Source organism: Mercurialis annua, linkage group LG1-X, assembly GCF_937616625.2.
Source record: "Mercurialis annua linkage group LG1-X, ddMerAnnu1.2, whole genome shotgun sequence".
Taxonomy (NCBI): Eukaryota; Viridiplantae; Streptophyta; class Magnoliopsida; order Malpighiales; family Euphorbiaceae; genus Mercurialis; species Mercurialis annua.
In genome coordinates, this window is record NC_065570.1 from 59,480,207 (window position 1) to 59,623,597 (window position 143,391).

A 143,391-nucleotide genomic window follows, 5' to 3' on the forward strand; every position below is an offset into this window, starting at 1 on the left:
TTTTTTTAATTCGTGGTAAATATTTTGTAAACTTATTTTAAATGATAATAAATTTCATAATGGTTCATTCCGTCAAAATAAACTCATGGTAAATTAATGGTAGTTTATAATTTTAAAGTTAACCTCTAGTAAATCTGTAGTAAACTAAATTTGAAATATTAAAATTAATAAACTGAAATTGCATACATTTAGTAAATTGTTGGTAAATTTATATTTAGTAAACCGATATAAATTATAAATTTAATAATTTATAATTTTTAAAAAATAAACAATAGTAAATTTTAAGTAAATTGATGGTCAACCGTTGATAAATTTATATTTAGTAAACTGATATAAATCATGAATTTAATATAAACAAACAGCAAACCAAAAACAATTTAATGGGTGGAATTTACTAATAGGTTTCCTAATATTCACCGAAAATAAAACAATTTAATGGGTGGAATTTAGTGAAGAAAGATGGAAAACTAACATCCATAATTTGATTTTAAAACATTAATATTTATAATTTTATTTTTTCATTTTTCATATTTTTCATTCCTTTCGTTTGATCTGGAGTTATGTGCTAATATTGCAAAATAATTGGACTTGTGCAGTTTCAAAGATTTTCTTTACACAAGCAAATAGTAATTAAAGAAACACAACAAGTTATGATTAACAAAATGGGGCAAGAAGCAGCACATAAATTCTTTCAAGAAGGTAGATATGTGGTCGCATTAGGAAGTAATGACTTCATTAACCATTACTTAATGCCGCTTTACATTGATTTATGGAACTACAATAATAAAAAAATTCACTGAGTACTTATTACAAACACTTGAAGGGCAACTTAGAATAAAACTTTTTTTTTCAACCCGGGGACTAACAGCAAACCAAAATCCATACACATAGCCACATAGGCATTTTTCATGAACCAAAAAAATGAAAAAATTGGCCATCTACAAAGAATTAACAGTGTAGTCATTGAATCAACGGATTTTTTTGCAATTTCTCTGGTAAGAGCGAGCGAATCACTGTCGCCTAGAATGACGGAAGTATTATGGCTGGGCTGCTGTTGAAACTTAAAACCCATCTTCCAAAAGCTGGTGCGGGAGTACTACGGCTGGGTTGGCTTAAGAATAGAGCTTGAGCTTGCAGTAGCCACCATTAACTTTGTGATTTGGGGAACGATGAAAAAGATGGTAGAAGAAGAGTAATTTTTCAAATTGAAAGTTTATTTTTGCAAAGTAATATTAGTCCGGCCGTAAAAATTATATTAATTTTAGTCAGTGGTGCTCTTGAGAATATTTAGCTGTTTTGGAGGTATTTGTCTAAAAATCTCTTATTCATTTGTGAGAAATAAAAACTATTAGGCTTCTATCAAAAAAAAATATTATTGTTAAAAATAAAAAGGAATAGAAAAACACATATTAATTTAATTAAACACTGGGATTAACCTTAAAAAAAAAAACAGGGATTAGGCTTCTATCAAAAGAAAAAAAAGGATTATTAAGCTGTTAAGCTTCACTTTTGACTACCTTTTTAAGAAAATAGTATTGTCATAAAAATTAATTTAAATACTGTCTTTAATCAGTATCAATGTCTAAACTAATTGCCATTCTCCATCTCCATTTCAACTGAAGTCCACGTTTATTTTTGTTTTTACATTGGTTGAAGATCAACTACCCAGCACTTCTCTCAGTGGTAAGTGTTTGTTTTCATTCTTGGGTTTGGCCTTTTGCGAGTTTAGGGTTTTAAATCTTTTGCTGGATCTTCATTACTACAGTCCACCCTTTTGCTTTCCTATTGGTTTCCTCGATGACAATGAGATTTTTTTTTTATTCATAGATTTTTAATGTAGCATTTCATAAGATTTTTTTGATGATGCTTATGAAACTTTAACAATGGATGCTGATAATAGTACAAAGTGCTTTTATGTTATTGTTGAGAGAGCGATTTTGTATTAACAAACTTTTTTTTATATAATTTGGGAGGGGTAGCCATTGCGGGAGAAATTGAACTCACGACCTAGCAGGCTGTTGTTCAGCGCTTAGCTCATTGGTTGTATTAACAAATTTAATTTGCTTTTATATAGATAATTTGAACTGGGAGGAAAAGTTATGGAAGACAAAAAATGTGCAAATAGCCAAAGTCATGTTAGCCATAATTTTGTGGAAGAGATTGCCGCTGAGAACTTAAAACAGGTTACCGCGATTGGGGATGTAATTTGGATCAAGCTCCGTAAGAGCTTGTGGTGGCCTGCAGTGGTAGGCTAGCTTGCATATACTGTTTATTTGGTAATTTCATCTACCCTTTGTGTTCAAGAACTTCTATTGTTTAATGTTTATTTGTTTGGCAGATTGTTGGTAGCGATTCCGTTGAAGGTGATAAAACTGGCGATAGAGTAACAGGGGAAGTTCGTGTTAGGATATACGGAAGTTATAAATAGTTTGTGCTTTTTCCTTTGTTTGAATCATTTGCAGCGCTTACGGTTACTCCTACAAAGACTTACTTGTCATGAATTTCTGTTTGTAGCATGTATGTGGATCCTTTTAAATGGCATTCCGAGTTTCAGATTGTAAGTACTGATATAGAAAAAAATTCTCTTTGTCGATGCAACTTATTATGCTATGCATACTCAATTATGCATTATCATGCTTTCAATAGATTTTGACTCTCAACCTGCTTTTCTCATTATTTATCGATTTAGACTCTTAAGCAGAACAACGGTTCTTATCGAGAAATATTTAAGGAATCTCTGGAGCAGGTAACCATATTTGGCTTTTAATTGAATTCTAGTCCTAACTAAGAAGGTTTTTAAGTATACATTCATTGAAGTAACATATGGTTGGTTTCACCTTTTGGATGTGATTCTAGGATCAGTCTGGATCAAGATCTGGTCAGGTAAAGAGGAAAGTATCAAAAACCAAAGGTTAGTAATATTCGTCACATTTTCGTTTTCAAGTCGTCTTGTATGTCTTTTTTTTTTCCTTTTGCTGCCTAGTGGTATTTGATCAATACATAGAAAAATGTAGGCATAAGAAAATGACTCATGACTTGTTTATGCATATTTTCTGCATAACAAGGGAAAATGTTTCTATGGGTCAATTCAGAAGGGTGCATTGAATTAGCAGGATTATAAGTATCTAATCTGCGTGGAGTTGATTTGAATCTTGACAAACCCATTTTATCATATGTTTTGCTTTATCTTGATTTTTTTTTTGAATTTCTTGCCTTAAACTTGTGTTAAATTGGTTATTTTGAGGAAAACATAAATCTGACAGCTAAAAACTTAAAACAAATATTAATAATTACAATGTTTTAACCATCATCAAAACTGCACTTATGGAACCTTGGTCATGAAACTTTAGGGTCAACAAAACCATTTTTATCAACCATTCGTCTTTTACATGAATGGACTTATTTCTCATATGACTCTTTTCTATGTTTCCACTTCTTCATCTAAATGATCTCATTTAAGCTACAAATTTCTTTAGGGCATATCAATTATGCATAGCACAAACTTTACAAGTCTGCTTTACAAAATGCTGAAACCCATTATAATATATGATTGAAACTTATCAAAGGTTGATTAGTTAATTTACAATTTTTGTTATGAAGATGTTGAGAAACCAAAAAATCATGGGGTGAAAAAGAATCTCAAATTAGGCAGCCCAAGCACACCGAGGAATCCAATAAGCAAATCATCAAAGAAAAACAAGCTTAACTCACCAACCTCTGTGAGTTACCTTCTTGTTTCTCCTATTTTGAATGACAGCTTTCGATAATAGAATTAAAACACTTCCCTTTTTTTGTTTTTTAAAGTTTAATATGTTTATCTATGGCTCTTAGGATGGAGCCTTATCTGGAAGCTCCAAAAAACCGAGTGCACGGAGGACGAAAGTCATGCAAAGTCTTGGTCTAATTGCTCCTTCTGGGTCTCCATTCCGCTAAGTCGATATCATCTATGTTTTGCAAATTTGTTACAAGATCTGCCATCGAACAAGAAATAATTCATTTTTCCGAGGTATTGTTGTCTCAATCCATTTTTTTCATCAGCTTTGATTCTTTTGTAGCTGCAGAAACTCCATGCAGATCAAAGCTCAAAGTAGTAGTAAGATAACTTGTATTTCATCTAGGCCAATCTTTTGGTAATGACACAAGTGACTGTGCTGCAAGGACTGGTTCATTTTCTAAATTATTTAAATTAGTTTGGTTTGGTTCTGTTCGGTTCTTTAGTTAGAAATCTGAACATATCGAGCCAAACCGGTTTATATATGTTTGCATTTAGTTTATTATTAACCTAGATTCCCTCGGTCTACACAATTAACAAGTTTCTAAAAAGAATTTCATGTTTAATTACTAAGCTTATAGGCAAAAATCTAATTTTTTATAACCATGAACTTTTTATAAGTTTTAAATTCCACAGTTTTTGTTATTTCCCTAGGGCCAGAATTTTGACAAGTGAATTATGAAAAGTTCTTGCGATGATTTTTTTTCTCATAGTTAAAATTCAACGATGAAGATTAAAATATAAATAGTTGAAGTCATATAATTAGAATCAAATATATGATCTTTCAAATTTTGACTTAATAAATATTAAATGACAACCTGAGATACAAATAAAAAATTAATCGAAAGCAATAAATAAATAAATTAAACATGGATCCCCATGTTGACTTAACAATGAACAAAGTTCCGTTGGGGTGGAGTATTTTAATTTAGCCCTCTTTAGATTAGACCGATGATCTTTGAGGAGATTTTAAGTTAGATTGATAAAACCTTCAAAATTCTTAGATTTACAGTCAAAAATCCTAACAGACATTGAATGATCTAAGAAATTAAACTACAAACTGAAAATAGAACCATAAAAGTTTATTTATAAACATGATAAGATCCATATTGGATAGACAAGCTCCCTAACAGAGAGATATATTAAATCAAAGATTAAAAACCATAAAATAAGTAGTATAATGAATCGAAAAATCGCATTCACCTACCCTTCAAAAGGTGAAGATGAGAAAAAAGTTTTCTAGAGAAAAGAAAAACAAAAGTTTAGAAAAAAAAGCCTTTTATCTTATTCTATATTTTTTTCTTCCAAAATATAGAACTTCATTAGATGTAATAAATCGACTATAACAAATCTTAAAAGAATTTTTTTAGCTAATAAGAGCTATCCAACAAATTAAAAAAATACCTAAATTTAATAATAGATATCTAGTCGTAGGGGTGAGCATTCGGTCGGTTCGGTCAAAACCGATCCAAAAATGGCCAAACCGATTAAGCCGAATGTTGTAATATTTTTGACCGAACCGACCGAACAAAGAACATTAACCGAATCTGTTTCGACCGAATTTTTTTTGGTCGGTTCGGTTAAATTGGGTATTTATGGGGTTTTATGGGCTTTTTCAATTACATATGCTTTAAAGATCAATTTTTTTTTTTTACAAATTCAAATAATTAAATTCTATGAAAATTAGAAAAAAATGAAGCATTTTCTCACAAATCCAAACAATATACTATAGCAAGAATTAAATTTAAAAAATATATCAACCTACTTTTCATAATAAGCATTCAAAATTTTAAGTATTTGGTCGGTTCGGTTAAAGTGTAAATTTTAAATTTTTAACCGAACCGTTAACCGATAACCGGAAATTTATATTTTTTTAACCGAACCGACCGAATGAAAATTTATCACCGAACCAAACCGACCGAAATTCACTGGTTCGGTCGGTTTGGTCGGTTTTTTCAAAACTTTGCTCACCCCTATCTAGTCGGATGAGTATAAAAATTATATATTTAGAATAATTACAACAAAAAAATCATAAATCGAATAAATTTAAAGACTAAAATAAGTTGTAATCATATAAATTTATAAAATTTCTTCCAACTCCGCGGAAATGTACCAGAGATGTCATTCTCTTAGAATTTTTTTTTCATTTTTTTTCATTTTTTACTTCGCCTCTGGGCGTTTTTATTTTTTTATTTAGCCCCTGTATTTTTAAAAACAGTTTTATGAAGTCTTTCTATTTCTTTACTTGATCCTTTTACTTTCAAAAATAATTTTACTTGGGCCCTGACACTTTTTCACTTTTGTTAACCAAAGTACCTCATAAAACTGTTTTTGAATGTATAAGGGACAAGTAAAAAAAAAAACTCTTAGAGACGAAATAAAAAAAAGTACGAGGATTTTAGGATAGGCTTGTCCAAAAATTAACAGATTGTAAAAATAATTTAAAAACTTATCAACTTGGTGAGATAAACTTTTTCATAAAAATTCCTTTTATGCATTCTATGTTTTTATTTTGTCACGTTATATACTTTCTATTATGAGTAATGCTATATAACTCTCTTTTTTAATCCACTTGAAAGAATATTTTCAAAATTGGAGAGATATTTTGGGATAATTTTGTGATATTTTCAAAATTAAGAGTAAAATATGAAGCACAAAATAGTAAGTTGAATGTTTCCAATAAGTTTGCCTATGGATGACATTAGGGTGTTGCAGGTGCAACTTGTGGAAAGAAAAAGAAAAGGTGGACCATGTCATCAGTAATATTTTTGTTACTGTTTTGAGTAGTGAAATACTCTATTTGGTAGCTTCACCTTCATCTAATACCCTTTTGTCTCTTGTTTTGTTTTCTTAGTACTCACATTGTTTAGTTTGGATTTGGACCCATTTGCTTTGGAAGGTTAAACGATATAGTCATGGTTGGGGTTGGTGAATTTGTTTATCCTTTTGACCAAACCATTTCACTTTAAATTGATTATATTTTTTAAGATTACATTACTAATATGAGTTTAATTCTTCAACGTTGATCAGTATTGTAACATTCATGTGTATGTCTGTGTTTTTTAAAAAACACCAAGGAAATATAATTTAAATGGTAGCCTTGGTTAAAGCAGGTAGTAGTGTTGAATAACAGTACTGTATTATGTTATATGAGTATTGAAACATGGTAATGGGTAGTGAGGTAAATGGCAGTGTCATCTTCTGAGTGCAAAGCAAAGCAATAAGAATTCTGTGCCCTGCAGTCCTACTGCACTACTGTACGTCCTCAGCTCAGATGTTGATCTCACCTTTATACTCTATCAATGTAGGGTCCGCCCAGCATGCATTATTTACCCTTTGTCCCGCTTTCTCTGCTCCGGAGATGAAACATTTCTCTACTTTCTTGACCATAACTCTCTATCAACTCAACTATGTATCACAAACAATTCTTTTATTTCTTACCCTACGCTCATACTTTTATTCATTTAAATTCCAGTTTTCTAGTCAAATTTTAAAATCCTTTTCCATTCCACATATTTTGATGTTTAATTACAATTTTTTTTATGTGTCATAGTCGTCACCATTTTCAAAATTTGATTCTTTAAACCATCTCCGCTGCTTCAATTTTAGAAGGCTTTTCGTCGGAAATTCACCATTTCTTCGCCTGTTAAAAATTTGGATTAAAAATAAATTCTGATTCCGCTGCTGTTTATATCCACTATTATTAGTTTTTTTTTATAAAGAGAAGACAAAACTTATACTAACAATATTTTGTTTGTGATTTATTAGGGTGACCCTAGTAATTTAGAGCAATTATTTGATATACTTTTAAACTTTATAATATTAAAATTCAAACAATGAAATAATATTTTATTATTTTTGTTTTGAAAGAAATCAGTGATATAGTAATTTTTATTTACATAATTTACAGAGTAAGGTAAAAAAATGAAAGTGAAAGAAGCGAAATAATAGTAGGCAAAAAAGAGAGGCTGTCGGGGCATGATGGCTTTTGATTCCCTTTTTTCTACAGGAAAAGCTGTCGGCGCCGCCGTATTGGTGGTGAATAAATAGTATGAGCTTGTTTCCCTACGAATATATTGTGAAAATGACTGGCTGCCACGTGAATCGGCTTCTCTAATTTACTGTTTAAATTATTAATTTGAATGGAATGAGGACTCGGTCCATTAGTTTCTGTTTTGTGTTTAGTGATTCTAAGGAGTCTAATTTTGGGCAAATCATGTTCGCCTTTGGTGCTTTCTTCCTCATTTTATGTTTATCCTTGTCTAATCTTAATCATTATCTTCTGTTTATTCAGAAATTAGTACTACTATATTTTGTTTGTTATTTTACCAAGGGAGAAAACAAAAACACGTTTATTCCAATATAAGAACCCACCAGTATCTATATCAAACTCCACTACTAGAAAACTGCATTTTAGCAATAAATTTTTTCGTCGCTAAAGGCTGAAATCAGTCGGTAAATTAAGTTCTCCGTTGGTAAAAGGCTAAAATCCGTCGTTAAATTAAAAAATTTATGTCGGTAATTCTTTGTTTTCTAGTAGTGCTTATTATTTTTTAATAATCATTTGAGAATATATAATTAACTCCATACTAATTCTATTCATTAACATTCGTATTAAATTATCACAATGAGCATTAGTAATTTTACTTCTACTTTCTTAATAGGCTCAAATTCAAGACCTGTTCATCTTAAATGAGAGATTTTTACTATCTGAACTAGTTTATTTCGCACGTTATATGCATAAGCTCTAATTCTTTAAGATATATTTAGACTATCTCCTACACAGTTAATACTGTCAGAAAGATAAACACTCTCCAAAATTCATATCATTGAAAAACGATTAAAATAAAATGAAAGAAATTACTAGTGTTTAGTAAAAAATGATCAATTATCTCAAAATAAGCTATATGATATTCTGTAAAGTTCATGTAAGAAAAAACTTTGATTATATATCATCCACGTTCAACGTGTTTTTGAAAAATGTGTCTCATAATCTCATGTTTAGGAGTAAGCGTGGTAAAAATAATAATTTCCTTAGACGAACGTTTATATGTTGTATTAGAGAACTAAGTATGATTCGCTCAGTTCGTTTCGGGGTACAAAATAGATATGCTCGTAATAATAATTGATCCAAAATTAGTAAAATGTATATTAAGAAAATTGACTCTGAATTTTTTAAAACTTAAAATGAAGTGATCAAATACCTTAAAATATTACTATTACAAAATAGAAGAAATAAAATTTGGTCGTTAATAGTCAGCCATTAAAACATTATAAGCATTTTGGCCTTCATCTTTAGTTGCAACTTCAGTCTCCAACTAAAGCACTTCCCATTTTCTACTTTCATTTTTTTCAGTTCTCATTCACTTTCTCTCGAATAATTATTCTCCTTCACTTTTTTTCTTTATCAAGACAACACAGTAATAAGCCAAACAAAATGCTTCCTTTTCAAACCTATCATATAACTAACCACCACAACGGCCAGTTTCTTACAGAACCGTGCTTGGTCAACGTAATGGACGGTGGAGCATCAACCATCACCACCTCATCCGAGAAGAAATCAACGGAGCTGGATCAGCCATGCAGCAGCAGCAGTACCAAGACTACACATAAAGAAGCCGAACGAAGACGCCGACAACGTATTAACAACCACCTCTCCACTCTCCGTACTCTCCTCCCTAACTCCGCTGCCAAGGTTGCTATATATATTATTTACTGCTAAAACTTAATTGATTCTTTATTTTTATTTTTAAATTCTGGTTCATTTTTCATGTATTTATTGATTTTAAACAGACGGACAAAGCGTCGTTGTTAGCGGAGGTCGTGCGTCACGTAAAAGAGCTACGAAACAAAGCCACCGCCGCTCTTGTCGCCGGAGGAACCGAGAAATACTCTATGTTTCCGGGAGAATTGGACGAGGCGAGTTTGAGTTACTGTGAAGGCGATGATGAATTAGCTATGAAAACAATGAGGGTGAGTGTTTGTTGTGATGATAGACCCGGTTTGAACCGGGATTTATCTCAGGCTATTAAGTCGGTTCGGGCTAGAGCTGTTCAGGCTGAAATGATGACGATTGGTGGACGGACTAAGAGCGTGGTGGTGGTGAAATGGGGTAACGGCGGTGGCGGTGGAGAGGAGGACTTTGGAGTTTTGAGAAGGGCTTTGAGGAGTGTTGTGGATAATAGAGTTGCAGGGCCTGGGCTGGGCCAGGTGGCCCTTAGTAATAAACGGGTTCGGGGTTATGGTTGGGCTGGTGGCGACGGTTATGATGAGTTCTGAATTTAGAAACGATCGTTTGGTTTAATGACACGTGTTGGCCTCATGTGTATATTCTATTGCTGTTTAATGGAAGTGATTTTTTTTGGCCAAACGCATATTTGGGTCCCTGCACTTGTCGTCTTTTCTAATATGGGTCCCTGCACTTCAAAACATCCATAATAAATCCCCGCACTATTAAAAATATCTATTTCAAGTCCTTATCGTTAAGCAAGTTAACGGAACGTGAATGACGTTAAAAACCAACGGATGCAAAATGTGTAATTGAGTCCCCACACTATAATTGTTTTTTAAATTGAATCCCTACACTAAAAAACATCCAAATTGAGTCCCCAAACTATAATTGTTTTTAAAATTGAGTCCCTGCACTAAAAAAAATATTCAATCAAGTCCTTTTGTCATATATTTTTGGTTCATTTCTACCCTCTTCTGCCACCACCATTGACCTCCACTGCATCATAAATCCCATCACAGCTCCATCACCGTAGATTTTGAACCACTGCTGCCTAAATCTATTACCATTCATTTGAATCCACCATTTTAGCTACAATTGCAGCCTCAATTACAACCTCTGCTAAGGAAAAATACAAAAATGAAGAATAATTTGGGCAAGTGTTAAAGAATCAAACCGCCGACGAAGATGAAGAGAAAACTCGCTGCCGACGAAGCTTTCCTACGGCTATTCAAGAACAGACCGCCGGCAAAGAGAAAAACCCGATGGTGATAAACATCTACTACAATTGTTAAAGGGGAGCTTCGCCGCCGAAGAAGGAGACCTACTTGCTGTCGACGAAGAAGAAGATTCACTTGTTGCTGGCAGGTGACAAGATGGGCGGTCGGCTTTGGAAGATACCAACGATGGAAGTGGATGGATGGAGGCGGTGGCTGGAATAGGGGAGGGTAGCGGAGGAACTTTGATGGGATGGAAGGGTGGTGGCAGCAACAAATTATGTAGTGTTTAGGGGTTTTTATTTTTGAGTCTTTCATTAATTGGTGAAGAAGAGGAAAAGAAGAAGAAGTATGCGGCAGGGAGCGGCGGTCCGACAGCAGGTTGATTTTTTTTGATAGAACAGCAGATTGTTGTGATGAGGGTGGAAATGAAATGTATAGGGACTCAATTAGCAAATAATTATAGTACAAAGATCTAATTGGTAAAATTTTATAGTACAAATATCACCAGTCTCAGAGAAGAGCGTGTGTGTCTCACTCTCTAACGGAATAAGACGGAGGGACTTACTATGGTCATTTTTGATAGTGCAGGGATTTATTATGGATGTTTTTGAGTGCAGGGACCCAAATTAGAAAAAACGACAAGTGCAAGGACCCAAATATGCGTTTGGCCATTTTTTTTAGAGATTTTTAGACAATTACCTATAGAACGCTGAAATATTCTCAAGTATACGCATTGACCAAAAAGTGTTAATTTTTACTGTTTGACCAAAATTTATTGCCAAAATAGACTTTTCTATTTGAAAAAATACGATTTCTCTGTGGACGTTATATTTCAGAGGCTTGCAAATTAGCATTTCTCAAACTCAACGGAGACGATAGTTTTAAAATTAAATCTAGGGAATGTGATGATCAATCAATAGAAAATGAAGAAGCAATTAACTTTGAGATCGATGACAAGGAGGAAGATGGTGAAGATTGGGAAGGAATAAAAAAAGTGAGTTAGAGAGGGTTTTTGGAGGTGCGATGGGTTCAATTTGGAAGAAGAGAGAAGCGTTCCTTTTGATTCTGGCATTTTTCCGTTCTCATAACTCGCCGGAACTCATCTTCTTAATTACATTAATTGCACAAAGTAATTAATTCAATTTCCTTTTCTTTTCTTGAATATCTCTGTAATTTTTTATTTTTACATGAAAAAGTATTCTCAAATGGGTATTGAATTTTCTTTACAATTTTAAAAGTAGAAGTATGTGATTATCAACAGAAAAGGATGTAATGGCTCCTGGTGCTCAAAGGTAAAAGATATCGGTTTGATTCCAGAATGTTCTTGTTTTGGGTTTTAAGATTTTGGCTTTGTTTCTTCATGGTGAATATTTATTGCATTTTGATTGACTTTAAATAAGATCAGTGGGTACAAACTCATGTCAAAAAGTTGGGTTATTTGTATGATACTCTTTGTTGGATTTATATGCTTTTTGTGGTTTTATGGGTCAGTGTCGCGGTGTGTTCGATGAAATGTCTATGAGAAATGTTGTATCAGGGACTATTTTGAATGTTGAAAATAGAAATGGGGAACATTATGCTTAAGTTTACTACTACAAACTTACAAAATTTGTTTATCTTTCGATTTACTAAAAGAGAAGTCTACTATCGGTTTACTAACATTTTATAATTACAATCAACTTTTGTATAAAAAATAAGATTCTATTAATTAAAAGTTAAGAGCATGACTTTAGTTTATTAAATAATCAAACTTACTATTAGTTTGCTTTCGAAATTTTAAATTTGAAGTTTACTAATGATTTGCTAACGAGTTATATATAGTTTACTAAAAAAATATGTTAGATAGCGATTTATTATTAATTTACTAAAAATTTCATTAATTTCATTTCACTATCAGTTTACCTTCAATATTTTAAAAGGAAAGCCTACTACCGGTTTACTATTAGTTACCTGAAAAACAAATTTTTTACTTTCGAAATCATAAATTGTGTTAAACTATTTTGCTAAATTTATTATCAATTTACCATCAATGTTATTAAATATACAAAATTAAATTTTAATTTTTCAAATTTGGTTTACCATGGATTTAACTTGAAAAAATAAATAAAGGAAATTAATTTCATACATATATATAACAATGGTAGTAAAGTGACAGTAAACTAAGTAAAATAATATACTTTTTAGCCGGTAGTGAACTAATAGTATAATATTGAAAACGTTTACATTATATAATTACTACCGAGTACTTAGTTTTACTTTTTCCATAATAATATTTCTTTCTTTCTGTTTCTTCTTCCTATCTCTTGTTCCTCAATTAATTTGTAGCTGTCTTGTGCAAGTACCCAGATGGTGATATCGATTGGTATAACGTTTTAGGATTCGATTATGTCAGTTATGTCAGTTCCATTTAAATTAAGTTTGCTATTGGTTTACTATCATTAGACTATAGGTTTACTAAAACACAAATTTATTATTAGTTTGCTATCGGTTTACTAAAAAATAAATTTATTATTAATTTATTGTCGGTTTACTAAAAGATAAATTTATTATTACTATACTATCGGTTCACTAAAAAAGATAAGCTAACTATTAGTTAGTATCGGTTTACTACCAGCATTATAAACATGTACAAAATTAGTTTCTTTCTTTAGTTTTAGACTACTAAAAAAACAAATTTAATATCGGTTTATTTAAAAAATAAATTTACAAACAATTTACTAAAATATAAGTCTGTTTACTAACAGTTTATTAGTTTTATTAGTAAATTAAAATTTATGATGCATGAATTATAGGTGGCACTATGTACATAGTTGTGGAAATATTAATCAATGCTATCGAACCAGATGTTCACTAACAATTTACTAATGGTCTACCATCGGTTACTTAAAAATCAAATTACTATTTTTCATTTTAAAATTATAAAATGTTAAAATGAATTATTACTTAATTTACTGAAATTATTGGTATACCATCAGTAAATAATTGGTTAACCGACAATAAAACAATTACAGATATATAAGTAAAAATAAAAAAAAATTACATAAAAAATTAAGAGCATCATCAAAAAGTAATTATAAATTTACCAACGGTTATCTTAAGATAGACTAACAGTATTATTAATCAAATTTATTTTTAAATTATAAAATATTAAAATAAATTATTACTTAGTTTACTATAAGTTCACTAAGAGTTTACTAACAGTAAACTAGCAGAGTTTAGTTTATAAAAAAATAAAGTTATTTTAAAATATATGTTTAAAAAACTAAAATATGTTTTTTTCTCTATAAATAAATACAATACATTAACTTTTACTTAAAAATGGCCACTACAACTAGTTGATGCCTCCACAATCCTCCTCCTCTAGGCTTCCCTTCCTCCGCTACAAAAAACACTACTCAACAACTTACTTTATAAATCTTAATTAATTTCATAATCTAATTAGTTCACTAACGGTTTACTAAATATTCGTTCACGTTCATTAACAATTTACTAAGAGTTTATTATCAGTTTACTTAAAAATCAAATTACTATTTTTTATTTTACTAAAATTAAAATGGATTTTTACTTAATTTATTAAAATTATTAGTGTTACATTATTAAACAATTGGATAACCAACAGAAAAACCATTACAAATACACAAGTAAAAAAAAAGTACATAGAAAATTAAGAGCATCATCAAAAAATAATTATAAATTTACCAACGGTTAACTCAAGATAGACTAACAGTATTATTAAAATCAAATTTATTTGTATACTATTATTAACTATTAGTAAACCATTGGTAAACCAATAACAAAATCATTACAGTCATAAATTACAAAATAAAATCACAAAACATAACGGGTTTGATTTTTCTCTTTCAGGTAGAGACTCCATTTTTCTTCTGATTCGAATCTCTCTGTTGTAGCATCATTGGAACGAAGAACTTCATTGAGCTGTGACTCCATACTCTTAATTTTTGCCTACATCAAAGAGTGAATTTAAAAACATCATGATACATTTTACTAATGGTCTATTGTCGATTTACTTAAAAATCAAATTACTATTTTTTATTTTTAAATTATAAAATGTTAAAATGAATTATTACTTAATTTATTAATATTATTAGTGAACCATTAGTAAATTATTGGTTAACCACCAACAACCATTACAGATACACAAATGAAAAAAAAATTACATAAAAATCAAGAGCATCATCAAAAAAAATTATAAATATATCAATGATTAACTCAAGGTTTACTAACAGTATTACTAAAATTAAATTAGTTAGCTAACGGTTTACTATCGGTTATCTTCAACATAAAGGTAGAAATTATACTAGTTGTAAATTAAAAAAATAAGTCAAAAAAAAAAACCCATAAGCTTAGGGCAAACGGGATTAGTAGCTCAATATCAAGTGGCTAATAGCATTTGGATATGTCCTCCATATAACATATAGGGAGAAATGTCCTACATATAACAACACCGCAATCAAAAAGTATAATTCCTACTACATTTTATAGGAATGGCTAGATATTGGCCATATTGGTATTTGATTTTAGCACCCAAAATCAAATACCAATATCTTACTGTCATTTTATCAAACAGTTTGATTGCATTCATTGTCTTTCCATCCAAGCACATGCCTTTAACCAAAGTTCTAATAGTAACAAATCAGGCTCAAAACCCTTCTTCATAATTTCACCAAACGCACAAAAACAACACCGCAACCATTACATTGACTAATGATTTCAACTCTTTTGCTTAATTGCCAGTGCCTCATAACTAATCTTTCCTTTTGTATAAGAAAATGCACTTTGCATTAGAAATGAAAGAAATAAAAAATCACTGGCTTGAGAATATAAAACTAATTTAAAAAAGTATTATGCCTAGAGTTGAGACAAATTTAAGAAATGAAACAAATTTAAAAAAATCACTGGCTTGAGAATCACTACAGCTCTTCCGACTAACACACTGTAGAAGATAAAATTCCCAAGTCCCAATTTGATAGCTCCGGTTGACCCCAACCCAATAGCCTATAGCAGCAAAGGCTTTCATGTTCTGGACAACAGCGCCGCCTCCGCCTCCGTTGCATAACAACGCCGCCTCCGCCTCCGCCTCCATTGCAAACCAGCCGCCGCCTCATGATTAAACTTTAGGGTTTGAAATTTTTAATTGGAGGTTTTAGGTTAATGGAATCTAGAATCGAAAAAATGTGGAGAGTGTTTTATAACTGAGATTATAAATTTCCATCAGATCGTATATTTATAAACCAAAAGAACAAAAATCAAAAAGAAAAAGTTCAGATCGTATATTTCAAATGGAAAATATACTGACGTACGTATGAGAATATATTTTACTGTTTGGCGGTGCCTCGCGTAATTTCCTCTCTTTTTTATTGGTATCAAGTTGAAGGCTTAAAAGTTAAGCCTAATTACTTAAAAATCAACCATCTTATAATTTTTTTTATTTATATCATAATTTAGAAAAAAATTCAATTATATCCTATTTTCGATTTTTATAATTTATTTATACCTTAATTTTTTTTTTGATAATTTAATTAATGTAAAGATGAAAATATTAAAAATAATTAAATAGAAGGATTATATCATATTTTTTTATATTTGAAAAAATACAAATGAAGGACTAATTTAAGATCTTTTTTAAAGGAAAATAGGTCAATTCAATTTATTATGATAGAGATGAAACATAAAAATTGAAAATAAGGTACAACTGAAAATTATTCTAAATTATGGTATAAATGAAAAAAAATTACCAAAATGAATGGTTTTTAAGTAATTAGGCTTAAAAGTTAAAACTGGACTATGTCAAAAAAGAAAATTAACAGTGTCAATTACTTTTTTTTTTAGAACTACACTAGATTAAATGTTAATTGTTAATGTTAAATTTTTTTTAAAATACATTTTTTCAGCCCACTGACTGACAGAGAGGTGGATCAAACCCACGCCCTTTGAATACGTATAGTGAACTGTGGCCAACCGGGCCGACAGTCACTTGCGCCCATTACATTAAATAACGAATAAAATTTAGGGAAGTTTAAGAGAATACTTAAAAAACTAAAATATTTTGTATAAATTTACCTCAAAAACTGAAAGTTTATAAGTGTACCTAAAAAAATAAATACTTGTTTTTTTACTCAAAACCATACTTTAATTTCCAAATTAATGGGATGGTTCCAATAAAGATGGAGGATAATGTTGCAATTGGATAAACTCGCCTTGTCTGCACTTACTCCACCTCTCTATCCTCCAACAAGCAAGCAATTATGTCACGCAATCAATTGAGACACTACAACAATTATTCCTATACATAATGGAATCTGAAATCAGCCTCTCCAATTTATTAATCCATCATGATCCTGCTAAACCGTAAGCACTCGGTTAATCCTTTTCTTCTCTTGTTTAATTTGAAATGTTTAGTTTAATGATGCTTATTATATTACAGGATCAAGAACTACTCCTCGTTTTCTTACAACAACACTAGCTTATGTTTCACTGAAGAACCAGTGCTGTCATGGAATATTACCCTTTTCTACTATTTCTAATTTCCCCTTAAATTTCCCTAGTTCTAGTTCAGTGAGTTATTTTCTTCCAATTTCTTAATTACCTGATTATTTGCATAAGGGTATTTTTTAATCATTAATTTAAGTACTAATCTTCTTTTTATGACAGGAGAAGCTGGTGAAAGTTAATGATAGAGAGTCAGGGTTGATCTCTTTCCCTAAGTAAGCTCTGCTTCTCGTACTCTAAACTATACTTAATAATAATAATAAGAAGAATTCATTAATTGTGTATTCGATTTTAGAAATCGTGCAGCTGTGAGATTAGATGCTTCAATTAGTTCACTCGGACATGTTCAACAATTAACAAGTGAAGAACTAGTACAGAATCAGACCAAGAGTGAGGGTGGAGTGGACTTGTTTGATGAGATGAAAAAGAGGTTTTTAAACTTCAAGAAGCACACATATTTGTAAGTTTATTTTAGGGTTACAAAATGTAGGTCTCTGAACTTCAGTTAGTTCACCAAACTATATTATAAAACGATTATCATCGTTTCATTTGTTATATTTTATTAGCTTCATTTTTACATCAATGGTTACTAATGCAATACCGGTAAAAAGTTGCTGATGTGACAATTGAAATTTGTGTGGTATCTAGGTGTTCGTTGCCACATTAACAATTTTTTGTCAGAATTGCTATAATAACTTCTCGTTGGAGATTAAAAAAAAACCTTCCGTTGATGTAAAAGTGAAAGTTCGGTTACTAAAATATAAGAAAGAACTGTTGGTAACCGTTCCGTAAAATGCCAGATTTCAATAATTGCATAAAAGTTTAACCTGTACATTACTTTCGGGATTACCATTTCTCTGTTTCATTCTTATCTATACATGATTTTGTACAGAAAAGAACCGGAGCATTTCAGAAATCTTGCCGAGGTTCAATCTCCAAAGGTGACGAGGCAAATTTGTTATATTTCTATCTTCGCAATTATAGTTTAGTGGTAGAGACGTACGTATTGATCAAGTTCAGAGTCTCGAGTTTGAAACTTTCTTTGCCATTGTAATCATAAAGGGAAAAAAAGGTGTATTTCAAACTGACAACTTGAACAGTTTATGGTGATTGCTTGTGTAGACTCTAGAGTTTGCCCATCAAATGTTCTTGGATTTGAACCTGGAGAAGCTTTTATGATTCGAAACGTCGCTAACATTGTTCCTCCAATTGAGGTATATATACACAATTTTGCTCAACTTCAATAATAATTACACGAGTCCATTAATTTCATCGGTTTTTTCACAGAATGGACCAACTGAAACAAATGCTGCTCTTGAATTTGCTGTTAATACTCTTGAAGTAAGTTTTTATGAATTTTACTTCCAGATAATTGCACTTGTATATTGTAATTATCCATCTGCTTTCCATCACTTATATACATGATTTGATCATGAAAATGTTGTGAATCCTTGTAGGTTGAAAATATATTTGTTATTGGGCATAGTAATTGTGCAGGAATTCAAGCTCTCATGAGCATGCCAGATGATAATAACTCCAGGTTTAGTTTTACTGCAAGTTTCTTCTTTCTCCGTTTATCTATGTTGCACGCAGACTAGAAACTCCGAAATTAAAAATGGCAAAATGATAATTTTTATTATAAAGTTTTGGAGTTTAAAAGGCATTTTCAAAAATTAAAACAAAACTCGATGAGTTTTCGTGCAATATAACCACTTTGCCATATGTCTTGCAGCTTTGTGGAGAAGTGGGTTGCTACAGCTAAAGTTGTGAAGCTAATAGCAAAAACTGATGCAAGAGGCCTTAGCTTTGACCAGCAATGCCAACACTGTGAGAAGGTGCGCTCTCAAACTACCTCTATGTTGCACGGAATCGAAAACAGGGCGAAACCATATTATTATAAAAATAAAATTATAAATATAAAGTTTTGGATATTTCTAGAAAGGTCTAATCACTCAAAAACCCCCCACCTTTAAACTTTTTTTCAATTCCACCCCGACGTTGAAAATTTGTCAATTTTACCCACTTTTTAATTTTCCGTTTTCAATTGTACCCCAATATTTTAATTTTTGTTAATTTTTTCACTTAAATGATGAAATCATTCAATTAATTAAGTCTAAACATGAAATTAAATTATTTTTTATTCAAAAAAGTACAAATAAGTCCTTTATTTTTAAAAACTAACTAAAAATCATAATCAAATTAACACTAATTTAAATTCTTAATTAATTTAACTAAATTTAAATAAATTTTAAAAATATACAATTAATATATGCGAGACATGGAGAATGTTTTAAACAAATTTCCAAACGCAAAAGACGTTAATTTAATTTTTCAGGGTACAATTGAAATACAAAAATGCAAAATAGGGTAAAATTGACAAATTTTCAACGTCAGGGTATGATTGAAAAGGGGCTAAAAGGTCGGGGTTTTTTAAGACATTAGACCTTCTAGAAATGGAAACGAAACACGAAACTGTAGTGTGATTGAATCTTTGGAGCTGCTGATGGTGTGAATAAATTATTTCAGGAATCTATAAACCATTCATTGCTGAACTTGCTAACATATCCATGGATTGAAGAAAGGGTGAGGAAAAACATGGTATCGATTCATGGTGGCTACTATGATTTCTCGAATTGTTCATTTGAAAAATGGACTCTTGATTTCAACAGTCTTCGACAAGGCCACAAATTATCAGTGAAAGACGTAGAATTGTGGGGTTAACTGAAATTTATTTTTATCTTTCTAATACTTAACAAACTTTACAATCTGTAATGTTAAAAAAAAACTGTATAATCTGTATAGTGCCTTAACAAGTTGTATAAATAATTGATTTCAGATAAAGAGAATGTTTATATGCATCCTAAACTAACCACTGCAAGAACTATATGTCAGTCAATTACCATATCAAAGAGTATGATAGTCAATTACCATATCAAAGAGTATGATTGAATGAATGATTTACTTTTAGGGGACGTTTGGTTCGCTATAAAAAAGGGGGAATGGGAATGGGTATGGGAATGATTTCCATTGTTTATGTTTGTTTTGTCAAATTGTACTAAGAAATGGGAATGTGATTACCCCCTCAATAGGAATCATCCATTCCCCCCTTACCCCATGGGAATGGACTTTTGGAAATGGGAATCAAAATTTTACAAAATATTTTAAATAATAAATAATAAATATATAATTATTAAAAAAACTATTTTTAAATATTTATTTTAATTTTTTTGAAAATAATTTTTTATTTTTTTAAAATAATTTTTTTAAAATAATTTTTTAAAAATAATTTTATTTTTTTATATAAAAAAATATTAAAAAATAATAAATAATTTTTTTATTAAACTTTATCCATTCCCATTCCTACACTAATTTTGAACCAAACAAAAAATGAAAACAATCATTCCCATTCCTTCTCATTCCGATTCCCATTCCGATTCTCATTCCCAGCCTTGAATTAAACGGCCCCTTAGTTTTATTAAATAATTTATGTAAGAGAGTAACCAAAATACATGTACACGGTATTAAGGACTTAAGTAGCAATTTGTCCCCTCAAATAAGCAATGGACATATGACACATAATTTAATTTTGTGGGCGAGTCAGTCATGAACTTGTTGATTACGGCCAATTAGCCCATTTTGACAATTTGCCCCCTCAACTTGTAAGCTTATTGTCCCTTCAATTGGCAATTTACCTCCTCAACTTATAGCTAATTTGTCAAAATAGGGCTAATTGCCCATAATCAACAAGTCCGTGATTAATTTGCCCACAAAATTAATTTATATGTTAAGTGCCTATTGCTTACAAATTTAGGGGGCAAATTGCTATTTAAGTCCGGTATTAAGTTCTGATTTTTTTAAACCTATATAAATTTTGATGGTCTAATTATCTAAAACTATTATACTTTTTCGATTCTTTTTGTTTATAACCTCACTTTCAAAATCTTCAATTTTAGCCCAATTTTCACTTTCAATTGTAACTATTTGTTTAAATTGGAGGGAGAAAAAATTCAAATAAACATCTCATATTGCTTTATATTTAAAACTTATTATGATAAAAATGCAAATTGAAACAATACGAAGTAATATGAACGACATATGTGAATTTTTTTCAATCTAATTTGGACAAAATTAGCTACAGTTGAAAGTGAAAATTAAAAAGCAGGTTAAAATCTAAGATTTTGAAAGGAGACAATAAACAAAAAATCGAAAAGATTGGATATTTTTGGATGATTAAGCCAAATTTAATCCAATTAAAAACTCAAAGAGTAGACCTAACACCGTTTTTTTATGTTATTGGTTAAACTTCAAAATGAAGTATGAAGTAGTAACAATTCAAAAATGAATGATTGTTATAAACGAATGAGTCATTTAAAGATCAAATGATGATGCTGCAAAGTTGTCACCCACTAGGGTCTTTTAGCTATTAAATGGACCACTCATTTACACGTACAATATACAAACAGAAACTCAATTTATAAAAATAAAAAATTAGATTAAAAATAATTGCCACTTTAACTTCTCATCATTATCAATATGGATAAGTTTTTGCATTAATAGGAATATGATAATGCTCTTTAAAAATGAAATGTTTTTACGCGTTTAAACTTTTGGTGTCTCTACCATAATTGAAATATCAAATTCTGACCAATAAAATTACTCTACCGTCAAATGTAGATCACATTGTTCCTTATGAAAAAAAAAAAACTTTATCCACTTATCATTATTGGATGAATTATAATAATTTCATCATAGTAAAATAAACTCTAACAAAATTTAACTAAAAAGAGAAAAACTAAAACATAATCCAGGAAAAGAACTCAATTTATAAAATATGCTTTAAGTTTGAAATTCTACCTTTACTTAAAAAAATAAAAATCTCATGGCTTTTGCACCTATATTTTTACGTACAAAATATATACCGAAGATATATATTAGATACCTCAAGGATATATCACTGATACAAAGTGTAAACTTTTACATATGAAATAAAAATAGAAAACTTACAAAAATTTTGATCGGATATTTTTGTAATTTTTTCTAAAAATAAATATTTGAACTCGGTTCAAGCAGGAAAGAGGATTACACCCTGTGCATTGGTCGGTTTCGGTAACCGAACTGAAAAAACCGAAAAACCAAAAATAGATGAAACCCAAAACCGAACCGACACGGAAGTTGGTTAAAACCGAATCTGAAAAAAACAAATTTTTTTGGATTGGTTCGGTTCAATTACAAACCGATTTTTTTTATTTTTTTTTATAAAAAATTAAAAAAATTATTGACTAACAATAATTATATATATATTATTAATATATATTATCTATTATAAGAAATTTATTAACTTAATATTAAGTATAATTAAACAATAAAGACTAGAAAAGTATAAATAAATATATTAATTTTATTTTTTTGGAAAAAAAAAATTATTCGGTTTTTCGGTCGGTTCGGTTTGCAAAAATCTAAAACCAAATTGAAAACCGAATATCAAATTTCTATGTTGACAAAAATCAAATCAAACCTGTTTAACCAAAAAATTGAACCAATATTAAAATTTTGGTTTAATTTGATTCAATTTTTTTGGATCAATTTGGTTTTTGCAATGCCCTACATGATCCAATGATCGGTATAGGTAGGGCTGAGCAAGAACCGAACCAGACCGAAAAACCGAACCGAACCGAACCGAACTTTGTTGTTTGGTTCGGTTTTTCGGTGAAAACGGTTTGGTTCGGTTCCTACTTTAGGTAAAGTTCGGAGTTCGGTGTTCGGTTCGGTTTCTGTGTTTTGAAAACCGAAAAACCGAAAAAACCGAATGAACCGAAGTTTAATATAAATTATATAACTTTTTTAAAAATAATATACATATATACTTATATTTATATGTTTTTTGTATTTATATCTTTATTATTATTGATATATGAATTAATAATTGTTATTTAAACATATATGAAAGTATATTAGACTCTAATTATTTAATATTTGAATTAATTTTAATAAAAAAATTAAAAAAATTAAAAAAATAATTAAATTCGGTTTTAACCGAACCAAACCGAACCGAACCGAAATATTTCGGTTTAATTCGGTTCGGTTTTTTTACTTCCAAACTAAAAGTTCGGTTCGGTTCGGTTTGAGAAATTTCCAAACCGAAAACCGAAAAAACCGAAAATTTTCCCACCGAACCGAACCGAACCGACCGATGCTCACCCCTAGGTATAGGTTATAGGAGAATTACAAATACAATCACTTTTAAATGGTAAAACAGTTCCATTTTCCTGTGCAGGGTAATGCTAAAATTTTATGAAAACTACAAGGGATTGTTAGGGTCTTTTGTCAAAAACAAAAGGGAAACTAACGGGAGAAATAAATAAAATAAAAATAAAGGACCAATACGGTTTTTGAATTTGTAATTCAGAATTAAATAACTTATTTTTAATTATTTTAATCAATTAAAGATAATATTTTTAATTGTTTGATCAATTAAAAATAATACTCTTTATTTTTAGGTCAATTAAGAATAAAATTGGGCACTTTGATTTATGAACTCGTTCATGTAGTCCCCAGTTGACCTAATTGCAGAAAATATGGTACGTAATTGATTAAAATATCTAAAAGTGAGTTATTGGATACTGAATCACAAGTCAAAGGACCAGATTGACCCTTTACTCAATAAGAAAATGTTAGACTATTGGGTTCATAACCAGAACCAGAAGCTATAATTCACATAGATATAGATTCAACCATTCAATTACAGAGAAGAAGAAAAACTCAAAAATCATGATATCTCAATTCTTCGTTCTCTCTCAACGGGGCGATAATATCGTATTCCGCGACTGTAAGTTTGTTCCCTCTCTGTATGCATATCATTTAATCTAGATTTCGCCGATCTATCAGATATGTTGCCGATTATACTTCTCTTCGTACTTTTGAGTATTGATATTAGCCGCAGCTGTTGGTAATTTGAATACCGTAGATCCAGTTGCTTGATTTATCATTCTTACCAAAATTTTAATTTATGATCTTAAATTTTCACTTACACTATCGCTATCAGTTAGGGTTTAACTGATTTTCAATTGAATTTAATTTTGATGTCACTCGTGCTTCATTAATTGCATTGCAGATCGCGGTGAAGTACCGAAAGGAAGTGCTGAGATTTTCTTTAGAAAAGTTAAGTTTTGGAAGGAAGATGGACAAGAGGAGGCGCCACCTGTCTTTGTAGGTATTATTATTCTTGTGATTATGTTTTATTTTTTGTTTCGAAGGAAAATTGTATTTAGCTTTTTAATTTCTGTGTTAGTATTTTTTTTTTTTTTGCCAAAGAATTTCTGTGTTAGTAAGTATGCTAATGTGTTTTCCTTTTCTGTATTTTGTTATATGAATTAGAATGTCGATGGTGTGAACTACTTTCACGTAAAGGTTGTTGGATTGCTATTTGTTGCAACTACTAGAGTTAATATGTCACCTTCTCTGGTGTTGGAACTCTTACAAAGGATTGCTCGCGTGATCAAAGATTACCTTGGGATCCTCAATGAAGATTCGCTGCGGAAAAACTTTGTGCTTGTTTATGAATTGCTTGATGAAGTGATTGTAAGTTTTGATGTCACGCTTTCTGAAGTGAAGCTTTCCTGCTCTCTCTGTTTGGTTTGATGTTTCTGTAATTTGTCATGTTTGATATTCTGTTTGATGAAATTTGAATCTAACTCAGATTTACTCTTCATTGTTTCTATTAAATTCTGAAGTCAATCATCCAATTTTCATTTGACAATATTTGGTCTATTCTTGTAGTTGCAACTTGCATAGCACCTTCTTTTTTTCTTAAACTGTTAGGCGGCGTTAATTTCCTCTTATTAAATTCAGCTTGTTCCGAAAATTCAGACAATTTTATGAGAGGATTTTCATTTTTTTCTAGCATCATGACGTACCTCGTGTCTACTTTTTTAACTGTCTTATATGAATTCGTCACTCAATTGCTTATTGCTAGTCTCAGAAGTAGAGATGTTCTCCCACTGAATTTTGAGATAATACTTAGCTGAAGCATTACTATTGTGGAGGTCTTACATTGACTTACAATTCTACTGCTACCTGTTCCAGGATTTTGGCTATGCACAAACAACATCCACTGAAATGTTGAAATCCTATGTGTTTAACGAGCCAATTGTAGTTGATGGTGGGCGTTTGCAACCTCTGAATGCTGCTGCCATTTTTATGGTATGTTATTACGTACTTAGATTGTGAGATACTCAGACGTACCTTATATTGATTGTTGTCGGAACGGAACCTATCTTCCATTTGATGGTTAAAATTTTGACAAATGCAGCAAGGAACCAAAAGGATGCCAGGTACAGCTGTAACAAAATCTGTTGTGGCAAATGAGCCTGGAGGTAGAAAGAGGGAGGAAATATTTGTGGATATAATCGAGAAAATCAGTGTCACATTCAGCTCCAGTGTATGTACTTGCTTATTTATTTGAGAATTATTAGGCTGACGTCTTCTCGTAAAAATTATTCTATTGCGTTTGTCCGTCAATTTAGCCTTTTCTAGCAAAAATCTGAAGTCTAAACTAAATTATTAGCTCACTTGCTAGTACATGCGGTCTGATTTCGGGTTTAATGTCATTTCATTATAGAATTTCTTATCATTTGTTGTTATCAATGGAACTCACTGGCAATCTTTGCTAGATAAACTTTCATTGTCGCATTTTACTGCGTGTAGCTTTTCTTTGATCAATGGGATGTCTTACAAACAGGGTTATATACTGACATCTGAAATTGACGGCACCATCCAAATGAAGAGCTATCTTACTGGAAATCCAGAAATTAGGTTAGCCCTGAATGAGGACTTGGGCATAGGAAGAGGTAGTGGGAGATCAGTGCATGGTACGCTTCTGGGTCACTGGCTTTAGACTACTTGTGATGCTTGAAGTATTAAAATTTTATAGTTGTGATGCTTGTGCTAGATCATATTTGGGCAAACATGAAAAGTAAAATTGACGATTTCAGGCTTTCAAAACCACAATAGTCTTATGTTTCACAACTTCTGTTTTGATAAATGGAAACATCATCTTAGTACAATTTTCAATTTATATAAAACATTATTATGGTGGAATTTTGGTCAGTTTTTTTATTCTTGTCCTCTCTAATTTTATGTGCCAAGTTATCTTTATGGTTGGAACCACACTTATTAGTGCAAACGTTTGAAGTGTTACATTTCTTTTTTAAATGTCCCCCTTTTCAGTCTTTTCTGCTTACTGTAACAGATTATAGGAGTTCATCTGGATCAGGAGCAGTAATTCTTGATGATTGTAATTTCCATGAATCTGTACGTCTTGATAGTTTTGATCTGGATAGGACTTTGACTCTGGTGAGTGAAATTATTAAGCCTGAAATATGTGTTTTAGATTCACTGCAAGTCTCTTGTTTCTTAGCTAGGCACTTGTTATGCTTGTCAGGTACCTCCAGATGGTGAATTTCCTGTCATGAACTACCGTATGACCCAGGAATTTAAACCTCCTTTCCGCATTAATACGTTGATAGAGGAAGCAGGAACCCTTAAGGTGAGCATTGTGTTCCTTTCTGGAGTTATGCTGGATAATCAATATAACTGAGCAGATATAGCACTGATTATTAGAATCTTTGTCCTGGAAAGAGATATGATGCTTGCATTGTATTTTGTGTGTGATAGTTCTGCTGTACTTAGTATATGATTATGAACAATAAGAAAATTATTTTAGACATTGGATATAACATTTGGTCTAAGAAACAGATAGAAGTTTTTCATTTATTTCTTTTGTTGTTTATGTCTCTCTTATAACCATGCTTTATCCCATGTTTTCCGGTGCTTATAGGCGGAGGTGATTCTTAAAATATTTGCTGAATTTCCCTCAAACATTACTGCAAACACAATTATTGTTCAAATGCCATTGCCAAAATATACTATCAGGTATGTGCTGCATACTCTTCGTTGGTGGGGTAATTATATTATGAGCATATCTTGGACCAACTAAATTCAAGTTTCACAAAATTAAATTATATCCATTTCTTTATTCTGCACATTGTGTTCAATCTTCAATCAAATAAGAAATGTAAAAAGAGAACTGTCTGCCTGAAGTATGATGCCATTTCACTACTCTAAAAAAGTGATTATGTGTTTATTAGGAACTCTCTTGCATGCGAATGGTTGGGGTTGGTAATTAACTTGATATAATTTGTGAAGGGACATCAGATACTTGTTTGTTATTTATGTAACTTTAGAACACGACTAGGTTTCAATGTTGAAAGATTGCTTGACTATACAACATCCTTTGTAGCAAGTCTTTAGACTTTGTAAAGATGGATAAGAGGTGGATTATCTGCATTTAGAATGTTATTAAAGATGGATCAATGTTAGCATTTATAGAGGTTTCTCTTCTTTTCTAATTACTAGATTTACTTTGGGCTAGTGTTGTGACATGCTAATGTTTCATTTAATCATAATAGTAATTGTGGGAAGATGAAAACAAATAAATTATATAATAATATGTATATTTTTAATTTCTTTTCCTAATAGATAAATGATCATAGAACCTTAATTTAATTAAGTAGATAGTTGAAAATTAAAAAACACAATTAAATAAATGTGTATGTCTCCTCCCCCCTCCCCATATTTAATAATAAGTAAATGTCGTAAGTTGTCTAGTTTTTTTATTAATAAGTAAATTACTATAAAATTTTAATTATATAAAATAGATAGTTAGAAATTAGAAAGGACAAAAATAAGTGATGTTTATGGCTCTCTATTAAATAGTAAATGACTATGAAATTTTAATTTAATTAAGTAGATAGTTGAAAATTAAAAATGACAATTAAATAAATGTGTTTGTCCTCCCATCCTTACTTTTATATAAAGTATAGATATAGATATTAGGATTACCAACTGATAGATGATGCTGATTTGTTCAGAATATTGTACCTAATTCTCATAGCATTTTATTATTTTCTAGTTTAACACCCGATATTCTTTCCTCAGAGCTACTTTCGAGTTGGAACCTGGAGTTATTGGGCAAACAGCAGATTTCAAAGAAGCAAATAAGAGGCTTGAATGGGGATTAAAGAAGGTAAGAATTTCTAAATATGCATTACTTATATTTTCATAAAGTTCTCTCAAGTACAGCGACTATGCACTTGTTAAACAAAATTTAACTAGTACCTACGACGCGCAACAGATTGTTGGTGGATCTGAACATACATTACGTGCAAAGCTGACTTTTTCTCAAGAGATGCATGGTATGCGATTACCAACCAACTGTAGTGTGGCTATTCTTCAATTTGTGATGTTTTTTAAATATCATTGCATTTGACTAAATTTATGTCGCTTGGTGCAGGGAATATCACAAAAGAAGCTGGACCAGTTAGCATGACATTCACAATACCGATGCACAATGTTTCTCGGCTTCAGGTAAGCCATCAACTTTGGCTGAATTGCTGCTATAGTTTAGATGTGTAGGGTCGTCAAATTATACAGAGAAAATTATGCAAGTCTCAAATTTTATGTGTTTAGAGATATAATGCCGTACTATGCCACTCGATTACAATTTTCATAGAACTACTAGTGCTTCGCCCCCCCTTCCACTTGTCTTGTTTCTTTACATCTACATTTGCCCTTTAATCATTCAGACTAGAGCCGGTATCTCTATTCGCCCCCATTCTCCCACCTTTCCGCATTAATATTTGCATTTAGAAATCATAATGATGGAGTCTTCTAATGTAGTTGCAGTTTGTTGCAAAATCATTGTGGTTCATTTACCCCAAAAAATTGAGAACTCCCTCCGTCCTAAATTAATAGGCAATATATAAACTTTTTGGTTTGAAATACGCGGTCATTTGTTACTTAAGTGATTACATATCATATATGCCCTTATTAATTATTAGTTTAATTTCTCATTATTTAATATTGCACAAGGCAAGATTACTTCTTAATTAAATAAGAGTACTGGTATTTTTTTTATAAATTAACTACTTTTATCTAGATAAATTCAATTTCTTAATATGTATAATTGTCCTAAACTGCCTATTAATTTGACGGAGGGAGTAGTAGATAAGAATAGATGTATAAAAGAAAGGAGTGGCTGTTTCCTTTTGTAGTGTCAAGGTTGGGTTGTTATTTGGTAGGATGCTGTATTGCTTGCCATGGGAACATATAGCTTGGTTTTGTGTTTGTCTTAGAGCTCCTTTGTGTGCCTTATAAGACACCCAATGCTTTTATATGGATGCAGGTGAAATACCTGCAAATTGCAAAGAAGTCCAATACCTATAATCCGTATCGATGGGTGAGATATGTGACTCAGGCCAATTCTTATGTTGCTCGATTATAGGTGAAAGCCCGTGACCATGTTGTTCAACCAGTTTCTGTAATATCTTCATTTATGTTTTATTTAATGTGTTATACTTTATTCTCCTTGAGGTACATCTTTCGATATACAGCTGTGTTTTTGGGAATTTAATGGCATTTGTTGAATTTTAATCCCCTGAAGAACCTTTTTAGTATATCTACACTACTAAGCTTTGGTTATTGAAATGTGAATTTCATGCAGCAACTTTTAGCCTTTACATAGACAATCCTTGATTAATAATATATCGATAATGTGCCATTTAAAAGAAATGTCCCTGATGAAATTTGAAATCAGTATTACCTGATATATAAATAGAATTCAATAATAGGTTGGAACTTGATAAATTTCATATTGATGTGTTCAAATGCGATAGAATTGGAGTCTCAAATAGTGGGAATTCGGGCTGGTAAGACCTGAACTTGTTGAGAAAGTTGTTTAGCTCATGGCATTAGTTGTTTAATGCATAGTTGTAATTCAATTCCATGATAGTCATGTTGAGACCAAGTTTGTACACTCGGTTGCTTCTACTTTCTTCTAGATAGACATTCTTCTTTTTGCATATTAACAATATGCAATGAATTGTCACTTTGTGTGATTCATATCTATGTGTCATTGACATGGACACACATCAATTTCTTTTCTGAAACTGTCCTACTTGAATCAATATATAGCAATTATGAATCCAGTTCCTTCTTTTTTTTTTAGTATAATCTTTCCGAGTCACTGCCTTTGGATTAAGTTATCGATCTCTGCACGCATGCAAATGCAATCGATTTCTTTTTGTTGTTTTCTTATAAGATTGCTGTTGAAAAGACCGAGCATTAGCAAAGCAACCAAGTATATAGACACACACATTCACTCGGTTCAGCAATCTTTGAACCGTGAACCAATAGTCACATAGAATTAGTGTTTATAATACTAGTTTAAAAAAGTCGATAAGAAAATGAAAAATGAAAAAAAAATCATTTTCTTATATACATAAAAATCTATTACTTTTTCTAGTAAACTTAATCAGCAAAGCTTCATTTTATTCTTTGAACTTAGCACAAAAGATCAATAAAGATAAAATTCTCATGGTTTTGATAGAAAAAGCATCATTAGCTTGATATATTAATTTGTTATATTCATTTAATTTCAAATTATCCAAAAACATTTCTCCATTTCAGCTCCAATGTGTATAAAATATTTTGGCTTAAGGTCTGAAAAACTACCGACCTTTCAAATTTTTTTCATTTGCACCCTCACCTTATAATTTCTTCAATAGCACTCTATTTCGTATTTTTGGCTTTCTATAGCACCCCGACCTTGTAAAACAGTCACTTTTAACCTATTTTGTATTTTTGACTTTCAATAGCACCATAAATCATCAAATTAAACTCATTTATCGAGGACTTATTTGAATTGTTTTTAAGTTAATGGACTTGTTTAAAAGTGTCCAAGTAGAAAAAAAGTATGATTTCACCTTGAAATTTAGTTTTTTTTGAAAATTTTCATCCTTATAGTAATCAAATCATCTAATTTTTTTTAATTTAGAATGTTATTGAAAGCCAAAAATACAAAATAGGGTGCTATTGAAAAAATTATTAGGTGAGGGTGCTATTGAAATTTTTTTGAAAGGTTGGTAGTTTTTCAGACCTTAAGCCAAATCTTTTTCCTACACTTTATTTAAGAGGGTAAAACAAGTTAAAATGTTGTATTCATGTTGTTTATTTTCAAAGCCATAAACTTGGCCTTAATTTTTTTTTTTGCCAAATTTATGGGGCATAATGAATTTTTTGTTGAACTTATTTGAGTGACACTAGACACAATGGACAAGACAAGCATCTCAAAGATTGATTTGTCTGTCTAGTAATTTCAGGTAATGTGACGGATTCACATATTTTCAACAATATCTACATCAAATCTTCGGTACACATCTAAGTCAATAGCAATGGCTTCCTTTTGATACTCCTGCATGCTACTCACTTGCCATACATACTTTAACTTCTCCATTATTTTCATGCTCATTAAGTTTCAACTTTTATTATATGCCTTTACAGCATTGCTCACTAAATTTGAATTTAAAGATGTAATCAGGGGCGGAACTAGCTTTTGTGAAATGGGGGGACGAAACCATACAAATTTTATTTTTAGGGGGTGAAATGTATAAAAATTACTATATTTTTTTTTTAAAAAAAAGTTGAAGGGTGTTTTTGTTTAAAAAAATAAAATTGCAGGGGGCGGTCGCTACCTCAGCGGTTCCGCCCCTGGATGTAACAATTCTAAGTTTTTTAAACTTTTATATTACTTCATTTAAAGAAAAAAAAGTCACATAGAGTCGGGAACGGAGCTAAATGCGGCAGGTGAGTAACCGCCTCTCTAACCATTATCGCTTTATTTCATTCGGCATTATTTTTTTCTTTAATCATCTCATTTCGTCTCTATTTTTTAGTCATTAGTCTGTTTTTTCTTCTCTGGCTTCCTTTTTTTTCTTCCTGATTCTGCCGCGACATATAATGATATAATAAAACGTAAACACGACATATTAATAAGAGCAAATTACTATGACACCCCTCACATTTGACATAATTCACAGTTTAGTCCCTCTTGTTTGAAAATTGAACTATATAGCCCCTCACTTTTGTTTTTGTCAACAATTTAGTCCTTCTGTCCATTTTGGATGTTAGTCAACGAAGTCAACGAAAATATATGGTCCCTCACTTTTGTTTTTCTCAACGATTTCACCCCTCACTTTTGTTTTTGTCAACGATTTCGTTCCTCAGATTTGATAATTAATTTATCCATTAGTCCTTTGATTTCGTTGACTAACACTAAAAATGGATGGAGGGACTAAAATGTTGACGGAAGCAAAAGTGAGGGGCCATATAGTTTAGTTTTCAAATAAAAGGAACTAAAATGTGAATTATGTTAAATGTGAGGGGCTGTATAGTAATTTGCTCTATTAATAACACACATTGATCCTGTGGATTGGATAAATGGTACTCATAATCAAGCCAAATAGCATAAATAATTATGATTAACTAAAATTGAAAAGGGTTTCACTTTCACAAAGAGAGAGGAAACGTGATCCGAACAAAATAAATTTACTTTTACTTTTCTTGTTGAAATGACAAAAAGGAGTATCCTCCTATTCCTAATCCTAACTTCAACAGCATGACAAAATTTGTCATTTTCTTATGCTCAACTTACTAAATTTTCACCGAAGCTTGTTGTTAAAGTTACTTTTGTTAGCGCCAAAGCATCTAGAGAATAAAACCATCTTGCTTTAATTATCTCCAACAATTTGCTTCTGTTTTTTTTAATGATTAAATGCTGTCTTTTAAGAACCAAACCAGACCGATTGGTTCAACCAGTTTGATTGCAATCAGAGGTCAGCCTCTTTCTCAAAATTAAATCGAATTTTCTAGTTCAACCACTTGAGCAAAGAACCATACAAATAACTAAACTATTGAACCGGTCGAACCACAAAACCGGCCGATTTTCATTTTTTAAACTACAAGAGTTTCTATAGGTCTAGTTATAATTTTTTATTGTTTTAAGAGATTTTATATATAATACATATACAATGTTTTAATATAAATTTGCATAAAATGATAAATATATAATTTTATTCAACCGTTCAATTAGTATTTTTTTTTTAATATTCAGGAGGGGGAGTGTTTGTGGAAGGAATTAAATGCACGATTTTAACAGAATGTTGTCCGACGTTCAATTAATAGTTAAATTGGTTAAATACGTTGATTAAGGTTTCCTCCCTTACAGTTCGCCTCTTTTTGATAGAAAACAGTCTAGCTACATCACTGTCCGTGACCATACTGATTCGACCATGCATTTGGTTTCTAAATCACCGATTGAAAGTCGGCATTTGCATGTAAAATTATGCAAACCTATTGCTTTTAAAATGTAAATTATTTTAAAGTTTTAGAAGATGAATTAAACGCATGCACTAATGAGTGTAGATTCATATAGGCAGATGTAAACATGCGGGAGAATGGTTATATAACCTTTACTTAACGTGGCAACTAAGTTTGAATATGTCGTCTGTATATACAACCTGTTAACAATGTGGTGAAGAAGAGAGCGACACGAGAGAGTTTCCTTTTTCATGCAGAGCTCACTTTTCTGTTTAATGTTTGCTTAAAGTCACATTCTGTTATGCCATTTTAGGTTAGATTATTTTATGCTTTACACTAACTTTTACATATATATATATTCTTGTTTTTTTTTTATTTGAAAATCAAACGACATAATCTTTGTACAATCAAATTATCCGGAACGACTCAAAAATTAGTAGAATCACTTACATTTTTTTGTCTGCTTCAAAATGATGAGGAGTCGTAAAAAAACTTCTTCCAAAAGCTACCATTAGACGTGAAAATTATAGAAGCTGCGTGGATTTGAAAAATGTTTGATCAAAATGGAATTCTAGCTAGCCACATGGTAAGATGGTTAACAGTTCAAGCAATCAAAGAAAGAAAAATCTCTAGGAACAAGACATGAAGGATCAATTCCAGAATAACCCAACTCTTTCACAAATTTTCTTAATGATTAGTAGTATGTATTGTATTGTATTTTAGTTTAAACATTGTGTGTCTCTTTAACTTAAACTTTTAATTCTGTAAACATTTTATTATTCGATGCAATTAATTCTCTTTTACATTCTAGTAATTCAATTAGCATTACTTTCAGTATTGATACAATTATCAAAATTAGCAACTAACCGTACTCAATAATGAACCCACTAGGAGTTAGTTACAATTCAATTGAATTGAGAGCAAATTATTATGAGATCTCCATATTGGTTATATTTCATACTTTATTCTCTTATATTTGAAAATCAAATGATATAATTTTTTTACTTTTGTTTCCGTCAATAGTTGAGAGTCCTCACTCCATTTTTAGTGTTAGATAACGAAGTCAAAAAATTTAGGGGTAAATTCATTTTAAAACATGAGGGATAAAATTATTGACGGGTACAAAAGTGGAGGACGAAATCGTTGACAGGTACAAAAGTGAAGGATGAAATCGTTGACAAAAATAAAAATTATAGGACCATATAATTTTGTTGACTTCGCTGACTGACATCAAAAATGGACATACGGATTAAATTATTAACAGAAACTATTACAATACACGTGAAAATTGAAAAAAAAAAGAATAGAAGTGCTTTTATTCCACATTACTTGGAAATAAAACAATCAATATGGTTATAAAGGAGATATTTTTCATTTGGGTTTGAATCTCAAAGGGTATTCAGTTTTATTAACGGATGAGGAGTTAAATTCTTCTCGATTAACTACACACGCGCCGTCTGACCGGCCTGATTTGGTTGGTTGGTTCGAATACTGCCATTTTATTATTTCTCACGGAACTCAATCTTTTTATGTTTAGAAACGTTTCACTTTTATAACTCATATACCTCGTGTATTTATGAAATCGTCGAGAATGAATACTACATTTATCACTACTGTTTCATTTCTTTTTTTCTATAAAATAAAGTGTTTTTCTTCCCCCTTATACACCATAAAATACAAAGGTCATTTTAAATAGAGAAAAAAAAACAGTGTGCTTAAAGAATATTTTGAAAATAGAAAAAGTGTAATTGAAAGACCACGTATTGTCGAGTGCTTGGCCTAATTTTGGTTGCATGGAGGCGATGTAGTAATCAGACTCCTCGCCAGTTTTGTGAACGAATGAGGAGTTAAATTCTTTCCGATTAACTACACGCGCCATTCGGCCGGCCGGCCTGGTTTGATTGTTTTTTTTTTTGATGAAATGGTTTGATTGGTTTGTTCGAGCATTATTATTGTTGTTTTTTTATATAAATTATTTTATTGTTTTTTTTTATTTCTCATGTAACTCATTCTTTTTATATTCAGAAACCTTTCGCTTTTGTAGCTCGTGTATTTATGAAATCGTGAAAAATGAATACTACATTTATCATGGAAAGTACACAGCCATTTTTAATTAGAGAAAACAAAAAACAGTGTGCTTGAGCAATACTAATTTTGAAAACAGAAAGATTGTAATTGAAAGACTAAGTACTATCAAGTGCTTAGCCTACTTTTGGCTGCTGTATAATGGATGCGACGTGATAGTCAGACTGTTTGGATAAAAAAAACAAAGCCATAAAATGTCTTAAAGTAAGTGATTTAGTCTGCGACTCAGCTAGTAACATCGGTTTGGTAATTCAATATTTTGTTCCTAATTTGTTTTAACCGAAATAAAATTGACAGACTATATCATTTAATTTTAAAAAAGAAAGGGCTAAAGTGTGGATATGAAGAGTTTGATAGTAATTTTCTCTTGAATCAACTTTTTGACATGTCGACATTCAATATATTTTATTAGAATTTCATGAATTTTAAGAAACAATTCTGTACTAATTATATTTTATATTAGGACTAATTGAAAAAAGGCAGCCTCATATCTATATCTATACTATATATAAAAGCGCGGATGGGGGGGAGAGGCAAATTTACCGAATAGCCATTCCTAATATATTACTAAATAGCAGTTTTATGGTCATTAACTAATTGTTTATTTAATTTATACTAAAGACATATTATAATTAGAATCCTAATTATAATTAGAGTGTTAATTAGAATAGAGTTATAATTAAAATCACGCTTTTCACTTTCTTTTTTGGAGTACAACAAAATAATAAGAAAATTAATTTTACACTTTCCTTATGATCATATACCAAATTTGTTTTCGACAAGTAAAATACAGCAAATTTGTAGCTAAGTGCCGTAATTACATATTGAGTCAAACTACTAATAAGTTAGAGTTATTTGATAGTAAGGAAATTAATTTTTCCAACTTATTTTATTTACACATAAGAAAATTATTTGCCACTTTCTTTAAAACATACAGTATAGTTTTATTTGTTAGAATTAAATTACTAAAAAGAATCTTTACAATTCATTATTTAAAGGGCTAATGCTTATAAAAACTCCGATCTTTTAACCCCTTTTCAATGCTACCCTGACGTTGAAAATTGGTCAATTTTATCCTATTTTGTATTTTTGTGTTTCAATTGCACCCTGAAATATTAAATTGATGTTTTTTTCGTTTGGAAAAAATTAAAAAATGTTCTCCATGTCTAATATATATTAATTGTATATGTTGAAAATTTATTTAGATTTAGTTAAATTAAGTAAGAATTTAAATTAGTTTTAATTTGATTATGGTTTTAATTAGTTTTTAAAAATATAAGACTTTTTTGAATAGAAATAATTTTATATTATCTTTAAACTTAGTTAATTAAATGATTTTATTATTTAAATAAAAAATTTATGGTACAATTGAAACGAAAAAATACGAAATAGGGTAAAATTGATCAGTTTTCAACGTCAGGGTAGAATTGAAAAGGAGTTAAAAGATCGGGTGTTTTAAGGTATTATGACTTATTTAAATAATTATAAATATGATTATTTATTTAATTATACTATATATAAAGTAAAATCAACTGTTATTTGAATAGGAATAGCTAAGGATAAAATTTAAATATACTTATTTATTTATTAAATACAGAGTTCTATTTACATAAGCAATTGAATTCCATATGAAAATAATTGATATTATACTTTAAAAGTTTTATAATTATTAATAATGAAGAATAAAATTAAAATATACTTATTTCATTATTTAAGATATAGTTCTATTTAAACAAGAAATTAAGTTCTATATGGAAAAAAAAGTAGAATTTTTCAGAAAATTATAAATATCGTCATAATCATAAATATATTATATAATTCAAAAAAAAAATCTAACTAATTTGATATCAGGTATTTGTAAAATATATTGATATTATAAAATTATAAATAAATATTATTAAAGTCAGTTAATTTTAAAATAAATAAATTAATAAATATTACTTATTTTTAACAAAATTCTAACTAACTTTATATTAGTTATAAATAAAAGAAATTGATATAATTATAACAAATATAATTAATATATAATTGGCGAGTCACATTACGAGCCACGTGCGTAGCACGTTATGCGAAATTAATTTTATAAAAAGAGTAAATTACTACGAGACTCTCACATATATCTTTTTTTTAAAATTTGATATCACATGTTTAAAAATTCTACTTTATGGTCCCTCACTTTCAATTCCATTAAATATTAGACCCTTCTATTAATTTGGGGTATCAAATCATTTAAAGGAATTGAAAGTCAAGTATCAAATCGTTTTAAAGTGAGGTATCAAATCGTTAATAAAATTAAAAGTGAGGGACCAAATCGTTTTAAAGTAAGTGTTAAAATTAACGGAAAGACCTAATAGTTAACGGAATTGAAAATAAGAGACTATTAAGTAGGATTTTGAAATAAGGGCATCAAATTGTTAATTATGATATAACTAAAAGATCTTAGAGTGATTTGCTCTTATAAAAATAACATTTTAAATATCACCTTTGCAATTTAATAAATAATGATATAGTTTTTTAAGTTTTAAGTTTGGCTAACGTAGTTGCAAATCATTTCATGATATTTGAATGCATATGTGATATATTGACATCGTTTAATGAGTTTACTCTTTTATTAAGATACTATTATTAAAATTAAAAAAAAAAACAAGTTTCAACAATCTTTAAAGATTTGAAATTATTTTGTTTAAGTCTTTTTTTTTATAAATAAACTTTATATTATAAAGAAGAGTCATTGGCATATAATCTTTTTTTTGTTTGTAGGAATTTAATCTCAACATTTAAAAATGTTGCATCGTGTGTTTTATTCTTTCAATTTATAGTATTATGTACCATATTTTTATTTTTTGATATCGTTTTAAACATAATGGTGCAATTTTGGTACACATTTTGTACTTTTAATAATTTTTTAAAAGACCGGAAGATTGACAATGTTAACAATTGAAATCAAATAAAATATACAATGCACCATTTTCAAATATTCTGATTAACTAATTTGCTACAAAAAAAATATATTGAAATTTAATATAAAAGTAATTTTATGAAAAATCATAAATTACACTAATGGCTCCTAACTCAATTAGTTAAAGAGGAAGGCCACTCTTTAATTAGTTAGGAAGAATCATAATATGTAAATAATCTTGAGTTCTACACTTCATTTGAACATGAGATTTACAAGAGAGGGCTATAAACGTCAGAAACTGTTCCTGCCGTCCCGTTGTAATGACGAGATCTATAGACGATGTATTAAACATAAACAGCCATAAAATTTGTAAATATATGTGAATACTTGCATTTTATATAGGGTAAACAAATAACAACGTTTCACCTTTTTAGCGATTTAAACCGAACATTTAAAACTTTACGAATAATTTCTAACCTTTTTAATTTTTATAAATTGTAGCTCAAGTTCTAATTCCAACCATTTTGTCATCTTTTTTAAGCTACAAGTTGTAAAAATAAAAAATGTTAAAATTTTATTAGAAATTTTTTTAAAACGTTAGAATTTAATATACCAGTAATATGGCTGCCACATAAGTAAATAATGGCCGAAAAACGACTTAAACTACAATTTGTGAAAATCGGAAAAGTTATAATTTATTTCTTAAAATTTTAAACAATAAGCTTAAATTGCAAAAAAAAAAAAAAAACGTTACGATTTGTTTTGCGGATATCCGTTTTATAATAGATGCAAGAAAAACTATTCTTATGTTGAAAGAAAAGTTTGAAAACCCATAATGATAAAGAAGAAGAAAAATGAGAAAACAAAGGGGAAGCCCCCATAGCCCAAAAGACATTACATCAACCTGTCTTTGTCAATCCCACTGGGGACCCCACTTTCACCAGCGGTGCCTTTAGTCTTTACTTGCTTTCTAAGCTCAGCTCCCCCATTTTTTCACTATAAACAAACCTCTCCTCCTTATTCTTTGTTTTTTTATTTCCCAAACACCAATCATATTCATATTCATATTCTACTCTTTTTCAATATTAAATATAACCCCCAACCCATTTTAATATTAACTAATTACCCAAATATCATGAAAGGTGAATATCTAGACCAACACCTTCATCACCCTAAACATGATTCCTCCCATATCTTCTCCAAACTCCACCCCCACCACCACCACCCTCCGCCTCCTCTCCCCTTCTCCGCCCACTTCCAACTCTCCCGCGACTCCGAAGATGACGATACTAGAAGCACCGGCGCTGCCAACCCCGTCACTCCTATAACCGCCGCCAAGCTTAACGAACCCCCCAACAGCACGGATAGTGGTACTATTGAGGTAGTCCGGCGGCCCAGAGGTAGGCCGCCGGGATCCAAGAATAGACCTAAACCGCCGGTTATTATCACACGTGATACTGAACCGGCTATGAGTCCTTACATTCTTGAAGTACCTGGCGGTTGTGATGTAGTGGAAGCAATATCACGGTTCTGTCGCCGGAAGAATATTGGAATATGTGTTCTGACAGGATCTGGAACCGTAGCTAATGTAACCCTACGGCAGCCGTCGACTACTCCTGGTTCTACTATTACTTTTCACGGTAGATTTGATATTTTATCTATTTCTGCGACTTTTATGCCTCAAACGGTGTCGTATCCTGTCCCGAATACTTTCACTCTTTCTTTAGCGGGTCCTCAAGGTCAGATCGTTGGTGGGTTAGTTGCTGGGAGTCTGGTGGCGGCTGGTACGGTTTATATCATTGCGGCTACGTTTAATAACCCGAGTTATCATCGGCTACCTATTGATGATGAAGGGAGAAATTCTGAGTCCGCTGCAGCTGGTGGAGGTGGTGGTGGTGGTAGTGGTGAAGCTCAATCGCCAGCTATTTCTGGGGCTAATGGAGGAGATAGTGGCGGAGGGATGGTTATGTATAGTAGTCATTTGCCTTCTGATGTAATTTGGGCACCTACTGCTAGGCCACCACCACCGCCTTATTGAGATTAGTCAGAGTTTTACTGTGAATTACTTTAAGACTTTTTATTTTATTTTATTTTTCTTTTTTCTTGTAGGTGTTTCTAGAAATCATCATCATTTTCTCGTTAATCTAAGTTCTGTTGCTAATCTTAATATAATTAACTTCATTGCAGCAGCCAGCCATTTTAGCCTCTAGATAAAATATCTGTATTTATATTATGTAATTAGGTTAGTTAGCTAATAGCTATATCATGTTAAATCGACCAAATCTTTGAAAGTGCAGTTGCAAAATCTAACTCTCTGGTCGGGCGGGCAGTTAAATTGCTTTGAGTATAAAGGAGACAAATTTGAAACAATATTTGAAGAGATAAGTTTAAAAATAAGGAAAACCGTGAAATTAATGGGCATGACTGTATAGGAGTCAGTAATGTCAAATATCGCATCATCTTTATCAGTTTTCAATGGAGGCAGTGATGGGTTAGGGGTTATGGGTGAGCTTTGAAGTTTGAAACTGACCACATTATCTCTGAGACTGAGCTTTTCTTTTGCAGGTGCTTCTGCAAGAAGATAACGAGTGGCTAGGGTTAGATATGCGGTTGTGTGTGGAAATGGGTTAGGTTATAGGTTTCTTGATTTGGAAAAAGTGTAAAGAAGGTGGCTAGGGTTTTTATCAGAATTCACAGATGCTTTGCTTTATCCAATAAGTTGTTCAAATCTTTCATTTTTTTTCCTTCAATCTTTCTATCTCATCTTTTTTGTACTTTCTTTTGTCTCTTTCTCTTCTTCACATCCTTTTCTTCCTTTTCATGGGGGCGGCTTTTGTGTCTCAAACACACAATTATGATGTTGATGAACCGAGTCGAGCCTAGTTTGATTGCGAATTTAAATTTAATTGAGCTTAAATTTTTTAGTTCTATTTCAAACTAGAATGATATTCGTATTGCTCGAGTTGAACTTTAAATTTGACTCAAATTTAATAGAAAGTATAATATTTGAAATATATACCTTTTTATTCAATATAAAATATAAAATTTTATAAATTAAAGTGATGTATCTTAAATTTAGAGTATACAAATTATTATTTCTATGTATAATATTTGAATTTTATTTGAAATTTGAATAGTTCAACGTTCCAATTTTTGAATTAATTAAAAATATTTGAATTAATGTTAAGTAAATCACAAATAGTCCAATTTTTTTTACACACCGAGACACAACTATACAGTTACTTATATATAGCTTATTTTATTTTTATACTATGTAATAAATTTAATAAAGTTTGAAATTGTCATAGTTATGACTTATTTTTATTTAAATTTATTATTTTCATTATTAATTTTGGTATTTTTGACGTGTTATCGTTTTGATGGTGCATTAGTGCATAAATGTCGTAGCTTCATGCCATGATGATAAGCAAGTTGTTTTGGTAAAGTACAAATTATCGTGACACTATAATATATATATATATATGGTATGTGACAAGTTGCTTGCATTTGCACAACCGCAAGTTGCCTCATTTTTTCACACCCAAACTTCTATTTTTTCTTTTGTTTGTTTTTCCTTATGGATAAGTGTTTCGGAATTGGATTTATGATGTGTCTTTTTCATCATAATTCTCTACTCTAATTAATATATACACCTTATTCAATAATGAATATCATGTGTCACTATTTAAAATGAGTAATTGACTACGTATATGTTTTATTTAGATTCGTCCATGCATCATTAATGATATTTAATACTATAAATTATCATTTATATATTTTGGATATAGTATTACTTCGAGCTATACGTAAAATAAATTAACACATTTATTATCTTATTGAGGTGGAAACGTATTTTTCATTTTCAAAATAGAAATAGAATGCATTACTAATTAGATTAAGTTATCTAATGGGCGCAAGTGAATTTGCTTTTCTAATTTAAGTGAAATCGCAAATTCAAATCATATTGTATTTGCAACCGTTTAAAATTAGAGGGTAGAGTTTTATCTTCTACAAAACATCTATCCAACTCAAATTAAAATTAATCAAAATATAAAATGTTTAAAGTTGCAGTTTTATAGTTAGAATCCGATTTAAATGTTCCATATATTTTATATAAAACTATAAAATTAAGTTGACAAATCAATGGCCAGCAGATGAAACATTGATATTTTAAATGATATCTTTTTTTTTTATCTTGGATAAATACTCTTAAAGTTTTGTTTTTTCAATTCCGGAGGGCATAAAAGGGTTTTATATTGGCTTTTTCATAAATAATTAATATTGTCAAACTGTTTACAAATATACATACAGTTTCTACTTTTCCATCTTTAAAATGCAGTTAGCAGATGAAATAATATATTTATATATCTCTCCTCTCACACAAATTCTCATAATTACAATTTATTTTTCTATTATCATTAATTTTTTGCATCTCTTTCAGATAATATTTCTCTCTCCTATTTCTCTCAGATCTCACAATACCTTATTCACCATAATCAGCCGTGTTCACTTTCGGTCCAATAGATCAGAGTCTTCATCTTCAATTTATAGGCGCACAACATTTAAATCTTCATTTGAAATAAAACAATTAAGTTCATTCAAATTTAGATTTGATTTCTTTTGTTGATATACATCTTCTAATTACTTTGGGTTTGATTTATGGCTCTCCCACCTCCACCGCTGACCTTCGCGCTTTTTGTACCATCATATCAGTTTCGACGCAAAGCATCTCTACCTCCGTTGTTTCGCATTCGTCTCGCTATTGACATGATTTTTTTGTTTATTGTTAGCGTCGAAGCTATTATATATCTTCGTTCTGTCGTCGTTTTCTATATATAATTCTTATTTTTGTTCTTTTTTTATTTTACTTTCTGTATAGAAAGTAAATTTTTTATTTTAATAGAATAGGATAACAAAGAGAAGAAAGTTTTATGGAATGTAAAGATTTAAAATAGTAAATAAATAAATGTTGTAAAAAACAGTATTTTATATAAAAAAAGTCATTTTATTTTCATTGTTATACCCGGTCTTAAACATTGGCCACATAAACTTATGAGGTAATAGACACTAAGAGTATTTATATTGTTGATATATTTCATTTTGATTACTGAACTTTGATTTTATTTTTTAGTTACTAATCTTTAATTTCTTTTCAATTTAATTATCAAACTCTTCAATTTTGTTACCAAATTTTAATTTTTTTCAATTTAATTACAAAAATCAGTTGTCACATCATCTTTTTTGGCCTAAAAATTTAGTTGAAATAATTTTAAAGTTTAGTTACCAAAACAAAAAAAAATCATTAAACAAAATTAAATACAACGATAATTTAAATACCTCCAGATTCATAAAGATTAATAGAATTTCTTTAACAATTAGTGTTGTAGTTTCATTTTAAAATCAATTTATGGGTATGTGATAAACTGATCAATTACTATCATTTACTTTTGTAAGTCTATGAAACTTGAACAACGGATTATCTAACATTTCAACTTGACAAAAAAATTAAAAACGTTATGCTCGAACAAATAAAATTATTTTCACATAAATGTTGGTATTTTCGTATTTTGTTCAACCTTCTCACAAAAAAAAATTGAGATAATTAATTTAATCTAATTAATTATTTCAATTAATATTCTGCTTTATCTTAATTGATCCTAATTAAAACCCTAATTGACCATACTTATAACCCTAGTTTAGATTCTCATTAAAATTTTAATAAACACGAATTAACCTAAACATAAAACTAAGTAAACCAAAACCTAAAACTAATTAAACCTAAACTTAATCCGTCAATAGTTGTTGTTGCGATTGCCACACCTCTATCCCCTGTCGGGCAGCTGCCGCCACATCTCCATCCTCTCATTTTTTACATTCATATCTATCAATTTACAGTCAAAAAACAAAACAAATCGGTAGGCGTTGCAACGACAAGTTCGTTTGAAGACGAACCATTAGCGATTCGAACCCATCAAGCATTGTTGCCCATCTCCATTTATAGCAACATCAACGAACAAAAAAAGTGATTCGATAAACGACAATAACGTCGAATCGCTGTTTACCTGAGAATGAAGAAGATTAAAATGTTAAAAGTGGAAAAAGTCTCTAAATTTTCACGCAAAAGGATTGATTTGATTTTTTAAAATTATTTGCCAATAAGAAAAAATAAAATAATCAGTAAGGATCATATTAATTTTTTTATCATTTTTTAGTATAAAATGTGTTTCACGCTGAAAGGTGCGACTAAGTAGGAATCTTTTAATCTGATTCTGCCAATTTTTAAATTGTTTTAATCCTATTCGCTCGAAAATAATTTTTTAATTCTTTATATCAAGATGAGGGGGGTTGAACTGATCCCTTATTAATTGAAACTTCACCTAAGAATTTGATAGCGGAATGTCAACTTGATAGATCAATTTCAGTTGGTGGCTTTGGGGAAAACCACGCTATTAGCTTAAATAATGTAGATGCATCCACAGTTTATAAATTCAACCGAATCAAATCTATCACCAAATTACTGTTTTTGTTTTAGAGAAATTACGTCATTCGTAGACTAGTCTATCATATTATAACACGTCATTAAAATAATGACACTATCGTAATATTATTTATTACTTATTTACACTTTTGAATTGTAATATTACGATAGTGTCATTATTTTAATAACGTGTCATAATATGATAGGTTTAGTTTACGGATAACGTGGTGAACCGAGTCTACCTAACAATTTCTCTTTGTTTTAAGGTAGTAATAATATCATTCCTTTTCCATTAATTTCAATTGATATAAAAAATATGCTTTATTTTGCATACTGTTGCGCCACCAATTCTGACCATTTCTTGCTCTAACTTCACCCTTGCCTGATTTTGTGAGTGTCTGCCTAGAATAATCGTAGCAATGCATGAAGAATGATTGTTTCTGGAACCAATATTAATTTTATTTCTGATGGTGCAAAAAACAATTAACCTTTTTGACTTATTGTTAATTTTTCAAAAAAAGAAATTGTAAAATTATTTTATCTTGATAATTTCTTTGCAAATTTTTCCTTCAATTTAATTGTGTCGTCATTTTTTATCTGAAACAATACCCATTGTTCTTTTTGATAATTTCGAGTTTCAAACTTTTTCTCTACTTCAACTACTAAAAGACAGAAGTTAAATACTTTAATTCTGAAAAATTAATTTGCTAACTAATGAGTTAGAATAGATTCAAATGAAAATTGAGATAAATTAATTAGAAAAACAATGGATACATTCGGAAAGAATTACCAAATTGAAATGAATTTAAAATTTTAATTTTTTTTGAAAATGTTGAACTTTTTTAACTGCTAAACCTTAATTCTATTTACATTCTTATTTAGTTTGATGATTCATTTTCTCCATTATGCAATTGCCAAATGCTCTCTGTTTTTTTTACTATTCACTTAAATAAATTGCTGATACCGATAAAATATTCTTTAATATATTAAACTAAAAATGTTAAATCTCAATTGATTAAGTCAGTAGTCAATTACTATCTAATTGTATATAGAATAATTTAACAAAAATAAATTTAAAATCATCAGTTTTTCAATAAGTCAACTATTTATAAATAAATATATTTATCAATAAATAATTTAGAAATCGGAAAAAATACTTATACCTAAATAAATTTAATGATATATGAGGTCGTTGTTGACATTTGAATTTGGTTGCAACTTGCAAGTTTGTCTTTCTATTTTGCACTACATCTAGAAAGTCTATAGCATAAGCAATTCACATTGTACTTTAGCTCATGAGTCGCAATCTGGGGGCTAGCCCTATGTTTAAGACACCAAATGTTGAAATTGTTTGCTTATTAACAATGAATATTGAGTATTAGTACAGTTCTTTGACTTCCACCAACTAGTACTTTTATAAGTAAGTGTTTAAATAAACACGCATTTCATATAGAATGCATGTCCTTACGCAAAATGCCCGTTTCATACCAGATTTTTAGGAATGTTTTTGTCACTAACCTGTTTCTCTCAGTAATGTACTGTTTTCGATATCTAATAAAGTTTTTGATTTTCAAAACAAATATAGAATTATTTTTAAAAAAAAAATAAAGAATTTTTAAGTGAGATTAAATATAAGATAATGAACCAAACAAAAGATATGGTAAATCTGAGTTATATTGGAAAGGTTTAAGGTCAAAACAATTGGTCAACAGGTGGATTTGGTAAGGGGAGTACTTACCGAAAATAGCATGTTTAGTAATGGCTAATGCAGGAGGACAAGTATAGAGGGTTAATAATTATCCATGGCCCCTGACCTTTAGGGTTACGGGCGCTAAATCCCATATATTTTAAAACGGACGTTAAACCCTCTGATATTTGTGTTGGCGTTCATCATGGCTCTTATCAACGAAAATATCCCTGGCGCCGTATTTTTTTTGGCGGCTGTCTTTAAAAAAAAAATTGACGGCGCCACATGTCAGTTGACACGTCATCAAATGACAAAAAAATTTAAAATACCCAAAACACCCCTAAATATAATATCTGATTAAATCAAAATACCCCTAAAATCCAACCCAAAAAAACCCAACCTAACTCAATCTAATTCAAACCATTTGGTCAACCCTCCACCACCGATCCGACCTCTCAGTAATTGATGGAGTCTGCCTTCTGAACCGGTGAGTGAACCTGCAAAACAGGGTAGAAGCTAACCGGACGGTGGTTGTCCGATTAACTCTCCGATGCTAAAGTCAGTCTAGAGCTTTGAGCAGCGTTTTGAGTATATGAATGTAATTGTGATTCTAGGCATACCTCGTGCTCCTTTTATAGTAGTCGAATATACCTAGTAGAGTTGTATTAGGCAGGTGAATCCTACTTTGTAGGGATTCGGCCGTATCGCAGAGATTCTCCTGATTTGTCGGGATCTACCTTAATCTGATAAGAATCCTATTTAGGAACGTCTTCCTGAATAGTCTTATCTTCCTAAAGTAGAGCTTATCCTTCCATATGTAGCGTTTGTGTCCAAATAGGACAAGGTTTCCATATTTAGTCGTTTACCCGAATCCCGGACTCGGAGCGCTCTCGGCGGATCACGCGGGATTCGGTCTTTATTAGCGTGTTACCGAATCTTAGAGATTCGGCATCTCCTTCATATCTTTCGGTCTTCAGGGGGGAGTCCAGTGTCGCCTGAGAGTGGATCTCCTGCAACTCGGCTCCATTATACTTACAGTAGGATTCGGTATCCATCATTAGCCCCCCCGCAAGTGAGCTGAAGTAGTTTGGCATTTATGCCTTAGTGGATTTTAGCTCTTTTGGAGCTGAGTTCTTTTATACGGGCGAGTCGTTTCATATGTTTGTGGGTGACGTTTCTTCTTTAGTAAGATTCTGTGTTGCCACGTGTCGGTATTTAATGATTCAACGGTTAATGATTCAAAAGCGTTTTGTATTTAATCTCTTTGCATTTCTTCTTTTCCCTCTTACTAACTTTTCGAATTTACTCTCATTTCTTGTAGCTATTTCCTTTTCGTTCTTCGTTTGATTATTTGATTCTTCGTGACTTGCTTTCTTCAGATTTTTCAGGTATGTTTTCTTTCGTCGTTTGGGTGTTAATATGGCTTTCTTCTTTGTGTATATTCTCCATGACTTATATTCTGGAAATTCCTTCTGTACTTGGTGTTCTTCGATGTGTTCTTCAACGTGTTCTTCAATATATTTTTTGTTTGATCCTTATTCTGTGTTTATGTTTGTGATTTCCTGTTCTAGGATGCCTCTTAGTCGAGTGGAAGATGCATGCGCTGCTATGGCTTTTACCCGATCAAAGTTTCGTAGGGATGAAGTCTTAGATATCTATTTTAAGTATAGCTTTCCTTTTGATTATAGGGTGATATTACCCGGTGCCGATATGGCTGCGTCCGATTCTCCAGGGTCTTCTTGTAGGGCGGTTCTCTTCGAAGAGCAATTTGCTGCTGGTCTTAGGTTTCCTTTAGATTCATTTTTAGTAGAAGTGTGTAGGGATTTAAAGGTTGCTCTGGGGCAACTTTACCCTGGTACGATTAAAGTAGTGCTCGCCTTTTCGGAGGCATGTAGACTCCGGGGTTGTGCCCCTTCTCTCAAAGTGTTGTATCATTTTGTAGATTTTAGGAAGTGTGATGGTTGCTTCGTTTTCGCCCTTGGCAGAGAAGGGCGGTCTCGTATTTATCTTCCTTGCCTAACCAGTCGCTGGCGAAGGCGTTTCTTTATTGTTTACCATAAATTTGCTTTTCTTCATTTTTCGGACGGTTTTTCTTCTCATCAAGTTCGGAGCTGTCCGTCTCCTTTAAGTTTATCCGAGTCAAAACTTGCTTTTGACATATCTTCCTGTAGTATTGTATCGCGTCCCATTCTAGATGTCTTGGTCAATAGTCATCTTCGGAGTCGATGGTTTCCTTTGGAGGATCCTCCTCGAGGCTTGGCGGATCTTTGCTACTCTTTTGTTCAAGGTATATTAATTTGCTCAAGTTCTTTTTAATGTTTCTTTTGTAGGATGTCTTCTTCTTCTGACGATTTCCTTTCCGGATTTCAAGTAGATTTGGACGTTCCGATGGGTGGTCCTGACGTTCCTATCGCCAACATTATTCCTGGCGACATTGTCGTGGATGGGGCTCCTGTTGATATCCCCCTAGTTCCGGCCGAGATAGCGTTGCCTGAGGTTATTGTTGTAGATGATGATGATGATGATGACTCGGCTGATCCAGTAGGTGACGAGGCGGTTCCGTCGCCACTTCCCCCTCTAGCATCATTTACCGTCTCGGGGGGAGTTGGGGGTGTGGCTTCAGAGGGGCCGGTTGTTGCTAATTCGGGAGAGATTTCTCTAGGTCGAGACCCGGATTCTCCGTCTAGGAAAAGACGTCGAGTTGGCGATGGTTCTCCATCGGGGGGGAATTTTCCTGGAAACTCTTCTTCTGCTCCAGATTTGGTTCAGTGGGTCGAAGGTCAGGATCCTGCTAGTTTGCTGAATCCTAGAGTGCTAGCGGAATATATTCGAACTCTGGCGATTCCTGATGATGTCACGTGGTTCTGTGGTAGGCCGGGTCAGGAGCTTTCCGATCTGGCTTGTTTTCATGGTTTCTCTGTAAGTGCTTTCTTTCTTGAGTATAATATGTTTTTTGTATTCAGTTGTTTTCTTATTTGTTTATTTCTGGTGTGTGTAGGCTCTTCAATCTGTTCTGGTATTGAACGACCGCCGACAGTGTGCCGAGGAGGAGGTCGAGCGTCTGTCTTCTCTTTTGGCGACTTCCGAGTCTGAAAGGGCGAAATTGAAGGCCTCTTTGGAAGAGCATGATTCCCTTCTGGCGCAGCTCAAGGCGCAGGATGCGATTAATGATCGCCAAGTGAAAGTGATCGAGAAAAAGACCGATGACTTGACTCAAGAGATTGAGGAGCTCATTCGAATTAATTCCCTTGTTGGTGGGGAGAGGGACAGTCTAAGATCGGAGGTTGAAGGTCTTCACATCCGTCTGCTAGATACGAAGGCTTTTTACTCTGCTTTGATAAGCGAGTATCGCCTTGCGATTGGGAAGAAGCTTCTAGAGCAGAATCCTAGTATTGATCTTTCTGGGGTTAACGGGTTGGATCCCCAGGCCATCGCCCGTGATCTCCTCGTCAAGATGTCTAAAGACCGCGTCTAGTAGTTTTTCTTTTGATTGTATTTGCTGATGTATTAATTTTGCTTTTGTAATTCACAATTTATGAATATATTTTCTTCGTGTTTCTTCGAAATGTGCTTTCGCCTTATTTTTATGTACTTGTCTTACCTCGAGGGTTATTCTAAACCCTGTTCTTGGCGTTTCTTTTTATAGAGTTAATCTAAACTCTTTTTATTTTTGTTTTTGTTTCGAGTTAATCTAAACTCTTTTTTGGCGATTTGCCTTTTCTGAGTTAATTTAAACTCATTTTTAGCCTTTTGTGGCGATTTGCCTGGTTCGGCGATTTTGCTTTGAGTTAATTTAAACTCATTTTCTTGGCTCTTAGCCTTTCGTGGCGATTTGCCTGGTTCGGCTATTTTGCCTTGAGTTAATTTAAACTCATTTTCTTGGCTTTTAGCTTTTCTTGAATTTGATCTTTAATTTATTTTTTCTTCTTTCGTCTTTGATTTAATCATTCGTGGCTGTTCTTGATTTTTATTTCTTTATTGGTTCGTCTGGCTAATCAGATGGTAGCGAAATTGAATTTTTATTGATAAAAAGATGGCATACAAAATATTAAAGATAGATTTGACGCCATCTGGTAAGACGGAAAGTCGTTACCGATGATGGGTCGTTTTTCATTCCTATTCTTCCTTCTTTTCGGTCTTGTTTTCTTGGAGATCCACCACTGACTCGTCATAGCACTTCTTGGCTATTCCTTGGTCTCCTCTCAGCGTCACTACTCCCTTTTCGGTTGGTACTTTCATTGCCAACGCTCTTATGCTGGTTACTGCTGCCGAATCATGGAGGAAAGGCCTTCCTAGGATGGCATTGTATGTCAGTTCCATGTCCACTATGTTAAATAGTGACATGATTTTCTTATTTATTCCTCTTTCTGGGCCGATTATTACTTCCAAGGTGACTGCTCCCAGTGGAGTGATGGAGGGGCCACCGAGTCCTGATAGCGGGATTGGGACTCGGCGTAGCCTTGATGCTGTTCCTCCCAGCATTTTGTATGCTGCGTTTGTCATCAGGTTTACCGCGCTTCCTTCGTCGATTAAGATTCGCTCCATGTTCCAATTTTCAATGATAGTAGTTACTACCAAAGCATCGTTGTGGGGTGCTTTGACGTGTTCATAGTCTTCTACATCGAAGATTACTGGCGGCATGTGAGTTTCTCGTATGTTCATTACTTCCTTCCTCTGCTTCCTCCTGATCGTGGAGCTGCTATGCCCTCCACCGTTAATCATGTGTATGGTTCCCAGAATTTTGGATGGGCGCTCGTCTTCCTTTTCTTTCGGCTTGTCTTCTCTGTTTCTTTTTTCTCCCTTGTCATTGCTCTTCTCTTTTCGGGCCACAAATTTCCTCAGCTCGCCTGTGTCGATCATTCTTTCGATCTCGACCTTCAAGTCTCTGCAGCTATCCATTTCATGTCCGTAATCGTCGTGGAATTTGCAGTACTTTCTGGTGTCTCTTATCTCCGCTTTCATTTTTGGTGGCCATACCACGTTTTTGACGTTTTCCTTGATCCACATGAGGACATTAGTTCGGCTGGTGTTTAGCGGAGTGAAGTTATTCTCGTCATCTCTGGGATCATATCTCGATTCATATCTTGTCCGGGGGGCGAATCGTCTGCTTTCTTCGGGTCTTCCTCTCCTATCATCAGGTTTGGACTTGGTTTTTTCTCTGGATCTCTCTTTTGATTCTTTTCCTTTTGCTTCCTTTCCGCGAATCGCCCTTCGTCCTTCGTCTAACTCGAAGTATTTCTGGGCTATGCCCATTAAGTTCGAGAAAGTTGTGGGTTTATTGACTAGCAGCTTGTCTACCAGCTTTCCGAATCGCGTTCCTTCTCGCAATGCCTCTGTCGCCATGTCGACGTTCAGGTTGTCTATCTTCATAGCTTGCTTGTTGAACCGTTCGATGTAGCTCCGCAGGGTTTCTCCTTCTTCTTGGATGCAGGCTCTCAGGATACTGGTAGTGGTTTTTGCTGGGATGTTTGTGAGATATCTGTTAAGGAACTCTGTTGAAAGCGAAGCGAAGCTTTTGATCGAGCCCGGTTTTAATTTGTTATACCATCTCTGGGCTGTGCCCGTGAGTGTGGTAGGGAAAACCCTGCAGAGGATGGCGTCCGATACGCTGAGTAGCCCCATGGTTGCTGTGAACCTAGAGGTATGGTCTCGGGGGTCTCCTTCCCCATTGAAAATCGGCAGGATCGGCAGCTTCATGCTGTGTGGGATGGTTTCCTCCATGATTTCGGGCGAGAGGGGTGATCCTTTCAACCTGAGGTCGTCTATGTCCAATTCTTCAGATTTTAGTTTTTTGAGCGCTTTGGCGATCTTCTCTTCTAAATCTTCTTCCACCACATATGTGGCTTTGCTTTTTTGGGGTGTCTCTGACGATTTGCCCTCTCCTTCTTGGTGTTTTTTCTTAGTTTGCTCTTTCCCTGCATCTCTTTCTTGTCGCTTACTCCTTGGCGGGGCGTCTTCTTTTTCCTTCTCCCTTCGTTCGTCTCTTTTTGAATTCAGGCCGCTCCGGGCGTCCTCCTGGTTGTGCTCATTTCTGGGTGTCTCCGGTGATTCCTCATTAGATTTGTCTCTGTTCGGACTTTCCTCGTCGCTGGTTCTATTTTCTCGCTGGTTTCTTGCTTCGTTTCTTTCTCCGTTCCCTCTGGTTCGGGGTTCCTTGCTTTTATTGTTTTCTGCCCTTGTCTCTCGTCGGCCTGGGTTTGCATTTTCTGTTCTTTCTCTTCTTCTGGGAGCTGTAGGGCTGAAGTTTTCCCTTAGGATTTTCATAGTTTCTTCGTGCCTGTCGTTTGTTCTTTTGGCTTCGCTAGCCAATCTGTCAAGATTTGCCTGTACGGATTCTAGTATCTTTTTCAGCATTTCGTTGTGTGGATCTTGCGCTGCTGCATTTGGTGTTTGTTCTTCAGTGCTTAAATTGAAAGCAATTGGGTTGCTTCCCCTTATTGGATTAGTTTGGTACTGGGGTGTTGAGAAAGAGGGCCCTCCGGTGTTGCTTTTTTCCCCGGAGTTGTGAAGCCCGTCTTCCGTCACGTTGATTATCTCCGGAGTGTTTTTTGGGTCCATTGGCTGTTTGTCTTTCAGGTTTACTCTTTCAGAAGTCATCTTCTTCAATGAGATTTGTTTTTGAGTTCAGAAAAGCTCCTTCTTTTGAAGTTTAGTTAAGCTTTTCCCACAGACGGCGCCAATTGATGGAGTCTGCCTTCTTAACCGGTGAGTGAACCTGCAAAACAGGGTAGAAGCTAACCGGACGGTGGTTGTCCGATTAACTCTCCGATGCTAAAGTCAGTCTAGAGCTTTGAGCAGCGTTTTGAGTATATGAATGTAATTGTGATTCTAGGCATACCTCGTGCTCCTTTTATAGTAGTCGAATATACCTAGTAGAGTTGTATTAGGCAGGTGAATCCTACTTTGTAGGGATTCGGCCGTATCGCAGAGATTCTCCTGATTTGTCGGGATCTACCTTAATCTGATAAGAATCCTATTTAGGAACGTCTTCCTGAATAGTCTTATCTTCCTAAAGTAGAGCTTATCCTTCCATATGTAGCGTTTGTGTCCAAATAGGACAAAGTTTCCATATTTAGTCGTTTACCCGAATCCCGGACTCGGAGCGCTCTCGGCGGATCACGCGGGATTCGGTCTTTATTAGCGTGTTACCGAATCTTAGAGATTCGGCATCTCCTTCATATCTTTCGGTCTTCAGGGGGGAGTCCGGTGTCGCCTGAGAGTGGATCTCCTGCAACTCGGCTCCATTATACTTACAGTAGGATTCGGTATCCATCAGTAATGTACTGTTTTCGATATCTAATAAAGTTTTTGATTTTCAAAACAAATATAGAATTATTTTTTTAAAAAAAATAAAGAATTTTTAAGTGAGATTAAATATAAGATAATGAACCAAACAAAAGATATGGTAAATCTGAGTTATATTGGAAAGGTTTAAGGTCAAAACAATTGGTCAACAGGTGGATTTGGTAAGGGGAGTACTTACCGAAAATAGCATGTTTAGTAATGGCTAATGCAGGAGTACAAGTATAGAGGGTTAATAATTACCCATGGCCCCTGACCTTTAGGGTTACGGGCGCTAAATCCCATATATTTTAAAACGGACGTTAAACCCCCTGATATTTGTGTTGGCGTTCATCATGGCCCTTATCAACGAAAATATCCCTGGCGCCGTATTTTTTTTGGCGGCTGTCTTTAAAAAAAAAATTGACGGCGCCACATGTCAGTTGACACGTCATCAAATGACAAAAAAATTTAAAATACCCAAAACACCCCAAAATATAATATCTGATTAAATCAAAATACCCCTAAAATCCAACCCAAAAAAACCCAACCTAACTCAATCTAATTCAAACCATTTGGTCAACCCTCCACCACCGATCCGACCACCGCCACCACCACCACCGCCGGAAAATTTTCCAGTCATCTCCGATTCGAAGATGACCGGAAAATTTTCTGGTCATCGAAAACGTCGGATCTATTCCTCAGTGAGGAACAAATCTCCATTTTTGATGACTGGAAAATCTTCCGGCGGTGGTCGAGTGGGGGTACTGGTCGGGTTAGTTGTTGGGTTAATTTATTGGATTAGATTAGATTGAGTTGATTTATTTTTTTGTCTTTTTCTAAATTAAATTAAGGGTATTTTGGGTGTTTGAAATTTTTAAGGTATTCTGTTGATGTGGCAGATGATGTGACAATGTCATTTTTTTTTAAGAATGTCAGTTGACCAGAAAAGACGGCGTTAGGGATATTTTGATCATATTTAGAGTTTAGGGGGTTTAATGAGCACCGACACAAAGATCAGAAGATTTAGCACCCGTTTTTAAACATCAGGGATTTAACGCCCGTAGCTCTAAAAGTTAGAGGCCATAGGTTACTATTAGCCACTAAAGAGTGTGGAGAGTTTAACTTATGATTCATGTTTATGCCAACTGCTATCTATATCATTTCATAGTTAATGCTCTATTTAACCAAATAATTAAAAAAAATCCTCATTAAGCCCATTTCTCATTTAGTGCATAATTCCTCGTACAACTTGAAAAAGAATTAACGGCTTGTAATTCGCAAAAACGATGTTCTCCTTTCCCCAAAACCCTAACCCTAACCCTAGCCAAAATCCTTCATCTCTTCCAAACCATGTTAGCAAACCTCTAAACCTAACCCATCCTCAAGCATCAGAACCCTCTCCGATGGTCTTATACTTTGAGAATTTTCCCCAATTTTGGAAATTCTCAGACCTGCAGAAAGCTTTCGCAAAATATGGAATTTATGGGAACGTTACTATTGCACGTAGGAGAAATAAGGCAAATTGCAGATTCGGATTTATGCGTTTTGAAGACATGGCACATGGGAAATTTGCCTTGAAGCAGCTGAATACAGTTTGGATTGGTTCGTACAAGATTAGGGCATATCAAGCTCGTTTCCCTTTTATCAATCAGGCTTCTGTCAAACCTGTTTCAGCTCCAGTTGCTACACATGCAGACATTCACGTTGCAAAACCCAGACCAACCCATTCTCCGAATAATTCAACCCAATCTTCTTTGCGTGATGCCCGCTCTTATGCCCAGGTTGTGAATCTTGAACCATTGTTGGTTTCAGCTGATATGTTGTCTCAGAATTGTTATGATAATTCGGTTGTGGTAGCTGTCAAAAACATTCAGACTATTCTTCATGCTTGCAGTTACTTAAACAAACGAGGTTTAGTCTTCAATTCCTCTTCTTTCCTTGGAGGAAAATTTTTCTTGATTAATTTCAATTCTCCTGTGGAGAAAACGAACTTTTTAAACATGGATTGCTCGGATTTTTTTGATTTGAAAAGCCCCTGGACTGTGGATTGTGTGGCAAAGGAACGGTTTGTATGGGTAAAAATCATGGGTGTTCCAATGATCTCGTGGTCAGAATCATTTTTTAGTAGTGTTGGGAATCGCTTAGGTGACTTTGTCACGGTTCATCCATTTGTGAAATCGATGGAGAGAATGGATGCAGCTTTTGTTCTAATTTCAGCTGGGTTTGATAGGATAGACTGTTCTTTTCCTATTCACATTGGAGAGAAAGTTTTCCCAATATATGTTATTGAAACAGACTCGCCGGTTCTTATGTCAGATTACCAAGATCTTAGTTCAGAATGCTCAGATTCAGAAGATAGCTCCTCTTCTTCCTCAGCTCCCATTTCTCCTTCAGCTACCGTGTCAATCCCGCCTCTCATTGATTTTGAGCAGAATATTTTGGTGGCTTCGGACCCTATGGTTTCTGACGAGATTATTCCAGAGACGATCCAACCTTTAACTACTCAGGTAACTCAACATGTCACTGTTGAATCCGTTGATATTCAACAAGATTATCCAGCGTTGAACCATCCAGGTATCACTTTGCGCAAGAAAGCTCAGACAACCCAGGTTACGCAGCGAGAGAATTCTTCTTCCTTGAATGATGATTGCATCATAAATCGCAATAAAATCTTATCACAGCAGCATCAGGTTAAGATTGTTCAGGACGACCGCGCAGATGAATTGAAGAAGACTTGGAATATTGGTGTTAATATGGGGCTGTTTTCAGAGAAGAAAAAATCAAAAATTACTTCGTTTCTTTTTGATAGATTCTTCAGGGACTTACCGATGACCTCTTGAGGGGTTTGATTTTCCAGGTCTTGCAATTTTTTTATGTTTAGTACATTTAACTGCATATCGTGGAATTGTCGTGGTGGTTTGGCTTTTTCGAGGAAGCAACGTATTATTCGTTCCTTGGTAAATAAGAATTCTTTATCTCTTATTTGTCTTATAGAAACGAAAAAAGAATTGTTTGATGACTTTATGGTTCGTAGACTTTGGCCTAACATGGATTTTGAGTACTGTTTTGCTCCTTCTGTCGGAGCTTCTGGGGGAATAATCTGTATTTGGAATAAAAGCGTTCTTGGCTCAGTTTCTACTTCTATGGGGGATAGATGGATTGTCTTAGATTTTTGCTGGAAGTCTTTGCCTGTTAGAATTATCTGTATTTATGCAAGTAATTGCTATCGAGAGCGAGCTCTTTTTTGGCCTATTCTTTTGGAAACAATTGTGGCGGACAAAATGTGTATTCTTATAGGTGATTTTAATGAGGTTCTGTCTCCTGCAGAGAGATTAAATTGCAACATGATCTCCTCGTCTATGCAACTTTTTGCAGATTTTATTCATGGTTCGAATTTATTGGAATCGCCGTTGCAAGATCGTTTATTTACTTGGCAAAATTCTACTTCTAGATCAAGAATTGACAGATGCTTTATTTCAGCTGAGGTTTTGGTAGAATGGCCGAATTGTTCCTTAACAGCGCTTCCTAGGAATTACTCAGATCACACTCCGCTTCTGTTTCGTTCGGCGGTCAATACTGATTGGGGTCCGAAACCTTTCAGATCAATCAATGCTTGGTGGGATAACAAAGATTTTGAATCTTTTGTTGCTAATTCTTGGGAGCATATCAGAGCTACGGTGCAGGGGGATTTGGTTTGTAGGCTTCGTGAGCTTCGTTCTTTGATAAAGGACTGGAATCACAACGTCTTTGGTAACTTGAACAGCAAATTGGAGGGAATTCATAGCTCAATCCATTTTCTAGAATCAGCTGCTGATGTTTCTACGTTGTCTGATGTGGATAGGGACTGTCTGTCTTCATTACATTCTGAAAGTTATCGGGTTTCTAAGCAATTAGAATCGCTTTGGCATCAAAAATCTAGGGTGAAATGGAATCTTTCTGGTGATAGAAATACCAAATTTTTTCACTCAATGGCTTCGGTTCATTCTAGGAGTAATTTGCTCTCTGAGATTGTCGTGGATAATACTACCTTTGTCGAGCCACGAGAAATTAAGGACCAAGTTTTTACGTTCTACAAGAAGCTTTATAAAAGGAATGCTGGTGTTCCTTTTTCTCTTGATAGTTTAGTAGTTAATGCCTTATCTGACAGCCAATCTGCCGCTCTTTCTGCTCCTTTTTCAGAAGAGGAAATTCATCGGACTTTATTAGGTTGTGATGACAACAAAGCTCCTGGTCCGGATGGCTTCAATTTCTTTTTTTACAAGAAAACTTGGAATATTCTCAAACCAGACATTCTTGAGATTTTTCGTTCTCTGCACACCTCAGGAGTTTTTCCAACAGGCATCAACACTGCTTTTCTTGTCCTTATTCCGAAAGTTAAAGGAGCCACTAGTATTTCAGATTTCAGACCCATCAGCTTGATCAATGGTATTTTCAAATTGATCTCAAAGGTTTTAGCTAATCGGCTTTCTCCTTTGCTTCCTCATCTTATTTCAGAGAATCAATTTGGTTTTATCAGAGGTAGAAGCATACATGATTGTCATATGATAGCTTCAGAAATCATTCATATTGCGTCAAGGAGTAAGGAGAAGCTTTTTGTGCTAAAGCTTGATTTTCGAAAAGCTTTTGATTGCATTTCTTGGGATTTTATTTTGAAGATGCTGTCGAGAATGAATTTTGATTCTTCTTGGATTCAATGGATCACGGCTTTTTTTGAATCTTCTCAGCTTTTAATTCTGGTTAATGGAAGTCCTACCAAGAATTTTTCGATGGGGAAAGGCGTCAAACAAGGAGATCCTTTATCTCCTATGCTATTTGTTTTAGCAGTAGAAGGCCTTAAGGCTATGATCAGTGAGGCAATTGGGCTTAATTTGATTGATGGGGTCAGAATTGACGGGCATGTTGATCCGATTTCTATCCTGCAATTTGCAGATGATACTTTGATTTTTGTTCCTCAAGATTTTGATATGCTTAGGAATTTGCTGCGTGTTCTCCGTTGTTTCGAGATTGTTTCGGGTCTCTCCATTAATTATCAGAAAAGTTCTATCCTCGGTATTAATGTGGACGACGATTCGCTTTCTGCTGCTTCAACCATCCTTGGCTGCTCGATAGATAGGTTTCCCATTACTTATTTGGGCATCCCTCTTTCTACTAAACCAGTTAAAGCGACGCTTTGGAAGCCTGTTGTCTCTAGATTTACGGATCAACTAGCTCTCTGGAAAGGTAATTTGCTTTCGCCTGCAGGCAGAGTGATTTTGATCAAGTCAGTTCTGCATAGCTTTCCGGTGTATTTTATGGGTTCTTTGGTTATGCCGCAATCAATTATTTCTTCCTTGGACAGATGTATGAAGCATTTTCTTTGGTGTGGTAATCCTATGGGCAAAGGAATTTGTAAGATTTCCTGAGATAAAGTTTGCCTCCCTTACAATCAAGGAGGTTTAAATTTGATTCCTTTTCGTATTAAGAATCAGAGTCTTCTTTGTAAATGGCTTTGGAAGCTTCGAGTGGGAGATCATTCTATGTGGTATTTCGTGGTGATTAAGAGTTTGGCGATCCGTTCTTGGTATGATTTGGAGGATTACAATATTAAACATCTTTCCCACCTTTGGAAAGGAATTCATCGGCTTTGTGTCTCAAATAATTTTATTTGGTCTATATTTAATGAAGGAATTTCTGTCAGAATTGGTAATGGTAGGAATATTAATTTTTGGTTAGATTCCTGGTCGGGCTCCTCGTCATTTGCGGATAGATTTCCTGCTCTTTTTGCCCTCTCCAGAACGAAGTTTATTTCTGCTCATGATCAGCTCAATTCGGTCCTTGGCAGTGTCGGGCAGCAACGTCCAGCTCTGTACTTCAACTGGAATCGAAGGTTGCGATTGGGTGAAGAAGAGCAGTTTCAAAGTCTTCTAAGTGAAGTCCACATGGTCACTGTTCATGGAAATAAAGGAGATGAATTTTGTTGGAAAGGCAAGAGCAATATGTTTAAAACACGAGACATTTCAATCTCTTTGCAGCAGGTTAGTTATTCTATTAATATTGGTGAAGTTTCTTACATGCTCCCATTTGTTTGGAAGTGGAGATTACCTCCTCGGATTCAATTTTTTTCGTGGCTTCTCATTCAAGACCGAATATTCTCCAACGCTTCTTTGGTGGGGAGATGTATTATTCCAGCTGATCTCATTGGTTGTTTGGTGTGCAACTTAGATGAATCGAGTATTCACATAATTTGCCATTGCCGCTTTGCTTGGAAGTTTTGGTGTTTATTTTTGTCTAAGTGTGATATTTCATGGGTCTCTCCTCCTACGGTACCTCTTTTTTTCAGCTTATGGTCTTCCTATTCTCATTCTTCTTACAAGGATATTTGGTGCTTAATTTGGTTCTTCGGAATATGGGAATTGTGGAAAGCTCGGAATAATAGGGTCTTTAATGATTTGGATAGTTCGCTTGAGTCTTTAGCTTTCATGTGTATTAATAAGGCGGTGCAGTTTTATTCGTCTTTTCATCCTCATTTCCCATATAACGGGAATGATGTTTTTAGATGTTTGGATGTTTTTGGTGTTCCTCTTTGATTGATCCTTTTTTGGATTGTTTGCCTTCCACTCCTTGTGGTAGTGCTTAATAAATCATCATTTATCTAAAAAAAACTTGAAAAAGAATTCTATCGAGTTGGGGCAACTCGCAGAAGTCTTTTGCGTGATACCCATGTGGCTCTAGGGGTGAGCAAAGTTTTGAAAAGACCGACCAAATTGACCCAACCGGTAAATTTCGGTCGGTTTGATTCGGTGATAAATTTTCATTCGGTCGGTTCGGTTAAAAAAATATATATTTTCGGTTATCGGTTAACGGTTCGGTTAAAAATTTAAAATTTACACTTTAACCGAACCAACCAAATACTTAAAATTTTGAATGCTTATTATGAAAAGTAGGCTAATATTTTTTTTGAATTTAATTCTTACTATGGTATATTGTTTGGATTTGCGAGAAAATACTTAATTTCTTTCTAATTTTCATAAAATTCAATTATTTGAATTTGTGAAAAAATTAATTGATCTTTATATATAATTGAAAAAGCCCATAAAAGCCCATAAATAGCCCATTTAACCGAACCGATCGAAAAAAATTCGGTCGAAACAGATTCGGTTAATGTTCTTTGTTCGGTCGGTTCGGTCAAAAATATTACAACATTCGGTTTGGTCGGTTTGGCCATTTTCGGATCGGTTTTGACCGAACCGACCGAATGCTCACCCTTATGTGGCTCCATTGGAGGACAAGCGGAGGTGGATCCGGCGATGGTGGATCCGACGAAAGCGGAGTTGGATGTATTGCAATTTAATAATTAATTATATACTTATTTAATTAATGTTTTATTTAAAATTTATTTGAAACTTTTTTAAATTTAAGGATTTATATAAATTTGTTCAAGTAGAAAAAAGTATGAAATGATCCTTAAATTTAGTTGTTTTGTGTATTGTCATTCTCATAGTAATAAAATCATCTAATTTTTCTAATTTAGTGTTACTGAAAATCAAAAATTCAAAATAGAGTAAAATTGATAAAGTTACAATGTTATAATGGAATTGAAAACAAGAATAAAGTCGGTAGCTTTTCAGCCCTTTAGCGTTAATAAAAACAGACAGAGAGGCAGAGGCAGCATTGTCAATGGGTCATGCGGCCGAAAGAAGAGAAATAGGTTGAGAAAGATATAAAGATATTTATATTGCTGCCTGCCTGCTCCTGCTTTCTTGGACATCTCCGATATAATAGGGATTCTGTATTATATGGTGCACTCTATAAGCTTTTTTTTTTTACTTTGATTCTTTGGAAGTGAAAGTAAAGAAAATGAAGCATACGGAATGAAAATTTCCATTCTTCTTATTGGAATTTTCACCTAATAAAACCGACAATCTCCATTAATTAATCTCATGAGTATGGAAATGAAAACAATTTATTCTCCATTTATATAGTTGTCAAATTTAAAACGGACCGGCCATTTCTAAGGTTTTTTCCCAAATAATTGCCCTATAAAAAAACTATTTTCCAAATATTGCTTGGGACATGAATCCGCAACTATGAGTTGCGGATTCATGCCCTTAATTAAAATTAAGGAGAGATAAACTGATTTCATGGGAATCAGTGATTTCCAATAGGGAATCCAACAAAGGTGTCCGCAATTCATATTTGCGGACACCTTTGTACAAAATGGTGGTCCGGGTGTGCTGAAAATGCACATCTACACCCTCTCATTTTTTTAATTTTTTTGTTAAATTAGAAATTTTAAAAGAAAATCTTCCATCTCTATTTTATTTAACCTCTAAAGTGTTTTCGGTTTAAATTTGAAATTGTATTATTCAGAAATATCGGAGTAAGGTGGCGTTTGATAAAACTGAATATTATTGAATATTATTAAAATTATTATATTTACACATGAAACCTTTAAAAATTAACTATTTTAAAAATAAATTACTCAATATAAATAATTTTTAAAATATAAATAAATAATTAGGCCTAAAAACAAAAGTAAAGATAGAAAATAAAATATTCATAATCAAAAATATAGTAATTTGTAATTTTAAGTGTTGATTAAGTATAATACGCTCATTGAGATATATAAAAGAATAAAAAAAATTAATATATGTGAGATAAAATATATTTATTCATGAGTAACAATTAAAAATAATAAGAATATAAAGTTTATTGAATGATAAAACTAATATTTAATAACTTAATGTTTTCAGTAAAAAAGATAAAGTCAAATTTTTTGACTTATTATTTTAAGTGCTTTTTGACTTAACCGAATAAGTTAAGTTAAACTTTTTTGAGTTATCAAACCAACTTAAAACAATTAAGTACTTAATACATTAATTTAAATAATAAATTGGGTTAATACATTATTTTATTTAACCTCTAAAGTGTTTTCGGTTTAAATTTGAAATTTTATTATTCGGAGACAAAAGCATTACTTTAAATTAAAACACTTTAAAGAATTTATCGTAACTGTGAATACTAAGTTTACTCAAATATAGAAAAATATTAAAATTTTTAGTATATTATTTTAGTATTTACAAATTTTTAGTATATTATTTTAGTATTTAAAAATATGACATGAGGATTCGAATGCGGCGACCGGCCCGATATCGTGATTAGTTTTATATTTGTAAACAATTTGTTGTTTTTGAATTATTACAAATATTTAAAATTTATATTTAATCTTTAATATTTTTATTAATTTTCAATTATAATTTCAATAATATTCAATAATATTCAGTTTTATCAAACGTCACCTTACTCCGATATTTCTGAATAATAAAATTCCAAATTTAAACCGAAAACACTTTAGAGGTTAAATAAAATAGAGATGAAAGTTTTTTTTTTAAAATCCATAATTTAACAGAAAAAAATAAAAAAAATGAGAGGGTTTGGGTGTGCATTTCAGCACACCCGGACCACCATTTTGTACAAAGGTGTTGTCCGCAAATATGAATTGCTGACACTTTTGTTGGATTCCCTATTGGGAATTAGTGATTCCCATGAAATCAGTTTATCTCCCCTTAATTATGCATGAATCTGCAACTCATAGTTGCGGATTCATGCCCCAAGCACCATTTGGGAAACAGTTTTTTATAGGGCAATTGTTTGGGAAAAAATCCGCCATTTCTATCATAATAATCGAAAACCAGCCAATTTCTGGTTCATGTTTGCCAAACTCAAATCTAGTCTGTTAACTCGTTGAACTAAAAATATTAACCGTTAAATTCAGACTGATTCGATTATTATTACTCAACTAAAAAGATAAATAGAAATTGCATACCTCCAAGACTTGAACGTGGATAATATTTATAGTTGAAGACAACACCTCCACTACTAGACTGGTGACATTCTTTACTCTTTAATTCAATTAGCATTAATCATAAATTTAGTAAAATATGTAAATAAAATCATGCCCTAAGTTTGAATTTTGATATAATATTATTTCAGTTTTATTATATAATACATGTTAAATTTCGGTTGTTCCGAATTTCCGAATGAACTTCAAACACTTCATTTTTTTTTATCATTTGAACACCACTAGATTTAACAACATTGCTAAATATTTAAAAAAACCACATCAATTAAATGAAAATAAAAATTTCTATATATATGATCATATGAAAATTTGTATAGAAATGAGGTTGAAAATGAATTCATCTTCAACAGTAAAATAAAAATAAAGATTCTCATAGAAACATGGATGGAGATGGAGATGACTTTCCCGCTCCATCCCACCCCTATTGCCATTATTAAGACACATGAATATTAAATACACTTTTCTACTATTCAGTTTTTATATAATTTTATAAGACCAGATTAGTCGGTTGGATCGAATTAACCGAAAACTGATTAGCTGTAAGGTCCCATTAGAGACATAAATCTATGAAATAATCCGGTTTAACTGGTAAAATCTGGTTGATCCACATCATCGAACAAATCCGGTTTAATATACATTGCAGGCTTGTAGCTGCTACTACATTATTAGTTGTCGGTAATAATCATAAGCTTCAATTCCTTACCATGGTCATAGTCATGAGTATTTGGTATGACGACGTTGCATTTCTGTTATATGATTATGATTATCTACAATTCGAGTTTTTACGTTAATTTATATAGCTTGATGATTTTTTATTTGGGAGTCGATCAAAACAAGTGAAACAACCACAATTTAAATTTTACTTGTATTTCCATTCGTAAGATTTGTTTGTAAGTTTATTTTTTTATAAATAGAACGTTTATTCCTGACGATCCTTTATGGATCTAAAGATTTTTTTGTTGTAATTTTTAAATTTGTAAATTATATATCAGTTAGCTAGATTTAGTTTTATATCTAAATTTTTAACGTTTTCTAGCTGATACATTAAATTGTCAAATGGCCTCATCTGTTGTAATTTTCTAGTCTGGTTTTTACAGTTAGACTCGAAACTCTCGTAGTGGATTTCTACTTTTAGATGAAACCATTTTCCGATAATTTTTTTTATCTATTTTGTCTTGTAGTAATTATTAATCTATTAACAATTTCAATTTCACTAAATAACCCAAAAACTGTAAACGGTGGACAACAATTTATTAGATCATGAGTACAATTTTTCACCAATGAGCTATAACTCAAAGGCGATAAATGGTGGACAATAATTTATTAGATCGTGAGTCCAACTCCTTTTACAAGCGCCTTTTTTTTAATTATTAAAAAAATCTCAAATTCAATAAATTATAGTTGCGTTTACAACTACTCCTAGTTAAGTTGTTTTACAATTGCTCCATTTTGGAGGGAGGGAAGGAGGGAGGGAGAGCGAGCAAATTCTTTTAGAATAAATACTAATTGTGGAAAGCCATTTACATAAGAACTTTTAAGTTCACGCACATGAGTGGCAAAAACCTCCTTCATTTTTCTTTTTTAAAAGAAATTTTAACCGCCAATAGTTTATTTTTTCTTTTTTCTCCGGTTGCTGTCAATAGTTTGATTTTGTTGTTGGCGATAGTATATCTCTTTTTTCTATTTCGCTTTAATTCTATATAATAATAAATAGCCAATTCTTTTTTATTTATATTCTTGATGAATTAATATTTATCGTCGAAGATAGATTGATTACCTTTCAACAATTAAGACGGAACCGTTTATGCGCTATATTAGTTTTTTTATTATTGTTTTCTATTGTTTTTTTTCTTTCTATATGAAAGATTTGTTGTTCTTTCTTTATGAAAAGTTTGTTGTCCTTTTTTTAAAAAATTGGTCGGGCGGTGGTGATAGGATGTTATGGTTGCAGTTTCAGCTAGCGGACGTTGAAAAAGTTTGATCGAGAATTACACTTAATTGACGAAGCAGTTAGAAATTTAGTTTTTATTTTTTTTAAATAGATCTGCGAATCACATAAGGCGAGTTAGCGTATTAGTCTATTACATATCAGGTCATCAGATTTAATTTTCGGATTACCTGAATTTCTACAAATGTAACTGTTTCGAATTTTATTTAAAGAAATTTAATGCATTAAAAGAAAGTTCAGGCACATGATAATCATATGATAATTGTTTTTAATCCAATAAAATTTTAATTTTAAGATCATCGATTGAAATCTCTTTTTAACCTCATAAATTTATGACTTAAATTATAAAAAAATTCACTAGTGTGGAAAAAATTTATCAATATATATTTAGATTTCAAGCAATTTGTGCTATTGTTGAGCGGTTAAAGCATGTATTTTTCATCCTATAGAACCTATATAAACACATCAAACATGGATCAATACTTCATATTTTCTCAATTCAAAAATGAAAATAATTTAAGAACAAATTTTAAAAATAAAAAATTTCAATAAATTAAAATAATCGTTCATAAGATAATTAAGATTCATCCAATCTAAATTAAGAGAATTAGTTGACAATATACAAACTACAAGAAAACATAAGGAAGTGAAAACAAAAAACGCATATTCATGAAACTTTCTTGAATTTTCATTTTCATTTTGTAAGAAGTTTTTCTCCTTGTGTTTTATGTGCTACAAAAGTAAAAACTCGAGCTGATAATCATATGTAATGAATAATAATCATTGCATTCTCTCACTTTTTCTCTCTTTGTAGATTAAAACAAACCAATTAAAAATTAGATTTATTCTTCAACTCTCTTGAATTTGTCTTGATACCATAATTCATATTGTGTCTCCAATATCAGGTTGTCCTATTCAAAAACTAAATGAATAAATATGAGTATTTGTGGGTCCATTTCTCTAAGCTAAGCTTTTGGAGGTGGTTGTTCAACCAGTCTTCCTGGCTATTATCTTCTTTTTTAATCTTATTTCATCGTTGAAGGGGGGAAAAACTTGTAAGAGGAAGAACCCATGAATCTAGCATAATATTACTGTTCAACGCTTATATCATTCGCTTTAGAATATTCATTTCCTTCAAATTTTATTTTGAAAAGAAACAAATGTCATGACTATGCATAGAGGTACCACCACTATGAATATGATTAGGCTATGGATATCAGAAAATGTACCAGAACCTCAAACCCCAAATTGATTAGATCCTTGGAAATTTAAGCTGCAAATTATAGAAATATATCATAGAAATATAAAGAAAGATTTAACTTGCCATATAATATAAACTTGCTTATGATATAAACAATTGTTGGCTGGGGGACTCTGATTCCATGCAGCTATACACTCCTACTCTAAGATTGAACGGGAAAAAGGGACCAAAATGGGGGGAGTACATGGCCACGTCATTTCTTTAAACAAAAGCCAGCTACAACAATAGAGTCTAAATTACATACACTACACCCCCTCTGTTTCCCTACTCTTATTTACGCTTCCGACTTAATTTACCCCGACATGAAAAATAATCATTTCTTAATCTATCCGTTCACTCACTGATCTTCTATATGATGCACCGGATTTTACAGTGTTAACGCCTACTTTTCCCAAGTTAGCCTCCCTACAACTACTGCTACTTTCTAATTTTCTACATTCTTTACTCGTCTCACATTGCCAAAAACCGGGTACCCTATCCATGGAACCATCTGGTGAATTCCTCGTGTACAGAGGAGAAGAGGAGGAAGATGAACAAGTGTCGGAATCCGACGCGCTCCTCCAAGTGTTCCAAGTACCAAAAATATAATCAGAAAGATCCTCAGTACTAGTAGAATCTCGGGTGCTCTCAGTACTGCAAGAGCCTTCGTCAGAGTTGCTGCTTGTAAATGAAAAACTGTCACTGGATGAGTCCTCTTCTAAAATCCTCTGAAGCCGGTGGAACTTCAGAAAGAAAGATTCGACACTATCCGTATTATCTGGAGGGATCGAATTGGGAGTGAATTGGACAGCACTTGGGTGAGCGAATGAGGATTTTAAATTGGATGCAGTATTCTTTGTACTGCTTCTTGAAGGATTGAGTTTCATTTTTGGATCGGAAGATGCTATTCTGTTCCTTAACAATCTGGGAGCCCTTGGTGAGCACCTGCAATAAAATTAATTAGTTAACACCAGGCATTAGTACACTTTAATCCAAAAATTAAAGCTCGATCCTGAGATGCAGACCTTGCATAAAGAAGCATGTAGGCCCCTTTTGTCAAGACCCTTTCGAGATCCACAGCCGTTACCTGCTCAACAAAAGCCAACACGATAAACATAAGGATTACAGCAATCAACCTCATGGCCAGAGTGCACAAACATGTGAACAAGCAAATCAAAGAGTGAAATCTATTTATCATATATTAAACTGTAGAGAACAGAAGTTGCACAAACAGCAAACTTTCATGTCTGGAATGCCATGAACTAGTTTTTCTACACATCTGTAACTTCAAGAATACGGAAAAATAACTTAAATAGGTGGACGAGGCCCCCAAGGGTATGGAATGTTCAATTTCCCTTGAGGAAAAATGTGATTCCATTGCATAGATTTCGGAGCAGCTTCACATAAAAAACCATGTATCTTCAGAAAAATAGTTTTATCCCTCCTGTGAAGAGGGATAAAAACTACCGACTAAGACGTTATACAAACACAAGCATAAAATTCGCTAGAAAGTTCTCTTAATTCACATCAAGGACCAACTAATATGCAGATACAGATTCTTAACAATGCCAACATGAGATATCAGGCAAAAGAATATGGTAAGCAGCATTACTACAGCCAAAATTTAGCAAAGTAAAAGGAGTAAATTATAAAGAGAACGTATAGCTTGTTTCCATGATGAGTTATTTCATGACTATGGACATACCGTGCTGTCATCAATCTTGAACCACTTGTTCTGGACATTTTTTACATAGCACACATAGTGCCCAGAAAATGAAGCATTCATGATATCCAAATGAACAACCACTCCATAAAGTCTATAAATAGGCGATTTATCACTTGTGCCACTCATATAGGGTGCTAGATTCAGGATCTCTGGGAATAGGATAGCCTTGTTGAGCTTCCCAAATTTTCCTGACTGCAAAGTTAGGCATGGGAACACAATAAGCATCTGAAAAGGACAAGAGGAGAAAAATCAACTTTGATAGGAGAAAGAACTAACCTGAAAGCGCTTCAATGCAATTGTAAGAACATTTGGAGCCTCCAGAATTGTCAACTTTTTCTTGGCCTTCTCATAAGAGTTGCATCTAAATATATTAACAATGATGAGTTAAGCAAGTCAAAATCATAGAATTCTAGCAAAAAGGACTGCCAGAGTATGAAGAAGAATATGTTAAGACAGGCGTGATTTTGCTGCAGAAATTCTGTAAATTTAACTTGTAAAGGAAAAATCTTAGTCAAGGAAAAAAACACTGATCCGCCACCACCAGCCACAGCTACCCTAGACCTTATTTTCCCGAGAGAAAAAGTAACCCTTTTCAAAAAAAATTATGTTAGAATCAACAAATAAATCAACTCAATGCCATCTTCCTAGAAATATAGAAACAAAAAAGTTATTACAAGAATAAGTTTCAGCAGAGAGTCATAAAACCAACCTGCCACATTGGTATTTGTTGTCTCCATCAAGAATCTCAGTACTTGTGAACCTTTTAAGCGCGTCCTCAAGCTTTCCTATATCCCCTTCTATCTCCACAGTGAGATCCATCATTCTTTCATGCCGCTCTGACTTCCAATGGCACTTCATGCACTTAATCTATTTTCATATTTATTTCATAAATTAAGATTACATCACAGAATTTCTCTGTAAGAGCAGCGCAACAATTCATAGGGGTAAACATTTTACAGCAAAAAGAAGAGCGCAGTTTCTTAAGATCAAGTCTCCAAAACGCTTTTACCTTTGAGCGAAGGTAGCCTCCAAAAGTAAGACCTATGAGAGTGGTTTCCTCTTCAGAGGAACCCGATCCATTGACCCCAGTTTCTTTAAGGCAAACTGATTGCATTTTATCAATAGCATACCTGTAAACATATTTAAGTTGTTATACTGAAAGCAAGACTGCATTCTTCTACAGGCTATAAGGTTATAGCCAGCTCACCTTAAGAATTCATGTGCATCTTCTTCTCTCCCAGTACCCAATTGACTTCCAATGCTTTGTAGCTGGGATAATATTCCAATAGGAGAAAGTGGAGTTTTTCCTTCCTTTGCTTTCAACATTAAACTTTCAAACTCACAAGTGAAGCACCATTCCTTACTCACACCTGATATGGAAAAAAAATAACGACCTTATTTGATCGTATTCAATAATTATACAAAGAACTAAATAAAAGCACCATAGCTTTTAGTTATACGACTATGATAAGAGACATACACTCTTTGGAATGGAATCCTTGGACAAAATACGAAGTCAAAGGAGGTGTAAATGCCAAACATTGAAGGGCAACATTTGCATAACAGCTGCAAAATAGAATAGAGTACATGTTATCAACAGCTTGAAAAAAAATCATAAATACTAAAATTTTGCAAGACAACAAAATATTGGCCACCATAAAACCTAAGAAAATAGAACAGAGAAAATAGTGGCTCAGACTTCTTGCAAACAAATAAGGATGCAGCCACTGAATGGATGATAGAGAAGAAGGCATGTATTTATGAGCAATGCTTCTGGCCTAGAACTAGAAGTCTGTCAAGACATCATAGGAGAGAAAGCAGTAAATAGAACAGATTTTACACAGTAGGCAAGATAGCTTTTGATAATGACCCAAACTGTAGCTTCTGCAGTGCTTAAAAAATGGAGAAAACTGCCAAACATTTACTTTAAATGAAAATCACAGCTTCAAATGAAGTCAATTTTGTCTTTTACTAAAAAAAACGTGCTCAACATACCTGTTTCCACAGTTGATAAGGCCGCAGGGTCTCATTTCTACCTTGTTTGAAGTATATAGCTTTACAAATAGATCATACATAAAAATCCCCTGAAAAAGTAAAACTTGAGTCACTCTTATCGATCACATTGACAAAGTTACAGATGCAAAGACTAAAGACATACAAGCATACCTTATCGCTGTATTTTCCACATTTAGGTCCTCTAAATTGATCAACAACTTTCCGCACTGATGTTTTTAATCCATTAATAGAACTTGGAGAACTGATTGTTTGGGAGGAAATCATGGAATTAGCTTCGGCATTATCAACTTTTCCAGATTTCGTGCTTGCAGCTGAAAGTCCATTTGCATTAGAAGCCAGATAAATTTGTGAAGTATTTGATGATACTCCGGACTTAGATAGGTATGATGAGCTAACAGTGTTGTTGGCACTAGTAATTGATTTGTTGGAGCTTGAGGATTGAGACCTAAGATCGCCCAAATCCAGGGTACTTAAATCAACTATATATAATTCACTTTTATCACTCGCAGATCTACGAGCATATGAAGTTGATGATGAGATGGATTTAAGCTCAGTGGCTTGATCACGGCTGGATTCATTATCCACATGTGCATACTTTTGACAACTGGCGGATGTGGAACTCCTAATGCTCGGAGAATCATTACTAGGATTTTTTGACAAAGCTGCTGCATTGACAGAGTTATCAACGCCTGAAGAAGCTGGAAGTGCATCGTCTGGTATAATGCCTTTCATCCCTGAGCTTTTTGTATCTAATGAAGGAGCATTACTTCCCGATAGATCAAATTTAAAATGTAGGAATGACTCAGAACCAGATAACTTGTTTTTACAAGGTCCATTGGAATTGGATAGATCTGGATCACACTGGATATTGCTGGACACAACAGAGTCAAGACTCCTGTTCCAAAAGCCAGAAGCTCCTTGACCAGGAGTAATAATTGAAGCCCCAGGAATTGCACTGCTCCTCTGAACCAAAGTGCTAGAAGATACCCTTAGACTCTCCTCATCGCCGCAATGAGTTTTGTCCGGCTTTGACTTACTCAAATGTATAGAACTATCTACATTATCAACCAAGCTAGCAAACTTTGGTGACACCGGCTTGCTTTGGTCCACCTTGTTCAATGCAGGCTCAAGCATATCGGAGGCATCAGAATAAATTTGTCCATCTGATCCCTCAAATTCATTTGAGCTTATACTCTCGGTAACAGAGAGATCGTCAGATGATTCACCACCACTGTGAGAAGTAGAGAAGCCAGAAAATGAAGTGCTTGTTGAGTCAGATACGGAAGATGCATCTGCAACAGAATCAACTTTGATACCATCATCTTCTGCAAGTGAAACTCTACAAGTACTGCTGCTATTAAATAATACAGGGCCATTAGAGAAGATTTCAGTAGGTGAAGTTCCATATCTATCATGGTCATTATTGTGCTCCTCTTGTTTGGCCACCTTCTGAGAAAAATCGCCTCCATTATCATTTCCGTCGTGAGTAGCACTAGCAGATCGGCATTCTTCTTTATGACCTTGTCGCCAGTGGATAATTTGACACTTACCAGAACTGGAAAAAAAATATAGCATCAACATACAACCGAAGCAAGCCAAATTACAGCCAAAAAAATAGGTGTAAAAAATACCAAAAGGTCACATTACGAGGAAAGAAAAACATTTTCTTATCAGTGACCGATTTACAGGTAAGACTGCATAATTTTTTTAATAACATCAGCAGTTTGTATTACACCATTACCACACCACTTGACAACTAGATATAGTAGATAAAGAGAAACGGACCATTATAGTAATTGAAAAACAATCATTGCAACTTAATCCACACATCAGGCTGCCTCGTTTATTTAGAGAAACAAATTTCCTCAAATACAGAAAGATTCAACAGTAATCACTCTTCAAAATGCTGTTCTGCTTAACAGCCTAAAACTTTTCATCAAGGAGAAATTGTAATGTAGGATAAAATAGGTTCCACATCTCACATGAAGCAGATACTAGCCCACTTACATATACCATTGGATGAGTACACACTAATTCAGAACTAGCTTCAAAAGACATTTATTAGATAGCACTAATGGATTTCTTCAAAGATAAATCACATATTTCAGTTCCCCGATTCAGTAACTTTACTCTTCTCTTGTTAAAATAAAGTGAATACGAAGAAATCCAATTCTTATAATAAATTATTGTTAATTTTTTACAATAATCTCAAAACCCAAAATGGGAATCATAATCATCTAACTAGAAATCCACAACCAAATGAAATAATCACTAGAAGTTTTTAAAACAATAGGGAAATAAACATACCAATATCTAACAGCTTTACACCGAGCACACCGTGTAGTAGTAGGAGAATAACAAACAACACACTGATGATTATAATTATTCCTTGAAGCAGAAACGGCGACGTACGACGATACCAACTGAGTAGCTTCCAGCTCAGCCCTAGCCGTCTCTTCAGAAGCTAAAATCAACAACCGCTTGATCTCCTCATTCCTCGCAATGGAACGCCGCCATTTCCAGCGAATTATAAAACCGAACACCGGAAAAACAAGTGACACCACCACAAGGACCAGGCTCGAAAACCCTAGATCCCCTGTTACTTGCATTTATATAACCTCCTAACAAAAACCTTAATAGAAAAACTGCAAGCGACTCACATCCAATTAAATTAGTTATAATCTCACCTCTACACATATGTCAGGGCAAGTATTCCGGTCGCCGTCGGTTTGGCTTGTATCAAGATCGAAAAATAATTAAGGGAAAAAAGCTAAGAATACCGGCGGTAATTTTGAGGACGGCAATAATTGATGAAACGAAATGTCGTTTTGTGGATATTAGCCGCGTAATAATTACAAGCTCGTCGATTTGTAGAGAGAGATCGAGATTTTAGGGCTCTGTTAATTTAGAGAGGGAAAAGAAAAACAAAAGAGAGAGAAAATAAATCAGAGGAGGGACAATTTGGATTCGGAAAATATAAAAATTGAGGTTCTTTAATTTGTGAATTAATTTTTAATTCGACAAATTTTATGGTCGAGGGAAAGGAATTTTGTTTTTGCAGTATCGGGAAGCGTGAATTCTTTGCTTATCAAATATTCGGTCCGGTTCGGCTGCCCATAATTGTTTTATCTTTGGCAACGGTCTGACTGGACCAAACGGTTCAGTCAGTACCTATTTTTATCTTTTCTTTATTTAAGTTTTTTTTTTTTATAATGACTATTTTTATGTTTTGTAATAGTAGTTGGTAATAAAAGTAATAATTGGTTTGAATTTGATTCTTTGAAAGGTACTACCAAACTTGGATGGTTTGCTTGGTGGTGGTGTCATGTGAAGGTCACGTGTCTTGGTGGGTGCTTTGGGAAGAGAGCAAAGTTTTGGCTTTTGATCTGATATCCAACGGCTAATATTCATTTGATTTGATTGGTTTGGCCATGGAAATTAAGGGCAATTTTGGAGAAAAAATGTCATTTAATTTCCAACGGCTAATATTCAATTGATTTGATTGGTTTAGCCATGGAAATTAATGGCAATTTTGGAGAAAAAAAATGTTATTTTGATATCCGAAGGCTAATATTATGTGTTTTGGTTGGTTTGGCCGGGAAATTAAGACAATTTTAAAGATAACAAGGTTTTAAAATTTGTTTAATTGTTTTATTTTTCTTAAATTTGTTTCAAATATAACTTTTGAAAAATATTTGTTTATCTTATTTTGCAAAATATAATTTTGAAAAGTATTTTGTGTTGGAAAATTTTATTCTATAATAATACTTCAGTTTTAATAATAACAAATATTTTATCAATGTAAAAATATAAATATAAGAGAAAAATTACTACGAGGCCCCTCACATTTGAAATAATTCACACTTTAATCTCTCCTGTTTGAAAATTAAACTATATGATCCATCTCAAAATTCACCTTAAATTTTTATACACAAATTTGTCTCCAATCTGAATTGATGTCTTTCGCCACTTTAAAATCGGTAGCTTCTCTATCTACAAATGTCAAATAGTTCCGCCTTTCAAATTGCAAAATTCTCCAAATAATAAGTTTACCATAATAATCATAATCCAAAAAAATCAAAGCAAAAAAATCAAATTGGCTCCAATACCAATTGTTTTAACATTGACACCACTTGTTGTCACTGGTTAATCGAAACCATTAAGTAGGTGATTTGATCAAATAAACAACAATATAATAAAATAAATAAATAACACAAGATATTTGCATGGTTCAACAGTTACACTAACATCCACGGGCAAAAAAATCGCTGAAAAGTTACCAAATAGAAAAAATTTCTAGTAAATATACACTTAAAATAAATTTATATAAAGTGTTTAATTATCTGTAAGAAATAATCCAAAAGAATTAAAATTAATTTATATTTTTGCATTAAACATACTTATTTTTTTATCACATTAATGTATGATCTATATTATGTGTTTGTTTGTTTTTAGCTCTAATTTTAAAAGATGAATAAGATTGGATATTTGCAAAGAATAAATTCTCTTTATAACATTAAGAACATTAATTTTAATTGGATTATATTTCATAATTGTCTAATGATAATAGAATCATCATTCGCTTGAATGCTCCAATAAATTTTCTTCAACATTTGCCTTCTTAAAAAGTACTAGTAGCTATAAGAGTCTTGTTTCTATTTTTTTATTTTTGACCTGAACGACTTTCATTGTTTAATAATAGCAAGAAGATTTGATGGGATTTGATGTTCCCTTTGTGGATCTTTTATTGCGGTGCAGATTTGAATCGTTTATGATGGAATTTTTATTTTTAGGTTTTCAATTGAATTCATTCAAATATATAATCCAGTTGAACAATTCAGATTGAAACTGTCAGAGCTGTGGATTTTGATAAAGTGCACTTTGAATCTAATGCCCAATTGACGAAATCCAGATCAGTTGCGTCCAGAAGACATTGTGATGCTCTATCAACAATTTGCAATTTTCGATTTCATATTGCTATCATCGGGAATTCTTATCTTATTGATTTGCGCAAGAGGGATGCAGCTTTTATTATTTATTTGTCTTTTAATGTATTCGCAAAAAGCTATATGCTTGAATTGTAATACATTTTCTAGTGCTGCAATAAAATCCTACATTGCTTCTCAAAAAAAAATAATAGCAAGAAGATCATTTTTAAAAACAATTAAATTAATTTGGTGTTGGTCGGTAATTATTTAAGTTTGAGATTTGATTATAGGAATGGGACTTTAAATGTTAAACATCGAATGAGATTTGAGATATGAGGGTCCAGTGGACGACTCAAAGGGTCAAATTGGAAGATAAAAAAGTTTGCAAGGCATTGACGCTTAACTTGTTTGAAGGGTCCACAACTGTACCTGAGTACGTATAAAATTGCAGCTCTGCCATTAGTCTAAACTCACATTATTACTCTATCTGCTTGCTTACGTGGCTATAACGAGGATGTTTCTCCCTCGTAATCATGGCTGTTTCGTTTTTAAACAGGTAATCATGCTTTTTTCTTCTTCAAACTTTACTCAAGTATCCTTATGGTATATTAAATCCAATTAGTCAGTATAACTGATTTATCATAATTAAATTCTTTAATTATTATATTTAAATTTATTAATTTAATTTGGTTATAATTAACAACTTTAAGAAATTAAATTAATCGATAGTTAATTTTAATTATTATTTTATATTTTTATCAATTTAACCGAATTAACCTACTAATTAGTCGGTTCGTTTTTACATTTTAGTTAAAATAAATAATTTAACTGATCCGATTCAAAATACAGAATAATTCAGTTTTGATTAAGTTAATTAATTTTTAATCGAATCAAATGTTGTTCATCCTCTCTAAGCATGCAAATTTCAAAAAGCAAAAAATCCCTTTTACCTAATGTAAAATCCATTTTTGTTCACACACCTACCTTGTAATATAAATATAGCCATATAGGAATTAATTTAGTGTTCAAATATCACAGTTAATTGGTTTACCATAATCAAAATGGTAATTTTTTGTTGAAATATATTTTTTACACACAAATAATAATTATTTACATTAATATCTTTTTATATAAACAGTTTCCAAATAGAATAAGTGCTAGGTGCACAAAATTATAATGTTACAGTCTCACATTTTTTAACAATCATTTTATAAAAAGAGATTTTTTGTACTGTAAGTGATTCTTAAACCACTCATAGCTAGTAGAATAATTGTAATTGAGCATAAATGTAATGATTCTTAAACTTTCAGGAAATCTAATAGTTATGAGTTGAGTGCTAATTAGTGCAATAATGAGAAATTATACATTTGCATTCTGTTTTGGAATTCAAATTACAATCATTTTCTTATTTTTTTTCTTGTTTCATTATTATTGGTGGACTAGTGGTATAAGATCAGCAATTACAAATTTATGCACTACGTTCTTTCTTTTTTTCCAACTTAGGATTTCTTCATTAATCATGATAAGTAGTCAAATAATATGAAGGGTTACATGCATATTGAATCATAAATTTTAGTATATCTATATTATATCATAATATATATTATTTCGACATTTACATTATTATTTTTTATCGGAATGTTATCAAGTACTTCGAATTTTTAAAAAATTACATCGCATTTAATATTAGCAAAGTTTAATTTTTGTGTTGTAATTATAAATTATATTAAAATTTATAATTTATTTTGCAATTAACCATAAAACAAATTAAGTTTACAAGTAATACACATAGTCACATACCTAGTTTTATTATAGATTCAACTAATAAATAATATTAATTCAAATAAATATAGTAAAAGAAAATGTTTTTCTCTTTCTGAAAATAATAGAATAACCACCCAATATATATTAGTCTAGTGAGAAAAACTCCAACAACAATTTTATCTTTTGGATTGATAAATTTTAAATGATCAAATCTTTAAATTCTACACATTCTATGAATTTGCCAAAATTCATCATTTTATAGGATAAAAGATTGTGGCTATCTATAAATTTTTTCATATAAATTTTCACCTCCTATACGAAAAAGTTGAACTCAGTTATTTTTAAAGAAAGCCATCATCCAAAAATACACTACTTTTTTAATTTTTCGCTTATGGTCAAATTTTCAAAATCATTAATTTTAGCCAATTTTTAAATTTGAAATTTTAATTGTAACTATTTGTTCAAATTATAATGGAAAAAAAATTAAATATGTCCTTCATATTAATTCAATTTGCTTTTTTACCATTAAAAAATCCAAACATGAATGACATATTTGAACCTTTTTCCTCCAATTTAAACAAATAATTTCAATTAAAAATGAAGATTAAAAAATGTGTTAAAATTGACGATTTTAAAAGTTTGAGTCATAAACAAAAAAATTCAAAAGGATAGATCATTTTTCAATGATTAAACCTTTAAAGAATGATGAATTGTTTTAAAATTTTATTATTTCAAAAATATTTTCAAGAATTTATAGATTTCATGTCAATTTAAAAAATAATATATATAAAGTCATAGTTTCACATTCAATGGACTAAAATTCAGAATTTTAATAAAGTCCATAAAATTTATGATTTTTCAATCTAAACGTGTCTTCATTTCACATATGCGTTATCAAGGCAAGTAGTGAGCGACTACTTTTTTATCCATTAAATGATTATTTTCACTTAATTTTTATAATTTTTTGATATTATTTATTTATTAATTATTTTGTTGTGTTGTTTTTTCAATTATCATGTGTTCATCTCTCATCTTTATTCGTTTATTTTATGATTCCATTGCTATTTATATCGATTGTTAATCCAAATTTGAGTTGAAAATCAATCAAAAAAAGGAAAACAACAACTTCAACATGAATGATATAGTGGGTAACTTAATATGCAATCTGTAGATGTAAAAAGCAAGAAAATTTTAATCTCATCAATTAGGTGAAATGTTAGGTTGGTCATTATTCAAAAGTGTGCCATTCTTTTTTTCTATTTTCAGAAGCTATGGCCAATCCATCCATCTATGGAATTTTCAGGTCCTACACCACAAGTTATGTTACCCAATTCTAGGTAAAACAAGCAATTTTTCTCTACTTCGCATATTCGTTTGCTTTTCTTCATTTTGCAATCTTCCAAGCTAAACCAAACAATAAAAAGTTTTATCTTTTTGGACGTGTAGTAAAATTTAGAAGGTTCGGTCTGCTTCATTATGAAGCTAAAGTATAATTTTTAAAAAATTGGTCAAATAATAAACAATTAGGTCCATAGAAATTAAACCCCTCGGTCCATTTGCATGCTTTACAACAATAAGTTTATCTCTAACTCTAAATCAGGATGGTGAGTTTATCACTAAATTAGGATTGGAAGTGATGAATTTATAACATGATTGTGATGTCTTTTTTTTTGTCGGAGTAATTGATATTGATATTCTATTATGAGATCCCTAAGCTAGATGGGCAATTTTAGATTTACAAACCACCTAACTCGTCGTTCCATTTCTCATTTTTCATGACATGGGATCATACCACTTACAGTGAGAAACATGTTGAAAACCAGAGTAACTTATGAACAAATTACTACTACTTCACAGGATGACTATAACTAAATAATAAGAAGGACCTCAGTCATCAAGTAAAGAATAATATCATTTTAAATACTAAAAACTAAACACAGCATTAATGTTATTATTTGCCTTCTTCCTTATAAAAGAATCCAATTTAATTTACCATTAGAGTAATTTTCGAGAAACACACACCATTTTTTTTAGTTTATTTTCACTGTACAAAAGTTCGCCTTTAGGAACAACGCTTGAAATTTTAACTATAATACTAATAAATAGCGTTGAAAGTGATGCCTTCTGCTCTGTTTTTAGGACAGACACTAAAACCTAGAGAAAGAAAGCTATATTTGGTGTTTTTCTATCCAGTCGTTTTTTTTTAACAAAGTGCTCCTTCATGAAAATTTGTGTGTTTTGATCATTTTTTACGGTTTTATCCAGTTTTTACGGTGTAAAATTGGTTATGGTGTGTTCATTCAGTTGATGTTTTATGTTTTTTATGTATTCGATCAAGATTTATTCATTACATCCGATTACCTATTTCGATTCTTAATGAATCCTGGTTCTTGGTATGTTTCTTGGTTCGTTCAAGTATTTTTTGTGGTGGTTTGGTTGTCGGTTGCATATTTTGTTGTTTTACGATTTTTTGCGATGATTCAAACTTCTTTATTGGCGTTTTCTTGAAAAATCAAAGGGTTTATATAGTTTTAATGCAATTCTCTATTTAATCTTTTCATATTTGTGAGACGATATGTGATCAAGTTAGCATAGGCGTCTTGTTCTATGTCAGGTTATCGGAGTTGCCTGGGTCTTATGATTGTAACTGCTACGGTTTTGAGCTAATATGAACCTCTATATTAATTTCAAAAAAATAGTGTTGAATATGTATATATTATCAAAGTGAAATATCACTGTAGAAGACCAAAATTACCCAACCTCAACAATATTTTAAACAGGTTTTAAAATATTAGAAATATCCATTAAAATTTTAAAATATATACAACATACTAAACATTTTGCTATTCATTATGTAAATAAATTTAACTTTATTCATTTAATTAAATTTTGACTCGTGGTGAACAATATGAAATAAGAGGCCATCTAAACAATTTAAATTGGTTTGTAAAATTTACTATTTTTATTAAATTTCCTGGGTAATATTCAATTGACCATGAACTATTATTACGTGAATAGATTCAATAACTTATAAAAAATGAAAAATTGATAAGAGAAATTATAAAATATTTCATGTGATTTCTTTTTATATAATAAAAACAGAAAAAACCAAGAAACCTATAAAAAGAAACACTCATCTTAAAAATATCCTATAATCTCATTTTTTGTATATTTATCTAAAAATAAAAATATTTATACTTTTTGCGCTTTTATATTTAGAAATGCATCCTAAATTTTAAATACATCGGAGATACATTTTTAATACAAAAGTATCAAATAAAATACTGTGGATACAAAATAAAAACGCTGAAAATACAAAATAAACATTTTTGTGATTATATTTTTTGACCGGTTTAAGTTATTTTTAGTAAAATAAAAACAGAACAATGTAACAACTAACAACAAAACGGGCCTGGTATTGAAGGCCATAGAACTTAAAAATGGCACGCCCAGCCCACAATTTGGTAAAACAAAGGGCTCAAACAGTCAGCCCTCAAGCAGAACCAGTCCCGGCGGGCTCGATAAGCTGTTAAGTTTCCCTTCGTTTTCCGGTCTGGAATTTGCTTTTGATGGTGTACAGTTCCGTCAGTTAAAACCTCGCTTATATCTCGAATAATCCAGAAGTCAACACCCGAGCTCACTCAGGAATCAATTACTCAATCATGACTGCAAACCTCGGTACCGTGATCGTGGCCGTCGACGGCAGCGAAGAGTGCATGTACGCCTTGAGATGGGCGCTCGACAATCTCAAGCTTCGATCTCCTGCTCCCGACTCTACTGAAACCTCTTCCGGTGGTTCTTTCATCATCCTCCACGTTCAGTCGCCACCGAACATTGCTGCTGGTCTCAATCCTCGCGCTATCCCCTTCGGTGGACCTAGTTAAGTTTTTTTTCTTACCTTAGTTAAAACTTAAATTACTCGATTTTTTTTTTCAAACTTCTGATTTTATATCTAATTATCCAGCTGATGTAGAAGTGCCTGCGATTACTGCGGCGATCGAGACGCACCAGAAGCGCATTACAAAAGCCGTTTTAGATCATGCGTTAGACATTTGCCGCCAAAAAGATGTTAAGGTTTTTATAAATTTTATAATTGTTGAGTTTAATAAATTAATTGATATTATCATAGTTACAATAATAATGATAACAATAATAATAAAATTTTAATTTTATAGGCGAATGTTAAAACAGAGGTGGTAATTGGGGAGCCGAAAGAGAAAATATGTGAAGTTGTAGAGAATACGGATGCCGATTTGCTTGTTATGGGATGTCGTGATTTTGGCCCTATTAAAAGGTAAATCTTATCTTCATAGTTTTGTTAACATTTGAAAAAATTATACAACATGACTGTTGCGCCATGTTATTTGTGCAACAAACCGATAACGCCGCGTTAACCATGTGAAATTTTAAATGATGGAAATATTAAATAATTAAAAGATTTCATATCGCAAATGCTTATTGGCTTGTTGTAAATATGATATGACACGGTCAATGTATGGGATAAACACTCTAATATTTGATAACTGTTAAGATCTTGTTTATTTATTTTTGACATGCTAATTTACTATGCTCGAATAAGAGTTTTTTTTTTTCAAATTCATTTGTAATTTTTTTGTGAATTTATAGTGCATGTAACTTGTAAGCAGCTGATTTGTGAAGTTTCCAAAGGCAAATTAAATTTTAAGCCATCTGTATTGCATTCTATGTTAATCTTAACTTTTGTTTTAAATATGGATATGTAATTCTCATATTTGGAGAGCCTACATGCCTTGTTTGGAACTTAAGTTAAGATATACTCTCCTTCCATCTTAAACATAAAATTATTAAAATATCCTTAGAGTATTATTATATCAATATTAATTGATTTCTAATTTCAATGTATAACCTTTATGCATTTGAAATTGTAGCCAATATATATGTAGCGACTTTGGTTTTTATAAATCATTAATTTATAACGATTTACTTCAAAAATTTGAAAGGGCTATTTAGGAATGTCATCATAAATTAATTATAATTAACTAACTCCTTAATTCTTGTGAAAGTGTAATTTTTTCTATCTTTACATGACAGAGGAAGTAACTTGAATTTGATACTTGCCTTTCTTAGACTTTCCAAACATGGAAATATACATAAAACTTAACGGAAAACATGATGAACTTGAGTGTGTATAGTTAAAATCCTTTGAATTATTTCTTGCATGTGAAGTATCCTAAACTAACATTTTAAGTCTTGGAAAGTCGTGGAAATAGTTTGATGAATTGTTTTAGTTGCTTTGGTAATCTAAATGCCTTAAGATAAATTTGACTTATATTTTTGCAGAGTATATATGCTGTTATGTTATATTGTCATTTAATATAACCATGACTGGTATCCTTGTGTAATAAGCATCCTTCTTGATGTGATGGGAGTTGTTAGTTTCTGAGTCTATCTGCTTTTGCTTTTATCTAAAGTTGATGAACTTCGTTCACTTGGATGTTTTCATAAAAATGTGATTCCTTTATCATGTGTTTCCCATCTTAGTCCAAATAATGGCTACAAGGTTGGAAGTGGAGTTGGAATTAAATCAATATTGGGTAGTTTCAATGTTTTAGAGGACTGTCTGTTTTCATTGTGTAGCTTTCTTGCATGCTTTCTAGTAATAGAATTGTTTTTGCAACTTGTGAAGTTTTCCATTTGTGCTTACTCTGTCTAAAAGTCTTCTTTACTAGTTTGTTTCTTTACAATGTTTTTTTTATATCTCTTTCCACCTTTAAAATGTTCTATAAAATTATTTATTTTCTTTCCATTTTTTTAATTTCAGAAATCCTCATATTTGAAATTATGTTCCTTGCATTGATTTGGTTCTCTTGCTGTTTAATTTGGTTGCACAGAATAAAATACTAGATAAAAAAAAAATTAAGGTATGCTGAGTTTGACATATTCATCCATTTTAGTCTAAAATTCTTGTTTATATTTCTATTAGATATTATTTGGGTGCAACAATTTGCATCATCATCGTATTGATCAAGTGTTTTGGCTATTTCAATATAAGATTAATTTCATTTAAGCAAGCCAATTAGGAGGAATACCTATCTCATTGCAAACAAGTGTACTAGCCATAGAACTTAAAATTTAATTTCATATTTAGCACCAAAAAGAGGTGGCAAGGTACATGTTACAAGCCTACAATATTGTCTTAACCTTTAATGTTGTGTTACATCAGATTGTTTTTGGGCTCTGTGTTTGTTTTATGTCCTAAGTGGCTAAGTCTGTGTTACTTTGGATGGTTTCAAATTTCTTGGCCTATTATTGTCGATTTTCATCCTTTGACGTTTGATGTACTTTTGGCAGCTAAAGTTTTTATGTTATCCATGTGATGTTATTAATTGGAGATAAAGAACGATTGACACCTGAATTGTTTTCTTCAGTTGCTAACTATGATGAAATACATCACTTTTACAGAATGTTTCTGGGAAGTGTAAGCAACTATTGCACCAACCATGCACAATGTCCGGTCATTATTGTCAAGGGCAAGGATGCTTCAGCATCAACTTAAAAGAGGTATGCTTAAACGTGCTCAATCTGCACCATCAAACACTCATTTATCCATCTTTTTTTTTGTTGCTATTCTTTTATAAAGCTTTGCAGTTGTGATGATGTTTTTAATATTTTTGTTCATATTTCTGATTTGCAATAGATTTATCAAATTTTAGTTAATCCGTTTGGCAATATGCTTTTGCATTATTGAGGTTGACTAGTTGCTTAGATAACTAACGAACTATTTCCAGAATATATATGCCTCTAAAAATTGTTTTGCAACTAAAAGTAAATATTGGGCTGTCACTTATTTGAGCTGCAGTACAGTATGAAAAACCATTCAGTTAACTTGATATTGGTTTGTTTTAATGAGATTTCTTGGTAAAATAGATTGATGAAAATATTCCTCCCAGATACAAGGGACCCTAACAGTACGCAACAGGTAACATCAGGACTGAGCAGTGATGGAGTCGGAATTACTATATCAGAAGGCCAAATAGCAATATGCATTATAGGGGGAGGCCCGCTCATGCCCCCTAACTCCGTCATTGGGACTGAGTAAAGGGTTGGATCAGTTAGGAACCAACTGATTTAACCAAAATCAAATCTCTCTTTATCCAAACCGATCGAATTCGTAGTTTTAACCGGAAACGGTTTAACTGAATTTTCCAAAATCTTAAAAATGTAAAATTGAACCGATTGAATTAGTCGGTTAATTTGGTTAAACCGATAAAAATATAAAATTTTGATTAATTCAGTTAACAGAAGTTTTAAAACCCTTAACCGTAACTTTATTGAAAAAATTATTAACCGAACTGATAAATTAACCAAATTAATTAATACTTTTAAACAAACTTAACCGAAATAGTTCGGTAAGTCTGGTTAATTTGGTTTAACCGAAGTTTTGCTCACCCCTTGTAACTTATGGCGTGTTACGCCATCCATTATAAGATTATTTTTTTCTCCAAAATTACTCAAGAAACTCTCTGAACAGATAGAAAATATTTGGAAAACCAAAAAACAGTCAAAATGGTTAACCTTGGAAAAGTTGTGAATGAAGGGATTCCTGTTATATGAAAGCTTAAGAAAATGGAGAAATTTGTAAGTATAATATAGGGATTTCTGGAGAGAAATGAATTCTTGCACAAGGGATAGATATTTCACTTTAGTTGTCAAAAACTGAATTATTAATTTCATTTTCAGATGAGCAGTTCTGTAAAATTTGCATGTGTAAGTACTAGGATAGGTTTCTGTTTCACATTTAACAGGGATTAATGTTCTAGGTTTCGGATGTGACTGGGAGGGTTATACAAGACACCCAGCAGTAAGTTGTTCTGCTCTAATCACCTATCCCTCAAACACTGCTGCACAAGCGAACCATTTAAGGACGAACCGTCTAACTTATTGATTGCTTTGTGTTTGTCTTGTATGTTTTTATAAATACATGTAGAACTAACTGTAATGGTTTTTATGTTAAACTAGCATTTCCATCAACCTTCAAACCCAATTCGTCTTATGTTTCAAGTTTATATTTTTCTCATCTCTGAAAATGGAATGTGCTACATATAATAGTAGCTTTATCTTTCACAACATATCTTATGTAGTAACTTAGTTTTTACTATTTTTTTTTCTTCCTTAAATTCAGATCAAAGCATATGCTGTATATGCAATGTGCTTCTGGGATGGTCGATTGAATTCAAAAGCATGCTGTAGATATGGAGTGTGTTGTATTGTATACAGAAGCCTGCGTAAGGAATGCCTGAGGTTGAAATTGTTGTTCTGTTGCTCATATGTCTGTATCTTAATTGTTGTTGTACACTTGCATTAATTAATATATTCATTTATTTACTCTGGGAATGGATTTTTTTGTCTTGAAAATATATTGTTATGGGGTGTAACTTGTCGGAACTATCTTGCGAACTGTGTTGAACCAAAGGGTGTATTACTGTATTGTGTTATTTACGGTGCGTATACGTCTGGGGTTTTCGAAACAATGAGCTTAAGTGTATGATTTGAACTTGCTTGCATCGATGGAGATGGTGAACAGGTTTTATGTTGCTATTCAAAAAATTGTAATGCAAGTGGGGATAGGCGAACTTGCTGGCGAAGTTGTGATATGCTTAGAGTGAGACAAATGCGTGAAGCAATTGCATATGAGCGTCACATGAAATTTGTAATTTGCTTAAAATAATGAGGAATTTTTGTTGAGATGAAGAATCCCAAGACTAATTTCCTCTTAAACTGCTGGAATACAGATGGGCAACGTTGTGCTGCTTTTAGGAAGCTGACAATGTTGCCTAAAGTGAGTCTACTAATCAGACAGTAGGATCCTTGAATTCATAGCGGATTTCATGTGAATTGTACTATGATCAATTTTTTTTTTAATTTCAAAATGCTAAAATTTTCGTTCATAATAATAGGGAGGGAAAAGGGTAATTCATGCCCCTAAGGTTTAGGGTCTGGATTAAGTAAGCCTTCAACGTTCGGAAAGGTTCACCCATACTCCCAACGTTTGCAAAAATAAATAATTAGGCCTCTTGGTTTAATGCCATTTCATTGCTCCTAACACTCCATTAGTGTGATCCTACGTGGTATAGATAAAAGGATCATTGATGCCTCTAAGGTTTGGGTCCGGGATCAAATGAGCCCTCAACGTTTGAAAAAGGTTCACTTATGCCCCTAACGTTTGAAAAGGTTCATTTATGCCTTCAACGTTTGAAAAAAAAATGAACAGTTAGGCCCCTAATTTAACAATGTGTCATGACTTACCAAACTCTACTAGTGTGATCCTCCGTGGCTAATTTTTAGTGTTTTTCATTAATCGAACCATAGACAACCGACGTCGAACATTTAATTGGTAATAATTGTCCGCTATCATTGAAGACTATTAAATATGGGAAAAGGGTCATTTATGCCCTTATGGTTCGACTTAAGGATCAAGTGACCCCTTAACGTCTATAAAGGTTCAAATATGCATCTAACGTCTTAAAAAATGAACATTCAGATCCTCCGATGTTGACAACCAGACCCCCAACGTTTCATTTATAAGTTAAAATAGGGGCCTAATTGTTCACTTTGTAAGACGTTAGGGACATATTTGAACCTTTTTTGACGTTAAGAGCTCATTTGATCCTGTAGACAAACCATAAGAGTATAAATGACCCTTTTCCCATTAAATATAATTAATAATGAAACGTAAATTATAAAAAAAATCAGTTTATTCATCTTCTTCATGTATTTCGATTCGACAATTACATTTCTCCAAAAATTAGAAACACAACAATTATATAAAAAATTAACTAAAAGAATAAAAATTGTATTCCTTTTTATTTGGTGTTCCATTTCATGCACTACCTCCTTCTACCTCACTAAACATTTTTTTTTCTCTGTCTCTGGCATTGCAAGTTTCATCAAACAAGATGTCAATTAATGAAGAGAATTTCTTATTCGATTGTTGGAGAAGGATAGTCTATCGGTTTAGTTCGGTCTTGTAATAAAATGTTTTGCAACGACGGACTATTGTTGCTGAGAGAAAGACCGTCACCGTAGAGAAAATTTGACGGTAAAAATTAGCCACTTAGGATCACACTAACGGAGTCTTGAAAGTAATCAGACGGTGTTAAACTGGGGGTCTAACCGTTCACTTTTCAAACTTTAGGGATATAAGTGAACCTTTTCAAACGTTGGGGCATAAGTGAGCCTTTTTCAAAAATTAAGGGCTCATTTGATCTCAGGTCCAAATCTTAGGGTATAATGATCATTTTATCTTTGCCACGTATGATCACATTAACGGAGTCTTAGAAGTAATGAAACGACGTTAAACCGAGGGGCCTGATTGTCCATTTTTACAAACGTTGGGGGGCATGGGTGAAACTTTCCGAACGTTGAGCGCTTACTTGATCCATACCCCAAACTTTAGGGGCATGAATTTCTCTAATAAGAATTACATAAATGAACGGTTCTTCAACAAATTGAAAAAACTATTATAAAATTAGAGAGCTGCAAATACAGTTATCAATCAGGGTTTTTCAAACTATCAAATGGTAAGCTAATATATTTATGGTTCAAGTATTGAATATCAAGATCAACAATTAAATTATGACTTTCTCTCTCTTTAGTATATCTCTCCAAAACTTCCCAGCCACTGAGCCACACTCTTTCAAATCTGCCACAACTTGATTTTTAAGGATTAGGATTCTCTCATGTTCATTTGAACATGAGAGGTCATGTTCATTAAATTTACACCATTTATTACAAAATGAATGGTGTAATAATTAATCGGCTTAATCACCAAAAATACCCCCACCTTTTATCCCCTTTTCAGTTGCACCATGACGTTGCAATTTTGTCAGTTGCACCCTAATTTGCACATTTGGATTTCAATTTCACCCTCAAAATCAAATTGGACTCTTTTTCAATAGGGAAAAATTCATAAAACCCCTTATAAAGTACCCGTTTGAACTCCTTTTCACACAAAAAGTTAAAAATGGATGACTTATTTTAACTTTTTCTAAATAAAGAAGAGATCAATTTAGTACTTGAGGGTGGAATTGAAAACCAAAGGTGTCAATTAGGGTGCAACTGACAAAATTGCAACGTCAGGGTGCATTTAAAAAGGGGCTAAAAGGTGAGAGTTTTTTCTGGTGATTAAGCCTAATTAATCTATACCATCATAAAATGAATGGTGTAAATTAGTGAACATGACCTATCATATTCAAATGAACATGAGGGAAGGGGATGATGGTTTTCAATTTTTTATCCGAAAACTACAATTTTTTTATCTGTATGTATATTTATTTATTTATTTATTTTAAAGAATAATTCATTAAAGTATATTTAGAATGAATCAAGTCAAAAATGAAACAAACTTTTGTATTCTCTGCATTTTGCACCTGTAAATTATATTTTTGAATTTAACTTTCCTATTTCGCTTCGATTCAAGTTAAATCAATTATTAATTGAGTTCATTTTAAAAATATTTTGTACCAGTTAATTTACGATGTACTTAAATATTTATCATAATATAATCTATCTTCAGATAAAAAAATAAATAATAATAATTCAATTTCGTCTTTATGACGTTAGATTTGAACCACGGTCAATCAATTGTGCGCTATTGCCTTGTTTCTAGTGGTGTGCACTGCACTGAACTAATAATTTTTTTGAACCATTTAAAATAAAAAAAAATCGGTTTGATGTTTTATTATATTTATTTTTTAAACTTTTGATATTATCCCGTTTCTAATTTTAGAAAAAGAACATCAATATATAATATGATTTTCTATAAAAAAATGTCAAATTCTTATCAATTTTTATTAGATTCTTTATTTTTTCTATCTTTTTCTTAAAAAAAATTAAAGAACGAAGAATTATTTTTACATTTCGATACTATCAAAAGTTGAACCGAATCAAATTAATTTTTTACCTTCTAATTTAGTTCAGCGTTTATTTCATTTTTAAAAACGGATTAGTTTATGAAAATTCATTATAAAATTAAACCAAAAACTGATTGCACATTCCTACTTGTTTCTTTTAAGATTATGATTTTCAACATTCTTGACTGCAGTCACCTTTCAACCTACATGAAAAGAGTCGGTGGCTTTTAGCCATATATTTGAAGTTAGGGAGATTAATTAATAGCTGATTAAACAATACATTATTAAATTTTCATCTAACAGTTCAAAACAGTTTAAAACAATAACAGGCAAACCAAACAAGTTTTATACCATTTGAGGTAAGGGATTTAGAAGATTTTAATTAGATTTGGATGAAACTGTAAAGGAAGCAACCTTCAAATGAACCAAAAAGTACGTCATGGGAAAGTCTGTGTTAATGCCCGTGACTGACAGCATTTGGTGGACCCATGTAAGAACAAAATATTTTTAGAATTTATCTGATTTGCATTCTGCAACTAGATAGCTTCATTCACGAGCTTATATTTCAACAATGTTTCCATAAATAAGAAGGTCAAAATTGAATTTATCAATGACAGTGACGCAATTAAGGGTGTTAATTTTATCAATACAGCGGCTATGATATGACCACCCTTGTCTTCGGGATCCTTCATTGATTCTTATTAGAATATTGTGGTCGGATATATAATTAGACAGAACAGAATAATTGCTGCATTGTGATGAACGCCTACTTTCAGTGGTGTAATTAAGATTTTTTTCCCAGTTCGAACTTAACTTTTCACTTATGATTTTTCGAAAGTTTAGGCTTAGCTTCTATCTAAATTTATCACAAAGTTACTTATATTCTTTTTTAAAAAATATTTTTATTTTTTAAATTCTTTTGATCCCAACCGGAGCTGGAGTCTACTTTAACCTAAGAATAGTTCCACCCATACCCACTTTGTTCTTCTACAATTTTCTTTTTCCAGCTGAAATATAGTCCCAAGTTTGTATGTATGTGTTTTAACTTTTAACAGTGTTTTATGTTCGAACTCGACTAGAAAATTGACTCAAATAATTCGAGTTTGTATTTGATTTGATTAACATCTAATTTTTTGAATATTTTTCGGATCACTTCGACTTCTAATAGTTCACGAATAATTTAGTTTACGCTCCTATTTTTTATTATAAATATGGGAAGGTAAATCAAACTTGAAACTCTCAGATCGAATTGCAATATCCTTTCCATTAAATTATATATGTAAGGATCATAGGCGGAACTATTTTAAGATTAGGGTATACTCCGGTTCCGTGTAAGATTGATTTTTTTTTTGAAAAAATAGAGGTAATTTTTTAGAAAAATAGGAGTAAATTTGCAATAAAACTGGACCTAAATGGGGGTTATACCTAAACTGTCAAAAAGTTACGGGTGAATTAAACATTAATTCCGAGCTGGAAAAAAATTATGATTCCGCTGATGAATAAAAAAACCCTTATTATAAGCAATAAAAATAATTTGCATGTCTTGACCTATCTAGCTTGCATTATACTGCTAGTATTATTGGAGTAATATATCCATCATTATACGCCAATAATTAGAAGTGTATTTAGGTAATTTAACACCCTTCATGTCAATATAAAAGTGTCTCATTTACCATGCATGCACACACACCACAGTACTGTAATCTTCTTCACCTTATCTTCTTTTCCAAATTTAGAGTCCAAGCAATGAGCTCCATGATTGTACTAAAATGGCTGTTTTTCGCATTTTTAGTGATCTCAACCACAAAAGCTCTTGGCCCATGTGCTTCTTCTACCCCAGATGATTCAGATCTTTCCATAATTCCCATCTATAGCAAATGCTCTCCTTTTATACCACCAAAACAAGACTCATGGCTCACCACCCTCATAACCATGGCTTCAAAAGACCCGGCCAGGCTAACCTATTTGTCAACCCTAGCTGCCCAAATGACCACCGCTGTCCCTGTCGCCCCTGGCCAGCAGGTTCTAAATATTGGCAACTATGTCGTTAGGGTTAAATTGGGTACCCCTGGTCAGTTTATGTTTATGGTCTTAGACACTAGTAATGATGCTTCTTGGGTACCTTGTTCGGGTTGCTCCGGATGCTCCAGCTCCACTTTTGCTACTAATTCCTCTTCCACATACGGGTCGTTGGATTGCTCCATGGCCCAATGTACTCAGGTTCGTGGATTCTCTTGCCCCGCTACTGGCTCATCGAATTGCGTTTTTAACCAATCCTACGGTGGAGATTCGTCGTTTTCAGCTTCTCTTGTACAAGATTCTTTAAGACTGGTCAGTGATGTGGTACCCAATTTTGTATTTGGATGCATTAACTCTGTATCGGGAGGGTCGGTCCCTCCCCAAGGGTTATTGGGTTTAGGCCGTGGACCCTTGTCATTGCTGTCTCAAACCGGATCACTTTATTCGGGTGTGTTTTCGTATTGTTTACCCAGTTTCAAATCGTATTACTTTTCGGGTTCACTCAAACTCGGGTTAGCAGGCCAACCCAAAAATATCAAGTACACTCCACTTTTAAAAAACCCGCATCGTCCATCGCTGTATTTTGTGAATCTAACCGGAATTAGCGTAGGCCGGGTCCGAGTACCTATTGCACCCGAACTTCTAGCCTTTGACCCGAATACAGGGGCCGGCACCGTAATCGACTCGGGCACAGTCATTACCCGATTCGTGCAACCCGTTTACACTGCAATTCGAGATGAGTTCCGAAAGCAAGTGGCGGGTCCAATTTCATCACTGGGGGCATTCGATACCTGTTTTGCGGCAACAAATGAAGCGGTGGCTCCGGCGATAACGCTACAATTCACAGGCTTAAATTTGGTGTTGCCGATGGAGAACAGCTTGATACATAGCAGCTCTGGATCGGTAGCTTGCTTGGCTATGGGTGCAGCGCCAAATAATGTGAACTCAGTGCTGAATGTTATAGCAAATCTGCAGCAACAGAATCTTAGAATTGTGTTTGATGTACCTAATTCTCGCGTGGGAATTGGCCGGGAGCTATGCAATTAGATTTGTGTACTTCTTAATTTCTTGTGTTTTGCAAAGTTATGTTTGTTGGATTGTTGTAATAAACAAGAAAAGTCTTGTTGTTGTGTTTTATGGAAAGAAATTAATGTGCTAATTAGTAATATATTTTAATTAAGCAAATGTGTAGATTTTTTTTGCTCTTATTTTTAATCTGAACCTGTTTGAATAAAAAGAGGAATAGTCACAAATTTCTCATTGCACATATGTGACACTTAGTCGGGTTACTTTTTTTTTTTTTTGATAATAATAATAATATTTCATTAATAGGTAAATAAACGTACAACTTGATCTAAATGTAAGCTAAACAATACATTCAAGAAGTACATAGAGAGTAGGACATCAGTAAAATAGCAGAAATTTATATCTAAATTCTTCAAACGCGTTGACGGAGCTCTTTGGATGTGCAACTCGGCGATCCGCCCGCTCCACTCGGTGATTATTTTAAACCACAAATCGACTCTTTGGTCTTTGTATGAGTCCGATTGATAGAATAATAGAAATAAAAATTCTATTGATAATACTTTAGATCTACACCCCAAGATAATTTCCATGAAGGAAATAAGAAAATCCACAAAGGGTAAAAATAACTCCACAAAGGAAGACAAAAACTCCATAAAGGAAGAGAAGAAGCACAAAATAAAATTAAAATCTAAAATTATTGAAAGCAAACACTACAATAGAAGAGATTTGAGAGTGAGGGAGGTGATTTTAGACCAAAAAATGGCCAAAATCACCTCCCTTGAAGATATGCGGCTAGGGTTTTAAGTTGAGAGAGTTTTTTTGTTTTTAAGGTAGAGCAATAATTTAAAGAGAGGATAATCACTTAGTCGGGTTACTCGCTGAGTTATTTAAGATCGCTTTGAATAAAATTTGAAATTATTCGAAATTAAGCTCGAGCTCAAACTACTCGATTTTAATTTCAAACTAAGTTTGAATATCAGAGATTCGTGAGATCGCGAGTCCAAACAAATATATTACCCTTATGAAGTCGCTCGTGAGCACAAATAAATCTTACTATAACATATAAAATAATAGTTTAATTATTTTATTATATTGACTTTATATTTTTACATTTAAGTATACATCGTTTTAATTGTTTTATATATACAAAGGTTACTTTTTTTTTGTTACAATAACAAACCAATGAGTTGTAGCTCAAATGGTATAAGCGTTAGGCAGCAAACTGCTAGGTCGTGGGTTCGATTCTTCCCACAAGCGCCCCCCCTCCCCAATTATAAAAAAAGAAAAAGAAAAAGAGGCAAAATCTAAAAAAGAAACTATGGCTAAATGCATCACATATGATAATCTTATAAATATTTATTTTTATTTTTCATTACATTCAAATTTATTCAAGCCAGGATCGAGTAGCTTGAATGTCATGCGTCGAAAATTTAAGGGCTTTCTACACAAATCACTCAAAATAAGAGTCTATTAACATTTATACCTCAGAAAAATTAAATATGCAACAATCCCTCAATTTTTCTTAAAAGTTTACGTATCTACCTCAATACCCCAATATAAGGAATCTTTACAAAAAATAAGACACTTGTACCCTCACTAATAAACTTCAACAGAGCCTTCCATCACTTTTGTTGCAAACGTCATTCCACCGTCGCGTTGAGTTTTCTGGCATTGATCATGGTCGACGCTGCTTCTGCCGATACCAATATCGTTCCCGCCGTTGCTTCAGCGAAGATCGTTGTCGTCGTCACCGCTGCTTCAACCGCTGTTGTTGTCGTTACCGCCGTTGTTGTCGTTACCGCCATTGATACAATTTATTTTGAATTTCTCTCCTAAATTATTTAAAAAATCTTAAAATACTACATTTAAGCATGTAATTCTTTAGATCTCGACAAAGGTGGAAGTTTCAAACATCGTGAATCGCGATGGCTCTTTTTTGCTTGTTTTATGGATCTGGATATTATCATGATTTTCAATTACTTTTCTTCTTCTCTCGTTTTTCTTTGTTTTATGGATAGTGTAGGTCATGTAATAGATGATTTTCTATATATTTTTAAATTATCTATTTGCAAGAGTTGATGATTAGGAGATTTACTTTAAACAGCTTTATAATGGCGATGTTTCATTTAGTTTAATCTGGGTTTTTCAATTTTATTGCCACATGAAATTAACATTAAAAAGGATTTGTTGTTTCAGCAATATTTTAATTAGAGTAGTTCAGTTGAAATAGGTTCACATCCGGTTCATATCAGGTTGATTTTTATTTTTATAGACTGCCAAATATATTTTATTTAAAAGAGATTTAATTTGTGATTACATTAAATGTCAACATTCTCTTTATATAAAAGTCATTTAAAATCGTAAAGAGCAGCAAGACGAATTTTATTAAAAAATAAATTAAGATAGTTCAGTTGCTATAGGTTCATATCAGGTTCACATCTGGTTGATTTTTGGTTTTATAGACTATCACTTAAAAGAGAGATTCAATTTGTATTGCACTAAATTTCAAAATTTTATCTATATAAAATGTCCGTTAAGACTGTAAAGAACAGTAAGACAAATTTTATAAAAAAAATGAATTGAGATAGTTTAGTTGATATATCACGTCAGGATAACATCAGGTTAATTTTCGGTTTTATATACTATCAAATATAGTGCACTTAAAAAAAATTCAATTTGTATATTACACTAAATTTCAAAATTCTCTATACATAAAATGTCATTTAAAATTGTAAAGAGCAATAAGATAAATTTTATTAAAAATTAAATTAAGAAAGTTCAGTTAATATAGGTTCACATCAGGTTCACATCAGGTTGATTTTTAATTTTATAGATTGTCAAATATATTTCACATAAAATATATATTCAATTTGTATATTACACTAAATTTCAAAATTCTCTCTATATAAAATGTTAGTTAAGATTGCAAAAAACAGTAAGACAAATTTTATTAAAAATTGAATTAAATTAGTTCAGTTGATATAGGTTCATATCAGGTTCACATCGGGTCAATTTTTGATTTTATAGCCTGTCAAATATATTTTATTTAAAAGAGGTATTCAATTTATATATCTAAATTTAAAATCTCTCTCGATATAAAATGTCAATTAAGATTCATACAATAGAATAACATGCTTATATATGTCCAAAAAATAAAAAAAATGATTCATATTTTTTATGAAAGTTTACTTGAAGTTCATATATATTGCACTTCAAATTAGCATATGGTCGAAATAAAAATAGAAATTTATCAATTATTTAAAATACTTTTTAAATTAGATTTATAATCAATTTACGAAAAGTTTATTTTAGATTAGTTTATATTGAGTTGATATTAAATTTATATTGAATTTATATTAGGTCCATATTGAGTTTATTTTAAGTTCACGTACTGACCATTGCGGAAAAATTTAACAAGTTTACTTTTAATTTATTATTAGTTGATTTGTTACTTTAGAAATTTACTTTTGAACTATTAAAAATATTAATTTGATTAGATCAGATTAATTTTAAATTTATAACAATTTATAAAAAAAATTATTTTAAGTTGACATTTAATTTACATTAAATATTTTAATTTTTGTTCAAAATTAAATAATTAATTTTTACATATATTTTTATTAATATTGTAAAGAAAAATTAAAAAAGATTGAAAACTAGGTAAATAAATGTTGTATTTTTATATTAATAAATAAGCCATTAAAATAAATTAATATTTATATATGTTTCTATTAGTATTTTTCTATGTGTACTAAGCTTGGTAGCTTTTTTCCTCAAACAAATAAAAGCCAAGCAGCTTTATGCTTTTCAATATTAAGCTGAAGTTCAACACGCCTTCAGGATAATGAAGTCTTTGAGCGAGCAAGAAAAAATCGTGACCGTTGAACAAGTTTCAAATATTCACTGTTGATGCATAAAAACTTATTAGTAAAATTATGGACAAAGTAACACGGGATGTTGTCACAATATTACAGTAGTATATAGAAAATAGGGGGAAATGATTATGTGTAACGGAGACACATTAAGAAAATAGAACATGAGGATAAAATAGGAAGAAAAATGATAAAAGGTAGACATGAAAACTTTTTCAGAAAATTGAGAGATTTTTGCTAAAAATAAAAAGCTGGGTTACTAACATAAACATTTGAGATTTTGGGTGATTTGGTGTAATTTTCTCAAAATTTAAGTCCATTCTAGCTTGAGCTCAATCTCATATAATACATACATTCAAGTTCGAACTTAGCATAAGTCAAGTTGCTAGGCTCACTTACATATCTAGTCACATTATCAATGAAAAATCAAAACTTTTCTTCCAAAATACGCGTTAACTGAATCGTAATTGGAATATGACATTACAAGGGTAAGAAATCTACCAAATCTCGATACAGAAAGCAACAAAAAGGAAGGGGATTAGCTTGAATATATACTAGAACCTGCACATATGAATGTAAGTTAATCTTCAATAATAACACATGTAGGGAAAAAGATGAAAACAGCTTTCCATTGATGATCATCAAGAAACACTCAATTCCATTTCTTTTTAATTTTCTCTCTCTCAACCCTCCAAAACTAGAATATGATCATCACTTTGATCTCCAAAAAATAATGAATATGTATTATTTAGTTAGTTAATCACATTCCATAATAAACTTATATGTAAATAAAAAAAGATGGTAAAATGATATGAATGAAAGAAATTTCAAAACAAAAATATAAAAGGATTTCTGTCTCTCTGTACCCTTTTCTATAAATTTTCAACCCCACCATTGATGGACTGCAATACCTTCATCTCTTAACCTTCCATACAAAGCCAAGCATTCCCAATAAGCTCGTCTGCCTCCATTATTATGTCCTCTTGGCTTGCAATCCATGAATAACTCATCAACCAATCGTATTGACTTGCTTTCGATCATCTCTTCCACCACTTCCGCCTCTGCTTTCATCACTACATACTCTTCTTCCTTCACATTCTTTCTTAACCAACCAGACATTCCTATCTCTTCTACTTGCGGCACCTCTTTCCCTGATGAAACCTCCGTCACTGTCTCAATCTTGTACATCTCGAAATCAAGATTCCTTGTCGGATAATGCTTCTCAAACCATCCTGTCCCACTTCCTCCTTCTCTTTCTGGCAATCCAACGTCGATGAACACGCGACGTGGATAGCTTTCAAGTGAATCACCCGTCAAATCTGGCAGATATTTAGTCTTTTTCAAGTATGTCCTTGATTTTCTTGAAGCTGACCGTGGTGGTTCAAGGAGCACGTCTTCGAGGTTGTTTAATGCCGCCCTTCTTTCCTCTGTCCTGTAACTGAGTAGCTTCCTTTTTGTGCTCAAATTAGCATTAGCATGTCCTGTTTTCCTCATTGCCATGATTGTTGACTGGAATCTCCTGAGATAGACTATTTTGTAATTAGATGGCTTATTGAATAGGAAAGAAGGATCATCACCCAGTTGAACAACAGCAATCCCGCCGACTTTGAGTACTCTGTCGATAAATCCTTGTGCAGCATGGAAGCTATAAGTGAGAGCAAAGTCGAAAGATTCATCAGTAATTCCCTTTTGTTGATCCAAATCGAAGGCAGTGACCAAATCCACGTCATAATTCTCTTTTAGAATCTGTTTAGAACTATAAATAGAATGATCATCGTTATTTCCATTACCATTCGTTACGAAAACAGCTTTATCACCCGTCTTGATAAGGCCTTCATTCGTGATCAGGTCACGAAAAAGCAAAGGCAAGAGGTCAAGATCGATATTCGAATTGGAGCCCAAAGAATCATGCTCAAGAATAGAGGGCGGCGATACTAGAGAAAATGGGGAAGAATCACCAAAAATGTTATTGCTGAACATGGTGAACGTAACAAATATCAACGACAAAACAATCGAACGAGCAAGAAGCCTCAAAAGCCTAGAATGAGGTAGCTTGATAACCAAGTAAGTGTTATTATGAATACTAAAGCCATTTGAATAATGCAAAGGCAAGGATTTAAACTTCTTAGGGTATTTGTATTGCATCAACCCTTGTATGAGTTGGACAGCCATGCTTGTAAAGCTAACTAAGTGATGCTGTCTAGCTATGAAATGAAAAGAAAATACAACTGTAAGAGATTGAAAATTCTACAGATAGCAAACTAATTAATAATGACAAGGAAGAAATGGGAAAAGGGGCAGAGGAAAATGATTTAGCGAGTACAGAATCTGGCAGCGGTGTGATTTCCACCCACAAGGGCAACACGGGTAGTTTTGATTCTAGACCAAAGTAACATTAACTGCCTTAACCTCTGCACCTCCATTTCTTGATTTTAAGACCCAGATCAAAAAATGCTTTTTGTTTTGCCACTAACTCCTCCGGGTTGTTGTTAGCAACACATTTTTCAAAGGCGAAAATGGTTCGCCGATGATCAATATGGCACGGAGGGTTCTTATTTTGATAAGTCTTTTATTTTTGCAAGAGAGAGAATGTATGAAAATGGATGAATGTGTATAAAAGAGAAATATAAGGGAAAGAGGGAAGAGTTGTGAAGTTTAAAAAAAGGGTAATTGGCAAATTGGATTAAGTTGTTATTAGTAAAAATTAGTGGTGCTGCGAGAAATGTGTTTAGCCATTGGTTGGGTTATTTATTTTTCCTATGAGATAAGTTGAAATTTTCTTCTGTACGTGAGTTAAATTATACCTGTCAAAATTTCAGATACAGAATTTAGGTTAATACATTCAGATTTTTCAGGGGTTGAGATTCTCTTTAGTTGATGTACAAATTTTTTTTAATCCAACATTGATATAAAGACTTTTATTTCCCTAAATTAAAAAAAAAATCTAAATAATACATACGATTTAAAATTAATGAAACATGCTATCAGCCTCCCCATAGAGAATGATGAATTAATCGATAAAGCCTAAGGTCATCCATACATCATTATTTTATTAGATCTTTTATTCATTAGACTCTCTTGTACAATAATTAGATTCTAAAAGTTGTATTAATATAGGATCCACATATAATTAAAAAGATAAATCTAACCTTAAAAAAAAAAAAAAGGTCACTATTGAACCGTCTAGTAATAAAGTCTAATATACTTGTATTAACCGCTCACAGTGGATGTCCTAATACTAATGAGCTTTAGCTCAAATGGTATAAACGCTGAGTAATAAACTACTAGGTCGTGGGTTCAATTCCTCCCACAAACGCTTTTCCCTCCCTAAATTATTAAATAAAAAAAAAATAGCTACTCTCTCTATCTCATTTAGGAAGTTCTTTTGTTATTTTTTTTGTCCCACTTAAAAAGTCTCATTATACCTTTTTAGCTTAAACTTTCTTTTTTATCCCTTAATTATCTTAATAATTAAACACACTTGCAAGGTAATTAATAATATACTATATAATTTCGAAGTACAATTAATAAAAGTAAAATAAGAAAAATATATGTCTTTTATCTTCTTAATATGTGTGAAAAATAACAATGAGACTTTATAAATGTAATGGAAAGAGTATTAATTTGTTAATTTCTATAATGTCAATACACCAACAATATACCATATTATAAAATCCAATTTCGAAATCTAATAAAATATAATATCATACGTCTCTTTCTAATTGGCAGATTTTATATGCACGTTATTTAAGATCATTCATTTTTATTTTTATTTTATATTCTCTTGTCATATTTTTTTTATGGAATATTCTCTTGTCATATTAATACTTCACATCTTATACTATCATTTTATAGCTAATGATTGAAGAGAATAAAAAAATTCAAATATTTTTTTTTTTTGCTAATTACTTCCTTAATCTCAACAGAATTGTCAATTTTTTCTATTTCTTTTATCTAAAAATTTTGTCAATTTTTAATAAATAGCAATCTTTAAAAAACAAAAATCTTATATTCCTTTTATATTCAATTCTCTAATAATTAATATACATGGGTGAACTAAAAATTTATTAGTTATTAGAATTATTAATTTATTAAATTTGTTTATAAAATTATAAAAAATTATAAAATATATTTTAAGTCATTTCAATTCTAAATATTGTATCTTGATAATCATTTTTTGATAAAAATAATAATGTTATATTCAGTTCAAAAAAATATTAATTTGACATTTATCAAAAAATGATTATCAAGATATAATATTTAGAAAGTATAATAACTTAATTTATATGTAATATATAATAAAATTAGTGTTGCATAAAACTATTTTAATTTTTCTCGCGCATGCGCGCGCGCATACACACACACACACACACACACACACACACACACATATATATATATATATATATATATATATATATATATATATATATATATATATATATATATATATATATATATATATATATATATATATATATATATATATATATATTCTTTAAAAAATCTCTTTAATAATTAATATTTATATGATATATATATTAAATTTTATAAATTATTAAATAATAGATTTTTAATTATCCGACATGAAATGAAGTTGGTTCCTTGAAATTTTATTAATTATATTAAATATTAGATGGTCCATTGTATTCATAATCTACTAATAAGTTAATATATATAGTTTAGAAAACAGAAATTAATGACTATATTAAATAAGGATTAGTAGATTGATTGTGTTTTTTAAACCATGTGATAGTGAAAAAAGTGGACAATTCGTATAATCCAAGAGAGTATTTGCTATTTTTTTATATTAAAAAAAAAAAACTCATCCTGATTGAAAAACCATATAAATTCATAGTTTTAAATTCAGATTATTTTACTACATTTACAAAATAAGAAATTTAATAAAATATGAGTAATCAAATGATAAAAGAAACTTTTAAATGTTCCTATCACGAAGAAATAAGGGTGAAGAAGTAGCGTCAAAGTCGAATAGGAAAGCCAACTACTAAAAAGAAGAGCAAATTACTATAAAACCTCTCACATTTGATATAATTCACAGTTTAATCTCTCTTATTTGAAGATCGAATTATATAGCCCTTTATTTTTGTTTTTCTCAACGATATCGTCTTTTATTTTTTATAATTATTTTATCCATATGTCCTTTGATTTCATTGACTAACACTAAAAATAGATGGGAGATTAAAATATTAACGGAGCAAAAGTGAGAGGCCACACAGAAGAGACTAAAATGTGAATTATGTAAAATGTGAAGAGCTTAATTTGCTCTAAAAGAACGAGTCACTGCCTGCCTCGTAGTCTTTCAGGGCATCCCCACTCAAAAACATGGACCCACCCACCAACCGCGTATCAAAATTACTACGACTCAATTGACACCTGAAATCTCCTTCACAATATATCCTCATATTCTCTCCTTCCTTCTAATTCATTCTATTATTTTCTAACTTAATAATTTTCAGTACCATATTCCTAGTTCGGTTTCTTGACTTTTTATATTAAAGATCAAAACTATTATTAGTGACAGTAATTTAAACAAAGACTACGTACCTTGATTGATACGGAATCATGGGTGCTAAAAGTTTTGTTGAAGGCGGAGTTGCTTCAATCGTTGCTGGCTGCTCTACTCATCCTTTGGATCTAATTAAGGTGCGTATGCAACTCCAAGGCGAAAATTTAATTAAACCACACCATCAAATCCCCAATCTCCGCCCTGCTTTTGCTTTCAGCTCCACCGCTTCTGCTGCCATTCATGTTCCTTCTCCACCGCCACGTGTGGGTCCTGTCTCCGTCGGCATCCGCATTTTCCAAACCGAAGGTGTGGCTGCATTGTTCTCCGGCGTTTCCGCTACTGTTCTCCGTCAAACTCTTTACTCCACCACTCGTATGGGACTTTACGATGTACTCAAACAGAAGTGGACTAATCCCGACACAAGTAACATGCCTCTTGTTAGTAAAATCACCGCCGGACTAATCGCCGGAGGAATCGGTGCTGCTGTGGGAAACCCTGCCGACGTAGCTATGGTTAGAATGCAAGCAGACGGACGCCTCCCTCTAGCTCAACGCCGTAACAATAACAGCGTTATTGACGCCATTACACGAATGTCAAAGCAGGAAGGAATCACCAGCTTGTGGCGAGGTTCTTCATTGACGATTAACCGTACAATGATTGTAACAGCTTCACAAGTAGCGTCGTACGATCAGATCAAGGATGCGATTTTGGAGAAGGGAGTGATGCACACGTGACGGCCAGCTTTTCGGCGGGGTTTGTAGCGGCGGTGGCGTCGAAGCCGGTGGATGTGATAAAAACTAGGGTTATGAATATGAAAGTGGAGGCAGGGAAAGCGGCACCGTATAATGGTGCAATTGACTATGCGACGAGGACAGTGAGAGCTGAAGGGGTTATGGCACTTTACAAAGGTTTATTCCTACAATTTCAAGACAAGGCCCTTTTACTGTTGTTCTCTTTGTTACACTCGAACAAGTTAGGAAATTGCTAAGGGATTATTAATTTTGATGATGATGACAAATTTAGGATGAATTTTTACTATAATTTAATTCAATTCAATTCTTTCATTTTCAGTGTTCCTGAAGTTAGATTCAGGTGCCAATTCTAATTATGTATAGCTATTTTTTTAAATGAAGAATAAGTTTATCAATTGTGAAGAAACTGCATGATGAAACGCATCAAAATGATACCTGGACAAGTGGTATTTGCCAATTGTCATATCAGATCATTAAAATAACCAAGTTCAAGATCAGGTTGGATGCTGGATTTCAGCTCTCTTATACACAAGCCAAGCGACTCCGATTACATTTAAAGAAGAAAAAAAAAGTCAAGTTTTAATTTAAACATACAAAGGATATAATAGTATCCTACTTGGTTTCTAAACCAGCCAAAAAAATCAGCAACTACCTTAATTTACAACCATATCAGGAAACTTACATCAAGGAGATGGTTGGTATTTACATAGGCCTCAAGTGACTCCAAGCATTTCTAATTTCACAAGCTTGATTCTTGCACAAATTGCTTAAAAGTAAATTAAAATTGCAGCATGTGCATGATATCAACCAATCATTTTGTATCTCATCTGGAGTTTGTTCTTCGAGAGCCCTGGCTTCCAGATCCTTTACCTTTATCACCACTGCCATCAGCTTTTCCTTTGTCTGGATTTTGACTCTCCAGAGATTTACGTGACGGGGTTTCTGTTTGAGAGCTCTCTGAGCCTCTACTTCTATCTGAATTTGAAACAGAATGAACTTCTGAATTATGGCTCTTGTCCTGGTTTTGGGGTGTTTGACGGACTTCTGATCCTCTAGCTTTATTTGTTGTGACGTGACTTGAACCTCGGCCTTTATCCAGAATTTCACTAGTAAGCTGGCTTCGCCGCTCCTTCAGAAAATTTAGTCGGGTTGTCAACTTTGTCAGTGCAGATGTAGTAGAATTTGCTCCCTGTAAAATTTTATGCAACTAAAGTTACAAAAACCCTTTCGGGCCAATTGGTTAATTGAATGGATGCCAGAAGAATAAAAAGTAGATCTTGCATACACATATTGGGCAACCAACCCACTAAGACAATAATTTGATTTTCATGCAAGATAACCTGTTCCCAACAATCGTAAATTTTGATGGCTTACCTCACTCCTGTAGCTAGACTTCCTGGAATTAGATGAGGACCTGGAGTTGCTGCTACGTGCTGCATCTGGCTGTTGGTTTTGAGGTGAATTCTTGTTTACTGAAGATATTGATTCATCTGCTAAAGTATCCTGGATTCCAAAGCCCCACTGTTAAAATTGATGACAGGCACCAGAGTAAATTACCATTGGCAAGAAAGCTAACAGATTGACTTTATAAGAAGATGTTTCTATTCATTCATCAATCAAAACATTAAAATTATTTTTCAGCATCAGGCTTAGCAAATTCGCCAACAGCAGGAGGGCAACAATGTTGTTTTTCCATCCGTTAGTTTAAAGTGAATTATGCAACTTTAAAACCAACTTGGTTTCCCAACTCAGATTGTTAACTTGCCCCCCTTTTTTTTATTATGTCAAGTCTAGTTTTCCTTGGCAAGCTAGACAAAACAATCGACATCAGATTATTGCTTATGCCATCCCCATGTCATCAATTTGCTGACATGTTGAAATTTCAGGGGATTATTAATGGGTATTAGCTGAATTGTAAGTCGTTAAAAAAAAGAAGCAATCACCATCTGCACTTGCCTTATTTGCAGACTTTCCGAGATGAGAACTAGAACTGGCTTCAATATCTCTTTGTTTATCTTTCCTGCAACCAGACTACATTAAACCCCGTAAAAGAAGGTTTCCTACTAAAGATCACACATGACAGCAGAAATTACTACCTTGCTTGATTGTTTGAATCCTGTAAGGAACTGTGATTTTGATCATGCTGTTGATTCAGCTGCTTACTTAGATCATCAACCTTTTGCTTCAAATTCGAGACTTCAGCCTCTGCTTGACTTATTTCCTCAATATCAGCTTTTATCTGTAGAGCAATTGCACATTTATTAATCTGAAACATGCAGCACAATCAAGAAATGGAAATTTAAATAGCAGAAACGGACTAACTTTTTCATCAAGAATAACTGGAACAGTTTGGGATCCCTGAGATTTGTCAAGTCCTGTTTCCAGAACTATTCTCTTGTCTCTCTCTCTTTGCAGCTCTTCTTGCAGTCTTGTTACCTGTAAATGCGAGTAATCCCGCAATCAGTATTACATTTTCCTCATAAGAGTCGACACTTTACTGAAAATTTCTAATAACCATTCAACTTCATGCAAGTGAATTTACTTGATGAGAAGCATCAGTGATTATGTAACATTATATTATATGCAGCTGTGAAAAGTTCCCAGGAACCATGTTTATGGAATCACTCTATTCTTGCCTCTCTTTTTCCCTTGGCCAATAAATATCTCACTTCTATTATTACTGATACTCAATCACTCCCAACTTCAAGCCTACAAATATTCGTATCATCACATATTTCTGCAAAGTTAAACGAACAACAATAGACTGGACAACAAGAAAGAGGAGAAACGACGCCTAGAGTTATACCATACATCTTTACTTGCCTAGACAAGAAAAAAGAAAAAAAAATCCTTGCAGAATAAACAAGGCAGGAATAAAAATGATCATATTAACAAAAAAAAGAAAAGGATTGTAAACTCTCCCATATAAAACATACATCTTGTGCAAGAGCTAGACGTCGCTCATGCAGGGACTTCTTTCGTTGTTCCAAGCTGGCTTGCAGAACTTCATTACTTTTAACCTGCAAGTAAAAATACAGTTAGCTATAGTGAAATACTCCAGAAAGCTTCTATTAAGCTACAAGAAAACGACATTATTTTGATTATGCACCTCTTCAGATATTCTTTGTTGCAAATCAATTTTAGCCGCCTCCAGCTTTTGGATCTCAACTCTACATAAACATGAAAAAATAAAGAATCAGAAAGTGCAGTAAACAGCTACTAACAATACACGCCACTTAAAGAGAGGTATTTAATGAATTCGGCGTCTAAGTCCCTTCATTTCAAAGGAAGAAATTATTAAAAGATCTGAAACTAGACACAGAACAATTCGTGTTTAAAATTTGTAGCATAACTACATCCTTCAAGAAGATAGATGAACTGTTGACAGTGATAGTGGTAGCATTAATAGTCAGCTCATAGATAGCTATACAAAGAAATGATTAGCACTACCTATCTATCATCAGCTATCAAGAAAGAAATTGCACATGTACCAATTACTGAGTAATAAAACCAGAAAGTACTAGAGTTTGGTAGGAAAAAAGAAGGATAAATCAGATTTGAGGAAGGGGTCTTACCTAACAGGAACTAATTGGTAAAATGACATTGTGTCGAGAACTCCAATCAATGGTCTATAGAAAAAATGTTTTACATAAATCCAAATACTACCCCTTCAATACTCCAACTGTATTTTCATCAAAACTTAGTTCCCTAAAATAATACATTGTCCTTTTTTCTAACTTATCAAGCTATATAAACAAACTCAAAACCCAGACTAATAGATCGACATCCTCTGGATATTAATTATTAAGGCTTTCTGAGTTGCTCTATTTTGCACCCTTCTCTTAGTCTTTTTCATCTCAAATGCATCTGCCCACAAAAAACTCATAAATAAAACACTATCTGGACCAACCTACATTTAAATCTAATGCACCCCCTGTTTACCCCTCAATTTAATACTTGAAGGAAACTAAAGTTCATCGAAATTCTTAGGAATGTGTTATGACAGAATGGTCATGCTAGAAAGACACTAAAAAAAGAAAAGAAAAATCAGCATCATGTAAAAGCTCAAAAAGAATAAAGAAAGTCCACATGCAGATGAAATTGTCAATACATACTCCTCATCAAAAGCATAATCAAGGGATTCCACAGAAAGGTCCTTCCTCCCCTGAACTCATACATACACAAAAAAAGAGGGAAAATAATAAGAACTTTGAGAGATTAATGAGAAAATAAATAGAAATTTCTAATGAGAAAATAATTAAAATATGTAAAATCGATATCTATTTCCTAAAGAGAGAACGATAAAATTAAAGAAGGCTGAGTAAGGACAAAATGACTGACAATAAAATGCCAAACCACATCATGAAAGAAAAAAAATACTCACAGAATTACGCCCCAATAAATTTGGAGGCTTAGTTTCTCGTGCACGTCCACTGGAGATGCTTGTAGTTTGCTCATCCTCTAAAGTAGTTTTCCTGGGAAGATCTCTTGATGACTCATGAGACTCAACTATTTGCGTTGCTAAATTGTGGTTACTTTCGTCTAGAACATTCTCACTCCTTTCTTCACCATGTTGTGAAGGTAATGAATTTTGAACTGAATTTGATGACTCGACTTTGAAATCATTATCTAATTTAGGAGAAGTGGAGCCGGAGCTAGGATCATCATGGCCCTGCATTTTTTAAGCAACTAGGGTAAATGTCTAGCCTTTTAGTTTCTACTCCTCAGCACACAACCAGTCTCTGTATAACCATCTTTTCATGCAATTACTGTACATTTCTGTCCTAGAAAGTACAATAGACAAACCTTATTATCAGACATTTCGTCACCACCAGAATCACCATTTCCATTTCCACTTGAAGCATCATTAAGATCATCTTCTGTATAGGCTTCAGACTCTTGCGATCTATCATCACGCTCATCATCTTCGTAGGACTCATCATCATCCGTTACTTCCTCATCCTCGCTATTACATTCTTCAGAGTCTGAATATAGACCAGAGGACATGATATCGTCCTGGAGAAGCTAAACAAACTCATAAGTCAAAAAGAGTTGTAATGAACGATAATATATAAAAGCCGAATTCTTGAATTTTGACATTTTGATAATACCTTTATTACATGTATACACCAGAAGTGGCTCATACTTCATGTTCTTTTAAACCATAAAAATAACTAAATAAGCATAATTTTTTAAACACTTGTATTATATTTCCACTGTGGGATAAAAATTGGAAAAATTACATTAGTGGTGTTTGAACTTTTATGAATCTACTATTTTAGCATCTGAACTTTTATGAATCTACTATTCTAGCGTCAGAACCTTTATTTGTTTTAAATTCGTGTTAACTTTTTAAAATATATCAAACAAATGCTTTTAACCATTTTTTGGTCATCGGTATTGCTAAAAAGATAAAATCAATTTCATATTTACTTAAATTTTAGTGTCATATAAAAAAATGTATGTAAATGATACACTTGTCTATTTGGAATCAAAATGGAAAACTATACCTGCAAATTTGGAATTTATTTTGGCCGTACTAGTAGTCCGGTGATCAAAAATAGTTAAAACTTAAAAGCATTTAATTGATACATTTTTAAAAAGTTAAAGCAGTAATAAAAATAATATAAGTTCAGATACTAATATAGCATATTTATAAAAGTTCAAACACCATGTTATAATTTTCCCGACATATATTCAAGGGTAATTACGGTTAACAACTTCATGTTAGGAAGACAAGAAACCAATAAATTCAAAATCCCCTCTAAACAGCTGTTTGTCTCTGCATATACATCAAGCCTCCAAAGTATGTATAATTGATTCAGACCCCAGATCAGACAATTATCTTTTGTCATATGAAAACAATTCAAAATTTAAAAATAGAAGGGTAAAGTATGGCTCACATTGAAAATACTATCGTATTCTTCCATTAATGTTATAACAATGGCTTGAGCATGATTAGCTGCAGCAGCTGCTTGTAGCAGTTGCATGGAACCATCACCACCCACATCAAAGTCATGTTCAATTTCACAGTCACCAGCTAAAAGTGGGCGAAGAAGTAAAGGTGCCATACAAGCAGCAACAGCTGAAGTGCTCATTCGATTTTCAGCTTTATGAGATGCCACAGTTTGCATCATCAACAGGATTCTGACACAGTAAAATGAAAAAAAAAAATGCCAAAGGCAGATGAGAGAAAGCAATACCTGAATAGTACAGTGATGGAAATTACGCATTGAGAAAATTTTAGGTGAATGGAATTGAATACTATATATTCTAATTTCAAACATGCATCAGAATTTTCTGGATGCAGGTTTTTAATCCACTCATCAGCATTTGAAAGATCTCAGAACAATATGAACTGGAATATGGAATTACCAAAAATGCTTCTGCCAATCCACCTTTTTTTGGTAATGTTGAATTTCAAATAAATTTGATCCAAGATCGGAATGTTCAAAGGTAGAGCTATAAAAAATTACATGCAGATTAAAATATATTGAGCTTCCAAAGGACAGTTGGTTGGGACACCAATAGGGACAATAAAAGGCAGAAAAAGAAGACAGAAAAGATGGAAGAATTTATGGTATGTCCAGAGGTAAGTTATTCAAATAGAAAGAATAAAAGAATCGACTACCTTTCCAGTAAGCGGCGGTTTGGCTCAGGAAAGGTTTCCAATATTGCTTCTCGCATGGCATTTACTCTATTGCCACGATCTTTTCCTGAACATTATGACATTGTCAAACGATTTAAAGATAATGCACAATTATACATTAACAGCTGAAAAACTTCGATCATAATATACAAAGACGATTAATTTTTTTATCAAAAATTGTGCGGTGTAAACTTGGAGATAAGTGTTTCCATTTTGCATACAATTTTCACAAAAATATAAACAGCTATTAGCATACAAGGACAATATTAAATAAAATAGCATCGGATAAGGTAATAAACCACACACCAGCAACAGACTTGCGAAATGCTTCTAGTAGTGCATTGCAACAAGATGCAGGGACTGGAGAGGATGGCAACTCGCGGAGGAAATACTGTAGAACAGCAAGAAGAGCATTGGCAAAAACCAATTGAAGGGTAAGTGCTAATTAAAAAAATTGCATTTCACCCATAAGAAAAAGAAATACCTTGACACAATCAGCAATCACATGTGCATCTTCCCCTTCGGAGAACTCCGTTTTCCCTGAATTATATAAAACATGACTCAACACCTTCAAAGTATATAAAGAGGTGAATGATATATGCCTAACTTGAGACCACCAAGCAATTTCCTTCTCAATCTACACTATCCCCTAAACAGAAGTGCTGTGCTTATGTGATTACATTTCACAATTTGGAAGCAATCACTAAAAGATAATACAAGAGGAAGATATCACACATCAAATTCTTCCACCGCATCAAGTGCATTTAGTTTGTGATGAAAGAAGTATAACCTAATTAAGGACATAATTAATTTAATAAAAAGACCTTGTTCGTATTCCCGAACTCGACGCTCAACATCATCAACAGCTGCGGCTTGCCGCAAGATTCCTTCCACCTTGACTCCTGTTCATTCCTATCAGTTGATCAGATTTAAACAATTGGGAAAGAACACATCCTTATCAACTCTACAAATATAAGTACATTAATAAAAGACGAGAAACTTGAGAAACTTGAAAGGGAAAATATGTCAAAGGAGAATTGATAAAAGACATTTTAACATCATTGCTTTTAAATCCCTCAATATGTATCTCAATGATGAAAAGAAAAGAAAAGGAATATAAATAAGAAACAAGCAATTAAAAGTTCTTCCAAGCATTGCAAATCCAAAATTAGAGTATAAAACTTAAAGAAGAAGAAACAAGTCACCCCACAACCACCAAATCACATGCGTGTTTTTCAAGAATTGATAACCAGGACAAATTATACACCTAAGAAGCTAAATAAACATTTATTTTTCCATCTTTCAAAAAGTAACCACCTATAGGCTGTAAAGAAAGACAAGGCAAGGTCGGTCACCCCCGTTATGTCAGCAACTATGTCCCTAGACCCTAGTAAAAAGTATGCCATGATACCGAAATATCTTATAAAACTCAGTTCCATATAAAAAGTTACTTATTGAAGAAACAACAGATAAAATAACCTTAGGCCACTGCAAAAATAATTTACTTGTTGAAAAAACGGCTGATTATATAACTTTCACCCACTGCCAAAAATCACTTGGAAATTATGTTATCTCAGATAAAACATGCGTGCATTATCTCTCAAGAAAATTAAGGTTATCCAATAAACAATGTGTGTTTCCTAGTCAATGGATTAAATACGCAAGAAAGTAGGTCAGTCCTCAAAATAATATCTTAAATAAACAACACTGGGACAGAAAACCTACCATGCTCTTCTATAAACTTAAGAGCCTTTTCTAGAAAAGAGGGAGATCCATCAACATCTTCTAAAGCTAGTAAAACTGGTCTGCCAATGACCAAGGCTTTCATAGGCACCTTTTCCTTCACTGCAGGGGAGAGAATAATAAAGTTCAACAGATCAATTAAGTGAGGAAAAAAAATGAATCTTATGAGTTCATTACTTTATAAAGAACTCATGCTGCATATTCTGCTCTAAAATTTGAACATTGACATTCCCAAATAATTTTTCTGTTTGATGACATCCAATATCATAAAATAATGATAAGAAAAATTGGAAGAAATATCAAAAAGCCATGAGAGAAACAAAAAGTAAAATACGAGCAAAAATAGGCTCAGGGTCAATTCTTTTTCTCAAGAGAATATATCTACAGGCATCAAGTAGCTTGACATGATTCTCTCCAACAATACCAATAGCTTATCATGTTTTTGCAGTGCATGAATCTCAGGTGTTGGTGAATCAAAGAAAAGAAACAGGCTAGGCAAGAATTTTCAGATGCCATGTATTGGATTAGTAAGCACAAAATACAAATGAAAAGGAAAGTTTCAAACAACACCTGGTAACACACATTGGTCAAAGGAACCCTCAACACAATCAGCCTGATCATTCTTGAAGATACCATTTTGCCCCATCATAAGTGCAGCACTTGGTGCTTGTGACAGAGCATTCTCAAGGGCAGTCTTCCATTCATATAAATCCTCCATCGTTTCAGCCTGCAGCACAAACTCGCCTCAAATAACATAATTTTCAACGTCTTGAGACAGGTGTCTGAGTTCTAATTCTGCCTATATCATTTGGTTTAAACTATATTTTCTGAGTTTATTCTGTGCGTTTTTACCAATCAAATCAACACAATGATTCTTTCCTCGCAAAAGCCTTTTTGATTAACATGTTATGTTTTTCAAATCTGAAAGACAAACCATTTTCCATTGACACGCCACATATGAAGGATCTATAATAAAAAAAATCATAATTTGTGTTGCCAGGTCTTAGCTCTTGCAACTCCTTTAAATTTAATTCTATAAAATTATTCGTGCAGTTATTTTTTTATGAAACTCATAACCTTCCAGTCATTGAACAGTTCTTCAAATTAAATTTCAAATGCTACAACTAAATAATCAGAGGAGAGCCGGATACTTCGAAAATTCTAGAAGAAATATACTGGAATATGTGTGCAATAGAGGTGTCAATAGGTAACTCAAAAGGTTTAAATACAGGGATAAATAATCACCTTAAGAGTGAAAGCTCGCCCATCACGACCATCAGGAAATAGAACAGTCAAAAGTTTTTTGTCCGACTTCACCACCACACTAGAAATCATCCCAAGAAAGACTTGCAATAAGCAAACATGGCCAAATTCTAATGCAGAAACAGCTATGAAAAACGTAAACACACATTATAATTATCTAATTTAAATAAGCAAGCCGACCTGCCTGAATTGTTGAGGTCAATACCACCAAGAGTCAAATTCACTTCACTTCCTCTTTGGGGAACAGCACTCTGAAAAGTTTAAAACAATTGGTGAACCATTTAAGACCATGAAATTGCAACAGTCATTGAGGGGGTGGAGGGACCAGACTCCTAATATAAATAAGAAGTGTTGTTGATCCTAGTTCTTTTAAATCTGCTTATTAAAGATATCCTGTAAGTACTGTATGCTTAACTACTTACAGGATCACTTCTGAAGAAAACCAGTGAAGTTCGTGTCAGAATGAACCACCGTTTTTTCCATGATGTCCAACCAATTCCTGCACAAAAAAATTGGGAAAGATAGTTTCAGAGTAGGTCATTATCCTTGTGATAAGAAATGTTCAGAATACATAATCACACACTGAAGAACATTTTAAAGAGTTCAAATGATGTGTACAGGTAATATATATATATATATATATATATATATATATATATATATACATAAATATGGATATATATGCATAACTCAACTAAATAAGTCGACAAAGCATACAAATGTTTTTTTTATCTTAAAACAGACAACATATTCAACAATCAGCACAAACATCTATTATCAGCATAGAAGACAAGAAAGCTCCTTAAATGTGAAATGCTACATAGTACATGGCCATATTGATACCTAAACTTTAGACGAATTTGACTATCGCGCCAATCTGAATAATCTGGTCCTCTTTCAGAGAATAAAGAAAGAAAGAAAGAAAGAAAGGTTTGATCCATGCACAATGTTATTTATATAAAAATAAGAATCAACTATTTTTCTATTTCTTTTAGTCCATGTATATCTGTATGCTCCTATATTTCAAAATTCACATGGAAATGCATCTCTAAATTACATAGTAAGTTATGTCTCTACCTTCTTCCTTTTTCCAAAAACGTCTGTCAAATCAGTAGAATTGCATATAGTGAGATACAAAAACAAATAGTAATGCTTTGAAAAAAAAGTTAGCACCCACAAATTCCAGAGGAATCAAACCATTGTAAGTTAAGGACTCAACACAAAAACTTTTAGAATGTGTAAAATGTATATGTTGCTAAACACACCTTTGGATGAAATAAAAAGAGGCCCACTCTTGAAGACCTGCAACACAGATTACATAGGATATTAGACTTCAGAATGACAGAAGTTTCCAAAGATAAGCAATGGAGTTCATTAAGCAAAAAAAAAAAGCTTTGATATGAAAGAAAAAAAAGCTTTCAGCACACACATATAAATCTTATGCCTTACATTTTACATTCTCAAGAAGGAATGTAAAATATTAATCAAATTCATTTCCGTAAAGTGGACTCAAATATATGATAAATACCCTGAACAATCACTGTCACAAAATAAAATAACCTAATCACAATGCTGAAATGACCAGAGAGATAAAATTATTTTCTAAATTAAAAAACAATTAAAAAAATACCGTGTTTCCAGCACGAGTAGCTGCATTATCAGGCTGTCCAGGTGGCGGAGGACCACAGGCACCGCCGCCGCATCCATCTCCCTACACACACAAAAACACGATCAAAGCATACGTTTGAAATTAAGTAATTCAAACATTTAAGAGCCTAGGAAACAAAAAAACTACATGATCAGGGCAAAAATTAAGTGTTTGCTTGTGTATTTTATAATCACATTACAATAAAATAAAAAAATACCTGAGATAAATCCGTATTAACGCTCTTGTTAGTCATGCTTGATTCAACGAAATCACATCTCCGATCAGCAATCTAAATAAATAAATAAAAAACACTCTGCAATCTGCAATTTGCAATGCCAAAAGAGATAACAAAATAAAAAACCGGTCACAATGCCGATGATCAAAACAATGCATATCGCATTACGTTACGAACAGCTTTAAGAAATTAGAGAATCGAAAATGTACCTCGTTTGATTAAACAAAAATGAATAAAATTAAAAGGAGGAAGAAATTTGAGAGAGAAACATTTTTGAATGTTTGTTTAGAGCGATTAATTTTGGTTGGGTAAAGGGAGGGTCAAGCATCTCCAGAGAGAACGGGGGTATCATGTTTGCTAACATGCGGTCACTTGTACACGTCATCCCCCTATTCTTTACTTTTCTTTTCTGTTTTTCTGGTTTCTCTCTCCTCGAGGTTGGAGGGAAAATTATTTATGGATATAAATTATAATCATTCACTAACCAGGGTTGTTTTTGTCTTTTCCACCTACGTCGCTATCTACTTTCTTCCTAACATTTTTTTCTCTCACATAAACTTTAAGTCAATCGACAAAAAAAAAATTAAGTCAATAATTATATACTCCCTCCGTCTTAATAGAGTTGTTTATTTTGTCTTTATCACACAGTTCAAAAATATATAATCATTGTTTATGAATTTTATAAAAATTTTCTTACTTTTTTTGTCATACCCTTATTTAATATAGAGTTCACTTACAATTTACTTTTAATTTACTCATTTATAAATTTTTAATAGGAGAAATATAGGAGAGTTGAGTATAAAAAATATTATTTTTAAAAAGTGGACAAAAATTTTGAGGTAACAAAAAAAAAAAATGGACAACTCTATTGAGACGGATAGAATAGTATTTCATACCAATTAAAAAGTAAAAACGCCCAATTATTATTTCACAAAAAAAACACCAAATTATAATTTCAAAAAAGAAACACCAAATTAAGGAGAATTTTATCGTTCTTATTACTATTTTAAAATAAATCACTCCCTCCTCTCTTTTATTTCAAACTTTTAAGAAATTTATTAATCAAAATATTTTTTTTATTTTTAATACAAATATTTTAACGTTACAAATATATTATAATATTTTTTTGATAATTTGTTGACTTATAACGACCACGCCCTCTTTAATTTATAATATTAAAGTTTAAAAATCTCTCTTTCTTCTGATGGTGTTCGAATTGTGTGTTTGTCTCCGTCTGGAAAAAAAATATGGCGACCACGCGCCGCTGCAAGTTTTAATATATTATTTTACTTAATAATCTGTAATATTAACTATTATGTATTTTGCTAATTTTAATATGTTTTTGTTTATTTAAATTGTTTTTAAGCTATTTATTTTAAACTTTTAAACTCATTTATACTGAAAGTGAGTTGACGGGACATGTTAAATTTTATTTTGTTAACTAAATTTGTTAGTGATCATAAAATTTAAAATTTATAAGATAAGCAATTCATTTTTCAATATATGTATTAGGTAGTATTTATTACAGATACTTACTTTTTTATTTAAAATAATATTGCAAACTTTTTCCCACTAAGATTAAACTTTATTACCCCTAAAAAAGATTAAACTTTATTATCTTTTTGAATTATGCAACATAATTTAAAATCATATATCTTAGAGATAATATACTTGTGTAATAGTATTTGTTGTATGTTTAGGTATTTATATCTAAATTTAGCTATCTTTAGAAGGTGTCATCATACTAGTAGTATTTTTTATTTTTTTTAGTAGCCCATCCAGTTTTTAGGATTTCGCCCTGATTAATCCTGATTCGACCTGCATCGCGCACCTGCCATGATGGATGAGTCTGCCAGTGGAAATTTTCTACATTCACAAGACTCGAACCTGAGACCTTATTTAAGTGATATCAAGCCGCTTATCATTTGGACCAACCCACATTGGTTACTAGCAGTATTTTTTAAATAATTTTTTTATAATACTTTTAAGTTTTTTGGGAATTTCAGATAAACTATGCTAATTTTTTTCTTTTATTAATCTAACATTTAATATTTTTTATTTAGACTGGATTTGTAAATAATGTATATATAATCAATTAAATATTAAAGTTTATATCATTTAAAGTTTATATTATTCAACGTTATATTATATGAACTATAACTTATTATATAGTATATTTATTACTAATATTTAACTTTTTGAATTTATGTACATTTTATATTTACCAAAAATGGGTTAAGGGAATTTCAAGAGACCGTCCGATGATTGTCATTTAATAGAAAAATCATATTTTAATAATGAACATATTCTTCTGAATAATTTGTAAGTAACTAAACTAAAACAATTATATAGTAGAATATTTTGATTGTATATCAGTGGGGCTTTTAGATGTGAGAAACGTGGGGTGGATTGAAAAAGTAAGAAAATAATTGAAGACGACATTGAAAGACTGCAAATGCAGCATTAGATGGAGCCATGACATGGGAAAATTCTCTTGTCTTTCTATTTCTATTTTTTAATATGACTATGCAATACCATCCCCAATAATGCAGGAAACAATAATTTGCTCCAAACTTTATTTTCTATTGTAGTCATTCATAAAATTTCTCTAATATTTGTACTGTGAAATACAAATACGCTGATATTTAAATTTAAAATATATTTTAAATATTCTCTCACATTAAAATGTTTTATTTAATATAAAATAAGATATATATTTATCAGGTAATGCACAATCAATAAATATATATTATTAAATCTAAATCGTATTGGTACCGAGGTGTAAAAGGCATGCATATTAAAAAAAAAAACAAATACCCTCTCATTCTATTTTAAAAGTTCAATTTTTATTTTGAGATGTTCAATTTTTTATTTTGAGATGTTCTATTTTAAAAATTTCACTTTTATATTTAATATAATATTATGTTATTATTTTTCTTTTTGATAATTATGGGGAGGGTTTTGTTCTTTACTCTTCTTTTCTAGTCATGTTAAAATAAATTCTATCAAAAAATTTATTACCATTAATAAAAATAAAGTAAAAATTTCATTTTAATAAATTATTTCTTAATTTGTTTGCAGAATGAAATCGAATTTTTAAAATAAACGGAAAGAGGAACATATAATTTACATTGTTCTATTATGTGTGGGTCGAAAAGGAACATAATGAGAGGCGCTAAAATAATGTGAATTGCAAAAATAAGTATTATTCAGTTCCCTTTAAAATGTGAATTGCAAAAATAAAAGATAAAATAAAGAGTACTCACATATCTCTATATGTTATGCATTCATTGTATTCTTTATTTGAAAATAGTGGTTATTTTGTTAATATTTATCCTTTTTTTTTGTTATTAAACTAAGGTAGCGTTTGATAAAACTGAAAATTAAGTGCTAAATTTTAAGTGCTGAAAATAATAATTGCTGACTTTTTTAAGTGCCGAATTACATAAGTCTGTTGATAACTGTAAGTCTGCAATTACTGAATATTATTGAAATTATTATATTTACATATTAAACCTTTAAAGATTAACTTTTTTTAAAAATAAATTACTAAATATAAATTATATATTATGTATTATTTAATTTTTTATAATATAAATAAATAATATATAAAAAAATATTATGAATAATACATATATCATAAATAAAAATATTAAATTTTAGTCACATATGTTGATAATTAGTCCTTAAATATTATAACAGTGCTCCCCTTTAACTTGAAAATTAGCCCATAAAATAAAATACTAATTTTAAAAATTTTGAAAAATCGTTTAAATCTGATAATCTTCAAATTTGAATCGGATGTTGATACCATCAGGTTTTCGCCTTTTAGGCGAGTGATAGGATTCTCTCATAAGGATGGATCTTATACGACTTGATTCCATTATAGTTATTTTGGAGTTCACTTTCCATCAATTACAAATAGAAATTCAAATAATATTAAAATGCGGAAATATTAAATAAATGACATATAGATTATAAAAAGAAAAATAAAGATAGAAAATAAATATTTTCAATGAAAAATATAGTACTTTGCAAAATATAATATACTCACTGTGATATAAAAAAAATTAATATATGTGAGATAAAATATTTTTATTTGTGAGTAATAATTGAAAATAATAAGAATATAAAGTTTATTCAATGATAAAACTAATATTTAATAACTTAATGTTTTCAGTTAAAAAAATAAGTCAAATTTTTTGACTTATTGTTTTAAGTGGTTTTTGGCTTATCTGAATAAATTAAATTGAACCTTTTTGAGTTGTCAAACCAACTTAAAACTATTAAGTGCTTAATTTATTAATTTAAGTGATAAGTTGGGTTATCAAAACTTAACTTAAAAAATTCAATTTATTATTTAAATTTATTTTTGACACATGTATATGTTTTTACGAGATTAAACGAGTTAATATATCCAATTTAATTTGTTGTATTTTTTTTTAATTCTCTACTTTATTTTTATAAAACTACAAAATAAAAATGAATGTATTTTTTTAAAAAATATTAAAATATTAATAAATATAAAAAAATTAAAAGAAAGTTATTTAATCATTAAATTTCATAATAATAATTTGTTTTTTATTTACACTTTTTAAAATATTAATTTAAGGACTCCAATGAACTTTCATTTTTTTTTTATAAATGATGATTATATTAGCTCAATTACAAGAAGTGAAAGGCAAAATAAAAAACACTAACCCAAAAAGAAAAAAGTTTAAAGATCTAAATACATCATTACCTCTATAGCTGAAACTAGTATTGTGACACTTATAATGAATCGCGCCATTGTAGAAGATGAACTCAGACACTCCGACCGTTGCCAGAGTGGTGGGAGAGGGAGTCTGTTGGCAAGGGTTCAGCGGAGGCAGTGGATTCTGGTGGGTTTAAATTCTTTAATTTAACTTTTTTTTTAAAATTTAAAATAATTATATATATAATTTGTATTAATTAAAACTGAATGTTTATGATACAATTATTATATATTCAAACTGAATGTTTATGATACAATCTCAGTTATAGTGCATCTACCCTAAATTCATAAATATTCAGTTTGAATATATAATATGATTGTTAATTGAGTTACTCTATGTGTTATTTTTTAAAATTTCAATCTCAGATAAGGAGGCTCCTCTTCGCCTCAGAAGAGAAGGAGCGGTAGCACCCCGGTGAGGAGCAGATGCTCCTCACAAAAACGAGGAGCGATCTGCTCCTCGATGCTGTTCTTGAGTTCAAGAACAGTAGAGGATCGTCTTGAATTCAAGAACATACCCATTTGTTCTTCTTGAAGAGCAGACGTTTTTCTAGTGAGGAGGAGGAGCTCCTCTCCGGAAATGAAAAAAATTGACTTTTTTAAAAAAAAGGTTCAAAAAGACCCTAATTTAATTAGTGTTTAATTGTGATTGATTAGTATTTGAATATACTTAATTAGAGTAAATTATGATAATTAGAAACTCACTCTAATTAAGGTGTCACGTCAGCATAGGGGTGTTTTTGAGCCGGTTTTGCCAAGTTCATGGTAAAAGTAATTCGATTTTGCTAATTTGGATGTTTTTTATACTTTGTGCCAAGTTGAGGGGGTAAAGTGATCCTTCGTTCCCAAACACTAAAAAAATGTCATAAATACACTATATATACATTATTGTTACACTATAAAAACATCATAAATACACTATATATATATGCTATTGTTACACTATAAAACACCATAATTATACTAAAAAAACGCAATAGATACACTATAATATACCATAGTTACACTCAAAACACGATAAAAAAAATAAAAAAAATACCATAAAAAAATCTATAAAAAAGAGAATAAATCAATAAAAACTGAAAAAAATTATTTGTGAAATTAGAAAGAAAGAAAAAATAAGATATTTTGTATAAAAAAAAGTTAAAAAAGAAAAGACGAAAACCGCTAGGTACAATTGTAAATAAAATGAGAAATAGTGTATCGTAGGAAATTACCATAATTTTCAATTAATGTAAGTTATTTATTTAATTTTTTTATTATAAGAATTATTCTTCTAAGATTATTTAATTTTCATACTATTAATTTTTTTGTTATTTTTAAAATTATTATTAAAATAAAAATAAACCTTTATTTAAATTCATAAATTTTATGAGTTTTTAATTTATAAAATACTTATTTTGTATTAAATTATTACATCTGAAAACACTTAATTCAAAACTAATTTACTTAGAGCTATTAATTAATAGTCAATCAATTGTATATATTTAAACTTATTAATTTTAAATCAGAATTTATAAAAAAGATACAATGCGACATTTATAGATAAAAATAAAAATGCAAAAAATGTATTATACTATATAATTAAAATTATTAGAATTATTAAAAATAATAATTTTTTATTTTATTTTATTAGTTCACAAATTATGAACTTTAGTTTGTTGGCATTATTTGCACTAATTTTTATTGATACAATTATTATATAAATTAATATTAATTTGGTTCGGGCAAATGTGCATACGACTAATAAAATTTAATTTTTGAAATATGAATCATCCAAACATATGAAACAACTATGATTTATCATGGATATTAAACTCTCTAGGTCATTGAGCTTACCCTAAGTTATAACATGGTCACTAGACTTCATTTTGTTATAAAACGATCACTGAACTTACCATTTTGTTATAACGGGAAGTTTCCATTACGAAACTCACCGTTTTTGATGAAATGGCTTACTGAATTTGTCCAACACAACACTTTCGTCCCCCGTCATCCATATCTCATTTGCCACGTTATTTTATGAGTTATTATAATCCATTTTTTACAACAATAATAATTTCAAAAGATAAATTATAACGGTAATATTGATGTCGTCATTTCACGAGGCAACTGTAATACCCCAAAATATTTTAAGATAATGACGTCGTGCCACGTGTCGGGATTTCTGATAAATTAAATTAAGGAGAATTTAATTTAATTATATCGGGAATTTAGAATAAATTTTAATAAGTTAGTTAGCGGGATTTAAGGATTTAACTTCAGAAATTAATATAAAATATATTATAAATCCCGTGACGGAAATTATTTTGCCAAAGTCCGCGAAATAATTTATAGTATTAGTGGTAAAAGTTTCGAGTCAATCGGAGACCGTTTAAATTTTGGACGCGGATAGGTTTTGGGCTAAATTGCAACATTTGAAAAGTTTCAAGGATCAAGTTGCAAATTGACCATTATATATATATAAGTTTCCTTCAGATGAAGGAATGATACAGAACGCATCATCAGACCCTTTTTCGTTCATCGCCGTTTCTCACCGTTTCCTTCGTACGATCTCCGTTTCTCGTCCGTTTTCGACGTTCTATAACTCGAATCGATCGTATTCCGAAGGGCAATCACGGTAAGCAAGTCGTTTCTCCGTTTATTTGAGTATATTTGATGGAAAAACGGTTTAAAACGATAGGTTACGGCGAAACCGAATCGCGATTACGTATTCGATTCGTTTTAAGCGTTTTTCTTGCGTTTCCGACTAGCTTGATTGATGTTTTGATGAATCTAATGGCTCGGGAATGTTTTAGCACGTCGGGAGGGCCTTTTTCAGCAGTCAGGGTCGTGCCCACGAAGGTGCACGACGTGCACAACATCAGTGCACGTCGTGCAGGGGCACGACGTGCACCAGTGAGGTGCACGACGTGCACCCAAGGTGCACGACGTGCACAAGGGGGGTGCACGACGTGCACCACCCCTCTTTTGAAGGGAATGACCCTAAAAACCTAATTTGATGATTCCCCATCCCGATATCGACTCCCGGACTCCGAAAATGCGAGATTCGGACGTAAAACGAGTAAATTATGACTAGTTGTTTGGGATAAGTTAGTTTATGGATATCAATTGGTTTCATTGAGAAAACCTATATTCTCTATTGAGAATTGAATTGAGAAGTAGTAAGAAATGAGAGAAGAATGATTCGTTTATCGGAAAAGATTACGTTTGAAGCACGACGGCTTATGTTTTATGTCTTGTCGTGTCTCGAGTCTAGAGTCAATCTTAGAATAGGATTCTGATGTGAGTCAAATGTTTTGAAATTGTTTTAGATCCAGCAAGGCAAGAAGGAGCTGGACCAGGAGCTCGGGAAGCTTGACGTTCTAAAGCCCCGACGTATTTTTGGATAAGCGTTTTCAGTGAGTTTATACGATTTGCTTTTAAAGTATTTAATTAAGCAATTATTTTATATTGCTTTATATTTGAATTGCATGATTTATATATTAAATCTTTAAGTGAGTTGCACATATGCTTGATTTGAAACCAGTATTGATCCGATGGAACGTGCTACCTATTGAGCGGCAATAGGACTGTGTGATCACCAGTTTTGATTTGATACAGCTGTGAATATGATTAAGTACATGAATTCTGAAGATAGATGTATGATTGTGATACGAGAGTGAACTCGGTTACAGTGTAACCTGAGCCCCGTATCTAGTGGGTTAAACCCACCACTGGGATTAAGAGAAGTGTCGCGACTGACGTGGTAGAGTGTGAATACTCCCGGGTCGGACTATTGGATAAGTCTTCCTCTGAATATATACGGTTAACATATTTGAGGATTAGGGTTTCAATCGGATCCTGTACTTGGCTGCATATGATTGATTACGATTTTATGTTTTATTTGAATACTTACTAGTAAATGTATGAACTCACTCAGTATATCCCAATATACTGACCCCTCACAGATTTCCTTTCAGGATAAAGACGCTTTGAAGCAACGGACTTCTATCCTACTTCCAGAAGTCTGTATTTTTGAGTATGTAAAGAAACAGTACTTTACTCTTAGAGCTGCAGTAGATAAGTGTTTTGTAAGTCAGCTTGTATGTATAGTTTTCTGTAAATATAACTTTAACGTTTTAAAGTTTTAAACGTTTTACGCTTGCTGCGTTATATATATTGTGACTGCCAGAGGATATGTGTACCTGGCATGTGTGCTTCTGCATGACACGTGTTTGCTTATGTCATGCATGACGTTTGTGTTTTGCGAAAAATTATTTTACGTTTTTAGGCTTGCTACGGGTTTCGGAGCAACCACTCCCATTCCCTAGCGCCGGTCTCGGCTCTGAAATTGGGTCGTGACAAAGTTGGTATCAGAGCATGGTCCAGTTACCATTGCTTATGTCAGAAGAGTGATTGATTTTCCTAGGATTCTACTGCAGCACATAGGATTCGAATCTTGTCTTTGTTACGTATTCATTTGATTTTCAAACTTTCAGCTTTCCCTCTAGGTTGTGAGTCTGTCTTACGTGTGTGTTCGCATGTGATGAGATGCGCGTTTTATACGGTATGCGTTTGCGATAATATGTGATTAAGTGGCTAAGTAACGCTGTTTGTCTTGGTCAGGATGTCTGACCAACGACAAGAAGTAGAGCGAGCTGCTGCTGCAGCACGAAATGTTATAGAAGGGGCGCATGACGTCCATCCAGAAGCTCAAGATGAGTCTTCTGTTCAGGGTGGACTTAACTTACCACCTGAAGCGGTTGGTGATGGCAGAGGCCAAGAGGCGCAGGCACCTGGAGTGCAAGCGCAAGCCCAGCAACCTAATGTTGTGGGTTTTGATCTGAATCAGTTTCTTACGGGAATTGCGGCTATGCAAGCTAATCAGGCTGAGGTGCAGAATATGCATCGTGAGCAGTTACTGCAACAACAGTTGCGTAATGTGGCTTTCACCGATCGAGATATCGTCTTGGCTTATATGCGTCTCAAGCCAACTAAGTTTGACAGTACAGGCGATGCTCTCGATTTTCTCGAAGAAGTAGAACGTAACGCTCGACGCCTGCAAGCTAATGAGAGGCAGACCATCATTATGGTGGAAATGTCATTGAAAGGACCTGCGATAGATTGGTTTCAGCAGCACATTCAGCCAACCATGGATACTATGACCTGGGCTGAATTTGCAAACCACTTTAGGGAATACTTTTTACCCTATGCGGTGACAGAGAGTTATCGTAGTCAGTGGTTGACCCTGAGTAGAGGCAATCGGTCTGTGCAAGAGTATGTGACGGAGTTTACCAGAGTGAGTAGGTTTGCATCAGACCTGACTACAGACCCAGTTAGAGTGAACTCAAGGTTTGTAGAGGGTCTAGGAGCTGAATTTGTGAGTCTGACGTCTGATATCGGAAGAACCCTAGTGCAATTGATTGATAGCGCTAGGCAAATGGAAGTTTCTCTGATCCGTTTTGGAAGAATTCCTGACCCTTCCAATGTTGCACCTGTGAGAGATAATACGTTTCGTAGCGTACAGAGTGCGCCTACTCAGTCATATGTTGGGAATTATTCTCGATATACACAACGTCAGCGAGAACGCAAAAGACCTCGACGCGGAACCCGAGTTAGTACCTCAGGCACCGGATTTAGTGCCAGATCGATGAGTGACATGGGAGGTGGAGTTCCTTTATGTTTGAACTGTAATAGGAGGCACTATGGCGCGTGTTACACTGCTAATGGAGCATGTTTTAACTGTGGTCAACGAGGTCACTTTGCTAAAGACTGTCCGAGGCAGATGCCCCAGGGTTCGATGACTACAGTAGTACAGCCTTCTTATCAGCAGCAGAGGACTGCACATCAGGCAGCGTCAGGATATGATCAGACAGGAAGTACCTTTACTGGCCAGAGAGGCCGTGGCTATGGAAATCGTGGAGGAAGAAATGGCGGAGGACGCGGTACTGGTCAGACTTCGCAGACTGGCGGAAGTCAGGCTAGGGTCTTTGCACTGAATCCTCAGGAGGCTCAGGCTTCCAATGCAGTGGTGCAAGGTACCTTTCCTATCGCTTCTCAAGACGCATTAATTTTATTTGATCCGGGCGCTACGCATTCGTTTGTTTCGCCTAGTTTTGCTAGTAAGTTAGGAGTGCAACCAGCGTACCTTAGGAATCCTTTGTTAGTAGCTACCCCAGTCGGAGAAAGTGTGGAAGTTAGTATCGTTTATCCGTCCTGTCCTGTGAAAGTTCAAGGACGAGATTTGTTAGTTGACTTGATTTTACTCGAAGTATTAGCTTTTGACGTCATATTAGGAATGGATTGGCTAGCTCAGCACTATGCCAATGTGGATTGCCGGAAGAAGACGGTAACGTTTAACACGCCTGGAATTGAAGCGGTTTCAATTCAAGGTGATAAGATGGAATCTTCTGCGAGTATTATCTCAGCTATTAAAGCTTGTAGTATGTTGAAGAAGGGATGTCAAGGATTCTTAGCAGTAGTACGAGACGTGGAGAAGAAAAGTGTAAACTTAAGCGACGTACCAGTTGTATCGGAATATCCAGACGTTTTTCCAGAGGAATTACCTGGATTACCCCCAGATCGCGAGATTGAATTTTGTATCGAATTGGCTCCTGGCACAAAGCCGATATCGATACCTCCTTATCGTATGGCGCCAGCAGAGCTTAAAGAACTTAAGGATCAGCTAGAAGAATTGTTTGATCGTGGTTTCATCAGACCGAGTGTATCCCCATGGGGTGCACCAGTGCTATTTGTGAAAAAGAAGGATGGATCGCTTCGATTATGTATCGATTATCGACAGCTGAATAAGGTGACGATCAAGAATAAGTATCCGTTACCTAGAATCGACGATTTATTCGACCAGTTGCAAGGAGCGAAGTATTTCTCCAAGATTGATCTGAGATCAGGTTATCATCAACTGAAGATTCGCGATGATGATGTTCAGAAGACTGCTTTTCGAACTCGATACGGTCATTACGAATTTCTCGTTATGTCATTCGGATTGACGAACGCCCCAGCAGCCTTCATGGATTTGATGAATAGAATATTCAAACCGTACTTGGATCAGTTCGTGATCGTGTTTATCGACGATATTTTGATCTATTCACGTTCAGAAGAAGAGCATGCACAACATTTGCGGATAGTACTACAGACGCTAAAAGAGCATCAACTTTACGCCAAATTCTCTAAATGTGAATTTTGGCTAACGGAAGTGGCTTTCTTAGGTCACGTGGTTTCACAAAGCGGCATTAAGGTTGATCCAAAGAAGATTGAAGCTGTGATAGAATGGAAGCGGCCTGAATCAGTTACGGAAGTTAGAAGTTTCCTTGGTTTGGCAGGATATTATAGACGATTTGTACAGGACTTTTCGAAGATCGCTGTACATTTGACGAAGCTAACTCAGAAAAACGCAAAGTTCAGCTGGACGGATCAGTGTGAGCTTAGTTTTCTGAAACTGAAAGAGTGTCTGACGACAGCACCAGTCTTAGCGCTACCAGAAGGAACGGAAGGATTCACAGTTTACTGTGATGCCTCAAGAGTTGGACTGGGATGCGTCCTTATGCAACACGGTAGAGTGATTGCATACGCTTCGCGACAGCTTAAGAAGCACGAAACGAACTACCCGACGCATGATCTGGAGCTAGCAGCGGTGATTTTCGCGCTAAAGATCTGGAGACATTATTTATACGGCGCCACGTGCGAGATCTTTACAGATCATAAAAGCTTGAAGTACATTTTTGACCAACGAGAGTTAAACCTCAGACAGCGGAGATGGATGGAGCTACTAAAAGATTACGACTGCACGATACAATACCATCCGGGCAAGGCCAACGTAGTGGCAGATGCCTTAAGCAGGAAGTCGGCAGGAAGTCTCGCGCACGTTACAACGACATGGCGGAGACCATTAATCAACGAGATTCATACGATGTTTAGCCAAGGAGTGGAGTTCGAGATTTCATCTCTCGGAAACCTAATGGCTTAACTAACGATACGATCGACGTTGATAGATCAGATCAAAGAGTTGCAAGCAGACGACCCTCAATTAAAGCATCTAATTGAGGAAGTTCAACAAGGAAAGAGTCAAGATTTCAGTATCGTTAACGGAATGCTGAAATACGGCAGTCGAATGTGCGTTCCAGACGTGGAAGACTTAAGACAGAAGATCATAGAAGAGACTCATGGAACGATGTATAGCGTTCATCCTGGTTCCACGAAGATGTATCACGACATTAAGACAACGTACTGGTGGAGCGGAATGAAGAAAGATATCGCAGAGTTCGTGGCGAAATGCCCGACTTGTCAACAAGTCAAGTTAGAGCATCAGCGACCATACGGTTTTCTTCAGCCCTTACCCATTCCAGAGTGGAAGTGGGAGCAAATTACGATGGATTTCGTAATCGGATTACCCAAGACGCAGAAAGGGTTCGACTCTATTTGGGTAATTGTGGATCGTTTGACGAAGTCAGCACACTTCATACCTATCAAGACGACTTATTCTGCAGCAAAGTTAGCAGAGATCTACATCGATAAGATCGTGAGCCTACACGGAGTTCCCGTGTCAATCGTTTCAGATAGAGGTTCCGTATTTACCTCTCATTTCTGGAAAAGCTTACAAGACGCGTTAGGAACGCGATTAAATTTCAGCACTGCGTTTCACCCTCAGACGGATGGACAGTCTGAGCGAACGATTCAAACGCTAGAAGATATGCTTCGACCTTGCGTATTAGACTTCGGAGGTAGCTGGGATACGTACCTACCTCTAGTCGAATTTGCCTACAACAACAGTTATCATTCAAGCATTGAGATGGCTCCTTACGAAGCATTATACGGTCGCAAATGTCGTTCCCCTATCTGTTGGGACGAAGTCGGTGAACGAAAGCTCACTGGAGCAGAGATCATCCTGATTACGTCAGAAAAAGTACCATTGATAAAGCAGCGTTTGACTACTGCTTCCAGTCGACAGAAGAGTTACGCGGACCCCAAGAGGAAGGATATCGAATTTCAGATCGGAGACTACGTGTTTCTCAAAGTATCACCGATGAAGGGAGTTATTCGTTTCGGAAAGAAGGGAAAATTGGCTCCGAGATACGTCGGACCATACCAGATAGTGGAGCGCATAGGCTCTGTTGCTTATAAGCTAGACTTGCCACCGGAGATGTCGCAAGTTCATCCTGTCTTCCATATTTCCATGCTTCGGAAATATGTACCAGACCCTTCTCGAATAATTCAACCACAAGTGGTGGACGTGAGCGAAGAACTAACTTACGAAGAACGACCAGTGCAGATTGTCGACATGCAAATATGACAATTACGAACAAAGAGGATTCCAATGGTGAAAGTTCTTTGGAGAAGTCAATCCGTAGAAGAGTGCACGTGGGAGACAGAAGAGGATATGAGGCAGAAGTACCCATATCTTTTCACTCAAGGTACGTGGCTAAATTTTAAATTCGAGGACGAATTTATTTTAAGGGGGGGTGAATGTAATACCCCAAAATATTTTAAGATAATGACGTCGTGCCACGTGTCGGGATTTCTGATAAATTAAATTAAGGAGAATTTAATTTAATTATATCGGGAATTTAGAATAAATTTTAATAAGTTAGTTAGCGGGATTTAAGGATTTAACTTCAGAAATTAATATAAAATATATTATAAATCCCGTGACGGAAATTATTTTGCCAAAGTCCGCGAAATAATTTATAGTATTAGTGGTAAAAGTTTCGAGTCAATCGGAGACCGTTTAAATTTTGGACGCGGATAGGTTTTGGGCTAAATTGCAACATTTGAAAAGTTTCAAGGATCAAGTTGCAAATTGACCATTATATATATATAAGTTTCCTTCAGATGAAGGAATGATACAGAACGCATCATCAGACCCTTTTTCGTTCATCGCCGTTTCTCACCGTTTCCTTCGTACGATCTCCGTTTCTCGTCCGTTTTCGACGTTCTATAACTCGAATCGATCGTATTCCGAAGGGCAATCACGGTAAGCAAGTCGTTTCTCCGTTTATTTGAGTATATTTGATGGAAAAACGGTTTAAAACGATAGGTTACGGCGAAACCGAATCGCGATTACGTATTCGATTCGTTTTAAGCGTTTTTCTTGCGTTTCCGACTAGCTTGATTGATGTTTTGATGAATCTAATGGCTCGGGAATGTTTTAGCACGTCGGGAGGGCCTTTTTCAGCAGTCAGGGTCGTGCCCACGAAGGTGCACGACGTGCACAACATCAGTGCACGTCGTGCAGGGGCACGACGTGCACCAGTGAGGTGCACGACGTGCACCCAAGGTGCACGACGTGCACAAGGGGGGTGCACGACGTGCACCACCCCTCTTTTGAAGGGAATGACCCTAAAAACCTAATTTGATGATTCCCCATCCCGATATCGACTCCCGGACTCCGAAAATGCGAGATTCGGACGTAAAACGAGTAAATTATGACTAGTTGTTTGGGATAAGTTAGTTTATGGATATCAATTGGTTTCATTGAGAAAACCTATATTCTCTATTGAGAATTGAATTGAGAAGTAGTAAGAAATGAGAGAAGAATGATTCGTTTATCGGAAAAGATTACGTTTGAAGCACGACGGCTTATGTTTTATGTCTTGTCGTGTCTCGAGTCTAGAGTCAATCTTAGAATAGGATTCTGATGTGAGTCAAATGTTTTGAAATTGTTTTAGATCCAGCAAGGCAAGAAGGAGCTGGACCAGGAGCTCGGGAAGCTTGACGTTCTAAAGCCCCGACGTATTTTTGGATAAGCGTTTTCAGTGAGTTTATACGATTTGCTTTTAAAGTATTTAATTAAGCAATTATTTTATATTGCTTTATATTTGAATTGCATGATTTATATATTAAATCTTTAAGTGAGTTGCACATATGCTTGATTTGAAACCAGTATTGATCCGATGGAACGTGCTACCTATTGAGCGGCAATAGGACTGTGTGATCACCAGTTTTGATTTGATACAGCTGTGAATATGATTAAGTACATGAATTCTGAAGATAGATGTATGATTGTGATACGAGAGTGAACTCGGTTACAGTGTAACCTGAGCCCCGTATCTAGTGGGTTAAACCCACCACTGGGATTAAGAGAAGTGTCGCGACTGACGTGGTAGAGTGTGAATACTCCCGGGTCGGACTATTGGATAAGTCTTCCTCTGAATATATACGGTTAACATATTTGAGGATTAGGGTTTCAATCGGATCCTGTACTTGGCTGCATATGATTGATTACGATTTTATGTTTTATTTGAATACTTACTAGTAAATGTATGAACTCACTCAGTATATCCCAATATACTGACCCCTCACAGATTTCCTTTCAGGATAAAGACGCTTTGAAGCAACGGACTTCTATCCTACTTCCAGAAGTCTGTATTTTTGAGTATGTAAAGAAACAGTACTTTACTCTTAGAGCTGCAGTAGATAAGTGTTTTGTAAGTCAGCTTGTATGTATAGTTTTCTGTAAATATAACTTTAACGTTTTAAAGTTTTAAACGTTTTACGCTTGCTGCGTTATATATATTGTGACTGCCAGAGGATATGTGTACCTGGCATGTGTGCTTCTGCATGACACGTGTTTGCTTATGTCATGCATGACGTTTGTGTTTTGCGAAAAATTATTTTACGTTTTTAGGCTTGCTACGGGTTTCGGAGCAACCACTCCCATTCCCTAGCGCCGGTCTCGGCTCTGAAATTGGGTCGTGACAGCAACCTCCATTTCTGCACTTCATCTTTTCAAATTTATTATCATAAAATAGAACCCTAACTTTTTATATTGTACGCTAATTTCTTCCATTCTACCCTAATTTCTTCAAATGCTTCATTCTGATTAAAGAAACTCTAGTTTCTTCAATCTGATTAACACAAAAGAACCCTAATTTGTGCACTTCGTTTTTTGACCAAAAATATCTAATTTCATATTTCTCACTTCATATCATTTTTTTAGTATTTCTCAATTCATATTACAAAAGAACCCTAACTCCAATCAAATGGGTCGTCTGAAATTCATTTCAAACTGCCATTGCAGTCAACTAGTAATGCTAAAAACCACTTGGACTGAAACGAACCTAGGATGGCGGTTCTTTGGACACCATGGTTACCATGTAATAAAGTTTGGTAATGAAATATGCTAGGTTAACTATAGTGTGTTGAAACTGAAATTTGAATTTTTATCTTATATAGTTTAGAGGTGGGTGTGGTTACTTCGATTTACATATTCCTAATAGGAAAAAATCTGTCATACTTGGGTTGCTGAAAAAGCTGGATAAAAAAAGAAACGGAAATGAAGAGCAAGATGTCAAAATGGACTCGTGTGAAGTTTTTTGTGGCTATAGTTTTAGTGTTTTATCTAGGAACCTTAACTTGGCCAACGGGGTCTCCGGTGGCGGTTCATCACTTCTGCAATTTGCGACGAGAAGAGGATAGTTTAGGGTTTAAAAAGGGAAATAGACAAAAAGGATGAGAAAAAAAATATTAGGGTTTAGAACATAATGTACGTTCTGAACCATCAAAGAAATGAAAGTGTTTACAGACAATTTAAGGTTCATATGAGGAAAGGGAGACAAAACGATTGTGAAGACTTCAAAGAATAATTTTTTTGCCGTTTTGTTTTAATTAATTAGTGAAATACACAAATGTTGATGTGGCCATTTAATTGTGCTGACATGGAGGGGAGAGAGTGGCTCGCCAATTCCGGCATGTCAAGTAAGCACAAAACATTATGTTTTGTATAAAAAACGGTGAGTTTTGTAATAGTGATTTTCCACTGTAATCCAATGACCATTTTGTAATAAAATAAATTTAATGATTATTTTATAATTTAAGATAAGTTTAGTGATATATACATAAAGCAGGACGTTTTTTCCCTATGATTGACAAGTGGCAACATGTAATTGGTTCGCATCCTTTTCTTCTTTTTAATATTTTTTCTTTCTTTTTAATTCTTTCATTTAATATTATGTAAATGACAATTACTCACATTAAATACTAATTCATCTAATTTGACAATATATTTAATTATTTTATATATTTATTTTAATTGGCATAAATTTTACAAAATTGGCAATATATAATTACATATCTCTAATTAATGGTAATTCTTATATTATTATTTTAATTATATAATTTCAATAATAATTTCGTTTATATAAATGCTAATATTCTTTTCATTATGTTCTTCATAAACTTTATTTTTATATACCATATTTGTGTTCTTTTAATTTTGGTTCATTTTTTTTAAAAAATAATTAATTAAAAGTAATGTTGAAATAAATCACGGGTTTAAATTTTATTTATACCTAACATCTTATAATTTTATTTATACCTAACAACCTTCTTATAACATGCAAATAAATTATAAATAAAATTTCGTGTTAAAATAGAAAAATTAATTTATAGTTTATATATCATTAAATATGTAATAATCTAAAAACATTATAATCTTATTCAAATATAGGTCTAACCATGTATTTATTATGCATGGATGAAATATTACTTTGCAAAGGAAAAGAGGAAAAATAGAAAATAAAAGCCGTCTATCATCTAAATGCAAAAAGATAAATGCAAAATGGCAGACTTTACTTACTAATCTTGCAAAAAATTTATTTGATAACATTAATTATGTTTATTTCCAATTAACTAGATGAGGTAAAATGGCAGAATTTTTATATACTTTGACAAAAAATACTAAATAAAGGTGATAACAAAAATAATGAATAAGGTAAAATTTTCATAATAAATAAGGTAACAATCTAATATATCATTTTTTTAATTTTTATTTTTAATTATTTTATTATTTGGAGTTATAAATAATCATTTGAATTCCACATTTAACACAAAATTTCCTTATTTCCGGCTACATAACTCATAAGTATAATTTCACATTTAACACCTAATAAAGAAAAACAAAAAGGCAAAAACGTTACAATTTTTTTTTTGAATAAAATAAATAAAACAACAAAAAAAAAAAAATAAGATAACAACAACAAAAGTTATTCTAAAAAAAAAACAAAAGTTATTGCAATTAATTGATGTTATATTGCAATCATCTCACCAGTGTCAAAAATCTTTTAACTTACCTAAAATCATCACTATAAATACCCATATATTTTTACTTAACAATACTAAACACTACACAAAATCTACTAATTTTTTATGTAAGTTTTCTATTATTTCCTTCTTCATCATAAAAAAAGTTCTTATATTTATTTTATTTTATGTGTTTCTCTATTCAACAATTGTGATGGATTTAAGAGTAACAAGGTATAGTTTATTCTTTATTTCAGTGAATTTTTACGAATTATCATTAGTAAGTTTCTTTAAATATTCTAATGGTGATTTTTTTTCTTAATGACTATCATTTTTATTTTAGTAAATCTCTGCGGATCTATATAATTTTGAGTATTATTAATGTATATTGTGTTTGATTGTAGGTGATGAAAAATGAAATTGCACTCGACAATATGACATGGATAAATAAATATTATTATTTCTAATAATCATAAAAAAGGTAGGGTAAAATTGTGTCTCGAAAAGAAAAACTAATAAAATTGTGTTCTAAAAAAAATAAGATTAATAAGAATAATCTAATGAAATATTGTCACTTAATCTTTCAATTTTAGCTTCAAATATGTACTTAAATATCAATATGCTTCTTTATTTAAGCTACGAGTACGAGAAGAAGTATTTTGCGTAAAAATTCGATAAGAAATGTTTCTATAAATTCATTATTTGATAATGAGTTGACATATTTTCATAAAATCTCATGTTTCTTATAATTTTTCTTTTTTTTTATATGTAATTATTTCTTCCTGTTCTATTAATTATATAATATTGTTCATAAATTTATAATCTCTGATTATTAGTTGCCGCCCCCTAACATCAAAATTAAGTATTATATTCTTCATGATATATGTTTTTCTATATATTTATATTATTAAATTAATATTAGAATTTTCAATTTAATAGTTAATTTACATAATAAATTGTTGGATATAATAAATATGTTCAGTTTAATTGATGGAGTGAAATTTTTATATTTTCATATGCTATAATTGATTAAATATAATGATAAAGTTAAATAGAGAAACCAATTTTTGTGAATAAAATGACACAACATAAACAGTATATGCACACTTTCAAAAACAACTATAGCTTTGTAAATATCTAAAATTATAGATTGACAGTCAAATAAAAATATTAGAATAAAAAATTACTCATTATCCCATTTGCTTCAATCATTTTTTCATCAAGTTACTTGGTCACTTGTACATTTATGATGTTATCAAAATGACATATAAACATTTATTAGAAGTCAAATAAACGTATAGTATCTATTAGATCATAAATAAATAAAAACTATCCAATTAATTATAAAATAGAAAAAAACAATATTTTAATTTTTTTTCCACTTCTTTTTTAAAATTAATGACTATATAAAAGTAAATAACAAATCCTTTTGACTAAAATTTCAGAGTTAAGATAAATATGGTAGTTTTTGGTTAAACTAAAAATTACTGATATAGAAGCCAACTTCTTTAATTAAGAAATCTTTTTATATAGTATCTTTTAAAAATTATTTAACAAATGCTAAGACATATTTTAAAAAAAATATGCTTCATAATTATTTATTAAAATTAAAATATGAAATACCTATTGATTCATAAATAAAAAAATATCCAAATAAAAAATACAAAATTCTACTCAATAATATTTTTTTATAAGTTAACAAAAAACAAAAAATTAATAAATGTCGTGCAACGCACGGGTTAAAGCTAGTTTAAAATAAAGATTGGACAACCGTAAGACAATAGAACACATCAAGCAAGTTAATTTAAGAAACCATATACGTGCAATTCATGGCAACATAAAACAGCTTTAAAAGCAACAGAATTAATTAAATAAATTAATCAAGTCGTCTCTCCCCGCAGACAACAAATACAACATTACACTTATACAATAAAAAGGAAAAACACATGTGGAATCCTAATGACAAAATAATAATTGAAATTTTATATTCTCACATTTTGTTGAATTGAATCCCTCCACTAGAATTCATATACAACAAATTTTGACATTTTTAGTTTTATAAATATTAGGTCTTTAATTGACGGTATCAAGCTAGATCGTAAAAAAAACCTTGATTGAGGAATTTACTTTCAATAAAAATAAAAATATAGAGAACTAATTTAAAAATTTATATAGAAAATGAATAAAAAATTTATTCTAGTCACACTAACAACACATAAACTACACACACTTCATTTCTATCACCAAGAGACTCTATTTAATTAAAATTATAGGGATTTAATGCTGACATATAAAAGTGGAGGTATCTAACTCAAAAACGTGCGATAGTGCAGGGATCGAAATATGTATTTTGCCAATCGCAATCATATAGTTCATCATCATCGCCTGTTACCAAACAGTTCTTAGGATCCCTAAAACTCCCAATTATATTACCATGGACCGAATTTTTTAAATTTTCAGGGTTTTTTCCTTTCTATTTCTCCGTTTCTGTTTCATTAGGTAAAAAGAAAATCCTAAAAAGGATTCAAATTCGTGAAATTTGAAATTCTAAGTCCATGGAAATCCAAGAAGTATCGAGCACCTCAAATCTAGCAGTTGGTTTAGGTGTAGATGATGATGACGACGATGAGAGGAGCAGCATCAATAAAGATCGAGTTCGCGTCAAAAGAAAAACGTTGAAAACAGTTCTTGAGCAGTGCCAAAGAGCTCTGGAATTGCTTAGTAACTCCGATGTTGATCTTCTTAGTGACGATGATGATGACGACAACGACGACGGCGATAAGCTAGAAGACTCCAGTTCAGAGAGTTCTTCTTCTGCGCCTCCTGTAGATAAAGAAGCTTATGAGGTATATAGCTTAGAATTCATTTTTTTTGTTAGATTTAATTTTTATGTGCTATAGAACCGTAATTATGTAGTACAATTCAATAGGAAAGTGCTTATTATTGAAGGAATAATTATACAACGAAACAGTTGTGCCATGAGGCGTTTGCCATGTTGGAATGTATAATGATAAAAAAATAAGTAATAATTAAAGATTTCCCATCGCAAATGCTAGTCGGCTTGCTGTAAAAATGATGTAAAAATGATGTGGCACAACCCTTATATGAGATAAACACTCGATAAAAGGTGCACTTTTTATGTAACAGTTTTAAGCTTTTGTGGATGCTTTTATTCTGATTCAATACTAAGCATGAGTTTCTTTATCTCTAATACATTAATAGTTCTCATGTTATTGCAGTTATGTAACCTTCTCAGATCGAGAGTTGAATGTGCTGATTTCCTAGAAAAGCTAGAGTTTGCTCAAGTGTCTGTTCCACAAAATATAGCTGGTATGCATCTAAAAGATGGTATCACAACTATCATGTTTGGCTTAAGTCTTAAATTTGTTAAAATCTTCAAGTTCAACTTTGAAGAGTTTATAGTAGTTATTCTTTTAACAGAGTTGTTCTATATTGCAGAAGATGGTAATTCTTGGGACGTGGTCAGTGCAAATGATCTATGGGAAAATGAAAATTCTGGTTCAGATGGTCAAGATGAGTATATTTTTGTTCGGCAAGAAGACATAGTAGAGGGTATTGCATGCTTCACAGCTGCTTATTTATATTCCATTGAACAGACTAAGGTATGAATTATTTTTTCTCACTCCTACATTTTTATCACCTGTCAAAGTAATTGAAACTGCTAGTATTGCAATAGACTTTGGTTTTTACTTTCATTGTTTTGTTTGCCTGCATCAGTTGTACCTTTAAAACAGATGTCGGGCAAAATTTATTTTAGGGGATCTTATGTTTAGAAATATTTTCTAATAATAGTTTGATATATGTGAGTAGGCGTGGAAAGATAATGTAATTTAGATAGGTTTACAAACACACTTAGAGAAATATGCACATATGAGGACATGTCATTTTGGAGCAATCTTACAGTGGAATTGATAGAAAGTGTTTGGACAGTATCATAATTAGAGTGAATTATTGATCCTGGTTTGACAACTGTTCTGTTTATTGATTGTATGGTGCATAATGTTAAACATGTAAATACTGTTCTGTTCTTTGTATCAACACTAAGGATGAACTACTGGTCCGCTGTTTTTACCTGTATATATGGCTGCTATTAAAGCTTACCATCTCAGATCTTCAATCTGAGCGTATCCTTGATGTTTGGTGTTATAAGGGCCGTATCTATCTTTGCCCTGTTAAAGCATTTTCTTATTTGTTTGTCTGCCTGTTTTTAGATTGGCAACCATTTCGTAAGTTGGAATTTAAATTACAACTTAGTTTTTTCTGTCTTTATTAGGACACATTATAAGCTATATCATTTGGGCACTTGTGATATTTTAAGTCAGAATTAGTACTTTGTATCGTTATACTTGCGCATTGAAGCCAATAACGATATTTATGCAAAGCATCTAATACTGCTGCTTGGCGAATTGTCTCTTTGCAGGACTTGACCCCTAATCAACTTCAGAAAGGTCTGTTGAAACGATTTTTTTAAATTATTCGTCCCTTCTTATGTTCTATGTTATTTTATGCATCAATAATAGAAACAATATCTGTATTGGCCAATTTGGGTGAAAGTTCTGAATCATCTTCTAAATTTTCTTAAGCTCTCGGCAAGACATTCTCAGTTAAAAAGAAGAAAGGGAAACTTCGGAAGGCATGGGATGGAAGCAAAGTCGTCTATAATGTAGCTTCCTGGGGAGCAACTGCCATCGGGTAAGCAAAGTTTTTTTTTTTTTTTTGCATTTGATCGGATAGAGTGGTGCTCTTTTCCGTACTCTGCTAACATGATTATCCTGTCAGTTGTGTGCATAACTATCCTGTTATCCAACACACTTCTTAGTAAAACCTAAACACGATGATTCACTTGCTCTTATTAAAAACGATTCGATTCGATTCGATTTTATTTACGGACTTCTATTTGCGCTTTTTAACCTGACAGGATATACCAAAACCCAGTTATTGTTAGAGCAGCTTCAAAAGCATTCTGGACTTCTTGCCATGTTATATCGAAGCTCCTCTGATCCTCAAGTTATGACTTGGGAAGTGCTATGTTGTAACTGTGCTTTGATTATCCAACTTGATTTGATCTTGTAAATATTTTTTAAGGACTTCCAAGTAATTCAAATTCATTGGTAAATTCTCATTGTAAGCTTTATTTGCTCTCACCGTACGCGTAGCAAATGTATATTTGGAATTCAGCTGCGGACAGTTGTGTAGCCTCCTTATTCATAATGTTCAGACTTGAAACATGTCCATTAGGCTGTTGTCTTTTACTTGGGAAGTTGTTGAACTTAATTTCATTTATTTGAGAGATACAAAGATACGTTTTCCATGGGAGGTTTAATCTATATTCTTTACTAATAAATAAAGATTATAAATTAAGTTAATTTAATGGAATAATTAGTATTATCCCCTATGTTATAATTACTAATTAAAAAAATGATTATTTGTTCCCAACTCTTAAGTTCATTAACTATTTCCCCTTCCATCAAATGATGATGTCCTTAAAAGGTTTAATAATTAATATAAAGTTTAGTTTAGTCCCTCAACTTTAAGTATAAGTTAGTTTAAAATTACAAAAAAAATTAGTTTAAAATTACAAAAAAAATTACATGATAATTATAATTTTCAATAATTTAAATAAATAAAAAAGTATTTACATTAGTATAATATCTCTAAAAATAATTAGTTTTATATGTTATTAAGTATTAAATATATAAAAAAATTAACAATAATAAAAAGTCAATAATTTATATTAATCATCCATTTAGTGGTTAAATGTCTAACTTGGATGAGACAAAATGTTTGTGTAAAATAATAATATAGTTACATCTCTTTTTCTTAATCAAATATCAAAACTTTTGTCCTATTTCGTATGTTTATATTAATTTTCAGTTTTTTTAGAAATTTATGATCGAATATTTGAAAAAATATAAAATTACAATTATTGAAAGAAAAACTTTTACATTCGCTACATAAATTTAAAAAATAACTCAGAAAAGTTAAAATTATGATTCTTACTCTAAAAAATTCTATTAAAATGACATTTTGATTCATCATTAATTAAAAATTTAAAACGAAAAGAAAGTTGGAAAAAAAAATCAATACTAATTGGTATTTAATCATACAATGTAATAAAAAATCAACACAAAAATTATGCTTAAGTTTTGAAACTATATACATATTTCAACATAAAAAATTAATAAATTTTTGATTGAATTTTTTTACTGTGGAATTTTTATAATTTTTATATTCAATAACATACACGGTTAATTATTTAGAGATGTTATACTAATTTTAATAATTTTTTATTTAAATTATTTAAAAATATTATTATTGTATAGTATAATTCTTTTAAAAACAATTAAACTAATTTATATTAAAAACAATTGGGAAACTAAATTAAATTTTATTTTTAATAATTAAAAACTTTAATGATATCATCATCTAAAGGTGGAGGAAAACAGTTGAATAACTTGAAATTAGGATACCAATGAGTTATATCTCAAATGTTACTAAATTGAGAATAGTGCCACAATTGAATTTCTTTTTCTTCGTGATCTTCTTCAGATTTTCTCTGCATTTCTTCTTCTTCTTCTTCTTCTTTTTTTTTAGAAAAAATTCGAAGGGTTCATCATTTTTATGGTAATTTATTCTAATATATTGTTGCGGTTGTATTGTTTCGGCAACGTTTTTTAAAATATTAACATTTTTTTGGCATTTTTTCAAAAAAAATATGATGGATTCATCATTTTTATGACTTTAAATTATTAAAAAAAACCATTATTAACTGTTTGAAACCGTTGAAAACTGTATGAAAACTATTTCTAATTATTTTTTAGCAATTGTTTTAGGAATTGTTTTTTAGAGATTATTTTTTATAAGTTACTGAAAATGTTGTTCATAAATTTTTTTGATACTTTTTTAAATCACATGAAACTGTTTGAAATTGATTTTTTTTTTTAAATTATAAATTATATTTTTAGAAACTATTTGAATCCCTTTTTATAAACTGTTTTATAAAACAATTGTAAGAGCATCTCTTATAGACCCTCTAAAAGAGTCAAATTCTTTAAAGTAAAGAGTGTAACAATAATATGCAAGTTATAAATTAGTAAGAATATGACAATCCACCCACATACTTATGAGAGTGTTTAGATTTAACCATAACCTAATACCTAGAACTAGTTAATAGTGGTTGAACCTTCACACTTGTAGACTCATTTATATTTGTTCTCCTAATCAATGTGGGATTATCTTTAATACTCCCCTTCAAGGGACATCCGGTTGTCACTTGAAATTGAGTCCCCCTGAAATTAAAACTTTTTCACTTGAAATTGACTCCCCTTGAAATTGAAACTTTTTAATTTAACAAGCAGCGGCAACACCGGACCGGGCTGCTGGGAATGAACATCCAGACGGACAACTGGCGAATTAAGAATCCGGGCGAGACCCACTGAAATTTTTGATTTAATACGCAGCGGCAACACCGGACTGGGCCGCTGGGACTGGACATCCAGACGAACAACCGACAAATTAAGAACCCGGACCAGACCCTCTTTGATACCATATTAGAAATATTAGTGGGAGTAATTAATTATAAATTTGTGAGAATGTGACAATCCACCCACATATTTATGAAAGTGTTTAGGTTCAAGCATAACCTAATAACTAGAACTAGTTAATAGGTGGTTGAACCTTCATATTTATAAATTCATTTATATTTGTTCTCTTAACCAATATGGGATTATCTTTAACACAATAGACAAACTATTATGTATATTTAGAGAAGAGAGTGAGATTAACTTTTAATTTTTAAAATTAAGATGCTCTTCATTTGAGGAAGATGTTTTTTATTAGGCCTAATGGTAAAAAAAAACCCAAACCTTTACGACTTGTTGCAATTATATCCAAACCTTTTAATTTTTTTGTTGCAATAATATCCAAATTGCATTTTTTTGTTGCAATAATATCCAAATTGCATTTTTTGTAGCAATAATAGTCAAATTGATGGCTAAACTTGTTGTTTGCAATTAAAATATTAGGCTATTATTATATTTTGATGTATGATAATATAGTAAAACTCCAAAAAAAATGGCAAAAAACTAAAAAAAATCACATAAAAAAATCACAGCAGTTGGATTAAGCAAAAGACTGTATGATGAAGGGCTAGAGTCCAATTCTACAACATGCAATGCAATGCAAACCCAGTTACACATTTGAATAGATGTTTATTTTTCCCAAGTAGAAGAAACTTGCCTTTACAATTATTACCATTTTTTTGGTTTCTAATCTGTTCCGTCTAGTACACTATTAGAGACTCAAAGATCGAAGAGAAATCTATTAATATATTTATATGGAGATGTTTACAGAATCAGTATTAAGAAATAAAGTTTCAAGTGCTACTATATATATTTTGTACCAAAAATCTACAAAAGCAGCTTTATTGCCTTTAAAAAGTGGTGAATCCAGAGCAATTGAGCTGCTTGCTCCCTCGTCAAAATTGGCTGCAGCAACAGGGTATGTATAATGCATTCTTGACAGACAGACAAACTACCTGCGCACAAAAATGACCATTTTCAGAAGTAGAAGCTGCTGTCCTTCTGATTAGGGGCATCCTTGCAGAGTATCGAGCGGACTTCCATGATCGATCTTGTTGGCTCCAGATCTTTCCCTTGTAATGTGTTGCCAAGCAGCTGCTGCATCTGTGAGGCGAAGGTGTCGTCCAGGACCTATGAAATAAGGTTAGATTAATAGCATAAATATATAAATAAAATCTCTTTACTAGATGAATTAAATCAACTAGTAAAGTTCCATAAGCAACTTACTGAAACTGCTATACGTGATCCTTTGTACCAAGACCTATTTTCTTTTCTGTTCTCCAAGAAACTAAGAACATCCTGTAACAGGAAATATGAAACATTCAGTTAACAGAAGTCAACTCTATTGACACTATTCCTCACCATCCTCATGATGCATACCTGCCCCATCCGGTCCCAATAACCTCGACATATTGCGATGAAGACATGAGTCTCAAAAACAGAGTGAAGCTGGTTAATTGTATTCGTCAGCTGGTCTTTTAGCGGCTGCATTCTGCTTCTTATATCAGACTCCACCACAGATTCTTTTGATTCTTGGAGAATCTTTTTTAGTTTTGTAGAATTCTGCAACTTGGTCTGCCAGGAAACAAAGAAGCAATTAATATGTAAATTATTAAAAAAAAGAACTCACTTCTTTTTCATATTTATTCGACGCGAATGTTGATGTTTGTTTAGTGCAACTGCATATATTTTACAATTAAATTACAATGTATACAAGTTTGTGAATATTCTGACCGAGGATTCACGATCTATTGCTTTATGAAACATAAGCTGGAAAAGGAAATGAAATCTTGTTCTCAAGAAAATACTCACGTTCTCTGCTAGTTTTTCTACAACTGCTTGCACATAACCCCTAAACTTGGCTCTCAGCATCACAGTCACTTCACTAAGGCGCTCTCCAGGAGCTGTGTTTCTACCATCAGGTATGCAAGATCCCCAAGCCTTGAACCGAGTTTCTATCTTGGGACGCAGGACATCAAGCATCCTCTTCATAGAATTCAACAGAATCCCAAGCTGCAAAGGTCCAAAATTAAAACCTATAATTAAAACCTATTGATATGACATTGCTAAAGAAATCTTAATAGTCAAGAAATTACAACTCACCTCATCAGGAACTGTATATGCACACACAGATCGTTGAGTAAGCTTTTTAACATACTTGAAGCCAAATTTCTTTGGAGTCAAATTCTCCTTCAATGGTGCCAGTACATCTGCATATTGTTTGTCCAAAGCTTCCACGACAGCCTTCTCAACATCAGCAATAGCCTTTTTGATGAGGCACATCCAGTACAAATAAGTTTAATGAGTATAATGTCGTCGGGAAGGAAAATCAGAGGCAGAGATAGACTATCAACTAATAGTGAGAGAAAAAGGCTCCAAATGACGTTTTTCCACATAAAAAGAAACATTTTATGTACATTTTCTCCCATAAAACAAATATGGTAGTTCTGTAACTTAACAATTTACTAGGCATTTGACCCCTTAATCCTTTGTTTCCACAGACCTCAGTTCAGAAAGCTGATAATAGCATGCTTTTGACCAAAGTGTTTTAACTCATTCACAAAACAGCAAATCACATGCATAGCAAATGCGCATTCAATTAAAAAATACTGAAACATGCTTGGGGAATTGTTTGCTCACCCATGACTAACTATTGGTGTTTGATTAAGATTGTCTTCTAAAAAAATTGACAAAAAAACAAGGCGGGATGGAATGGAAAATAATCTACTGGTCTGTGCTATAAAAATTTGAATATTCAATATCCAATCCTCAATCAGAACAGTTGTGAGACAATGAATTTCATGCAATAGTGTGTTAATAATTAATTGTAAAAATAAGAATAATGGATCAAGTCATCAAGGCAAGAGAACTCATCTGAGCCTACATTTTCAAGCACAAAAATATATTCTGGCCATCGGGATATGATCACTTCATAGTTGTCAATAGTCTCTCTAAGACGATCATACATTTCGTCGACAAAGGGAGTGGTTGAGTGTTGAGTCCTGACTCCCGACCATTTTACCTGCAATAAGTCGACTTTAATACAATTTATTTG

At 32.5% G+C, this 143,391-nt stretch overlaps 14 protein-coding genes and 1 pseudogene across 18 annotated transcripts in view; 10 read left to right on the top strand and 5 right to left on the bottom strand.

Moving 5' to 3' along the window:
- The first annotated feature begins 1,494 nt into the window (after positions 1-1,494).
- LOC126668984 (uncharacterized) lies at positions 1,495-4,203 on the top strand. Its single transcript, XM_050362293.2, has 8 exons — positions 1,495-1,683; positions 2,075-2,246; positions 2,339-2,427; positions 2,515-2,557; positions 2,690-2,746; positions 2,857-2,911; positions 3,601-3,719; positions 3,832-4,203. Exons 2-8 carry the CDS (start codon positions 2,100-2,102, stop codon positions 3,931-3,933), a joined length of 612 nt encoding a protein of 203 aa, XP_050218250.1. The 5' UTR covers positions 1,495-1,683; positions 2,075-2,099; the 3' UTR covers positions 3,934-4,203.
- Positions 4,204-9,052: 4,849 nt separating this feature from the next.
- On the top strand, positions 9,053-10,135 carry LOC126672317 (putative transcription factor bHLH107). Its single transcript, XM_050366266.2, has 2 exons — positions 9,053-9,467; positions 9,566-10,135. Exons 1-2 carry the CDS (start codon positions 9,210-9,212, stop codon positions 10,049-10,051), a joined length of 744 nt encoding a protein of 247 aa, XP_050222223.1. The 5' UTR covers positions 9,053-9,209; the 3' UTR covers positions 10,052-10,135.
- Positions 10,115-11,386, bottom strand: LOC126674063 (uncharacterized). The gene is made up of 2 exons (XM_050368437.2): positions 10,678-11,386; positions 10,115-10,188 (listed from the first exon to the last, which is right to left on the bottom strand). The coding sequence occupies exons 1-2, from the start codon at positions 11,033-11,035 to the stop codon at positions 10,115-10,117; spliced, it is 432 nt and encodes a 143-aa protein (XP_050224394.1). The 5' UTR covers positions 11,036-11,386.
- A 5,499-nt stretch (positions 11,387-16,885) lies between these two features.
- LOC126665978 (beta carbonic anhydrase 5, chloroplastic-like) lies at positions 16,886-20,095 on the top strand. Of its 2 annotated transcripts, none has more exons than XM_050358926.2 (10): positions 16,886-17,089; positions 17,166-17,296; positions 17,393-17,445; positions 17,526-17,690; positions 18,128-18,171; positions 18,353-18,444; positions 18,518-18,571; positions 18,688-18,770; positions 18,963-19,065; positions 19,757-20,095. In XM_050358926.2, exons 1-10 carry the CDS (start codon positions 17,074-17,076, stop codon positions 19,949-19,951), a joined length of 936 nt encoding a protein of 311 aa, XP_050214883.1. In that variant the 5' UTR covers positions 16,886-17,073; the 3' UTR covers positions 19,952-20,095. The 2 variants fall into 2 exon arrangements, with proteins under 2 accessions (XP_050214883.1, XP_050214882.1); XM_050358925.2 differs by having other exon boundaries at positions 16,888-17,089; positions 18,123-18,171; positions 18,331-18,444.
- A 3,824-nt stretch (positions 20,096-23,919) lies between these two features.
- On the top strand, positions 23,920-29,719 carry LOC126665238 (AP-4 complex subunit mu). Of its 2 annotated transcripts, XM_050357968.2 has the most exons (13): positions 23,920-24,056; positions 24,342-24,436; positions 24,605-24,808; positions 25,313-25,429; positions 25,539-25,667; positions 25,968-26,097; positions 26,478-26,581; positions 26,670-26,774; positions 27,066-27,160; positions 28,226-28,313; positions 28,422-28,482; positions 28,581-28,654; positions 29,472-29,719. In XM_050357968.2, the coding sequence occupies exons 1-13, from the start codon at positions 23,999-24,001 to the stop codon at positions 29,568-29,570; spliced, it is 1,359 nt and encodes a 452-aa protein (XP_050213925.1). In that variant the 5' UTR covers positions 23,920-23,998; the 3' UTR covers positions 29,571-29,719. The 2 variants fall into 2 exon arrangements, with proteins under 2 accessions (XP_050213925.1, XP_050213926.1); XM_050357969.1 differs by lacking the exon at positions 23,920-24,056 and having other exon boundaries at positions 24,342-24,440.
- A 9,727-nt stretch (positions 29,720-39,446) lies between these two features.
- On the top strand, positions 39,447-40,612 carry LOC126673560 (AT-hook motif nuclear-localized protein 28). Its single transcript, XM_050367757.2, has one exon. The coding sequence runs from the start codon at positions 39,562-39,564 to the stop codon at positions 40,462-40,464; it is 903 nt and encodes a 300-aa protein (XP_050223714.1). The 5' UTR covers positions 39,447-39,561; the 3' UTR covers positions 40,465-40,612.
- Positions 40,613-40,867: 255 nt separating this feature from the next.
- On the top strand, positions 40,868-50,078 carry LOC130015182 (uncharacterized). Its single transcript, XM_056104877.1, has 5 exons — positions 40,868-40,924; positions 40,992-41,052; positions 47,971-47,979; positions 49,215-49,510; positions 49,590-50,078. The coding sequence occupies exons 1-5, from the start codon at positions 40,868-40,870 to the stop codon at positions 50,064-50,066; spliced, it is 900 nt and encodes a 299-aa protein (XP_055960852.1). The 3' UTR covers positions 50,067-50,078.
- Positions 50,079-66,968: 16,890 nt separating this feature from the next.
- On the bottom strand, positions 66,969-73,710 carry LOC126684424 (ubiquitin carboxyl-terminal hydrolase 16). The gene is made up of 11 exons (XM_050379481.2): positions 72,954-73,710; positions 70,797-72,201; positions 70,626-70,714; positions 70,111-70,196; positions 69,838-70,000; positions 69,640-69,760; positions 69,340-69,497; positions 68,907-68,991; positions 68,610-68,822; positions 67,930-67,991; positions 66,969-67,849 (listed from the first exon to the last, which is right to left on the bottom strand). The coding sequence occupies exons 1-11, from the start codon at positions 73,253-73,255 to the stop codon at positions 67,246-67,248; spliced, it is 3,288 nt and encodes a 1,095-aa protein (XP_050235438.1). The 5' UTR covers positions 73,256-73,710; the 3' UTR covers positions 66,969-67,245.
- Positions 73,711-80,828: 7,118 nt separating this feature from the next.
- LOC126665742 (universal stress protein PHOS34) lies at positions 80,829-85,711 on the top strand. Its single transcript, XM_050358634.2, has 5 exons — positions 80,829-81,217; positions 81,303-81,412; positions 81,514-81,632; positions 83,780-83,878; positions 85,500-85,711. Exons 1-4 carry the CDS (start codon positions 81,001-81,003, stop codon positions 83,871-83,873), a joined length of 540 nt encoding a protein of 179 aa, XP_050214591.1. The 5' UTR covers positions 80,829-81,000; the 3' UTR covers positions 83,874-83,878; positions 85,500-85,711.
- Positions 85,712-90,851: 5,140 nt separating this feature from the next.
- On the top strand, positions 90,852-92,407 carry LOC126665864 (aspartyl protease AED3). The gene has a single exon (XM_050358793.2). It carries the CDS (start codon positions 90,904-90,906, stop codon positions 92,293-92,295), a length of 1,392 nt encoding a protein of 463 aa, XP_050214750.1. The 5' UTR covers positions 90,852-90,903; the 3' UTR covers positions 92,296-92,407.
- Positions 92,408-96,861: 4,454 nt separating this feature from the next.
- Positions 96,862-99,023, bottom strand: LOC126682564 (uncharacterized). Its single transcript, XM_050378287.2, has one exon. The coding sequence runs from the start codon at positions 98,316-98,318 to the stop codon at positions 97,029-97,031; it is 1,290 nt and encodes a 429-aa protein (XP_050234244.1). The 5' UTR covers positions 98,319-99,023; the 3' UTR covers positions 96,862-97,028.
- A 2,096-nt stretch (positions 99,024-101,119) lies between these two features.
- Positions 101,120-102,823, top strand: LOC126682572 (mitochondrial uncoupling protein 5-like; annotated as a pseudogene).
- A 16-nt stretch (positions 102,824-102,839) lies between these two features.
- Positions 102,840-114,386, bottom strand: LOC126682543 (rho GTPase-activating protein REN1). Of its 3 annotated transcripts, none has more exons than XM_050378271.2 (24): positions 114,176-114,386; positions 113,949-114,051; positions 113,714-113,794; positions 113,349-113,385; positions 112,506-112,582; positions 112,264-112,334; positions 112,066-112,144; positions 111,391-111,547; positions 110,803-110,922; positions 109,902-109,979; positions 109,562-109,617; positions 109,384-109,468; positions 109,060-109,144; positions 108,332-108,575; positions 107,235-107,444; positions 106,813-107,100; positions 106,544-106,593; positions 105,538-105,598; positions 105,365-105,448; positions 104,751-104,864; positions 104,525-104,667; positions 104,385-104,448; positions 103,803-103,949; positions 102,840-103,617 (listed from the first exon to the last, which is right to left on the bottom strand). In XM_050378271.2, exons 2-24 carry the CDS (start codon positions 113,982-113,984, stop codon positions 103,252-103,254), a joined length of 2,733 nt encoding a protein of 910 aa, XP_050234228.1. In that variant the 5' UTR covers positions 113,985-114,051; positions 114,176-114,386; the 3' UTR covers positions 102,840-103,251. The 3 variants fall into 3 exon arrangements, with proteins under 3 accessions (XP_050234228.1, XP_050234234.1, XP_050234221.1); XM_050378277.2 differs by having other exon boundaries at positions 103,803-103,931; positions 107,235-107,453; XM_050378264.2 differs by having other exon boundaries at positions 107,235-107,453.
- A 20,738-nt stretch (positions 114,387-135,124) lies between these two features.
- Positions 135,125-137,990, top strand: LOC126665961 (uncharacterized). Its single transcript, XM_050358907.2, has 6 exons — positions 135,125-135,581; positions 135,975-136,065; positions 136,195-136,358; positions 137,177-137,204; positions 137,340-137,448; positions 137,675-137,990. Exons 1-6 carry the CDS (start codon positions 135,291-135,293, stop codon positions 137,754-137,756), a joined length of 765 nt encoding a protein of 254 aa, XP_050214864.1. The 5' UTR covers positions 135,125-135,290; the 3' UTR covers positions 137,757-137,990.
- Positions 137,991-141,065: 3,075 nt separating this feature from the next.
- The window catches only part of LOC126654923 (uncharacterized), an 8,621-nt gene continuing 6,295 nt past the window's right edge, over positions 141,066-143,391 (bottom strand). The window contains exons 18-23 of the mRNA XM_050348929.2: positions 143,221-143,358; positions 142,440-142,601; positions 142,149-142,349; positions 141,717-141,911; positions 141,564-141,635; positions 141,066-141,467 (exon numbers count right to left, since the gene is read on the bottom strand). Coding sequence (XP_050204886.1) covers positions 141,315-141,467; positions 141,564-141,635; positions 141,717-141,911; positions 142,149-142,349; positions 142,440-142,601; positions 143,221-143,358 — 921 coding nt within the window. The 3' untranslated portion in view covers positions 141,066-141,314. The remainder of the gene's footprint in view (positions 141,468-141,563; positions 141,636-141,716; positions 141,912-142,148; positions 142,350-142,439; positions 142,602-143,220; positions 143,359-143,391) is intronic.

Coding starts and splice junctions, on each gene's coding strand:
- LOC126668984 (XM_050362293.2), top strand. CDS start 2,100: ATGGAAGACAAAAAATGTGCAAATAGCCAAAGTCATGTTAGCCATAAT. Junction 2,558..2,689: donor GGCATTCCGAGTTTCAGATT/GTAAGTACTGAT, acceptor TTATCGATTTAG/ACTCTTAAGCAGAACAACGG. Junction 3,720..3,831: donor AGCTTAACTCACCAACCTCT/GTGAGTTACCTT, acceptor TATGGCTCTTAG/GATGGAGCCTTATCTGGAAG.
- LOC126665742 (XM_050358634.2), top strand. CDS start 81,001: ATGACTGCAAACCTCGGTACCGTGATCGTGGCCGTCGACGGCAGCGAA. Junction 81,218..81,302: donor TATCCCCTTCGGTGGACCTA/GTTAAGTTTTTT, acceptor CTAATTATCCAG/CTGATGTAGAAGTGCCTGCG. Junction 81,413..81,513: donor GCCGCCAAAAAGATGTTAAG/GTTTTTATAAAT, acceptor TTAATTTTATAG/GCGAATGTTAAAACAGAGGT.
- LOC126674063 (XM_050368437.2), bottom strand. CDS start 11,035: ATGAAAGACTCAAAAATAAAAACCCCTAAACACTACATAATTTGTTGC. Junction 10,189..10,677: donor TCTCTTCATCTTCGTCGGCG/GTTTGATTCTTT, acceptor TTTGAAGTGCAG/GGACCCATATTAGAAAAGAC.
- LOC126665961 (XM_050358907.2), top strand. CDS start 135,291: ATGGAAATCCAAGAAGTATCGAGCACCTCAAATCTAGCAGTTGGTTTA. Junction 137,205..137,339: donor CCCTAATCAACTTCAGAAAG/GTCTGTTGAAAC, acceptor AATTTTCTTAAG/CTCTCGGCAAGACATTCTCA. Junction 137,449..137,674: donor TGGGGAGCAACTGCCATCGG/GTAAGCAAAGTT, acceptor TTAACCTGACAG/GATATACCAAAACCCAGTTA.
- LOC126665238 (XM_050357968.2), top strand. CDS start 23,999: ATGATATCTCAATTCTTCGTTCTCTCTCAACGGGGCGATAATATCGTA. Junction 26,582..26,669: donor TGGATAGGACTTTGACTCTG/GTGAGTGAAATT, acceptor TATGCTTGTCAG/GTACCTCCAGATGGTGAATT. Junction 28,483..28,580: donor TTTTTCTCAAGAGATGCATG/GTATGCGATTAC, acceptor CGCTTGGTGCAG/GGAATATCACAAAAGAAGCT.
- LOC126682543 (XM_050378264.2), bottom strand. CDS start 113,984: ATGACTAACAAGAGCGTTAATACGGATTTATCTCAG. Junction 108,576..109,059: donor AACCGCCGCTTACTGGAAAG/GTAGTCGATTCT, acceptor TTACTGTGTCAG/AATCCTGTTGATGATGCAAA. Junction 103,618..103,802: donor AGTCTAGCTACAGGAGTGAG/GTAAGCCATCAA, acceptor AAAATTTTACAG/GGAGCAAATTCTACTACATC.
- LOC126682564 (XM_050378287.2), bottom strand. CDS start 98,318: ATGGCTGTCCAACTCATACAAGGGTTGATGCAATACAAATACCCTAAG.
- LOC126673560 (XM_050367757.2), top strand. CDS start 39,562: ATGAAAGGTGAATATCTAGACCAACACCTTCATCACCCTAAACATGAT.
- LOC126672317 (XM_050366266.2), top strand. CDS start 9,210: ATGCTTCCTTTTCAAACCTATCATATAACTAACCACCACAACGGCCAG. Junction 9,468..9,565: donor TCCCTAACTCCGCTGCCAAG/GTTGCTATATAT, acceptor GATTTTAAACAG/ACGGACAAAGCGTCGTTGTT.
- LOC126684424 (XM_050379481.2), bottom strand. CDS start 73,255: ATGCAAGTAACAGGGGATCTAGGGTTTTCGAGCCTGGTCCTTGTGGTG. Junction 70,197..70,625: donor CTTATCAACTGTGGAAACAG/GTATGTTGAGCA, acceptor TCTATTTTGCAG/CTGTTATGCAAATGTTGCCC. Junction 69,498..69,639: donor GAGGCTACCTTCGCTCAAAG/GTAAAAGCGTTT, acceptor ATATGAAAATAG/ATTAAGTGCATGAAGTGCCA.
- LOC126665864 (XM_050358793.2), top strand. CDS start 90,904: ATGCATGCACACACACCACAGTACTGTAATCTTCTTCACCTTATCTTC.
- LOC126665978 (XM_050358925.2), top strand. Junction 18,572..18,687: donor TTGCTGTTAATACTCTTGAA/GTAAGTTTTTAT, acceptor GAATCCTTGTAG/GTTGAAAATATATTTGTTAT. Junction 18,771..18,962: donor CCAGATGATAATAACTCCAG/GTTTAGTTTTAC, acceptor TATGTCTTGCAG/CTTTGTGGAGAAGTGGGTTG.
- LOC130015182 (XM_056104877.1), top strand. CDS start 40,868: ATGTCAAATATCGCATCATCTTTATCAGTTTTCAATGGAGGCAGTGAT. Junction 40,925..40,991: donor GAGGCAGTGATGGGTTAGGG/GTTATGGGTGAG, acceptor TTTCTTTTGCAG/GTGCTTCTGCAAGAAGATAA. Junction 49,511..49,589: donor CTTGTTTTCATGGTTTCTCT/GTAAGTGCTTTC, acceptor TGGTGTGTGTAG/GCTCTTCAATCTGTTCTGGT.